The sequence below is a fragment of the Sarcophilus harrisii genome, chromosome 1, assembly GCF_902635505.1.
Source record: "Sarcophilus harrisii chromosome 1, mSarHar1.11, whole genome shotgun sequence".
Classification (NCBI taxonomy): domain Eukaryota; kingdom Metazoa; phylum Chordata; class Mammalia; order Dasyuromorphia; family Dasyuridae; genus Sarcophilus; species Sarcophilus harrisii.
Genome location: NC_045426.1, coordinates 435,399,957 through 435,544,135, shown reverse-complemented (window position 1 = coordinate 435,544,135; position 144,179 = coordinate 435,399,957).

Here is a 144,179-nt window from a genome sequence, read left to right as displayed (position 1 = left end):
ATGTGTGTCTCTGCATCAAGTGTGTATCTTGTAAACATACTTTTAATGCACTCTGCTATTTGCTTTGGTTATATGGGAGAGGTCATCACATTCATGTTAACAGTTATGATCACCAATTCTGCATTTCCTTGCATTCTATTTTCTCACCTTTATATTTTTATTTTTTTAATTTCTTTTTACCCTGTCCCTATTCTTATGTTCTTTTCCCACCCCACCCACTAACTTATCTTTTATTACTCTTTCCCCCTTCTCTTACTCTCGTTTTTTTTAATCCACTCCACTAAATACCTAATCTTCTATCACTCCCCCCATCCTTCTCTTACCTTTTTTTTTTTTTTTTAGTGTCTCTACACTCCCTTCTATCCTGTCACTGATTTTTCTTTTATTCTTTCTCCTACTACTTCTTTATAGGGTTACATAAATTTCTATACTCAACTGAAGAATTGTTGTTTTTTCTTAGAAACAAAACTGATGAGATCAAGCTTCAGACAATGCTCATCCCCCTCCCTTCTTTCCCTGGATTGTAATAGGTCTTTTGCACCTCTTCAAGTGAAATAAATGTCCCATTATAGTTCATCTTTCCTCTTTTTTCAAGTACAAACCTTTTCCCATTCCTTATTGTCTTGTTCTTTGATGTCATCACATCAGATTACATTTATAATCACACCTCAGTCCATGTGATGTCCCTCTCTGTCTACCTCAGTGACAAATACAGTTCTCAAGAGTTACAGATATTGTTTTCCCATCTAGGGATGTAAACAATTTAATCTTTAAATAAAATATATTTTCCCTGTTTACCTTTCTATGCTTCTCTTGAGTCCTGTGTTTGGAGATTGAATTTTCTGCTAAGTTCTCGTTTTTTTAAACAAAAATGATTGAAAATCTTTTACTTCATTGAACCTCCATTGTCTCCCCTGAACAATGATGCTGACTCACCTGGGGTAGTTAATTCTTGGTTGTAATGCTGGGTCCTTTGCCTTGCAGAATGTAGTATTCCAGGCCTTCCAATCCTTTATCGGAGAAGCTGCCAGATTCTGGGTCATCTTAACTGTTGCTTATTTATATTTGAATTGTTTTTATTTGGCAGCTTGAAGTATTTTTAACTTTAGATTGTAGTTTTGGAACTTTGCAACAATGTTCCTTAGGATTTTACTTGTGGGATGTCTTTCTGAGAATTCATCCACCAATGAATTGATGGATTCTTTCAATCAGTATTTCCTCCTTTGTTTCTAGAATATTGGAGGATTTTTTTTTTTCTTAATGATCTCTTGTAGAATGCTATCTAGGCTATTTTTTGGTCATGGCATTCAAGCAGACCAATAAGTTTTAAATTATCTCTTCTGGATATATTTTCCAACCCAAGTGTTTTTCTAAGTATTTCACATTTTCTTCCATGTTTCATTGTTTTTAGTTTGTTTGACTGATTCTTGCTGTCACATAGAGTCATTAGCTTCCTTTTGTCCTGTTCTACTTTTTAATGTAATTTTCTTCATTTAGCTTTTTTACCTCTTTTTCCATTTTGTGAATTCTACTTTTGAAGGAGTTTTTTTCTTTAGAAATTTTTTCCCTTTATTTTCCAGGCTGTGTCAACTTCTCATTTCCTTTCTCATTTTTTTCTTCAATCTCTCTTATTTGCCTTGTAAAGTAGTTTTTTTTTTTTTTTTTAATGATCACTTCCAAGACGCCTCTTTGGGCTTGAGACCAATTCATATCACTCTTTGAGATTTCCTCTGTGCTCATTCTCTCTTCATCTGAGTTTGTTTTGTTCTACCGTGACACCATAGTAGCTTTCTATCATGAAGGTTTTTTTTTTTTTTTCTGTTTCTTGCTCATTTTCTTTCCTTTTCTTTTGGTATTTCTTCTTCTTTACTTTAAGGTGAAGCTTTGTTCCTGGAGTACAAGGGGGTGCTTTCCCAAGCTTCCTGTGCAGTTGTGAGCTTTGGTTTTGAGCCCCTTGTGTTTTCAAGGGATAGCTTTGCCTGCTCTTTTCATAAAACAACCTGGTTGCATTCTGAGCTGGAACTAGAAGCTGCCCCAATGATTTGATTCTCTACTTAGTCAGGACTGAGGGTCTTCATTGCTGATTTATTGTGATTAAAACTCTTTCACTGATTTTCCCAGAGTATACCTGAGTAGGGTTGAACACCCTTTTCTTCCCAGTGAGACTGACCTTTTTTGAAGTTTTTCCATTGTGTCTTGAACTGAAGAATGATTTCATTCTGTCAGACTATGTTCATGTGATTTTCAAAGAAAACTGGGAAAGCTCTAGCAGCTTCCTGGTTTTACTCTGCCATCTTATCTCTAACCCCCAGAAGTTCTCCAGCTCTATTTCCTATATCAATACATATAAAATACTAATTATCACCTGTGCCTTACATACACTTCTGTGTCATCTCGGTCTCAAATAATTTCTTGCTTCTTTCAAGAAATTCAAGCACCAAATGAAATCTTTTCTCTAATAGCTTTTCCCTTTACTTTGTCTTTATTTTGTATATCTTTTTTATCTACACATATGAATATATTGTCTCCCCAAATAGAGTTTAATGTAAGCCCTTTGAAAGAAGAGATTTTTTTTTTTGTCTTTGCATCCCCAGTATCTAACACGATGGTGGCAGGTGATAGATTCTAACTATTGCCTGTTACAACTAAGGCCCTGAGAAAGTTTTATTAAATAGTTGGAATTCTTGAATATGAAAGTGAAGATCTTAGGAGTGATGAAAAAACCAAAGAAAGGACAAACTCTGATTGTAGCTTGTTTGAAGTGGATATAAATGTCATAGACACTGGTTATATAAAGAAAATTGGCAGTTAATATATGTGAGAGAACACAAAATATATAAAGTCTCCTAATATGAGTTGGGGTAGAGAAGAAGAGTATAAACTAAACATTGAACTTATTAAGAAAAAAGGAAGAAGATTTTGGGATATTCCACCAAATTTTGAACTCAATGATAAGTGCTGATCTTTAAAATGAATGTCAATGAGGAAAGATAATGGGGGGGGGGGGATTGGGGAGACTGAAAGTGGCAAAACTGAACAAGGAATATTCTTGATTTTTATTATTTGCCATGCACTGTGTTAACCAATGTGGTTACAAAGAAAGGCAAAAATCAGGGACTTCTTAATTTAATGGAGACAATAGCATTCAAGTAATTAGTGAGAGTAAAGATGATAGAAGTATAGAATATCAGAAGATAGTAGATGCTGGGTTCCCTGGTTCCTTGGACACAAGTATATGCTATGAAGCCTATGTCTTGGTGCTTCATAGAGGACAAGAGCTGTTGTTGTCTTTTAGCACTCTTCCTAGCAATACCAAATAAGCCTGGAGGTGTCTCATATAGTAACATTTACATAGCTTAATAAATGAAGCTTCATTGACTGGATTGGATTATAACCTTCACACATTTCAAATGTTCAATAAAACTTCTTAGAATTTTCAGAAACATAAAACTATGTGAACTTGCAACTTTATCATGAAATACTATCAATATCCTTTTTCTTTACATACACACACACACACACACACACACACACACACATATATATATATATATATATATATATACTTATAAATATACACACATATGCAAAATTTGCAAAAGAAGATGAAGACAAAAGCTACTGTGAATTTTCAACATTTGTAGAGTTGAGAATCCCATTTTGGAATATAACAGAGAGGTACCTAGATGCCCCTAAGGTTAGTAAAATGTAAACAGTTATCAAGAGAAAACCAAATTGGTTTCTTCTTATGAAACCCTGCTGGAAATTATGTTTTATTTATATTAAGTATATCCTCTCACCTCATTAGGATTCATTGGTCTCTTTTCTCCCATTCTTAGAGCCAATTAATAATGGTCTTCACATAGTAAATATCATGATTGAGAGAGACTTCATGGACTTACTGGTAACAATCATCTTTATGGCTGTTTTTAGCTATCTTTGTTTTACAATAACATGGATTTCTGTGTTGTCTGTCTACTTTCACTTTATTACAAAGTGTCCCTTCCATTGGAATACCTAGAATTGCTATAATAAAGACTTTTGTTCATGTAATTGAGAATGATGTTACTTTGCAAAAGTCATTTAATTTAAAGATTGTCAGTGTTAAGAATAAATTATTTTTCTTTGATTCTACTCATCTTTTAGTTTTATTCAACTTATTGCCAAAGTAATTTTATATTTTTTAAATTATTTTATCAACATTTTAATATTTTTATTATATTCCAAAACTGTACAGGACAAACAGCTTATGTTTATATTTCAATTTTGAAATATATTCTAACACTGCAATTTATGCTAAAATGTTAGAAACAACACATAAATAAAATAACAGATTTCCCTCCCCTTATTTTTAATAATCTTAGTGGTGTGTGTGTGTGTGTGTGTTTCAGTGAAATATTTTGGCTTTTTACAAAAATACAAATTATAGCAAATGAACCATAAAGCCTTTGTATTTAGGAACTCAAGTCACCTTAATCCATAAATTCTTATTATAATGTGGCTTTCATTTTCCTATTAAGTACTATCTTAAAAGACTGAAAACAATTTAGCAATTCAAAAGTATTTGGTTTCTTCCAAACAATAAATGTGTATGTACTGGGAAAATCTTCCTCATTAGACATATACCCTGCAGAGGTTAAAAAAAAAAAATAGTGTTAAGATTTTATAGCTGCCCCAAATAACCACATCACCTTTAAAACAGCACATTGGGAAGGTTAATTTTAGCCATCTTCTCTCTATATAAGTGGTATAGTCAGTAAAACAGGGTGGGAGGAAAATTTAGCTATAAGAGGCTTAGGGGAAATCAGCAAATCAAGTAGTAGTTGTTTTTAATATAGTATTTGAATATTTCAGGTTTGTGGAACCGGTTAAATATCACATTCCAATTTATTGCATTCAAGATGCCAATACAATCAAAGAGTTACAGATGTAAAGGGCCTCAAAGACCCTTTTTAACGATTGTAAAAGTCATATGTAAAAAAAATTTTCTATAGCATCCTTGTAAATTGATAGTTAGATTGGATGTTAGATTGGATGATTTCTAAGATGATTTCCCTCTCTAAATCATCTCTTATTTTGGCTACTTTGCCCCATTAATCCAGCCTAAATGTAAAATGTCCATATGATATGGTGCTTAATGAATCCTTTCTAAATTAGTAAATTAATATCCCACTGTTGAGTCATATTGAGATTGTAGGCTTGTAAGCAGCCATATCTTTTTCATAATACTCTCTAGGAATGTCTTCCCCATCTCCTACTTGTGCAGTGAATTTTTCATTCTACAGGATTTGTCACTATTTAATTTCATATAATTGGATGAGCTGAGTCATGACCTGACTTTTTGAGATTTTTTTTTTTGTATCCAGTAATGTTACATGGAGTCACTTAAATCAAAAGGGCTAGATTATTGGTCTACATAAATTCCATAAATAATAACAACAGGGGAATACTGAGGAAGACATATGCTATCTTAAGTCATTTAAGAGATGATTTGGAGCTGAATAAAGGGACTATGCCTATTCCTTTGCCCATTTATGACCTTGTAAAATGTTGGATCAGATAACCTAGGTCATGGTTACATGATATGCATAGTGTTATTGATATCAACATTATTTTTGTTATTGACATTGTTAAGAATAGTAAGAAACAGTTTGATTTAATTTAGAAAGAAAATCATTATACGTCACCATCCTTCCTTAGGGCTGTTTAAACACCCTTTCCTATTGCCACAGTTTGATGAGCAAGACTTAATTAATTTATTTATTTATTTATTTTTTTGGTGTTCTTTTTTTTATTTTTTATTAATAGCCTTTTATTTACAGGTTATATGTATGGGTAACTTTACAGCATTGACAATTGCCAAACCTCTGATGAGCAAGACTTTAAAAAGACCCTATTTCCTAAAGACATTGATGTAATATTCAAAGAAACAGATGAAGCAATAGTCACAGAGGCCCTAGAATAGATGTTAGATTATCTGAGTGACAAGAGTGGGAGATTCACCATAATAAAATTTGGGATTCAGCCCATTTTCTATATTTTCCTACATTTTCCTACAATCTTAAAAGGAAGCTCAGAGTCCTATGAGATTTTGAGTTTGGAGAACTAATTTTCTTTTTCTAGATATTTTAATAGTTTGTATTTACTATGTTACTCAAAAATCTGCCTCATTCAGGTAAGACCAGAAATAGGTAATAGCCTTAGAAGATATTAAGTTAGATTTAAAAATATTTCCCCTCAGGCCCTTATGATTTTGTGGGGCCTAAATTCATGGAGGCCTTTGTCTATGATGACCAAGATAAGTGGAGCCTTTGGTAGGTACCAAAGTTTCCAGAGTAAGGAAGAGTTACATTTCTGAAGCTATAACTTTCTCAAAGCAACCTTTGAAAAATACTTAGTTATCTGTTATTGAGCCCTAGTTGTTATAGAATGTATGACATAGAGTCACTCAATTACTCTTTATCCAGAGTTGGTGAATAAGACAAAGTATCATTTAAAAAGATAGATAGGACACGGGGATTCCATTGTTTAATGGAAATAATTTATTCAAGATTGAATGAGCCCCTCAGATGTTAATATCTTTCAAGAATGGGTCATGACTTTGCAATATTCTGAGAGATTTAACCTCCGACTTAATGCTTTGATTCTTTCACTAGACCAGTGGGCCTCCAATTATAAGGACTTAGCTCTGGGAAAAGGCTGTTTTGTCTAGTTACCTAATTGCTCTTCTCATCATGAGAGTTATATGTGTATCTAAACTTCAGCACACATTAATATAGTAATGAGTGGTACTTTGGGGAATGATATTTTTATTGGTACATTTATTGATGTACTCCATTGGTACATTGTTAGAGCTATTAGCTATATGTTTGACATGTGATAGAGACTTGGAAAAAATGGAGCAAAACGATTTTTTAAAAATTTGCATTGATTCTTGGTGGTTACCATGTGTCTGCCTAAATGATCTGAATTGAACAATTCAAGCATCTCCACTATTGGGTTAGGATAGATGAAGGGTGCTTCTTTTCATAGACAGTTGCTTATAGGTCATGGTAATGACCACAGAGACATCGCACACATATACTGAATTGAATAATCAGGTTGATTCATGTTAACAGGAGACATTAGGGCCAAGTTTCATTAAATATATGGACATGAGGGTAATGAAGCTATAATGACATGGATCACAGGACCAAATGATTCTGTGGACAATGTCCAATGAAATTATTTCTGCTCAGTGATTCCCTTTATGTCAATAAGACAAACTTTCTTTGAAAGACCAGTATGACCCTATGTGATTCTTGACCTACTTTTGATTGGTAAATTTATCATTTTGGCTTTTTCTCCCATCCCAGGTTAAAAGATTTGACTTTATCACAGTTGGATATGGCATTGTATTGCTGATCCATAACTAAGGCAGCCATCATCAAAGTGTCTTCCTTGTGAAAGGCTGGTTCTCCATTGCTTTTGTTCAGACCAACCATTTTATGTGATAAAAGTCAGATTGAGCTCATTGTTCAGATGCTGTTTTGGTTTTCCATCTTCAGACAGTTAGCTGAATTGTTGAATTCTAGGATAGACTTTATATCCATGTCTTTCTTATGACATCCTTAATAATTGAGGTTGGATATTCTTTAACAAACTGACTTTGATAAATTAGTGATATTCCCAGGAAAGGGGAAAGTTCTCTAATATGAATTGTTTTTGTTTTGTTTTATTGACCTTCAGGAAGACTCACCTGATACAGTTTAATAGCTCTTAGACAAAATGCCAGTTAATTCTCTCTAGGTCTTTATTATTCAATCCTTTATGCAATGTATTTTGGGTCTTGCAGATTTTATTTCTTTAAAAACTTTATAATATTCAGAGAAATAATTCAAGTTGCTATTAATTGGCAGATTTCCTTTCTTTCTGTGACTGTTAAAACAACTTCCCAGGAAAGTTCTAAGGGATCAAAGGATCAAGGGATTTAATTATTGAAAGGTATTTTGCTTCTTAATGACATGGAGAAGGTAAAACTGTTCATATATAATAAAACTGGATAGGAATTTATCCAAAATAAAGAATATTCTTACTTGATTTAGTAGTAATCATGAGTTACTGGATAAAACGGAGGTAGTGGGTAGGATTTTCAATAAATTTCCTGATATGCTTTTCAGGAAGATAAATATTTTAGTAGTGGTCTAGAGCAGGGTTTCTTAAACTTTTTCCACTTTTGACCTGTTTTTGCCTGAGAAATTTTACACACCCAGGTATAGATTTATAAAAATTGCATACAAATGAAACACATTGATAATAAATCACGATTTTGTGACCCTTTGATTAAGTTACACAACTCCATATGGGATTGTGAACCACAGTTTAAGAATCTTTGGTCAAGAGAACAATCAATGTGTGATAATACAGTATAAAATCTTGTGGTAACTCAAACTATAAGGGCAGATTTACATGCAAAAGGCCTATGATGATACCATAGATAGGTAACCTATGGGATTGGGTGATCAACCCATTGATTTTGGAAGTTTTATCATGTGTGCCATGGATATTCAATCAATTAGAGCCACTTTTAGTCATAGTTGTTGTTTACTTCAGAAGACCTCTAAATTTCCCTTGGCAACAACAAATGAACTATGCTTTTAAAAAGAATGTATTTTATATTTATGATAATTGTATTAACCTAGAAGATATTAAGATCATTTCAGTGACAGAAATTCTAGAAGTTTTAGAACCTTGACAAATGGTCTTATAGGAAAAATATCCTCTTCATGAAGGCTGGGTTGTTTTCAGACTATTCTCAAAATCAGCTTCTGTTTGGATTTCTCATCACTTGAGGCATCAAAAGCTGATCCTGTGGGAGATTGAGTTGAAGGTTTTGCCCTGTGGGGTATACCTTTCTGGTTTTAAAGAACCATTTCCTATGGGAAATGTGGAGGCAAAAGAAAGTTACCATTTTATTTGAATTTTCAATCTAGCATTTTATTATTATTCTATTTTGTTAGCAAAATTTAGCGTTTTATTGTCTATGAATATCTCATTGTGTTCTAACCTCCAGCTTAAATCATTAGCTTGGCCTGAGTTCGACCTAGCCCAGAATATGTTAGCAATTCTTCCCTCAAAGTCACTGAATTAGAAAGGACCTCTGACATCTTCATTGAACAAGAATCTCTTCTATACTATTTAGCCTTTGTTTGAAGCTCTCCAATGAAGGGGAATCCCTTAGTTCCTGAAGAAGCCCTCATTACTTTCAGATAGATTAAACTGCTAGAGTATTTTATTGAATACAACAAAATCTTTTTTAAAAAATACTTTCTTTGTATTCCTAGCATCTTGCACAATGCCTGTCATAATGTAAGTGTAATAAAATACTTATTGTATTAAATTAGGAAATTGTCCTCACATTTAAGATGAAAATTCTCTCTGCAATTTCTATTCTTTGTTCCTAGTTCTTTGGAGGTAAAAGAGAAAGTAGTCTAATCCTTTTTACACAAGACAACCCTTTAAATAAATGCAAATAAGTTTTATGTCTTTGATACATGTGACATTCTCTTATTAAATATTTCTAATTTCTTTATACAATCTCATGTAAAGTGGACTCAGAACTATTTTTGTGTCCTCCTATTCATTCTCCAAGTTATCAGTAGGAATGAGACCTACCATTTCATTGGAATAGAGAATTCCCAGGTAAGAGTATAAAGTTCAATCTGTTCTGTACACCTAAGAGTATTAGAGAGTTGTTTAGAACACTTGAGTGCTTAAGTGACTTGGCTGTCATAGCCGGTATGTTGCAGGAAGTGTTTGAACTGAGGTTCTCCCAGCTTCAAGACTGAACCTGTCTTCAGTACCCAGGACTATTTAAATATCCTATTTAGAAGTGAACATAGGAGTTAAAATGGGATTTTAATAGAAAAGACATAGAGGAATATATATTTTATTGGACAATGTGGCTGTGTTAATATAGGCTAAGATCAAATTAGTAGTTTTGGTTAATGGATCACAATGTTGATTCATATTGAAAATGAAGTCCATTTAAGTTTTCTGATATTTTTTTTTTACAAATAAATTTCTATCTAGTCAAACCTTTTTCATCTTGAATTTGTAGATTTGACTTAAAAATTCTTCATCTAAAGTATTAAATTTATCTCTATCAAAATTAATATTTTTGAACTTGATTCAATGTTCCATTCTGCCCAAGTGCTTTTTTTTTTGTTGTTGTTTTTGTTTGTTTTTTGAAATCTTTCCTGTGCCATCCAGTGATGGGCTACCTCTATTTCTCTCAAATTTTCCAAGCATGCCATACATTATAAAAAAACAGAAGCCCAAACATAGATCTTTTGAGGACAGAGATAGTCACTTTTTTATTGTCCTTTTTCCAAACTGGTATCACATCATTAAACACCTTTTCTTGGGCAGTGTAGAGAACATACAAGCCTTAAAAAAAATCTAAATAAAATCTTACATAGCTAAATTTCTTCATTCTTTCCACAAGAAAGATATGATGAACTTTTAAAGATATTTTATTAAAATCTAAGTAAAATTACTAGTTTTATAACCTGTCAAAATAGAAAATAAGTAGTTCTGCCATGATGAAGCTAACACCTATTCATTTTTTAGATAGAGGAAACTAGGTAGCATAGTACATATAGTACTAAGCCTAGAGTTAGAAAGATTTGCTTTTGAATATTGCCTGCAACACTTACAAGTTGTATAATCCTGGGAAAGTTACTTAACCTCCACTTACCTCAGTTTCTTCAATGAGGATAATAATAGAGGATTAAAAAAGATAACATTAATAAAAGAATTAGCACAATACTCTGTATATAGTAGATCTTTAACAAATGCTTATTTCTTTCTTTCCTTTTAGATATTTAGTAAACATCCCCTTAAAAATATGCACTTAAATTTTTGCCAGGAAATGAATTTGATTGTAGTTTTCAGACTTTATTTCTTTCAGTATTTTGAAAATCAGAACACTTGGTCTTCTTCAATCCTGTGATATTGCTTCTATCTGCAAGACCTTTCAAAGCATACTAACTGTAGTTTAGCAGTCTCATTTGGCATTGTTTTCAGTACCCAGTGAGGTAGTAAATCTGAGTTTGTGGCTTGAAAAAGGAAAAAAAAAATTAACAACTTATTTTGTGTAAGCTACTCTGCTAAGGGACATAAAAAGAAGAACAACCCCAATCCTGAAAAAGCTTAGATGAAATATATCCACAGATAAATACAAAATGTATCCAAGTAAATACAAAGTAATTTATTTAAGAATAGGGGTAGGAAGGGAAATACTAACAACTAAGTAGGAGATGAGTAAAGGTCTTATGTAAGAGACCATTTGAACTGAGATATTAGCAGAGCTAGGATTTTTAGTAGACAGATAATAAAAGAGATCATTCTAGGCAGTGAGACAGCCTCTGCAAAGTTATGGGAACATGGCATGGAATTTCATGTATAGAAAATCTCTTACTTCTACCTAATTTATTTTGAACATTAGTTTCTTAGTATTAGTTCTTCCTGTGCTTCTGAGGAACTTATATCTAACCAAGGATATGAAACCTACATATTTGATACCATTATAAAGTAATATGGGATTAAATACAGTACAGATCTCAGTGTGTGACATAAACAAAGGTAAGATGTCAAAAACTGGAAAGTATGTCAAGAACTTGAAGAGTATGTGATTAAGATATTTTATAGGAAGAGGAAAAGAGTATAGTAGGATTTGGATAAGTAGGGAAAAACAAGACATTCAGCAGAGTATGGGAGGGAGGTAAGCATTTTAGGCTGAAAGAAGAGCATGAGAAAATTATAACAAGAACCAAGGTTGCGGTGGGTGAGGAAAGTTGATTAGAATGAAATGACAAGAGAAGAAGAAATACAATGGTCACTGCTGGGAAATAAGTTCAGAATACTAATATAGGTCCAGATAGTGGAAATGTTTGAGTTACTAGAACATTTTTTTTTAATTTGTTAGGTAATTGGGAGCTATTGCATGTCTTTAAAAAGGAAAATTACTTGATAAAAGAGATGTTTTATTTGTTTTACAGAATTTACAGCTTAGCCATCTAATTTATCCATAACTGCATAACACTGTTCACTAGGCTATTACCAGTTATCAGACTTATGTCTTGTCACTGAACTCTAATGACTTTGGACTAGAAAGTCAGGTTGCTGGTTTTGCAAAGCCTTGCCACATTAAATCTTATTCACTTTGCAAGTCAAGACATCCTGAAATCATTGGTCCTCTTTGAGAGGGTCGGTTGAAAAACATTGCTCAATACATTAAAAATACTAGAAATATCAAATCTCTTTCCTTGAAATATTTATTATGTAAAATTAGAATTTGTATATTAGACTTTTAAAAATAATTATTTTATTTCATAATTTTGGAATCAGATATTTTGTTTAAATATCTATTGTATACTTTGAAATGCATTAAACATGTGCAAATCTCTAATTCTGATAATTGATTTGGATCTGTTTTATAAGTTATTAGTTTGACAAAGCAAATGTGGTAGAAGATGCATTTCTCTTTCAATTAAATAATTGATTAATTCAAATAAAATTGATTTAATGTTGGTGTTTTGTTCATTTTTTTCTGAATTTTTAATTAATAAAAATTGTCCATGCTCCTTAAATGCCCACAGGAACACCCAGCCTGAAACCAAAGAGTTGCTAAGTGACTCCTGAACATGAAGGCTATCTTTAGTAATGTGTGCTTCAATAGAATCTAAATGGATAATTAATTTGAGCCAAGTACTCTGGATTTTCTGTGTCAAGTGTTCACTAACATGTAATAACTGGGCCATGGAGAAGTTTGAAGTTGTCCTAAAATTGGCTTAGGAAACAGCCATCATATGGTATTGAAGCAAGAACAAAAGTCTCACCACAGGGGCAATGATCTGAGTAAATATCATACAGTCAAGATTGTGAATAAGGCTAAGAGATAACACCAGGTGTTCTATTTAAATGAATAAGGCATGCCAGTTAACCGTTATTAGGAGTCATTGAAATGCACTGAACTAAATCTCTTCCTTGCTGATCACCGCAATTAAGCAGGCATGCCATTTAACAGGGTAATGACTAAGTGGAACTCACTTAATTGGGACACAAGCTTCCAGAGTGCAGTATTGCCTTTTGCAACTTGGAAAGTTCATGGTCTCATTCTCCCAGCACTTTCTAGCCTATGTGAATTTTTTCATATGTCCTTCAGAATTGATTCTTCTTGGTCTGTTATATATCTATCTATATGTCAAAGTAATTTAATATAATAGCAAATATCAATTTCTCTATGTCTACTATGAATATGCGGTGGAATATCCCTATAAATGAATGCATCCTTAAAGCTAATTAAGTATTTAATGATTAGCATATGTAAAAACTTAATTTTACTCCATTTAGGCTCTCTGGCCTTGATTTCTTGATCTGTAAATTAAGGTAGCTAGACTTGAATTCCAATACTTTCTTTTTACATGATATTTTCTATGAAATTTTATCTTCTTCAATTGACATTTGAAATGAAGATCGTATTAGTGTTAGCCTTAGAATTTGTTGCCAAATATTTGAAAGCATTACATTACCTGAATTATGTCCTCCAATTAGAATTTTATTAACTAAGATAGACTTATTATTTTCTTCATCCTTCAGATAACTAGTTCCAATTGCTGAGAAATTGTATCTCATATATTTAATCTAATAGAAATCATTTATCTTTTTGTCTTAAGGGGGAAAAGACATCACTGATTCATAAAAGAATTCTTAGAGGTTACCTAACTCAACAGCCTCACTTGAGGAAAAAGAAACTGATAATCTGGGGCCCAGAGAGGTTTTCTGTAGTATAGGAAGGAATATGTTATATGCATAAAGTTTTGTATTCTGGTACTGAATATATATTCCAGGCTCTGCTCCCTATATATTTTATAATTTCTTTAATCATCTTGATTTTCAGTTCCTTCACCTATACGATGAGGATAATATTACTCAAGTTACTTATTTCACATTTATTAGAAGAAAGAAGTGTTGTGAAATGTCAAATATGCTATAATATTAACTATCATAAACTCATTTTTCTCCCTTTCCCCCTTCTCATAGTTTTCTGATAGATTAAGGTTATTTCACCCCAGTTTTTATAGCCATCATCCAGAAAAGCAACCACTGTGGAACAACCAGCTATCCCTATTCACTGTTTCCCACAGAGCAGGCAACAAGATAGCTTGAGCAAGACAAAGGAGGATTTGCCAGGCAATCCAAATCATCACCAATACTCTGACTACCATCCCATCTTAGGCACTAATGGAAATAGTCTAGAATTTTAGGAAGCCAAGAACCTTGGGAATAGCAATGCTTACAACCCAGTTTCTGTATTCTTTATGTTGGTAAGCAATTTTTGTGACGATGCAGGTTGGCAACTATTCTTGAAGGCGCTATAGGCATAGCTATGAAATATTAAGAAAAGAAAAAGTTGGTACCCAAATTCTCACATTGTCAAGGGGTTCCTCATCAGACACTGATAAGATTTTTATCAGTGAAAATAATAGCAAAAGGTGAATTGCAATCATGATAAAGGTAACCATATATGGAGCCCTGTTGCCTTGGAGAGAAGGCTATCATGATGGAAATATTTTTATTTATTTGAGTTTTTATGGAACAATGTTATGTTTGAGCAAATGCGGTCAATACCAATTCTATTATAAATGCCTGGTTTTATTTGTACAGTTTATTGGTTGTTATTCATGATATTTTGAGACTTAAATTTCTAGCAGAGGGATGTGGTATTTTAGTTTATAAAAGATACAATCACTATTTTTAAAAAAATTTTATTTCTTATTATAGCTTTTTATATACAAAACATATGCATGGGTAATTTTTCAACACTGACCCTTGCAAAAACTTCTTTTCCAACTTTCCCCCTTCTTCCCTTCACCCCCTCCCCTAGATGGCAGGTAGTCCCATACATGTTAAATAAGTTAAAGTATATGTTAAATACAATATATGTATACATAGTTATACAGTTATCTTGTTGCACAGGAAAGATTGGATTTAGAAAGAAGGTAAAAATAACCTGAGAAGAAAAAACAAAAATACAAGCAAACAATAACAGAAAGAGTGGAAATGTTACGTTGAAATCACTAATTTTTGATCTATGAAACTATCCATTAGCTCATGTGTTATTAGTTACTAGGTAGGCATTATTATTATCATGATTATTAGCATTATTATTATTATCATTATTATATCTGCAGTAGTGGCACTTTTTTGCACTGATCATATCTATCATTAAGTCTAATTTCTTTAATGATAAAACGTCTAAATTTTTAGTGACAATGATCCGTTTCTAAACACACACACACACACACACACAATACCGATGCACACATATACATACACTGTTCCATTTAATTTACATTTAATTCACATAATTCAGTCATAAATTCAGTGTTGGCTTATCCCTATATTGTTTGCTATATTTGTATTGTTATCTTTTATTGTGGAAAGTAAAGATGAGGAGGTAAAGATTTTTTGTTTCCGTTATCATCAGATCCACCATCAGATCTGAGGAAAAATATTTTTAATTGCATTATATAAATCCAGTGGTGTATGCCTGTTATCAGGCTTTAGTGTTATTCAGTCCTCTGCTAGAAATATCTCAGTAGATTTTTGATATGCTAATCATCTGCTCCAAATATGTCCATCAATTCTCATCTTTCTTTTTCACTCAGGAAGTATCAATCCTTATATATTTGAGTTAGGGATAGGGAGTTTTGTTCCATTAAATGATACAGTTTTTTTTTTTTTTGAAAATGTTTCACAAATATTCTGTGGTTCAATTACAGTTTTAGAAGCATACATTAAAATATGATTATTTCAGTTCTTACCATTCAGCCTTGATGTCATATAAATTTGTCATATAAGTCATATAAGATGACCATAAGTTTCATATCCCATTTAGTCACTATTTTCTTTTTGATATATTGATGCTCTATTTTGTTTTAATATGATCCCCACTAATTTGGAAACCATGTTTACTTTTATTTACACGAGAAATAATAGAATATTTAAATTGAGAACAAATTGTAATGGACTTACACTGTATCTCTGACAAATGTTTCTTTTTTTTAAAAAAAAAATAATTTTATCTATATTAAAGTGTTGATGATGTTTTAAATAGTTTCTATTGAAATAATTGCTACAAAGAAAAGCTCACAACAACCAGGTTAATAACTGCTGAGCTGGCCAGTTATGGAAACTTCTCATATCTTTCTACATATCTTCAATGGCTCTTTCAAATCACTTCTGTGATAATGTAGTTTCTTGCCTGTTTAGATATATTTAAAAGTAAAATACTTTGTTTCCTATGGTCCTTGCCGTGACAACAGCTATTAAATAAACTGTTGTATGCAGATATGGAGATGTTCTTACATTTTCTGCCTAATATTTTAGGAGGAGTTTGTTCATTATACTTACAGGAAAATTAACTTTCCTGGATTATTATTTTTAATTTTTATTTTCAGTTCCATACTATCTCCCTCCCTTCATCTGTTATTTCTTCCATTAAGAAATAAAACACAATATGCATTTCATACACATACACACACATGCACAGCACACACAGATACACCCACACCTATACCCACACCACCCACACATCTACCATATTTTCACATTAGTCATACTCAGACAAAAGGAAAATACAGAAAAGAAAAAAAAATGATTGAGTCTGTACTCTGAATCCATCAGTTCTCTATCTGGGGTTATATATTATTTTATTTCATGAATCAATTGAAGTTGTAATGGATCACTGAATTGATAATTTACTAAGTCTTTCATAGGTTATTTTCCTTATAATGTTACTGTTACTGTATGGATTGTTTTCTTGGTTCTGCTCACTTTCCTTTGCATAAATTCTTTAAATCTTCCTAAGTTTGACTGAAAACATCCCTTTCACAATTTCTTATACTACAATAGAATTCTTTTCCATTCATCTATCAAAACTTAGTCAGCCATTCTTCAATTAATGAGCATCTTCTGTTTTCAATTCGTGAAAAAAGAGGTATTATAAATATTTTTGCACATATGAAACCTTTTTATTTTTCTTTGATCTCCTTGGGATATATAAACTTAATGGCTATATTACTAGGTCAAAGGATATTCACAATTTTATAACTCCTTAAGCATATTTCCAAATTGTATACCAGAATGGTTGGATTACTATTTCTACTTTGTCATATCTTCTGCAGAATTTGTCATTTTTCTTTTATGTCATGCTAGTCAATCTGATGAGTGTGAATTGATACCTCAGAGTTAATTTTAATTTTCTTTTTCCTAATTAGTAATGATTTGAGCGTTTTTCAAGTAGCTATTAATAGGTCTGATTTCTTTTGAAAACTGCCTGCTCACATCCCCTGATTATTTATCAACTGAGGAATGACTCTGAGATAAAGACTTGTGACAGAATCTTGGGGCATATATACTTTAATGGCAGAAAAAGATTATGAAGCACTAATAAAAGAGACATAAGGGCAAAGTAGGAACAGAGAATTATATCAGCAATATGTCTTGGTAGGCAAGGAAGGGGGGAGATTCAGAAAGACTTAGAATTTAACATTGTCTGAAGATGCCAAGAAGGCAAGGAGATTGAAGACTGGAAAAAGAGCCCATTGGTACTACTAGGTAAGAGATCATTGGAAATTATGGAAAGTAGTTTCAATAAAGTAGTGTAAGTTGAAGTAAGGAAGTTAATATATCCAGAGTAAACAAATTTGTGCCAGAGATTATCAGTCATGTTCATTCCCTCCCTCCCTCTTACCTCTCCCCTTTTTCATTCTACTGTAAAATTTTTCTTGTTTCTTTTATGTGAGATAATTTACTCCATTGAATGTCTCCTTTTTTCTTTATCCCAGAGAGGAATACACTGAAAGAAGACAAGGTAAGGTTAGGGTTAAAGGAGAAGTTTGTGAACCTTACTCTCATCAGAATTGTCTCAAAGAGGAAATAACATACACACAATTGAATATCAAAATATATCCTACCCTACAGTAAGGAAGAGGAAGTGATATAACAGAAGCAGATTGGGAAATACTTTTGAGGAGGGATAGGGTGAAAAAAGAGAGAAAATAGAATAAATGGAGTGGTGGGGAAATACAGTTAGCAGTAATGATTGTGGAAAAGAATGAGGCAAGTTCCTCTGATAAAGGCCTCATTTATCAAACGTAGAGAATAGAGTCCAAATTAGAGCCATTCTCCAATTGATAAATGATCAAAAGATAGGAACAATTTTCAGATAAAGTAATAAAAGCTCTCTATTAAAAAATGTTCTAACCCTTATTGATTGAAGAAATGCAAAATAAAATAGTACTAAGTTACTGCCTCATATGTATTAGATTTACTAATAGAACAGAAAAGGAAAATCACAAATGGTAGAAGAAATATGGGAAAAATGAGACATTAATGCATTATTAGTAAAGTTGTGAATTGATCCAACCATTCTGTAGATCAATTTGGTACTATGATCAAAGGACTATAAAACCATGCATACTCTTTGACTTAGCAAGACCACTATGAAATCTGTATCCCAAAAGAAAAAATAAACAAATAAAAGAACCTATATGGACAAAACTATTTATAGCAGTTCTTTTCTGGGGACAAAGAACTGGAAATTGAAGGGATGCCCATCAGTTGGGAAGTAGTTGAACAAATTATCTTATGTGATTATGATGAAATACTACTGTGCTATAAGAAAAGATGAGCAGGATGTTCTGCAAAAAACAAAACAAATCAAACAAACAAACGAAACCTGGAAAGACTCCTATAAGTTGATGCAAAATTAAATGTTCTGTGTATAAAGTAATAGCAATACTATAAAATAATCAGCTGAGAATGACTTGGATATTTTTAGCAATAAAATGATCCGAGACCATTCTGAAGTACTTATGATGAAAAAATGCTGTCCATATCCTGAGAAAGAACTGATTTTGTCTGAACACAGATTGAAGCATATCACAATACTTTACTTATATCAAATTATTCGCCTTCTCAATAACAAAGAGTGGTAAGAGAGGTAGGAAGTATAAAACCTAATGTTGAAAATTATTTTGACATGTCACTGGTGAAAAATAAAATACTAAATAAGTGGGAAAAAATTGTCAATAAAGACGAGGGGAAAAAAAGATGAAATGGCAGCAAGTTGGGCTAAAATAAAACTTTAGGGAGATTTTGGGGGTGAAATTAAATATTTTGACATGTTTCATACTTTGAACCAAGTTATAAAGAGTTAGGGAAAAAAAGAGAAAGAGAAATTGAAGGTACATTGGAGACAAGAGAAAACTGTTAATGCAATTTTTCTTACTTATGTAAATTCTTCTAATTGAACTCTTACCAAAAAGAAAGATTGGGGGAGGGGGACAAAATCCAGTCTTTTAACCAGCCATTCAAGCGTTTAAATCTTAAAGTGACATAATATTTGATTAAATAATTATAAACAGAAATTGTTCTGGATTTGAGGTAAAAAAAACCTGGGGTCAAATCTCAGATCTGTAACTTGCTATCATTCAATTCTGCCTAAGTCAATTCATCCTTCTTAGGCCTCAGTTTTCTTATCTACAAAGTGAATAGGTTGCATTAGATGACTTCTTAGAGTTCTTCTAGTTTGAAATCTTTGATTTCTTCTCCCCAAGCTGTACCTCTCCTCCCCAAGAATTATCTGAATGTCCAAAATCACTATCCTTTATAAAATTTTTTCAGTGTATATTAAACAGTAGTACTCTTTCTGTTCTCTTTATTTGATAATGGGAGTAGAATATAATTTTTGTTCTTGGCTGTCTGATAAGAAAAAAAATACTCTTTTGAAGTATGACATATGAGTCCAGAGATTTAAAAGTGGTAGAAAAATGAGTTTTTTCGCAGCTGCACAGATAGAGGCAAACAGATGCAGCCATATAGGAAAACATTGCTTTGGAATTTTTCCAGCAGCATTTTCCTTTAAAAAAGTGTCATCTCCAATTGTAATCATTTATCTTATGCAAAAATGACTGTTATTTAATTTGAGAAAAGTTGCTTTTCTAAATGCCTCCTGTACAATGAAGCTTGTGGAAGGTTTCTGTCTTGGAATCATGGTTCCTGCTTCTGTCTTTTATACCAGCTGTACTTCGTTATCTCTCTGACAAGGTTGGCATTTGTAGGGAGTGTAGACACTATGGATTGCCAAACCTCATTTGTTGGAATCCATCTGAATTCACCCAGAGATGGAAGAGGTGGATGGTCGAACACTATCTGCTGCTTTGGCAGGAAAATATTCCCCAAGTTACAGAGAGAATACAAAAATGCATTTTTCTTGTTATTTTCAGATGGAGTTTATTCTTTTTCTCCACTCACAAGCTCTCCTATTCTCATCTAACATCACCTTGAAGTTAATATCACAAAGCTTTCACTGTGATCATGTAGAAATGAGAGAAATAACACTTTTCGGAAGGCTTTCTCTACATTTTTCCTTTAGCATGTTCTAGTCTCTATCATTTTAGTATATTTGTGTCTTCTCCCCTTCCTGCTTAAATTCTTTGAGGGCAAGGATAATGACATTTTTCATCTTGGTATCTCTGGTACCAGAGTCCCAAGTAATACTCGAGTTTAACTTAACCAAAATAGTATTTTAATAATTTTTTCCCAATTAAGGTGCAGTAGAAAGAGTGCCACATTAAGAAGTAGAGGAATTTCTAGGTTCAGATCCCAGTTCTGTGACTTGGGAGAATTGTTTAATTTCTCCAGGGCTTTGATACATCTCTTAGCTTTAAATTGCTAATTCTATGTGAAAATTTGTTTCTACATTTCCCTGAAAATAGTAAAACTATTTTAAAGAACAATATTAATTTATCTCAGAATATTCCTGGTATTTTCAGTGATCAGTGTATGGTCTAGCATGATGTTTGCTATGTAAAAACCACCAAATAAATACTTGTTTATTTATTAACTGATTAATATAGCCTTTTTATTATGATATTTATTTAGTATCTTCCTTCCCATCCTATTCCCACCTCCTCAAACATTGCCTGCAGTTATTTGTTTATGCACAAAAGTCTAGTATACATATTTGTTATATTCCCTTTCTTCCACACCATTGCTTTACTTGTATTGACAGTAGTCATTATAAAATTATAGGAAAAACTCAGAATGCCCTGAGATTTCCCTGTGGCAGGTGGGGAAGGTGCCCTGTGGTGTGATGTTATATGATATTTAAAGATCTAAGACTTGTTCAGGCTCTGCCCAAAGTAGCAGCAGCGGCAGTAGCCACAGCAATGTGAATCTGATTTATTTTTCTTCTAGGGAGCTGCAGATGGTCAATGCTCCTTTTCATTGCCTTTGGGATCAGGTCATTTGCTGAGATAATGGTGATAACTAGACCTGGGTATCTGCTACACCTGCCTCACTTTGACAGAAAAGATCAAAGTTTCACCATCAGAATCCTTTGGGCAGCAATGACGGTGATGCTAGTTTTCTTGTATTCCTTGCTCAAGGTCATAATATCTGGAAGATTAGAATGAACAGTGTAGTTAGTGGTTATGAATATATTTCAGCATATTGATTCTGAAAGTTCTCTAAAAGGTAGCCTGTCCTCATTATTATTTTTCTCCATTGGAGTCTTTCTCCTCCTCACTTTCCTATCCCCCTTTCCCCTCCTATTTTCCTCAGTTTTCAATTGATGCCTATAAAGTGTTAGTTTTGTGAGAATTATATTTTCAATAAACTTAACATAAAAAGTATCATATATCTGCTTTCTCAGATTTCAGATATCATAGTTTCCTTTGAACCTCAACTGTTCTCTTACTCCTGACATTGCCATCATTTTGGCATTGTTCTTCCTTTTGTTTAACCTACATTTATTATTCAGATGTTCTCCTCCTTCCTTCTCTCCCTCACTCTTTCTATCAGTCTTTTGTGCATTCAATTTTTATTTTGTTTTTTTTTCAGTTACATGCAACAAAATTTTTATGTACCATGTCCTCAAAATTTTGAATTCCAAATTCTCTCCACCCTTATGCCACAATTTTTCTTTGAGAAGGCAAGTAATTTGCTATGGATTATAAATGTGCAGTGATATAAAGCATATTAGCTATTTTGCAAAAGAAAACATAGATAATAAACAATTACAAGAACAACAAAAAACAACCTATGAATTATGAATAATGTATTAAAAAAGTATTTTTCAATCTGCATTTAGAACTCCATTGATTTTTCCTCTAGAGGTAGGTAGCATTTTTCAATATGTCTTTCCAAATTGTTTTTGATCATTTCATTGATCAAATTCATTCATGGTTGGTCATCACTGCAACATTAGTACTACTATATACAATATTTTCTTGGTACTCCTTATTTCACTTTGCCCAGGATTTTTTTATTTTTTATTAAAGCTTTTTTATTTTCAAAACATATGCATGGATAATTTTTGAACACTGACCCTTACAAAACCTTGTGTTCCAAATTTTCCTCTTCTTCCCCTCACTCACTCCCTTAGATGGCAAGTAAGCCAATATATGTTAAATATGATAAAATATATGTTAAATCCAATATTTGTATACATATTTATACAATAATCTTGCTGCACAAGAAAAATCAAATCAAAAAGGAAAAAATAAGAAAGAAAACAAAATGCAAGCCAACAACAACAAGAAGAGTAAAAATGCTATATTGTGATCCACACTAAGTTCCCACAGTCTTCTCTCCAGATGTATCTCTTCATGACAAGAATGTTGAAAGTGGCTTCAGACATCTCATTTTTGGAAAGAGTCATGTTCATCAGAATTGATCATTGTATAATTTTCTTGTGGTGGTGTACAATGATCTGATTCTGCTGACTTCACTTAGTATCAACTCATGTAAGTCTCTCCAGGACTTTCTAAAATCATCCTGCTGGTTGTTTCTTACAGAACAATAATATTCCATAACATTCATATACCATAATTTATTCAGCCACTCCTCCAATTGATGGACATCTATTCAGTTTCTAGTTTCTTAGCACTTCAAAAAAGGTTGCCACAAGCATTGTTGCACATATGGGTCCCTTTTCCTCCTTTAAGATCTCTTTGGGATATAAGCCCAGTAGAAACACAGCTGGATCAAAGGATATGCAGTTTGATAATTTTTTGAACCTAATTCCAAATTGTTCTCCAGAATGATTGATTCTATTCACAATTCCACCAACAATGTATTAGTATCCCAGTTTTCCCACATCCCCTCCAACATTCATCATTATCTTTTCCTGCCTGACTTAAAAAAAATCTTATACATAATAATATTACATCACAATCATATACTACAATTTGTTCAGCCATTTTCCAATTGATGGACACATTCCCTCAATTTCCAATTTTTTTGCTACAATACAAAGAAATGCTATATTTATGTATTTGTAGGTATTTTTAGTTTTCCTTTTATCTCTTTGGGGTATAGAACTTGTACCAGTATTACTGGGTCAAAGGGTATGTACAGTTTTATAGCCCTTTGAGTGTAATTTGGAACTATAGTCTGTTGAACCCTTACAGATTCTTTAGAAAAAAAGATTCCTTGAGGATGTTGAAAAAGATGCCCAGAGCCCCCTGCCAGTCCAGTACCTCTTGTTGTGGTGCATTTGAGAACACTTTCTCACATTCTGCCCCTTTTGTTGGCAAGTTCTTACTTAGTGGCAAGTGCTTCTTACCTCTCTGGCCTGATGAAAACTCCAGCCTTAGATAACAAACAGTGGCATTCTTTTAAAGACTAGTTGTTATAGGGTAAAGCTCTAGATACTATATTCCACAGATGTTGTTATTGGGGAGACTTAGAGTTAATTGCTATGAAACCATTAATGCCTATTCTTTAGTAATGCCTTTTCCATTAATACTGAATCCATCTTGTGGGAAAACTGGGACACTGATGCATTGTTGGTGGAGTTGTGAACGAATCCAATCATTCTGGAGAGCAATCTGGAATTATGCCCAAAAAGTTATCAAACTGTGCATACCCTTTGATCCAGCAGTGCTACTACTGGGCTTATACCCCAAGTTGATGCTAAAGAAGGGAAGTGACCTGTTTGTGCCAAAATGTTTGTGGCAGCCCTGTTTGTAGTGGCTAGAAACTGGAAAATGAATGGATGCCCATCAATTGGAGAATGGTTGGGTAAATTGTGGTATATGAATGTTATGGAATATTATTGTGCTGTAAGAAATGACGAGCAGGATGATTTCAGAGAGGCTTGGAGAGACTTACATGAACTGATGCTAAAATGAAATGAGCAGAACCAGGAGATCATTCTATACTTCAACAATGATACTGTTTGAAGATGTATTCTGATGGAAGTGGATTTCTTTGACAAAGAGACCGAATTCAGTTTCAATTGATCAATGATGGTCAGAAGCAGCTACACCCAAAGAAAGAACACTGGGGAATGAATGTAAACTGTTTGCATTTTTGTTTTTTTTCCCAGGTTATTTTTACCTTCTGAATCCAATTCTCCCTGTGCAACAAGAGAACTGTTTGGTTCTGCACACATATATTGTATCTAGGACATATTCAGCAGATATAGGACTGCTTGCAATCTAGGGGAGTGGGTGGAGGGAGAAAGGGGAAAAATCAGAACAGAAGTGAATGCAAGGGATAATGTTGTAAAAAATTACCTTGGCATGGGTTCTGTCAATAAAAAGTTATTATAATACTGAATCTATCTAATTGGACCAAAGTCTTTACATATTTTTCCACAGCCATAGTACAAGAGACTTTATTAAATGCCTGACAAAGTTCTAAGTAAAGTATATCTGTAGAATTCCCTTAATCAAATATAGAAGATAGATCTGGGATCCACTGATATGGGAAACTCCAGCATGAGGAGCATATGTGTTATATGTGTTTGAGTATTTATGTATCTTCTTTCTCAACCAATGTTGGTCAGTATTTTCTCTACAATTTAGAATCTTAGAGGACAACGTATTATTGTTCAATCATATATTCATATCCATCTCTTTACGATGCTGTGGACTAAACTGTTTATAGGGTTTTCTTGGCAATGATACTTGAGTGATTTGCCATTTTCTTTTCTGGTAGATTAAGACAAACAGAGCTTAGGTAACTTACCAAGGTCACCCAGCTACTTAGCACAATATAAAGTAAGGTTTTCTTGACTGGAGGTCCAGTGAAACACGTAGCTGCCCCTCAGCAGCCTCATAGTCCTGTGAAGATAAAAGCATTAAGATTAATCTGTCATCATTTATTTATAAGAAGGCTCTACTGATGCTTTCTAATTAGTCCTGCCATTTCTAGATGTCCTTTAACTATAAATTTAATTATATTTTCTTAAAATTTTGCTAGGAAGCAAAATAAAATTTACTGGCCAATAATTGTCAGTCTCCATTCTCCTTCCCTCCCATTTTTTCTGAAAACCATGACCTCAGTAGTTTTTCTCCTGTCATGCAGTGCTTTCCTATTTTCCACATATTTTAAAGATACCTGTAATAGGTTGGCTATTGCATATTCCAGTTCATTCAATTCAAGTATTCATAGATGTAATTGTTATATAGTTATTAAAATAAAGAGACTTGAACTATTTAAGCTCAGCTCCCTTTCATTTCATTAATTGTCTTGGATATCAACTCTTATCTGTGTTACTGAAAAGATCATTTCCTTAACAGAGAAAATAAAAGTAAATATGGGGGGGGGGATAGTTTACAGCATCAAAAAAGTAAAAGAAATATAATATAAGCATTAGCCAGATACTTTTTGCAATGTATCCTGTGAGGCAATTTTGAACAAACAATAGAAATCCTATTGGGTGAGGAGATGGGAGCTCTGTGAAGAAAACTGCTGCCTTTGTCAGTGCACAGTGATTTAACTATGGGCAAATCACTGACTCAAGTCTTATTTTTAAAAATGAGGCAGTTTCTCTCTCTTTTTAGTTTTCTTTTTTATTACAGCTTTTTATTTACAAAATATATGCACGGGCAATTTTTCAGCATTGACTCTTGCAAAACTTTCTCTTCCAAATTTTTCCCTCCTTTTCCCCACTTGCTCCCCTAGATGGCAGGTTGTCTAATACATGTTAAATCCAATATATGTATACATATTTATATAGTTATTTTGCTTCACAAAAATAAGCGGATTTAGAGAAAAAAAACCTGAAAAGGAAAACAAAATGCAAGCAAACATCAACAGAAGGCATGATAATGCTATGTTGTGGTCCACACTTAGTTGTCACAGGCCTCTTTCTAGGTGTAAATGGCTTTCTTCATCATTGATCATTTGGAACTGGTCTGAATCATCTCATTGTTGAAAAGAGCCATGTCCATCAGAATTGATAATCATATAGTCTTGTTGTTGCCTTATATAATGATCTCCTGGTTCTGCATTTCATTTAGCATTAGTTCATGTAAGTCTCTCCAGGCCTCTCTGAAATCATCCTATTGGTCGTTTCTTACAGAACAATAATATTCCATAAGATTCATATACCATAAATTATTCAGCCATTCTCTAATTGATGGGCATCCACTCAATTTCTAGCTTCTAGCCACTACACAAAGGGCTGCCACAAACATTTTTGCACATGTGGGTCCCTTTCTCTCCTTTAAGATCTGTTAAGGCAATTACTCTCAAAGATTTCTTAGGCTTCTGGATTTAAAAGCAGACTAGTACTTTCTTAGTGACCATTTAGGCAAGCCCCATTATTTTGTAGACCAAGAAACTGAAATTCAGTAAGTAATTTTCCAAAGGTCATAGAAGGGATTGTCACTCAAATCCAGGTTTTCATCTTTACATTTAAGATTCATTTTGAGCAATAACACCTTTTTTTCTGATCAATTAACATTTTTAAAGATTCTACTGTGACTATACACTAAACTCTAGCATTAAAATTGAGCAATCCATGAAATGAGGATGACTACTGGATTTAAGTAATGCATTGTTTTATTCATAGATTTCTCCTTTTCTTCCCAAAATTATCCCTTTTTATAAATCCCCAAATTATTTCTTTTTCTTTCTTTCTTTTCTTCCTTCTTTCCATCCTTCCTTCCTTCCTACTTTCTTTTCTTTCTTCCTTCTCTTCTTTCCTCCATCCTTCCCTCCCTCATTTCCTTCCTTCTTTCTTTTTTTCTTCCTTCCTTCCTTTCTTTTTAGTTTTGTTTCCTTTGGCTTTTTAGTAAGTGTATCAAAATCATATAAGAACTCTGTTCTTCTCAATTCACTGCCTTTAGATTCAAGTGCAAGGCCCTGATCCAAAAACAGCTGGGATCTGTTATTTTTCATTCTCTACTTTAAGTCAAATAAATGCCTTTGTGCCTATTTTGTGTCGAGTAACTTGCCAACAATTCTGAATACAAAGAAAATTAAAATAAGTCAACCAAACACACACACACACACACACACACACACACACACACATATGCACAAAACAAACCAGGCCTTACCTTGTCTTCAAAGAACTTAATGAGAGAAAATAAATAAGTAAAATATGGTACATAGAACACATATACATAGCAGATAGACAATAATCTCAAAAGAAAGCATTGAGAACTGATGAGAGGATTAAATATGAAAAGATCACTTTCAAAGGATTGAGATGATTGCTCAGTTTTCACACAGTCCCATCACTAACCAGCTTTCTCCCACATATCTTCCATTACAAAATCACATCTAGATGCATCTAGATTCTATATTTTAATATAAATACATCTAGTGTTTATATCATCCATGAAGCTTCACCAGAAGTTTGCTAGCCTTAAAGTATTACATTAATGACTTAAATTAATCCAGGGCTTCATAGACATACCAAAGACAGTTAGATGGTTTAGTGATTAGAATGCTAGACTTGGAGTCAGGAAGACCAAAGTTTAAATTTTGTCTCAGGCACTTATTAGCTATATAACATTGAACACATTTTTTTTACCTCTTCTCCCTAAATTTTTTCATCTGTGAATAAAGGATAATAGTAATACCTACCTCCCAAAGTTTATGTAAAGATAAAATTAAATATTTGTAAAGTGCTTTGCAAACCTTAATGTGCTACTTAAATTACAGTCATCTTTAGCAGCAATAGCAACATATCAGTCAGCTAAAGTTTATCCCACCTTTTTTTGGTACACAAAACTGCATGCTTTTTTACCTTGGTTACTTTCATATATTCATAATAGAAATTACAAGGAGATACAAAAGAAGAAAGATGATAATAGGGAAGAATTCAAAGGAGACAGTATATGGGAACAAACAGTAATTCTACTCAGAGTCTCAGATATCTATATGTAAATGGATTATATACATTATATATATCATACAAATTATTAAAATATACAAATTATGAGAAAATAAAGTTATCAAGAGATCTTTCTATGAGGAAGTAACCACACTCTCATAGGTATTCTTGAAGCCTGGTGAATAGTGACCTGTGACTCGAATGCAATAAAGGAAGATTATTTTTCTTTAAAAGTAACAGATTAGGACGGAGCCAAGATGGCGGAGAAGGCACACGTGACTTTCTAAGCTCTTCTCTTACCCTCTCTATCAATATTATATCGAGCCTCAAAAATAGTCTTGACTGCTACAATTCATAAAGATAAGAAGTAGAACAACTCACCAGCCGAAGAAAATCTGCAGTCTCGCCAAAAAAAGGTTTGTTCCGGGACCAGGGGGGAGATCAGTGCAGACTGGGAGAGAAATTAGGTTCCGATTTGAGTCTCAAACTGAAAGTGAAAGCACAGATCTCAGCACAAGCTCGCAGCCCCAACCCGCAGTAAGGGGCTTTTCCTTGGGGCAGTTGCGATCCTGCAGGGCAGGAGGACACAGTCGGGGATAGCCTCCAATCTGCGCAGTGGGGGGCTCGGCTTGGGGCCATAGAGCTTTCCTAGGGTTGATTTGTCGGGCAGAGACGCTGGGGCAGAGTTCGGTAGAATCGGCAGTCTGTGGTCTGTGGTCAGCTGCTAATACTCACACTCCCACAAGAGGCTCCAGCCTGGGGCAGTAACACTTTCACCCCTTAGTCTCTAGCTGAGGGCAATCTCTAACCCACACAGCCTTACTGGGCACTTCGATAGCTCGGCCAGTGTTGAATCCACTTCCTTGGGGAAGGGAAAACCTCACCAGAGCATTCCCACACCCAGAGCTGAAATCTTTACATTCTCCCTGTTCTCAGGGAAGCTGTTAACCCTTGCCTAGGGAGACATACCCCTAAAGACTTTAAAACATGAATAAAAAGATGAAAAGAAGATCGACAGCTTCTATGCAGAAAAAGAGCATCAGCAAACCTGAAGAGACCCCAAACAGCAAAAATGCATCATTGTCCTCTTTACATGATGCTCTCAAGAAGAGACCATTAAAAGTCTTAAAAGAGAGTTAGAAGATAAATGGGGAAAAGGAAAGAGAAGCCTTACAAGAGAGCAAAAACTTCCTGAAATACAAATTGAAAAGATTAAAAATTCCCAGGAAGTCCAGGGAAACAAAATTTTAACTGGAAAAATAAAAAATCTGGAAAGTAAAATTGTAATTGAAAAATAAAAATTTAGAAAGTAGGATCTTGGGAATTGGAAAGACGAACAACGAAATAGGACTGTGAATTGAAAAAAAAATAACACTAAAAAAAAAATTAGTGAAATGGAAAAATTCCAAGACCAAAAACAATACTTTAAAAACCCAATTGACATATACAGAAAGAAGTAAAAAAGCAAAATGAAGAAAATAATTTTTTAAAAATTAGAACTGAAAAATAGAAACTAATGATTCATTGAGACAGCAAGAATCAGTCAACAAAACAAAAAAATACAAACTGGAAAACCAGAATTATCTATTGCAAAACGACAGATTGGAAAATAGATAGGAGAATAATCTGAGGATTATTGACTTTCTGAAAACTATGATGAAAAAAAGACCTAGATATTGTTTTCAAGAAATCATCAAAGAGAACTGCCCAGATGTAATAGAAAAAAGAAGGTAAAAGAATTAAAGAAAATCGAACACCTTCTGAAAGAAACCCCTAAAATAAAACCCCAAGAATATGGGAAATTTCAGAACATCAGATTAAGGAAAATTTTACAAGCACCAAAAAAAACAATTTAAATACTGAGGGCCAATTTGTCACCCAAGATCGGCTGCCTACATTAAAGGAACGAAGGCCTGAAAGATATTCTGAAAAAAGAACTTGGATGCAGCAAGAAAACTACCCAGCTAAGTGAGCATTTTCTTCCAGGAAGAAGATGGAATTTAATGAAACAAATGAATTCCATTTTTTGAAGAAAACCAGAACTAAAAAAAAATTTGATCTCAACCATAGAACCAAGAGATAAAAAATAAAATTTTGAGAATTGTTTTGGTGATATAAAAAAAAATAATAATTTGATTTAAATTGATATAACATAAAAAGGGTAGATATGGAAAAGGGGAACAGAATAAGGTGGGAAGGAGGGATAAAAAGAGGGAAACCATCCCACAAAGAGGCAAAGGAAATTATCATATCTGAGGGAATTTAGAAGGGGAGGAACATTGTGTGAATCTTACTCCATCAGAGTTGGCCAAAGAAAAAAATTACATTTGTTTTAGAAAAGCCCTCTCCCTATTAAAAAAGGGGGAGAGGAAAGGAAAAGGAAAAAGAGAATAAGGGAAGGAAGGGGAAAATTCAAAAGGGGGAGGGAGGGATTATAAATAGGGTGCACGTGGATACAAGGGGAAATAAGTTCAAAAGGGGAAAGAGGGTTGGGGGAGGCAAGAAAAAAAGCATAATCTGGGGTTATTAGGGATGGAGGAAAACAGATTTAGTAATTTAACTGTAAATGTGAATGGGATGAACTCCCCAAAAGAGGAGGCAGATAGCAGATGGATAAAGTCAGAACCCACAATATGTTGTTTACAAGAAAACATTTAAAGAGGAGATAAATAAATAAAGGCTGGAGCAAAAATCTATTATGCTTCAGGTGAAGCTGGGGGGTATTATCCTTATCCAGATCAAGCAAAAGCAAAATTATCTAATTAAAAGAGATAAGGAAGGTAACTAATCCTGCTAAAGGGCAGCATAAACAACGAAGCAAATCAATATTAAACATATATGCACCAAGTGGTATGGCATCCAACTTCCTAAAGGAGGTTAAGAGAGTTGCAAGAAGACAAGACAACAAAACTGTAATAGGGGAATCTCAACCTTGACTCAGAATTAGGAAACAAAACCACAAAAACAAATGAAAGAAATTAAAGGAAAAATAGAATATTAGAAAATTAGGTATGTTAGATCTTTTGAGAAAATTGAATAGAGATAGAAAGGAAATATTTCTTCTCAGCATTATGGAACCATTCAAAAATTGACCATATTTAGGACATAAAGACTTAAAAAAATGCAAGAAAGCAGAAAAAAATGCCTTTTCAGATCATGATGCAATAAAACAATTCAACAAAAAGTTAGAGGAAATAGACCAAAAAGTAATTGAAACTAAACAACTCATCTTAAAGAATGATGGGGGAAAACAAATTAGATAAATTAATTTTCACCCAAGATAATGACAATGATGAGATGTCATAGAAAATTTATGGATGCAGCCAAAGCGGTAATAAGAGGGGAATTTTATATCCTTAGAGGCTTACTTAAATAAAACAGAGAAAGAAAAGATTAATGAATTCCAACTAAAAAAACCAAAAAAAGACCAAATTAAAACCCCAATCAAATACTAAATTTGAAATTTAAAATTAAAAGGAGAAATTACAAATATTGAAAGTAAAAAACTATTGAACTAATTAATAAAACTAAGAGTTGGTTTATGAAAAGCCAAAAAATAGATGCCTTTTGGTAAATCTGATTAGAAAAAAGGAGGGAGGAAAATGAAATTATAGTCTTAAAATGAAAAGGGAGAATTTCCCCAATGAAGAGGAAAAGAGAAAAATGAGTTATTTTTCCAACTTTTCCAATAAATTTTGATAACCAAGGAAATGGATGACTCCCCAAAAATATAGACTTCCCAGACTAAAGAGGAGGAAATAATTTTGAATAGTCCCATTTCAGAAAAAGAAATAGAACAGGGAATTAAACAACCCTAAGAAAAAACCCCCAGGACCAGATGGGAAACTGAATTTTACCAAACATTTAAAAAAATTGGCCCAATGCTATAAAATTTTTTGATAAAATAGGGAATGAAGGAGTCCTACCAAATTCCTTCTATGACACAGACATGGATGAACCAAACCAGGTAGGTTGAAAACAGAGAAAGAAAATTATAGACCAATTTCCCTAATAGATGTAAAATCTTAAAAAGATAAGCAAAAAAAGAAAATATCCCGGATAAACACTATGACCAAGTAGGATTTATACCAGGAATGCAGGTTTGGTTCAATATTAGGAAAACTACAAATAATTCCATATTAATAACCAAATTAACAAAACCATACGATCATCCTAATAGATGCAGAAAAAGCATTTGATAAAATCCAACATCCATTCCTATTAAAAAACAATTGAGGTAAGGAAAAATGGATTTTCCTTAAATATATTTAAAACCATCAAAGCATATATGTAATGGAGAAAACTGCAACCATTCCCAATAAGATTGAGGAAACAAGTTCCCAATCATATTATTTAATATTATATTAGAAACCTAGTTTGGCAATAAGAGCTGAGAAAGAGATTAAAGGAAAAGAAAAGCAATGAGGAAACCAAATCATCACCTTTGCCGACGAATGATGGTATATTTAGAGAACCCAGAGATTCTACTAAAAGTTATTAGAAATAATCCAAACTTTACAAAGTTGTTTTATAAAATAAACCCACAAAGTCATCAGCATTCTTATATATCATTAACAAAACCAACAGTCAGAGTTACAAAGAGAAATTCCATTTAAAGTAACTACTGATCGATAAAATATTTAGGAATCTATCTGCCAAGGGAAAATCAGAAACTTATGAGGAAAATTAAGACCACTTTTCACACAAATTAAGTCTGATCTAAACCAATTGAAAAATAAATGCCTTGGATAGGGTGAAATATAAAGATGACAATATTACTTACACTAATCTATTTATTTAGTGCATACCAATCAGACTCCCAAAAACATTTTAATGACCTAGAAAAAAATAACAACAAAGTTCATATGGAAAACAAAAGGTCAAGAATTTCAAGAAATTAATGAAAAAAAATCAAATAAGGTGGCTTAGTTTACCAGATCTAAAATTATATTATAGAGCAGCAGTTACCAAAACCATTTTATTGGCTAAAGGAAAATTAGGATGTGGAAAGGTTAGGTCTAAGGGAAAAATCAACAAATATAGCAACTTGTCTTTGAAAACCCAAAGACCCCAGCTTTTGGATAAGAACTTTACTTTTGATAAAATTTAAAATTGGAAACTAATATAGCAGAAACTAGGCATTGATCCAAAATTAACACTTAACCAAGATAAGGTCAAAGGGTTCATGACCTAGGATAAAGAATGAAATTAAAAATTAGAGGAAAAGGATAGTTTACCCCTCAGATCTGAGGGGAAGGACTTTATGACCAAAAGAACAGAGATATTACTATCACAAAATAGAAAATTTAATTATACCAAATGAAAAGTTTTTGTACAAACAAAACTAATGCAGACAAGATTAGAAGGAAAAAATTTTTTAAGTCAAAGGTTTTGATAAAATTTAAAAATTATATAGAGAATTAACCTAATTTATAAAAATCGGGTTTCTCCAATTGAAAATGGTCAAAGGATATGAACAGAAATTTCGATGAAGAAATTAAACTATTTTGTCATATGAAAAGATACCCAAGTCATTATTAATCGGGAAAGAAATTAAGACAAATTTAAGATACCACACACACCTGTCAGATTGGCTAAGATGACAGGAAAAATAATGATGATTGTTGAGGGGATAGGGAAACCTGGGACATTGATGCATTGTTGGTGGAGTTTGGAACGAATCCAATCATTTTGGATAGTTTGAACATGTCAAAAGTTATCAAACTTGCATACCTTTGATCCAGAGGATTATGGGAATCCGAAAGAGATTTTAAAGAAGGAAAGGGACCTGTGACGAATGTTTGTGGCAGCCCTTTGTAGTGGCTAGAAACTGAAACTGAATACATGCCCATCAGTTGGAATTGAATAAATTTGGTATATGAATATTATGGAAATTTTTGTAAGAAATGACCAACAGGATGATTTCAGAAAGGCCTGAGAGACTTAACGAACTGATGCTGAGGAATGGAGGACCAGGGATATTATACTTCAAAATACTATATGATGACCAGTTCTGATGGACCTGGCCATCCTCAGCAATGAGATCAATCAAATCATTTCCAATGGAGCAGTAATGAACGAATAGCCAGCCCAGAGAAAGAACCTGGGTGATGACTAAAAACATTACATTGAACTCCCAATCCCTATATTTATGCCCACTTGTTTTTTATTTCTTCAAAGCTAATTGTAAAATATTTCAGAGTCTGATTCTTTTTGTACAGCAAAATAACATTTTGGTCATGTATACTTTTTGTGTATCTAATTTATATTTTAATATATTTAACATGTACTGGTCATCCTGCCATCTGGGGGAGGGGGTGGGGGGTAAGCGGTGAAAAATTGGAATAAGAGCTTTGGCAATTGTTAACGCTGTAAAGTTATCCATGCATATAACCTGTAAATAAAAGGCTATTAAATAAAAAAAATAAAAAATAAATAAAAGTAACAGATTAGATGAAGTGGACAAATAGATGTCAGAGTAGCATTGATTATCAAGAAGATAAACTCTTGTGAGAAAAGAATATGTTACTTGTTGAAAAATTTAAGGAAAGGTCTGTAGACAAAAAGAAAAAAAATTGAAATGTTGTTTGGTTTGTACATCTGCCTATGTGCCTTTGTGCAGATTATTTAAACTTTCTCAGACTCAGATTTTTCACCTGCAAAATGGGAGGATTAAGAGAGATGGCATCTGGGGATTCTTCCAACTGCATATCTATTATTGTAGGTAATAGATATACCCATGATAACTGCTATAGAAATGTTCCATAGGATACATGGTCAGAAGGGAGTATTGGTAATATTTTATTTTAAAAGCATCACAAGTAAGAAACACACATTTTGTATGTTAGTGATTGTTGACAGTTTATCCGTAAATCTGTCAGCTCTCTCTCTCTTTGTCTCTTTCTTTCTCTTCTCTCTTTCACACACATACTCACATGACAGTGAAACTATCAATAAGCTCTTAACTTATTTAAATTACAACTGATAACTTCTTAACTTATCTAAGTTACAATTTGATCCTTCAAGAAGTAATGAAGTGGAGAGGAGAAGTTATTTTAGAGTAAAAACTGACTACTAAGGAATAGCTGATTGTCAAAGAAAAAATAATGGGAACCTCTGGAGCAATGTCTATCTCTCTTAGAATCTTGGCCATATCCTGATATATGTAGACCTTGGGCCAGCAGATTTTGAAAGAGATCAGATCAAGGATAAGTAGAATCCCACAGTCTAAGATACTATAGCTATAAAGAGATGAAATGCTTTTAGGAACAAAATTCTGATAAAAGAAAACATAAATAATTTCATTGAGGAAGAAAAGCAGAAGCTGTCTAAAGCACTGCATGTGGTTAGCCTGGGGAAATATTCAACCAACTTGGATTTTTTAAATTTATGGAATTCAGAGACAGTAACTGAGGATGAATAGAAAGAGTGGCACATATCTATAAGAATAATGTCACAAATGATAAAATCTAACACAAAGAGGCTTATAATAAAAACTAAGGACAAAATAGAGAGTTCCTATTTTTAAAGCTTTCTTAGGGGCAAAAAGAAGGTCAAAAAAGAGCTGGGATTGCTTCTTAGTATGATGACAACCCATTACAGAAAATAAGACATAACTAATCAACCCTATTTTGGTGCCCAGTTCTCTATGAAGAAAAATAATTTTCATATTGGGAAGCATAAAATAAAACTTCCTAACTGGTACTCAAAATCCAAGTTAAGTAGGAGTTGGAAAGAGAAAACCATGTGATGTTCAGTCTGAAAGATATGACCTGGTAATAGTAATTTCCATGTAAATACCATTTTATTTCACTTACAAAAAAATAGGTAGAATAACTTTTATTATTCCCATTTAAAATATGAGAAATTATGACTAAGAGTTTTTAAAGGGCTTGTCTTTGATCACTGAACTACTTGTAAGCAGAACTATTGCTTGAGTCTATGAAATTTTAATGACTCAGGTGACTTAATTATTCTTCTTTTGTGTATTTTTTACTTTCTGATGTTCCCTCTACCAAAACATCAGTTGATGTGTTTTTTTTTAAATATTAAAATTGTGGCAGAAGAGAGGTGTTATAGGGCTGTTAATAGAAGAATAGGGCTCTGGTTTTCTTTATCTCCCTTATTTAAGTTAAAAAACAAACAAACAAGGAAGTTAAACAAGCTAAATGTAAAGTTAGGTATAGGCTGCTCTGAATGATAACTTGGCAATCAATTATCTACACTTACCAACCAACAAGCTACAAACCAAGCCAACCAAGCTACCAACAAGCTATTCTCTGTGTAGTTTGTATGCATTTGTTTTCTTGTTTTCTCCTTGATTGAGAGGGGCAGGTCTGTCTTTTTTATTTTATTATTATTATTATTTTATCACCAGCACTTAGCACAGAGTCTGGTAAATATTAAGCACTTAATAAATGGTGACTTCCTTACTGATTATGTTAGCTACTCATTACTGCAGAAACCTTAGTGAATTGGATTTTTTAGGGAGACCAGATTTGGTAGCAAAAATTTGAAAAGAGAAGAGAGGGGAGGTGAACCTAGTAAAATTAAATTTAATAAGACCAATCCTTCATAGTTAAACTTGAAAAAATATCCAATCCCACTTAGTCATTATTGTGTTAAATGATCATGTCACTATTAAATCGATTATTAATTAGTAGATCAATTATTATGAGTTTTTAGCTAATCACTTTTTTGTTTGTGGATCATAACAATTTGTTTGTGGATCAAATTTGAATTTAATTATATAGGTCTAAGTAATATAGTTTTTAATAACTTAAATACCTAAGTCTTAAGGACTAAAAACTAGTTCTTTTTGCAGTATATAAAGAAGATGAGTGATAAACGAATCATCCTTGTTAGGAAATATTTTCTCCAGAATTGGATGTCTCTAGTACTGAGTGGTATCTAGCACAGGGTTTTCTTAGGATATTGATTAACTTTCTGTTTTCCCTCTTGTTATGGATTCTGGAGATCTCTTCTTGCCAGTTAGTAAAGTGTATAGCCCACTCTTCCCTTTCTAATAGACCAATCACAGTCTTAACTTAGTTTCCATCATTGGACTTTATGCAATTCCCAAAATGCATAAAAAAGTTGATTGAAAGGTTTATCTCTGGTCATTGAGGTCCCCTTAACTACTATTATTGGCAATTGCTAATTTTGCTAATAAACAGATTATCCTTGGAAGTTTGTCCTTCAGGTATATCTTCATTGAAGATTTTTATCACATTATTTCTCTCCTCAGAAATCCCAAGGACTTCCCATTTCTTCCTGAATTAACTGAAAATCCCTTGTGCTGACATCAGTTCTAAATTTGTTTCTCTCTCTCTGTAGTCAGACATAATTGTTTAATTTTTCTCTCATATAACATTTCTTAAGGTACTTGAAGACAGCTGTTATGTTCCTACTAATACTTCTTTTCTCTATTTTAGATATACTCAGGTCATCCAAAGAATCTTTGAACAGCTTGTTTTCCAATTTTTTCATGAGGCTTATTGTTCTTTTCTGGAAACATTCCAGGTTATCAATATTCTTCCTAATATATTATGCCAAGAACTGAATATCACAGCTATTCTACTCAGCTTTGTGTCATCTACAGATTTGATTAGTATGCCATCATGTCAAACTATCTACCATCTTTGTGTCTAACAAACTTTGTTTGAAATAAATCAAGAAATTTATTAAATATTAAACAACACAGGGCCATAGACAAGTCTCCAGGTCACTCCATTAGAGACCTGCTTTTAGGTTGGTATTGATCCATTAATGACTATCCTTTGAATCATTTGTGTTTTCAATAAGTTTTTATTTAATCCAACTGTTCTGTCATCTACCCCACATCACTTCTTTACTTCCATAAAGACAATATGAAAGGATTTTGCCAAATTCTTCACTGAAATCCAAGTTTGGTGAAGGCAATAGCCTAAGAACTTGTCAGTTACTTCAATACATTAGGATATAGTTGGTTGATCTGATAACTTGAAATCATTAAAGATAATTAAGAAATAATTTAATACTTCCTCACTTATTATTCAACTACTTCTCAAAAATTTTTGTTCTTTTTTGTCATCATGAATACTTTCCTCACTATTCCAGATTGCAACCATTCCATGATTTGAAATGTTCCCTTTGGGAGTCCTTTGGATAATATTTCATAATTCTTATCCATCTTTCTTTCTGGGATAGTCTTTGAGGTAAAGATAAATAGTCCATTTTAGAGACTGTATTCAAAGCCTTTCCACCATGGCAGTAGTTTGGGGCCAGATTTTGTGGTCTGTTAGCATATACTAAACAATCCTAGAATGATGACCTACTGGTGTATAAATGTGTGTGTGTGAAGTCCAGATGTAATATGGAGAAAACTGAAGCAAACTAAAATTTGAATGATTCTACATGATCTATATTGTGCTATTGTTTTTATACCTTCATTTTAAAAAATTGTTTATTACCATCCTCAGCTTGTTCTACGCTTTTGTGTTCCTAGTAAAATGATGCTCTTTTTTCTTTATTTATTAGAATGTAAATGCTTTATATATAAGGATTGTTTCACTTATATTATTTTCATCATATTTGATGAGTAAAATATATAATGCCATAGTGTCTTTAAAAATTTCTTTTATTTCTATTGGCAGTATTCTTTCTGTTTTTTTTTAATTAGAATTTAATTATTGAGAAATTTTCATTTCTTTGGGGCAAACTTTACTTCTAGTATTTTATTCCAAGGGATTAAACTATTTCTTTCTACTAAACTACTCTATATACTATACTGTACTACCTATAATTTCCCCCAAACCTCAGAAATCTGTCTTTAATTTAGGTTGGGTGTCAAACTATAATCCACTTTTCTGTCTTTCAAATAATGAAATATAATATGGACTAGTCATTTATTCATCAAGGTTGAAATATGAATGATCACATTTTAATTATTTGAACTTTTATTGTACATTTATTGAACATTTTATTGTGTATAAGATGAAATTCAGCAGCTAGGCTTTTGCACCATATTTCAAGTTCCAGAATTAAAAAGACATGACAGACATCAAATCTCCTCCTATTGGTTTGGTGATTGGTTGATTTCCCCAAATAAGGAATCACAAGAAGTACCCTATTCCTCCTTTTTACTCAGAACCTTGATAAGTAGCATTCCAAATATATATTTTAAGAAAGTTTTATGAAATCTTATTTAATAAAGTAATTAATAAATATAAATAGTAATTTAACACCTACAGTGTCTGACTCATTTAATTCTAGTCTAAAAGTATGAAAAGCATAAATTATTGAATTTATCCAAGTGTATAAAGGTTCAAATTCTGTCCCACTAATTGTATGCAAATTACTGACATAGTTGACTTGTCTTTACAAATAATTAAGAAAAAACAAGTTTACGTGAGGAAATATTTCAATAAATAGCTTAATAGACAGAAGCCTCTATGTATAGTAATATTTCAGGTTTGATGATTTGTGAAAGCCCAAATTTATAAATTCACTCTTATTTCCTTGCTTTATCTTTTAAAAGACATAATAAACATTATATAGAACTATTTCTCATTTTCTTTATATTTCCATCCTCAATATAGCTTTTTGAACATAATAATTAGAAAAGACATGTTGAGTTTCATTTAGTATAAAAATACATTCCCTCTTATTATCTATCAAAGATATAATTTTAAATAAGTGATTAACTATTTATGATTATATAATGTGCTTATTGTGCCTTATGGCCATGATATAATTGTTGGATTAAAATGTTAAGATGTTATTTACCTAATTTCTTCAAGAAAGACTTTTCTGGTTCTAATCAAATGACTCTTAATATCAGACTTCATCATTTGATTTTCTTGGCTTCCTTAAAATCTCAGATCAAATGCCACCTTATTTTTAAATGCCAATTTAAAAAAGCTCCTAATTTCCCTGGGCAATTTCCTGGCCATATTTAATGGCCCTCCCTATTGGAAAATGATGTCGAGAAATGTATTGATATACTGGAACCAAATCTTTTGTGGTGCCTATCCCACTTAAGTTAATTTCTCCATACTATTTTCTTAGTACAGATGAAGAAAAAGCAAAATAAAGAAAAAGATCTGTTATGCCGCAGTTCTCTTTAACTATTCTGACTCAGTTTCCCTGCACTAGTTTCCCTTGTCTCAGTTTTTTAACTGTCCTGTCTCAATCCCCTAAGCTGTAAAAACCCACTTTGGTCCATTAAGACTGAGGACTATTTGCTCTCAGTTGTAAATTGTTAATGCAAGCAAGATAAAGAAGAGAGTAGACCTCCTGACTCTTTCTGTCCTCAAGAATTTACAATATCCCTCTAAAATATTCCAAGATACTTCACTGACATCTTTACCTCTGTGTATTCAAACATCCTGTCTCTGGGTTTTTATGATTTATGGTCTCCCCCCATACTGACAGAAGTTTTCTTGCACTTCTTACCCCTTCTTTGTTTCTAAAAGATATTTTAGAAGTTGGGTTTCTCCTGTTCATTGCTGGAGGCCGGCAGCTGGAGGCTGGAGATTGGCCGCTGGAGGCTGGCTACTGGCTACTGTACACTGTATTCTTTGAGATGACAGTCTTCTACAGCCCTGGGACCAACATGGATTCCTTGGTCCCAGTACATCTTTATCTCTGTCTGACTGGATAATTTGAGACGAGGGTCCTGTCCAGTCAATTATACTCTCCAATTAATAAAATATTAAAAAGCTCTCTACTCTCTCTCCTGCCTCAGTTTCTCTGGCATTACAGAACATGACAACTACAGAACTGTATTCCTTCCTCCTTAACATATTTCTTGGACACATAGTCAACTCATGATTCTACCTTTGCATTCTCTGTTAAACTGGAATTATTATGACATAGGAGGTGATTGGTCAGTCATGTCTGATTGTTAGTTTCCTCTCAAGTATCACTTTTCAGAAACCACTTTTGCATTGGTATATATCAGTCACCTAATAATTTCAATTCCTAGAATTGTCTCTTTCTGACTCTATGTTGCTTCACTTGAACTAAACTTGAATTCTGCTATCCTATTAAAATAGTTTGACTCTTTTTAAATGGAGACTTCTATTAGCATGAGTACTTTTAATCCTCTGGGAGACTTTCAATTCAAAAGAATAGAGACATCATCAAAATATAATTGGAAACGTTATCCAGAAGCTTTAGTATGCTGATGAATGTGGGTTCAGAACTCAACTGCAAAAAAAAAAAAATACAAGAACTTATAAATTTATCTGCAAAGTCAGGACAAATGACAGTTTTGAGCAGGAGTCCTGTGAGACTATGTTCTACTGTAGAACACCAAAATGAAACCTGAGGTTAACTCAGATCTGTTTTGATCAAGGAGACCCTCTACATAGCCATTAGTTTTAATTATACATACAAATCTGAAAGCAATAGTTTTTTTTTTTTTTCTGGTTTCCTTCAAGGCTCAACTCAAATTCCAACTACTCTAAGAAGCCACTACTTCCCCAATCACCTTTTTACCTTCCTTGTGAGATTACCCTCATTTTAATTATATATCATTTTTATTTACATAAAATGTGAAATCCTTGAGGGTAAGGCTCATATTTTTTGCTTTTGTTTTCCTATGACTTTGTATGGTACCTGACATATGGTGTACACTTTTTTTCATTTAATTTTTAAAATACACATTTTTTAATGAATCATGTTGGGAGAGAAAAATCAGAAAAAAAGGGAAAAAACATGGAAGAAGGAAAAAAAAACACATAAAAGAAGAGAACATAGCATGTTAATTTACATTCATTTTTCATTTTTCTTTTTTTGGATATAGATGGTGTTTTCTTTTCAAAGTTTATTGGGATTGCCTTGGATCTCTGAGCCACTGAGGAGAACCAGGTCTTTCACAAATGATAATCACACATTCTTACTGTTATTGTGTGCAGTATTTTTCTGTCTCTGCTTGTTTCAAGCAGCATCAGTTCATGTAAATCTTTCCATGTCTTTCTTCAATTAGTTTGTTCATCATTTTTTACAGAACAATAATATTTTATTACCTTCATACACCACAAGTTTTTTAGCTATTCCCCAACTGAAGTCCATCTGCTCACTTTCCAATTTTTATGACCACAAAAAAGCTGCTATAAACATTTTTGCTATAAATATTTTGGGTCCTTTCCCCACTTTTATGATTTCTTTGAGATATAGAAAATGCTGTACACTTAATAAAATCTTACTCATTTATGACAATAAGTCCAGTTTAAAATTAATATCTTTCAAATAGTAATAGGACCTTATATATATATATATATTTAATTTTTTAGCTCTTTTTAAAATTTTATTTTATTTTTTATTATAGCTTTTTATTTCCAAGACTTATGCATGAGTAATTTTTCAGCACTGGTGCTTGCAAAACCTTCTGTTCGAACTTTTATCCTCCTTCCCCCCATCCCCTCCCCTAGATGGCAGGTAGTCCAATACATATTACATATGTTAAAGTATATGTTAAACACAATATATGTATACATATTTATACAGTTATCTTGCTGCACAAGAAAAATCAGATTTAGAAATAAGGCAAAACAAAACCTGAGAAGGAAAACAAAAAATGCAAGTGGAGAATAACAGAAGGAATGGAAATGCTATGTTGTGGCCCACTCTCAATTCCCATAGTTCTTTCTCTGGGTGTAGCTGATTCTCTTCATCAGCCACGTCCATTGGGACTGATTATCATATAGTACTGTTGTTGAAGTGTACAGTGATCTCCTGGTTCTGTTCATTTCACTCAGCATTAGTTCATGTAAGTCACTCCAAGCCTCTCTGAAATCATCCTGCTGGTCATTTCTTACAGAACAACATTGTTCCATAACATTATTATACCACAATTTATTCAGCCATTCTCCAATTGATGGGCACCATTCAATTTCCAGTTTCTAGCCACTACAAAAAGGGCTGCCACAAACATTTTTTGCACATATAGGTCCCTTTCCATCTTTAAGATCTCTTTGGGATATAAGTCTAGGAATAACACTGCTGGCTCAAAGGGAATGCACAGTTTGATAATGTTTTGAGCATAGTTCCGAATTAATCTCCAGAATGGCAGGATGTATTCACAATTCCACCAACAATGTATCAGTGTCCCAGGTTTCCCCCATCTCCTCCAACATTCGTCATTATCTTTTCCTACCATCCTAGCCAACATGAGAGGTGTATAGTAGTATCTCAGAGTTGTCTTAATTTGCATTTCTCTAATTAATATTTAATTGGAACATCTTTTCATATGGCTAGAAATAGTTTCCATTTCTTCATATGAAAATTGTCTGTTCATACCTTTAACTATTTATCAATTGAAGAATGGCTTGATTTCTTAAAAATTAGAGTCAATTTTCTATATATTTTGGAAATGAGGCCTTTATCAGAACCTTTGACTGTAAAATGTTTTCCTAGTTTATTGCTTCCCTTCTAATCTTGTCTGCATAGTTTTGTTTGTACAAAAACTTTTCAATTTGATATAATCAAAATTTTCTATTTTGTGATCAATAATGATCTCTAGTTCTTCTTTGGTCATAAATTCCTTCCTCTTACACAGGTCTGAGAGGTAAACTATCCTATGCTCTTCCAATTTATTTGTAATCTCAGTTTTTATGTCTAGGTCATGAACCCATTTTGATCTTATCTTGATGTGTGGTGTTAAGTGTGTGTCCATGCCTAGTTTCTGCCATACTAATTTCCAATTTTCCCAGCAATTTTTGTCAAATAGTGAGTTTTTATCTCAAAAACTGGGGTTTTTGGGTTTGTCAAAGATGAGATTATTAAAATTATTGGCTGTTTTGTCCTTTAAACCTAACCTATTTCATTGATCAACTAGTCTATTTCTTAGCCAATACCAAATGGTTTTGGTAACTGCTGCTTTATAATATAATTTTAGATCTGGTACAGTTAGGTCACCTTCATTTGATTTTTTTTTTCATTAATTCCCTTGAAATTCTTGACCTTTTGTTTTTCCATATGAACTTTGTTGTTATTTTTTCTAGGTCATTGAAATAGGTTTTTGGGAGTCTGATGGGTATAGCGCTAAATAAATAGATTAATTCAGGTAGTATTGTCATCTTTATTATATTTGCTCGCCCTATCCAAGAGCATTTAATATTTTTCCAGTTGGTTAGATAAGACTTAATTTGTGTGGAAAGGGTTTTGTAGTTTTGCTCATAAAATTTCTGATTTTCCCTTGGCAGATAGATTCCTAAATATTTTATACTATCAGTAGTTACTTTAAATGGAATTTCTCTTTGTAACTCTGACTGTTGGATTTTGTTAGTGATATATAAGAATGCTGATGACTTATGTGGGTTTACTTTGTATCCTGAAACTTTGTTAATGGTGTAGATTATTTCTAATAACTTTTTAGTAGAATCTCTGGGGTTCTCTAAGTATACCATCATATCATCAGCAAAGGGTGATAATTTGGTTTCCTCATTGCCTACTCTAATTCCTTTAATCTCTTTCTTAACTCTTATTGCCAAAGCTAGCATTTCTAATGCAATATTGAATAGTAACAGTGATAGTGGGCAACCTTGTTTCACTCCTGATCTTATTGGGAATGGTTGCAGTTTGTCCCCATTACATATGATGCTTACTGATGGTTTTAAATAGATACTATTGATTATTTTAAGGAAAAGTACATTTATTCTTATACTCTTAAGTGTTTTTAATAAGAATGGATGTTGGATTTTATCAAATGCTTTTTCTGCATCTATTGAGATGATCATATGGTTTTTGTTAATTTGGTTATTAATATGGCCAATTATACTGATAGTTTTCCTAATATTGAACCAGCCCTGCATTCCTAGTATAAATCCCACTTGATCATGGTCTATTATCCTGGGGATGATCTTCTGTAGTCTTTTTGCTAATATCTTATTTAAGATTTTAGCATCAATATTCATTAGGGAGATTGGTCTATAATTTTCTTTCTCTGTTTTCAGCCTACTTGGTTTAGGTATTAGTACCATGTGTGTGTCATAAAAGGAATTTGGTAGGACTCCTTTATTCCCTATTTTTTCAAATAGTTTATATAGCATTGGGGCCAATTGTTCTTTAAATGTTTGGTAGAATTCACATATAAATCCATCTGGTCCTGAGAATTATTTTTAGGGAGTTGATTAATAGCTTGTTCTATTTCTTTTTCTGAAATGGGACTATTTAAGCAATTTACTTCCTCCTCTGTTAATCTTAGAAGCCTATATTTTTGGAGGTAGTCATCCATTTCACTTAGGTTATCAAATTTATTGGCATAAAGTTGGGCAAAGTGATTCATTATTTCTTTAATTTCCTCTTCATTGGTGGAAAGTTCTCCCTTTTCTTTTTTAAGACTAGCAATTTGATTTTTCCTGTCTCCTTTTTCTAATCATATTTACCAAAAGTTTATCAATTTTATTGTTTTTTCATAAAATCAACTCAGTCTTATTTATTAGTTCAATAGTTTTTTTTTCTTTCAATATTATTAATTTCTCCTTTTAATTTTAGAATTTCAAGTTTAGTAATTGATTGGGGGTTTTTAATTTGCTCTTTTTCTTGCTTTTTAAGTTGCAAGCCCAATTCATTGATCTTCTCTTTATTTTTTGCAAGTAACCCTCTAGAGATATAAAATTTCCCCTTATTCCTGCTTTTGTTTCATCTCACACATTTTGGAATGTTGTCTCCTTATGTTCATTCTCTTGGGTGAAATTATTGCCTCTATTTTGCTGTTTTACCCATTCTTTAGGATGACATCATTTCATTTCCAATTATTTTTTGGTATATTTTCCCCTTGCTTTTTATTCAATGTAGTTTTTATTGCATAGTAATCTGAAAAACAATGCATTTACTATTTCTGCTTTTCTGCATTTTATTTTGAGCTACTTATGTCCTAAAAATGGGCACTTTTTGAATAAGTTCCATGAACTGCTGAGAAGAAAATATATTCCTTTTTGTCTCCATTCTGTTTTCTCTGAAGATCTACCATACCTAACTTTTCTAGTATTCTGTTTACCTCTTTAATTTCTTCTGTGGTTTGATTTATCTACTTCTGAGAGTACAAGTTTGAGATCTCCCACTATTATAGTTTTGCTGTCTATTTCTTCTTACAGCTTTCTTAACTTCTCCTTTAGGAATTTAGATGCTATTCTACTTGGTGCATATATGTTTAGGATTGATATTGCTATAATATCTATGTTACTCTTTAGCAAGATATAGTTTCCTTCCTTATCTCTTTTAATTAGATCAGTTTTTGCTTTTGCTTGATATGAGATAAGGGTGGCTACGTCTGTTTTTGTACTTCACCTGAAGCATAATAAATTCTGCTTTAGCTTTTTATCTTTATTCTGTATGTATCACACTGCTTTAAATGTGTTTCCTACAAACAACATATTGTAGGATCTGGCTTTCGATCCAGTCTTCTATCTGCCTCCGCTTAATGGGAGAGTTCAGCCCATTCATATTTATGGTTAAAACTACTAATTCTCTATTTCCTGACATCTTTTTATTCCCAGATTATACTTTTCTCTTTCTTTTCCCCTTTGCTGCCCTCCTCACTATTAAATTTATGAGCACCATTTGCCTCCCACAACTCTCCCTCTTTAGAATCCCTCACTCCCCTTAGAATTCCTCCCCCTTTGTTATGCCTTTCCTTAACTATTTCTGTATTCCCTTCTATTCAACCTACTCCTTCCTTTTATGTTTTCCCCTCCCCCTTTTCAATTAAGTGAGAGAAGTTTCTCAGTAAACTAAATATGTCTAATATTTTCTGTTTAAGACAAATATGATGAGAGTATGGTTCACACAATGTTCCTCCCCCTCCCTTCATTTCCTCAAATATGTTAGGTTTTCTTTGCCTCTTTGTAAGATGTAATTTGGCTCTTTTTACCTTCACTTTTCTTGTTTTCTTATACAATTGTCTTTCCACTTGTAATTTCTTTTTTTAAAATACTATAATAGTTAAATCAATTATGCATGCACTCTCTATGTATTCCCATAACAGAAACACAATTCTCAAGAGTTCTTTTTACCTTTTTATGCTTCTCTTAAGTCCTATATTTGGAGGTCAAATTTTTTGTTTAGCTCTGTTTTTTTTTTATTAAAAATAAATGGAATCCACCTGTTTCATTAAATGTCCATCTTCTTCCCTGAAAGAAAATGCTCATCTTAGCGGGGTAGTTTATTCTTGCCTGGATTCCAAGTTCTTTTGCCTTTTGGAATATCAGATTCCAGACCCTTCAGTCCTTTAACGTGGAAGCTACTAGATCCTGAGTGATCCTTATTGTGGCTCCTCAGGATTTGAATTGTTTTTTTCTGGATGCTTGTAATATTTTTTTCTTGTTCTGATAGTTCTGAAATTTAGCCACAATATTCGTTGGAGTTTTAATTTTGGGGACTCTTTCAGGAGGTGTTCAGTGAATTCTTTCAATAGCTATTTTGCCTTCTGATTCTATAACATCTGGGCAATTCTCTTTGATGATTTACTGAAAAATAGTGTCTAGGCTTTTTTTCTTTTTCATCATGATTTTCAGGGAGCCCAATAATCCTTAGATTATCTCTCCTAGATCTATTTTCCAGGGCTATTCTTTTTCCAACTAGATATTTAACAATTTTTCTTTTTTCTTTTTCAATTTTTTGGTTTTGCTTGAATGATTCTTGGTGTCTCATCAAGTCATTCATTTCCATTTGTTCAGTTCTGATTTTTAATGTTATTTTCTTCATTTACTTTTTTTTTTTACTTCTTTTTGTATATGTTCAATTGAGTTTTTAAATGAGTTGTTTTGTTCTATGGAATTTTTTTCCATTTCACAATTTTTAAGGAGTTATTTTCTTTTTCCAGTTCACAAATTCTGCTTTCCTGGGAGTTCTTTACCTTTTATATTTCACATTTCCAGTAGCTGTTTTTTTCCCCAAATCTTTCTTTTAATGAATTATATTACTTTCCTATACTCTCTTGCAGAGCTACCTTTTCCTTTCCCCATTCTTCTTTTAGCTCTCTTTTAAGATCCTTTTTTAATTTCTTCTAGGAGGGCCTTGTATGGTGGGGACCAGATTATATCCCCTTTGGGGCTTCCCCTGTGGATTGTCTGCTATCAGTCTCTTCAGGATTGGAAATTTCTTCTCCTTCAGTATGAAAGTCTATAGTTTAAACTCACTTTGCTTTTTTTTTAAAACTTGGGGTCTTCCTTTAGGGCAAGGACATTCTAAGCTTTCTCTACAGAACAGGGATAGAAAGTGGCTGCCTTGAAAACAGACTGCAAAGAGAGGTTGTGCTGTGGACAAGTGACTGTCCTGCAAACAGATTGCAAAGAGCAGCTGTCCTGCACAGGATGGATGTCCTATGTAGAATGGCACTGTAGTCCGTGCTGAGTCACTCCTAGTGCTGGGTGGGTGTAGCCAGGTCCTATGAAACTCTGTTTTTTTGGGGGTACACTCTACCTTTAGTGTTTATGTAACTTCTTTGCTGATCCACTGCTTTGCAACCAAAGCAGAACAGACAACCTATGGTAGAGTCCTTCCTGCCTCCCTGCAAATTCTCTCCTCCCCCCACGCATGGAGAATGCCCCCCACCCCAGGTCCACTCAGCTTGTGCTAGCCTCCATCTTCTCCCTCCCTGCCTGTGCTGGCCTTCACCCGCCTGATCAAATCAGACCTTATCTGGTGATCTTCTAATTATATTCTGCTGGTAATTCATTGTACTTCTAATATTTGTGGATTCTACCAGTTAAGCACTATTTCAGAGACTAAATTTGGTAATCAGTAGTGAGGGTAGTAGGGGAGCTCAGAATGAAGCAAGTGTCTAAAGTGTTTCCATCTTGGTTCCTCCTTCCCCTTATATATATTTCTCTTTAAAATAGCTACAGATCCTGCATCAAACTTGTGACATTCTTTTTTACACAATTTAGTTACACTAGTTCTTTATTCAAAATCTTTTGATAATTGTATCAAACCAAACAAAAAAAATCTATATTCCTTAAGCTGATATTCAGGGTCCTATATAGGAGAAAGGGAGGGATAGAAAAGGACAAAAAAATGTGACAGAGTCAAAGCAGTTTCTGGAGTAGAGGCAGAAAGAAAAAGTCTATGTAACTTCTGACCTAGCTCTCCAAAAAAAAAAGTGCTTGAGAGAGGAATATCTGCAGTGAATATTTGCAATGAATTAGATCCACAGAGAATGAGGTCAGCTCTATTCTGGATGTGAGAAAGAAAAGCCATAAAAACAGAAGAACTCTGACTGTGCCACTCCTTTGTCTGCTTGAAAGAAAAGCCTGAGAGGAAAGAAATCCTACCTACCATCTTCTCTCCATCAATCTTACACATTTTTCATTAATAAGGTCACTTGTAAATGAAATCTTTGTGATCTAAGTCCTAATTGCTTGCTCCTCAGCACTCTAAATAGCTTGAAAGCAAAAAATTACTTTTTGATGCAGATTTGAGGATTATTGGGAATGCTGCCCACTTTAAAGGGTTAGATACCTTTTAGAACTAGTATGTCAAACTCTGTTAACAGTAGTAATAATTTTCTTTCATCTAATTACATAGCCTTTAATGGCCCCCAAAACACAATGTTTTCATGGAATTATTGATATATGTAGACCAAAGCGAAAACAGAAGCAATGTAATAATAAATATATGTTTCAGCATAAACCGATGTATGATGTTGTATATTGTATAATAAAACTATTGCTACAACACATCATATGTATGCAGAATTGATACTGTCTTTAAGTGTTGGGAATACTTCTGTAGCATGATGAGTTTCCTGAATGGTCAGATGTTTTCTAGCTGTTTGTGGTAACAATGTTACCAATAATACATAACTTCAAAGAAGGTGAAGTAAAGGCAGGAACTTGTTCAACCTCTCTCCCAAACCACTGCAAATATCTTTAAATAATGACTCAAAACAACATTTAGATCATCAAAAGAACCCAAAAGATGGAAAAAATATTTTCCAGCTGAAGGCAACTTAAAATTCAGCAGAAAAGTTCTGTAACACCAGAATGGGAGTCCAGTGGGCAGTCCTGGTATAGGCTGTGCAAGCACTGTTCTGGAACTGGTCCCAGCTCAGTCCCAGCCTGATCTCTGAATTAGCAATAGTGGGCTTCTCTCAGCCCAGTAACACCAGAGAAAACTTGGAAAATCAGAAGAAAAGATCTGTGGAACAAGGGTGAGAGATCAACATAATCCCAGTGCGAACCATGCCAGTGCAGCCCCAGACTGACCCCAGACTCAGCCCTGGTCCTAATTCCAACTGGGGCTGCAGCATCAACAAGGCAGCACCTCAGAATCAGCCTAGGCCTTGTAAGCTTCTGAATGTCTCTGCCCCAGGACCAACAGGGAATAATTGGAAGGTCACTGGAGAGGGTCTATGGCAAAAGGGTCGGAGTCCATTGGCTCCAGTGGGCGAACAGGCTGCCCCAGTGCAGCCCATGCCCCAGTCCTAGCTCTGGAGTCAGCAAAGCAGTTGCTTTAGTACTCTAAAGCTTGCTAATCTTTAGTACACTAAAGCTCTGTTGCTTTAGTACACTAGATCCTACAGCTACAGTGAGACAGGAACACTCCTAAAAGCTCCAGAAAAGAAAGATCCTGCTTATGGAAGGATCTTTGAATCTACACAAAACCCCTAAAATGTGAGATAGTGCATCTTTCACACTGGAAACAGAGCCCTGCTCTAATAAATAGTTAAAAGCAGAGTAATGCACCAGGAAAATGAGCAGACAACGGAAAAAATTTCTGACCATTGAAAATTATTATGGTTGACAAGGAAGATCAAAACAAATACTCAGAAGAAGACAACAAAATCATAGCTCCAACATCTAAAACCTCTGAGCAAAGTAAGAATTGGGTTCAGACTATGAAAGAGCTATTTTTGGTCCTTGCTCAAAACAGAGATTCTCCAATGGGAGAAAGGGCTTGCAGTAGAGCACTGACACATTGATACAGCTGAGATATTCTGTAATTGTGAAGAGAATCAGTCAGTGGATGCTCTGAGTCTTTCTCTAAAATGGAACCTATAGGAAAAATTTCTTTTTTGGGAGTGGAGAGAACTTTTCAGTATTGTGCTTGGTAGAATAAGTTATCTTCTGCATCTTTGAGCAAGCACCCCTTGCTTGAGGGGAAAAAAGTTCAGGAGAGTAGAATATTTCTCATTTTTTACCAGGTTAGCTAATAACATGAGGGCATTTACAGTCTCAACTAATATGAAGTATTATGGGGCATTCTGGACTCATAGAAACACTTATCTAAAAGTTTTTATTGAGCAAGGAAGGCAGACTTTTGGGCTCATTTTAACTGTAAAAAAAAAAGTTAAGGGACATGTAAAATATTTATCCCACTAACCTACAAAGTGTCAGGACAATATTCTTTGGTGACTGGGAAGTGAATAAATAAAGGTCTAATAAAGAGGTTTATGCATTCCACTACTTGCATGTGAAGTACCAATTAGCATTACACAGGGGAAGAGTGCTAAACTTCATATAAACAAAGATCCTAATAAGGCATAAAAGGTGTTCTTTATTGTGAACATAGCTGTCTTTAACTGTATATATAGTAGATAGCAAACAATATTAATTCATTTATATTCCTCTGAGTTAAAATGCATAGTACTTGCATTTATAAACTCTAAGAAGCAAAACAATATCCATATGGACAAAATTACATATATATTTTATATAAGTTTATGTTAAAATTATATTCATATATATTATAGATAATATATAATTTAAATATAGCTATAATCTAGAAACTACATAAACTGCTTGCAACAATTTAAAAATTCTTGATCCAAACATGTTAATTCACTTGCCATCTTCTGCATTTTCCTTTCTCTGATGTCTTCAGTTATAAATGATCTCATATTCTATAATCTCCTCACACATTCTGTCCTATTTCTTTAATAAAGTTATTCCTTTCACATCAAAGAGGTTATAGTGTTATGATGCCTCCACCAACTGAAAAATCCACATAAAATGTTTGTTTCTTGCTTTGTACAAGAGAATAAGTTTGAATTTTTTCTTTTATTGCATGTTTTCAGTAATGTATCATAAAAATTGGGTTGATACAATATGACATTATACAGTATGATACTATACATGCATTTGGGGCATTTATAGGTTTCTAAACTTTTTCTGTGTCATCTGTTAGCCTTTGTATGTTGTCTGCTACTTCTGCAAAACTCTCAAAATTTTTCTTAATTTCTTATGCCAATCCATGATATATCAGAACTACTATTGGAATAGTTGTGATGTGGAAGGGATGATTGTAGATTTAATATGGTATAAAAATATTACTCTGATGCTCCCAAATCATGGAGGAACCCTGGGGTGTTCAAAGCTATGCCAGTGGACAGGGGGAGCTTTGAGAATGGATATAAATGTATATGTGTATCTCATCTTTGGATCATTCTGGTTAAGTATGGAGCTTACCAGAAGGATGACCACCGGGTGATATACATATTTTAGGTCACATGAGTTCACTAAGGATATCTACTGCATCACAGAAAGTTTAAAATCTCACCACAAATGAAATTTGTATCCTTAAAATATTGTTTTACCATTAATCATTTCCTAATTAAAAAAATAGAACAATGATTTAATCTGCACAGGGAACATGGGATAAGAAACTCCCTCTATGAAAGCATGTCAATGCCTTTTCTGTAACTTATACTTTTGGATACTTATGTGTAGGCATTGAAAGGTTAAATGACTCATGTAAAAATCACCTAGCTAGTATTTGTCAGAGGAGAAACTGGACACTATGTTGTAATTCCCTAATTCCAAGTTTAGTTTTCTATTCACCATTCCAATGGTTTCTCCTTTTGAAATTAATTATAATTGTGTACATATCTGAATTAAATTAAATTCAACAAATGGGAATAGTATGCTTTAGGGAAGTCGGAACACCATAATGTCTTAGAAGTAGTGTTTGATGAATTGAACTGGATTAATGTTAACCCACAATAATTTCTCTTGAAACAGATTATGACCCCAAAACTGATGAATCTCTTGTTATTAAGGTTGAGAATTAGGTTTTGAAATCAAGGAAACATGCACTGTTTTTTGCCCATGATCCTTGTGGGGGTTTCTAATTAGCCCTGTGTAATATTGACCAGAAAATCTAATTCTTAATATCAACATAACCCTTTTACTCCCAAATGTGTTGAAGGAGAAGTTCCTGACTTTGATGTAAGGCATGCAAATTATGACTTAAAATGATAGATAAACAACATCATCAAATAAAAGTTTATTGCTTCAGGTCAGTATCTTGAAGAGGTGAATGAAATTAGCTTTTGTGTTTGCTGCCACAACATTCCCCTAAATTCTGTAGTAATTATATTTAAGAAGGTACATTTAATTAGAAATCTCACTATTTTGACCAATTTGTGCTTACTTACATAAAAGGAGTAATTTTTACAATATGATTTCTTAAATTTATTTCCTACTTCATATTAATTTCTACATAAAGACCAAATTAACCATTCAAAACCTAATAAATAGCTAATATATTCTAGATAATTCAGACAAATTTCCATCTTTTTCTAAGTTATTATGGTAATATATACAGTGAAATTTAGAGCATCATCAAGTTGGAATCCACAAATAACAAGATTTGGAATTTATTTAAAAAAAAAAAAAGGCTCCACTGGTTAACTGATAATTGTGAGATTTTTGCCTGAATCATGGATAATTATAGCAAATAACCACTTCATGTTGTAGATGCAGTCTGTTATGGAGATTCAGTCTGAAAGGCAGGGTAACTAAATTCATATGCCTGCTTAATTCAGTATACTTTTTTTGTGGAGCATAGAGGTGTGACTAGGATCCTTCCATATAACTTAGGCCAGCAATGCAACACATTACAATAACTTATCTTATCTATTTAGGCCATGTTTTCATTAACAAAGTTTACAAGCCCTTCCAATACTTTTTTTTAATGTGGTACTTAGTCCCAGCACTTAGCCAGTAATATAGTAGGGTTTTGAGGAATGACAATTTCCTTTTTTTTCCTTCCTCCATTACTTTAGTGATGCTTCCTTCCTTCCTCTTTCCCTCTATCTTTCTTTTTTCTTTTTTTAGCCAAATGTTGAATGGAATAATTTAAGATGTGGTAATTCCCATCCCTCAGAATTCATCAAAAAGTGGTTGGATAACCACTTGTTGGATATATAGTACTGAGGATACCTTTCTGAATATGTTGGACTAGATGACCTCGGGGTCCCTTCAAACTTCTTGAGTTTATGATTCTGTGGACACTTTGATTCAGTTTCTATTCAAAACTGTACCTAATGTGCTCCCTTGACATTTATCTGTTATGAGATCCACTGAAGACAAATTTATTCAAAATTCTTGCAAGTAAACAGAATAATGGGGTAAATTATAAGTTAAAGATGCCCATAATCACAGGTATGCAATTTCCAGAGTTTAATGTGCTTTTAAAGAAGAAACACATATAGGAATGATGAATGTCTAGAGAACGTATTACAGAAAGGTTCATGTGTAAAGAACATTTCATTGCCAGAGCAACTTATGCTCCTACTGTTCCACCTAAGGCCTCTGCCTAATGTGAGGCTAATGGTGCTCTTTAAGATGAGCCAAAAGTTTCTGGCATCAAATACTAGTTTGCTATTCTATCTGCCACCTGCTAGTTCTTTGCTATTCCAACATCTTTGGGTGAATTTGATAAGTTTTCCTCTACTTTTCTTTATGTGTTTTCTGTTTTTACTATTTGTATCCCTGGTGCTAAGCATAGCACTTGGCACATAGTAAGTTTTTAAATAAATGTTTATTGAGTGATTCATTTCTACTGAAATTAACTGTTGTTGCAGCAAAGAACTCTGAAATGAATGACTCTCAGCTCTTTCAGCCTATTTCCTCAGATATAAGGTAGGGAGAAGGTGTTTTCCATATCTTCAAATATTCTTTCATTTGACATTTTCAAAAATCCAATCAATTAACATTTATTAAGTATCTGTTATGCTTTAGAAGACACCTAGATGGCACAATGGATAGAGTGCTGGGCTTGGAATCAGGAAGATTCACATTACTGAATTCAAATATGACCACTAGGTGTCTGACCTTATGCAAATCACTAAATCCTGTTTGCCCCAGTTTCCTCACTTGTAAAATGATATGGAGAAGAAAATGCAAACCACTCCATTATCTTTGCAAAGAAAACAAAAAAAAAATACATCATCAAGAATCAGATGTGACTGAAAACAACTAAACATATGTTTCAGGACTCTCACTATACACTGGATATACAAAGATAAAAAGTGAAGTAGATCTCTACACAGGGACATTGCTTTGTACAGTGGGAGCAGTATATATATAAATACAAAGGTGCCTACAATAGAAACATAATAATTCTGATCTGTAAGAAGATCGAGTATCTGGAGGACCAGGCAAAATCTCATAATCAAATGTAGTTGGCTAGCAGAAACCTCTAGGCTTATATCTGTCTTGAACCTCTTTTTTGAGTGTTTAAAATTCCCATCATGTCCTTCGTAATTAGCTTGATTAGTGGGAGCAACCTAGGGAACTTTTGTTATCAAGGTTATAGAGGCAGAATGGAGTGGCCATTGAAAGCCCTTTCTGCAGATGCTAAAATCACTGTTCTTTCTCCTTCTTCCTCGCTCATTCTCTCTCTCCCTCTCTCTCCTCCCACTCCTATTTCATTGATGGAAAAATTGGTGTTGACACAACCAACTGTATCTCAACCTTTTCTCCCATAGTAAAATAACCAGATGGTATTCAAAATTCCTTAAATGGAAATTTAAGCAGGTTTTTTTTAATTTTGGAAAAACAATTATATGTATAACAGCATCATTATTTAGATCTGCCATCAGAAAGCATATTAGAAAGCTTACCTGTACCAGTATGCTTCATATTTAGAAATTCCAAAGTTAAGTTGGAGGTGCATTTATTTTGAACCTTTTGGTAAAAAAAGCATATCAAAATATGCCTTGATCCTGAAAGCCTCAAAGAGAAGCATAAAATTAGTTTCCCCTTCATTGAAAGTCATCTTGCAGAGGCTGGATGATTGTTTGTTAATTGTACCACACATGTAATTTCTGTTCAGATATAAATTGTACTATATCTCTGAGGTTTTTTCACATTTCACATTCTAAATAAGATATTGTCAAAAAGAAATGCCTTCAAATCTTTCATTGAAATCCTATTGAAACCACCACAGACAGTAAGAATCCTCTGCTACAAAATATCCATTTGAATTAGAATGAAATCCTTGAAATAGTTGGATGGACTAATTGTCTAATCTCCTATAGAATTGCTTAAAAAATAAAAAGGTAGATCATAGCGAGAAAGATGAGGGAATAAAGCAATAAATTATCAGGCCGTACCAAATTCTTCACAATTAATTTATAATAATTTGACAACTCAAATTCAACTTTAGCAGAGCAAAAAATAATTAAAAGTAGGGTAAAGTAGCTGTCAATACTAAGACAACTTGAGGAGAAATGAAGAAAGATGACCTCCTTGAGTGGTTGTCTGACCTGAGCAAAGTACAAATATGCCTACCAGCTCCTGTCTAATTAACAATTACAAGTTCTGAGGGGCAGTTATCTCTCCCAGCAATCTCAGCTTCAGGAACATTCATCCTATGGACAGGGTGGGTAATCAAGGTAATATTGCAGGGTCCTCCATTGGTATTTCAGACCCTGGTACACTGACTAGAGACAGTCCCAGGCTGTGTCTGTGGATGAAAGGAGCATGCACATGCAGATGAGTACAATCACAGAGCAGCAGGGTCTGCTGGTTGTGGCCACTTGAAGGAGAATAGGAAGAAACCCTGGTTTTGGTTGTAGGGAAGAGGGAGTAGTTGAAGTTTATAGACTTAAGAGCTAATACCAGGAGCAGAAGAATTTATAATGAGAGCATTTCTGGGGGTCCTGGTCTCAACTGAGAGACTCAACTGAGAGACTCAGAGGTAGAGAAAAGTACTTGAAATCAGGTCCCAGAAAAAGTTCAGAAAACAACAAAAAACAAATTTTGGAATGTCAAAACTTACAAAAACCCAAGACAACTTATAGAGTTATCAGGAGATACTAATCACACTAGGGTGAGACTATAGTCTAAAGTAGGCAAAGGAATTGCAGACCTGACCCCAGGAAAGGTGCAGGCCTTTGGATTCATTGAATCCACGGTGGCAATAGCTATTTCCAGAGTTCTACTTCCACAGACAAGAAAGGGGTTGGACAACTGAACAGAAAGAGATTATAGGAATTTCTTTGTCAGCTCTGGGTACAGGATTCTGTTGCATTGTCCATACTTGGATCCATGTGTAAGTCCTTGACGAGAGTCCCATGTCAAGGAAGAGCACTAGAACACTACAATATGTAGCCAAAGAGAGTGAAAATCACAGTCATACTTGTAGGACAGAAAAGAAAGTTTGTGGTTGCTTACAGATAAGAGCACCCAACAATAGAATAAAAACATACTTCTCCTTAGGTTAAACAACCTTCGAACAACTGAAAACTTATAGGTTCCTAGAAGTAATTCTGAAAACAGCTTCACAAGTCCCTGATTTTGAGACAGTATGCTTTTCTTCTCAGAAGCAGAGCTCCACTTTAGCATAGAATTAAAAGTCAGGAAAAAAGAGTAAAAAATGAGCAAACAGCAAAAACAAAACAAAACAAAACAAGAAATATCTGACTAGAGACACTATGGTAATAGGGAAGATCAATATACCAACTTAGAAGAGAACAAAATGACTACAATTTGAGACCTCAAACAATGATATAAATTGATCTCAAACCCAAAAAACATTCTTGGAAGAATTCAAAAAGCATCATAAAATCAATTAAGAAATATAAAAGAAAAATTGGAAAAATGAATGAGAGATATACAAAAGACAATCAATAGCTTGGAAAAGGTAGGACAAAAATTGATTCAAAAAAATAAATCCTTAAAAAATACAATTGATCAAATGGGGAAAAATCCTTAGAAGAAAACAACTCCTTTAAAAGTAGATTTAGCCAAATGGAAAAGGAGGCACAAAAGCTAAGTGAAGAAAATCATTCTTTTAAAAAGTAGATTTGCACAAATGGAAGCTAATAGCTCTATTGGACATCAACAATCAGTCAAACAAAATCAAAAGAATGAAAAAATAGAACACAATATAAGATACCTCATTGGAAAAACAACCAACCTGAAAAATAGATCCAGTAGATATATGAATGGAAAGCAATGGCCAAAAACTGAACCTAGGCAACATCATTCAAGAAATTATCTAGATAGTCTAGAATGAGAGGGTAAAATAATCATTGAAAGAATCTATTTCCATATAAACAATTAGCATTTTTTATATATTATCACCAAAGTCCAGCAGCAAGAGATATATTTAAATTTATTGTAGATATACAGTTAATTTACCTTAATTAATTAGTTAATTAATATACAGTGTAGATTTGGTAGATAGACTACCAAATAAAATATTTGGTAGTCTACCTGCAGCATGATAATTGTAGAAATAAGTATGGAAGAATTGCACATTTTTAACTTATATTGGATTACTTGCCAACTAAGGAAGGGGTGGGGGGAAGAAGAGGAAAAATTTGGAACACAAGGTTTTGCAAGGTTTTCAATGTTGAAAAATTATCCAGCTTTAAAGAACACTAATAGCCCTAATAAAAAAGAATTACTGATCACCTCCTGAAAGAAATATGAAAATGAAAAGTCCAAGTATTACTATAGCCAAATTCTAGAATTGCCAGGTCAAAAATAAAATACTGATAATATTCAGAAAGGAACAATTCAGCTATCAAGGAGCCACAGCCAGCATTACATATGATATAGCAGCTTGTACATTAAAGTTTTGAATGAGATTGAAATGTAATATTCCAGAAGGAAAAGGTGCTTGGATTAAAATCAAGAATCAACAACTAGGCAAAATTAAGTATAAGGTAAAGTCGGTCATTCAATGAAATAGGGGACTTTCAATCATTTCAGATGAAAAGACAAGAAATAAACAAGAAATGTGTTTTGAAAAACAAGACTCAGGAGAATCAGAAAAATGTTAAACAAGAAAGAAAATAAATACATTTTATTCAGAGGTTGAACTATTTTCATCCCTATGTGGGAAGAAGCTACTTGTAACTCTTGAGAACTGCACCTTTATTAGGGCAGTTAAAAGTCAGATCTAAATAATTGGAAAAAATATCAAGTACTCTTGGATAGGTCTAGTAAATATAATAAAAATGACAATACTATCTAAACTCATCTATTTATTTAGTGCTATACCAATCAAACTCGCAAAAAACTCTTTTACAGACCTACAAAAAATAACAAAAATTCATCTGGAATAACAAAAGGTTAAGAATTTCAAGGTAATTAATGAAAAATGCAAATGAAGGTAGCTTAGCTGTGCCAGTTCTAAAACTATATTATAAAGCAGCAGTCATCAGAAGCATTTGGTACGGGTTAAGAAATAGAGCAATCTATCAAAGGAGTAATTTAGGTACACATGACGAAACAGTTAATGACTTCTAATCTAGTATTTACCACACCCAAAGACCCCAGGTTTTGGGATGAGAATTCACTATTTGACAAAATGAAAACTGGAAACTAGTATGGCAGAACCTAGGCACTGACCCACACCTAACACCATATACCAAGATAAGGTCAAAATGGGTTCATGATCTAGACATAAGGAATATTATAAACAAATTAGAAGAACATAGGATAGTAAACTATTGTTTGAAAATCTCAGATTTGTGGAGGAGGAAGGAATTTGTGAACAAAGAAGTGGAGATCATTATTGATCACAAGATAGATAATTTTGATCATATTAAGTAAAAAAAAATTGTGCAAACAAAACAATGCAGATCAGATAAGAAGAGAAGCAATAAACTCAGAAAGCATTATTACACTCAAAGGTTCTAATAAAAGTGTCATTCCTAAAATAGAGAACTGACTCAAATTTATAAGAATTCAAGCAATTTTCCATTGATAAATGATCAAAGAATATGAACAGACAATTTCCAGATGAAGAAATTGTAGTCATATGAAAAGGTGCTCTAAATTACAATTGATCAGAGAAATGTAAATTAAGACAACTCAGAGATACCACTACATACCTTTCATATTGGCTAAGATGACAAGGAAAGATAAAGATGAATCTTGGAGGGCATATGGGAAAACTGGGATACCAATACATTGTTGGTGCCACTGTGAATGGATCCAACCATTTTGGAGAGCAATTTGGAACTATGCCCAGAGAATTATCAAACTGTGTATATCCTTTGACCCAGCAGTGTTTTTTTTTTTTTAAACTGGGCTTGTATCCCACAGGAATCTTAAAGGAGGAAAAGGGATCCACATGTGCAAAAAGGTTTGTGGCAGTTCTTTTTTTAATGGTAAGAAACTGGAAACTGAATGGATGCCCATCAATTGGAAAATGGCTGAATAAGTTATGTTATATGAATGTTATGGAAATGTACTCATTCCAGTGTAGACAAGATTAGAAGGAAACAAGAAAACTGGGGAAAATTTTAGAGAAAATTTCTCAGATTAATGTTTCATATATCAAATATATAAAGAAATTTGTCAAATTTCTAAGAATATGAGTTATCCTCCAAATGATAAATGATGAAATGATATTAACAGACAAATTTTCAGTAAAGAAATCAAAACTCTCTATATATTTGACTATATAATCAAATAAAATATGTTCTAAATAATTGTTGATTATAAAAATGCAAATGAAAACAGCTTTGAAACCTATCAGATTGACTAAAATGACAGAAAGATTAAATGACAAATGTTGGAGGAGATAAAGAAACTAATCCACTTCTGGTGGAACTGTGAACTGATCCAACCATAATTCCTAAAGAGTTATAGAACCATGTATATATACTCTTTGATCTATGAATATCACTATTAGTTGTATTTCCAAAATTATTGTGGAAAAAGAAAGGAAACTATATTTTCCAAAATATTCATAATGACTCTCCTTGTGGTAGTAAAGAACTGGGAATTGTGGGGATGTCCATTATTTGAGGAATGGCTAAAGAACTTGTGGTATATGATTATGTGGGAATATTACAGTGTTGTAAGAAATGAGTGAAGCAAAGAATAATGTATACATTAACAGCCAGATTAGTCAAAGAATATTTGTGAATGACTTATTTGGAGTATTTTAAATACTTAAGTCAACTACAAAAAAATCTATGAAGAAAGATGCTATCCTCCTCTAAAGAAAAATTCATGAAAAGAAGTATATTTTATTTGGTTTCACAGTTGCAATTTTTTTCCTTCCTTCCTTCCTTATTTCTTTTCTTATCTTATCTTTTCTTTTCTTTTCTTTTTTCTTTTCTTTTCTTTTTTCTTTTCTTTACTTTTCTTTCCTTCCTTCCTTCCTTCCTTCCTTCCTTCCTTCCTTCCTTCCTTCCTTCCTTCCTTCCTTCCTTCTTTTCTTTCTTTCTTTCTTTCTTTCTTTCTTTCTTTCTTTCTTTCTTTCTTTCTTTCTTTCTTTCTTTCTTTCTTTCTTCTTACCTATGTCAAATGGTGATCTCTACTTAGGATTGAGAGAGAGGGAGAAAATCCAGAAGTAAATTTAATTTAAAAAGGCAGACTATTTCAATGTGTTTGAAAAAAATCAGTGTAAAGCTTTTCATATAATATGAAATACCTCTTAAAATATGTCATTCACCATTAATTAATATTATTGACTTACATAGTAAAAAGAAAAATAAAGACAATGAAACAAAGTGTTTAGGAAACTGTCTAGGCTCTTAAATTTGTTGAGTAGTCTAATACTTTTGTCCACCATTTCCCTATGAGTTCATATTTTAACTATCATAAAAATACTTTGAAGGGCAATATTTGAGAACCTCTCAAATAATTGTGACAATAGGGCATAAATCTCCTCCTCCTGTCTTATTTTTTCCCCCAATATATGCTTTCATTGGTGTAGGGAGTTCTTTGAAATTATCTCTATCAATTTGTATCAGCAATTGCTTTGCAACTTCTTTTAATGTTTGGTATGGGAAGGTTAGACTCCCCAGGGGTCCTCAAACTTTTTAAATAGGGGGCCAGTTCATGTCCCTCAGATTGTTGGAGGGCCGGACTATAGTAAAAACAAAAACTTTGTTTTGTGGGCCTTTAAATAAAGAAACTTCATAGCCCTGGGTGAGGGGGATAATCGTCTTCAGCTGCCACATCTGGCCCACGAGCCATAGTTTGAGGACCCCTGCTAGAGGATCTTTGTCAGTATCACAAAATCAGTATATATCTGAGTCAGCTTTGTGCTTCTTCAGTTTTTTCAGTCATGACCCTATTAAAATGTTTTCTTGGCAAAGATATTGGAGGTACTTAACATTTCCTTCTGCAACTGATTTACAAAAAAGGAAACTGAGTTGAACAGGGTTAAATGAATTGCTTATGGTCAGATAGCTAGAAAATGTCTAAAATGGGATTTGAACTGAGGAAGAGTTTTCCTTAATCCATGCTCAATCCAATGCCCAATCAATATGCCCCCTGTATCTATGCCAGAGACATGACTTTAATTCAAATCTTGTTGACTGTGACATTGACTTTCTATCCACTAAAACACACTGCTTTTTATCTTAAAACAAATATAGTAGTAACGAGATATTAGTTTAAATTTTTTAACAGGACTTTTAGTTTTTGGCTCAGAAATAGAACACCTCTATGTTATTGAAGAACTCTGCAGTTTTATTCCTATTTGGAGGATTTTCCTAGTCTTTTCACTTAAATTGCTATAAAGACTAAATCAAAACAAGCTTAAAATTACCACATGACTTTCTTGTACTTCAAAAATATAAACTCTGTGGCCCCTAAAGCAGGATCTGAAAAATGCTAAGCACTGAAGCAAAGGGGATTAGCCCTTAGAAGGGGCAGCCCAAAAGTGGCAGTGCCAGGAGGGTTAATAGAAAACAGTATGTCATATTTGCCACTTTCCCTATATTATCTTGCCCAGAACACCTGCTTAATAGACTGCACATAAATTATCATCTAATAAGCACACACTTTAATAACAATAAAGTAATAGTCCTGGGGAAGCATTTCCTCTTTCTGGAATAATAAGCCTAAGAAGGTACTTTGAATGAAGTTATCTGAAATATCATGCATGGAAAACATATAAGCATTAGTTGAACACTTTACAAGATTCTTATTGAAACACTCAGGCAAGGTACCTACTTTCTGTATTTCTGTTAAAAGTCATTTCATGAGTTTACATGATTTATCTTAACTGGATTTGGAGTATTCTTTTACCAGAGTCATAGCAATTTCTTAATTTAATCTATGCTGATATTGGTAAATAATCCTTTTAAAAGTTTTTTTTTAATTATTAGCTGGAAACTTTTTGATTTTTTTTTCATACTCTCCTCATCCCCTGACAATTCAATGGAAGGCAAATATTAATTAACCATGTTTTTCAGTGAAATAAAAATATTCATTTCATTTATATTATTGTGTCCTACCAACCTATACTGTTGTTTTTTGCCTATCATTTCTAATATAGTATTATGTTTTGGAAAATATTATGCAAAATAAAATGAAGATATTCAAAAAACAAAATATATTTTCATTTTAAAGTTTTGAGCTTTTAGTCCTCTATATGGGTGTGTGTTCACAACAGGACACTTCCCACAATAATTTTACTTTTAGTAATGTCTTGTTAAGGGACAGGTCAATTCTCTGAGAGCTTCCACAGCTGTGGATCATAGCATCTGAAGGAGGTGCAAAGCAGCCTTTGCTGACACAGGTGTTGCAGACTGGGAATGAGATAAATTGGGGGCAGAGGGAAGAGTAGAGAGGTCATACAACACAATGGATCTCAGAGAAGTCAGAGAACATCAACTGCCTCTCAGTCTCCTTGTATTATTCTCTCATAAGAAGAGATTAATTCTGGGTTGGATCTCCAACAGCCACTGCCAGGTGGCTCCCATGTATTTCAGCAGCTCTCCTGTATTCCAACATATGACACCTGAACAAAGAGTAGCAGATAATAAGAATTACAAGAAGAACCAGAACTGTTTGTGAGAAGGATCCTCCTAGAGTTAAGGAAGAAGAGCCCCAGGAAGACTTTTTTAGTTGGGGAAATTAAATGGGCCAGCACATCAAAGGATGGAGCCAGGAGACTGATGAGAGACTTAAATGCCTGTTCTGACTATAGTCCCCTTCTCCATTTGAAAGTTTGCCTCAATCAACACCTGCTGCAACCATCCAGAAGTGATAATGCGGCTTGCTTTCTCAGTGTACAGACCATGCTGTGGGGGGTGGGGATAACAGAAAAAAAAACCCAAAATAAAAAAACAAAACAAAACAAAACAAAAAAACTCAGGGAATTGTTAAAGGACAGATCAATTCTCTGAGAATCTCCACAGCTGTGGATCATAACATCTGAAGGAGTTGCAGGGCAGCCTTTGCTAACACAGGTGTTGCAGACTGGGAATGAGATAAATGAGAGGCAGAAGGAAGAGGAGAGAGGTCAGTCAATGCAACAGCCTCTCAGTCAGAGAGGTCAGAGAACAGCAACTGCCTCTCAGTCTCTTTGTATCATCCTCTCACAAGAGGAGATCCGTTCTGGGTTGGACCTCCAGCAGCCACTGTCAGGTGGCTCCTGTGTATTCCAGCAGCTCTCCCATGGATTCCAACAATGGCTTCCTTCCAAATATATGGAATCAATAAATTTTCCATTTTTACTGTGTGTAGCACTATTTTCCATCCAAACCTTGAGAATTTTGTACAAGACTTTCCTAATGGATAGATAAAAGGCTTATGTGATATTTTATCATTGTGTGAGAGGTTGAAATGGTGAGGCAGTACTTTGGAAAGGAGAGAACTCATTCTTTTTTGAGTAAGAGAGACATATGGAGTTTCAGGTTCTTTCCTATAGCTAACTTCAAGGAAAATAAAGATATTTTGATAGTGGACAATATAACTCAGTACCTCAACCTGTATTTGATTTCTAGCTTGCCCTCATAAAGATTTGTGGGATGTTCCTTTTAGGTGATATGGGAACTTTCTTTTGGTTGATTAAAATTTCATCTCACTCTCATCTAAAAAATTCATAAATTTGTGTATTTCTTTTAATGTAACTTTGTTGGACTTCCTTGGTTTACAATTTATATTTGGATATTTACAAGTTGTAACAATTTTTTGTAGCTAGAATCTGGTGAGAAGAGGTAAAACTAGAGGATATAAGCTTGGAAAATCTCCCCTTTCTTTAAGAAATAGTGACTTGAAAAGCAGCAGTATTTATGGGAATGGGCAAAATTCTAATCCAATATCCCTTTCTCAGAGGGGAAGTCAGAGGCTTGTTGCCTTAAGTTAGGAATCTCAATCTTCCTTAAAGAAGGATGATATCTATTAAGGTCTCCATTTACATGCATTTGATAATCTTCAAATCAAGGATCATCAGAGTTACCAAAAGATATAGATAAAAGTAAGGAGAAAATGGCTATTTATTATGGGCCATACTTTTGCATGAAACTTTTGTCCCAGTTTTAAAATTTTGGAAGAGATTAGTGTATAAATTGCTTGAATTCAGTGAATGTTTTGTATTGCATTTGTTTTTTGTAGTCTCAGGTTCAAAACTTATATTCGCCAGGCAGTAGGCACTTTACAGATTTTTTTTACCACCTACCATTTCTATGCTGGAATCTAAAAGGAGGGAGGCAGAGGAGGCAGAGGAGGCAGAGGAGGAAGAAGAGGAAGAGGAGAAGAAGAAGGAGAAAAAGCCATTGTTTATTAAATTGAGGAATATTGGCAATGGATATTAATTTTTACTTTTAGTTTGATGAAGCAACAGAATAAGAAAAAGTCACAGGTTTATAAGGTAATTTGATATTACAGTTTTCATTTTACAGTCAAAATAACTGGGACACATTAAAAGGTTATAAAGACAAGCAGACAAGCAAGATATGCTGTTAGAACTTTTGGTCCCTCTCATTTATTTTTATCCTCTGAACCAATTTGTCTCCCTTTGTTCCAGGTTGAACTACATTTCATAATTGGTTAAAATGTGGATAATTTTTTTTAATTTAATAGCCTTTTATTTACAGGATATATACATGGGTAACTTTACAGCATTAACAATTGCCAAATCTCTTGTTCCAATTTTTCACCTCTTACCCCCCACCCCTCCCTAGATGGCAGGATGACCAGTAGATGTTAAATATATTAAAATATAACTTAGATACACAATAAGTATACATGACCAAAACATTATTTTGCTGTACAAAAAGAATCAGGCTCTGAATTATTGTACAATTAGCTTGTGAAGGAGATCAAAAATGCATGTGTGCATAAATATAGGGATTGGGAATTTAATGTAATGGTTTTTAGTCATCTCCCAGAGTTATTTTTCTGGGCATAGCTAGTTCAGTTCATTACTGCTCCATTAGAAATGATTTGGTTGATCTCGTTGCTGAGGATGGCCTGGTCCATCAGAACTGGTCATCATCTAGTATTGTTGTTGAAGTATATAATGATCTCCTGGTCCTGCTCATTTCACTCAGCATCAGTTCGTGTAAGTCTCTCCAGGCCTTTCTGAAATCATCCTGTTGGTCATTTCTTACAGAACAGTAATATTCCATAATTTTCATATACCACAATTTATTCAGCCATTCTCCAACTGATGGACATCCATTCAGTTTCCAGTTTCTAGCCACTACAAAAAGGGCTGCCACAAACATTCGTGCACATACAGGTCCCTTTCCCTTCTTTATAATCTCTTTGGGATATAATCCCAGTAGTAACACTGCTGGATCAAAGGGTATGCACAGTTTGATAACTTTTGAGCATAGTTCAAACTACTCTCCAAAATGGTTGGATTCGTTCACAACTCCACCAACAATGCATCAATGTCCCATTTTTCCCATCCCTCAACAATCATCATTATTTTTTCCTGTCATCTTAGCCAATCTGACAGGTGTGTAGTGGTATCTTAGAGTTATCTTAATTTGCATTTCTCTGATTAATAATGACTTGGAGCATCTTTTCATATGACTAGAAATAGTTTCAATTTCTTCATCTAAGAATTGTCTGTTCATATCCTTTGACCATTTTTCAATTGGAGAATGGCTTGATTTTTTATAAATTAGAGTTAATTCTCTATATATTTTGGAAATGAGGCCTTTATCAGAACCTTTGACTGTAAAAATATTTTCCCAGTTTATTGCTTCCCTTCTAATCTTGTCTGCATTAGTTTTGTTTGTACAAAAACTTTTCAGTTTGGTATAATCGAAATTTTCTATTTTGTGATCAGTAATGATCTCTAGTTCTGCTTTGCTCATAAAGACCTTCCCCTTCCACAGGTCTGAGAGGTAAACTATCCTATGTTCCTCTAATTTATTAATAATTTCATTCTTTATGCCTAGGTCATGAACCCATTTTGACCTTATCTTGGTGTATGGCGTTAAGTATGGATCAATGCCTAGTTTCTGCCATATTAGTTTCCAATTTTCCAGCAATTTTATCAAACAGTAAGTTCTTATCCCAAAAGCTGGGAACTTTGGGTTTGTCAAAGACTAGGTTGCTATATTTGTTGACTGTTTTGTCCCTTGAACCTAATCTATTCCACTGATCAACTAATCTATTCCTTAGCCAATACCAAATAGTTTTGGTAACTGCTGCTCTATAATATAATTTTAGATCTGGTACAGCTAAGCCACCATCATTTGATTTTTTTTCATTAATTCCCTTGGAATTCTTGACCTTTGTTTTCATATGAACTTTGTTGTTATTTTTTCTAGGTCATTAAAATAGTTTTTGGGAGTCTGATTGGTATAGCGCTAAATAAATAGATTAGTTTAGGTAATATTGTCATCTTTATTATATTTGCTCGCCCTATCCAAGAGCATTTAATATTTTTCCAATTGGTTAGATCAGACTTAATTTGTGTGAAAAGTGGTCTGTAATTTTGCTCATAAAGTTTCTGATTTTCCCTTGGCAGATAGATTCCTAAATATATTATATTATCAGTAGTTACTTTAAATGGAATTTCTCTTTGTAACTCTGACTGTTGGATTTTGTTAGTGATATATAAGAATGCTGATGACTTATGTGGGTTTATTTTATAACCAGCAACTTTGCTAAAGTTGTGGATTATTTCTAATAACTTTTAGCAGAATCTCTGGGGTTCTCTAAGTATACCATCATGTCATTGGCAAAGAGTGATAATTTGGCTTCCTCATTGCCTATTCTTATTCCTTTAATCTCTTTCTCAGCTCTTATTGCTAAAGCTAGCGTTTCTAATACAATATTAAATAGTAACGGTGATAGTGGGCAACCTTGTTTCACTCCAGATCTTATTGGGAATGGTTGCAGTTTGTCTCCATTACATATGATGCTTACTGATGGTTTTAAATAGATGCTGCTGATTATTTTAAGGAAAAGTCCATTTATTCCTATACTCTCAATTGTTTTTAATAGGAATGGATGTTGGATTTTATCAAATGCTTTTTCTGCATCTATTGAGATGATCATATGGTTTTTGTTAATTTGGTTATTAACATGGCCAATTATATTGATAGTTTTCCTAATATTGAACCAGCCCTGCATTCCTGGTATAAATCCTACTTGATCATAGTGTATTATCTTGGAGATGATTTTCTCTAGTCTTTTGCTAATATCTTATTTAAGATTTTAGCATCAATATTCATTAGGGAGATTGGTCTATAATTTTCTTTCTGTTTTCAGCCTACCTGGTTTAGGTATCAGTACCATGTCTGTGTCATAGAAGGAATTTGGTAGGACTCCTTCATTCCCTATTTTATCAAATAATTTATATAGCATTGGGGCCAATTGTTCTTTAAATGTTTGGTAAAATTCACATGTAAATCCATCTGGTCCTGGGGATTTTTCTTAGGGAGTTGTTTAATTGCCTGTTCTATTTCTTTTTCTGAAATGGGACTATTCAAGCAATTTATTTCCTCCTCTGTTAGTCTGGGAAGTCTATATTTTTGGAGGTAGTCATCCATTTCACTTAGGTTATCAAATTTATTGGCATAAAGTTGAGCAAAATAACTCCTTATTATTTCTCTAATTTCCTCTTCATTGGTGGAAAGTTCTCCCTTTTCATTTTTAAGACTACTAATTTCATTTTCCTCCCTCCTTTTCTAATCAGATTTACCAAAGGCTTATCTATTTTATTGGCTTTTCATAGAACCAACTCTTAGTTTTATTAATTAGTTCAATAGTTTTTTACTTTCAATATTTTAATTTCTCCTTTTAATTTTAGAATTTCCGATTTAGTATTTGATTGGGGGTTTTAATTTGGTCTTTTTAGTTTTTTTAGTTGCAAGCCCAATTCATTAATCTTTTCTTTCTCTGTTTTATTCAAGTAAGCCTCTAAGGATATAAAATTCCCTCTTATTACCGCTTTGGCTGCATCCCACAAATTTTGGTATGATGTCTCATCATTGTCATTATCTTGAGTGAAATTATTAATTGTATCTATAATTTGCTGCTTCACCCAATCATTCTTTAAGATGAGATTGTTTAGTTTCCAATTACTTTTTGGTCTATTTCCCCCTAATTTTTTGTTGAATGTAGTTTTATTGCATCATGATCTGAAAAAAGCATTTACTATTTCTGCTTTCTTGCATTTAATTTGAGGTCTTTATGTCCTAATATATGGTCAGTTTTGAATAGGTTCCATGAACTGCTGAGAAGAACGTATATTCCCTTCTATCTCCATTCAATTTTCTCCAAAGATCCAACATACCTAATTTTTCTAATATTCTATTTACTTCTTTAATTTCTTATTTGTTTTGTGGTTTGATTTGTCTAATTCTGAGAGTGCAAGGTTGAGATCTCCTACTATTACAGTTTTGTTGTCTATTTCTTCTTCAACTCTCTTAACTTCTCCTTTAGGAAGCTGAGTGCCATACCACTTGGTGCATATATGTTTAATATTGATATTGCTTCGTTGTTTATGCTACCCTTTAGCAGGATGTAGTTTCCTTCCTTATCTCTTTTAATTAGATCAATTTTTACTTTTGCTTGATCTGAGATAAGGAAGGCTACCCTCTTTTTGACTTCACCTGAAGCATAATAGATTTTGTCTCAGCCTTTTACCTTTATTCTATATGTATCCCCTGCTTTAAATGTGTTTCTTGTAAACAACATATTGTAGGGTTCTGACTTTTGATCCAGTCTGCTATCTGCCTCCTCTTTATGGGGAGTTCATCCCATTTACATTTACGTTAGAATTACTAAATCTGTATTTCCTGCCATCCTAATAACCCCAGATTGTGCTTTACTTATTCTTGCCTCCCCAACCCTCTTTCCCCTTTTAAACTTATGTACCCTCTTGTATCACGATACTTATCCTCTTATAATCCCTCCTCCCCCTTTGAGGCTTTCCCCTTTCTTCCCTTATTACTCTTTTTCTTTTCCTTTTCCTTCCCCGTTTTTAATGAGGCGGAGAGTTTTCTCTAAAACAAATGTCAATTATTTTTTCTTTGAGCCAACTCTAATGAGAGTAAGATTCACACAATGTTCCTCCCCCTCTCTAAATTCCCTAAGATATAAGTTTCCTTAGCCTCTTTGTGGGATGTGGTTTCCCTCTTTTTATCCCTCCTTCCCACCTTATTCTGCCATCATCCCTTTTCCATATCTACTTCCCTTTTTTATGTTATATCAGTACAATCAAATTTTACATGTATTCTTTTGTATATCCACAACAGAAATACAATTCTCAAGAGTTATTTTTACCTTTTCTGCATCTCTTGAGTTCTATTCTTGGAGATCAAATTTTTTGTTTAGTTCTGGTTTTTTCTTCAGAAACAAATGGAATTCATTTGTTTCATTAAATGTCCATCTTCTTCCCTGGAAGAAAATGCTAAGCTTAGCTGGGTAGTTTATTCTTGGCTGCATCCCAAGTTCTTGTGCCTTTCAGAATATCATATTCCAGGCCCTTCTTTCCTTTAATGTAGAGGCAGCCAGATCTTGGGTGATCCTTATTGTGGCACCTCGGTATTTAAATGTTTTCTTTTGGCTGCTTGTAAAATTTTTTCCTTAATCTGATAGTTCTGAAATTTTGCCACAATATTCCTTGGGGTTTTATTTTAGGGTTTCTTTCAAAAGGTGTTCGATGAATTCTTTCAATGCCTATTTTACCTTCTGATTCTATTACATCTGGGCAGTTCTCTTTGATGACTTCTTGTAAAATAGTATCTAGGCTCTTTTTTTCATCATAGTTTTCGGAAAGTCCAATAATCCTCAGATTATTTCTCCTAGATCCATTTTCCAAGTCTGTCGTTTTTGCAAGCAGATAATTCATGGTTTTTTCCAGTTTGTCATTTTTGTTTTTGCTTGACTGATTCTTGCTGTCTCAATGAATCATTAGTTTCAATTTGTTCAGTTCTAATTTTTAAAGAATTATTTTCTTCATTAAACATTAAAACTTGCAAAACTCTGTGTTCCAATCTCACAGTCCCCCAACCCCTCCTCTGGAAGTCATGTAATTTAATATATGTTAAATATGGTAAAATACATGTTAAATGTAATATATGCATACATATTTAAACAATTATCTTGCTACACAAGAAAACTCAGATCAAAAAGGAAAAAATGATAAAGAAAATAAAATTCAAATAAACAACATCAAAAGAAGTGAAAATGCTATATTGTGATCCACACTCACATCCCATAGTACTATCTCTAGATGTAGATGGCTTTTTTCATCACAAGATCATTGAAAATGGCCTGGATCATTTCATTGTTGAAAAGAGTCATGTCTATCCAAATTGATCATTGTATAATCTTCTTGTGGCCCTGTACCATGATCTCCTGGTTCTGCTCATTTCACTTAGCATCAGATCATGTAAATCTTCGCAGGCCTCTCTGAAATCATCCTGCTGATCATTTTTTATAGAACAATAATAATCCAGAAGATTCATATGCCATAAGTTATTCATTCATTCTCCAATTGATGGGCATCCACTCAATTTCCAGTTTCTTGCCACTATAAAAAGGGCTGCCAACAAGCATTTTTGCACATATAGGTCCCTTTACCTCGTTTAAGATTTCTTTGGGATATAAGTCCAGTAGAACACTGCTGGATCAAAGTTTTGAGAGCCAAATTGCTCTCCAGAATATTTGCTTTAATTCACAACTCTACCAAAAATATATTAATGTCTAAGTTTTCCCACATCCCCTCTATTTGTCATTATCTTTTCCTGTCATCTTAGCCAATCTGAGAGTTGTGGAGTGGTATATCAGAGTTGTCTTAATATGCATTTCTCTGATCAACAGTGATTTAGAGCAGCCTTTTATATGATGCAAAATAGTTTCAATTTCTTAATCTGAAAATTGTTTGTTCATATCCTTTGACCATTTATCAATTGGACTCTAGCTTGAATTCTTATAAATTTCATTCAATTGTCTATATATTTTAGAAATGAGACCTTTATCACAATAGAAATGTAAAAATGTTTTCCCCATTTATTCCTTGCCTTCTAATCTTGTCTGCATTTGTTTTGTTTGTACAAAACCTTTTTAATTTAATATAATAAACATTATCTATTTGGTGTTTGATAATGAGCTTGGGTTCTTCTTTGTCCACAAATTCATTCTTTCTCCATATATCTGAGAGGCAAACTACCCTTTGATCTTCTAATTTCCTTATAATACCACTCTTTATGTCTAGATTATGAACCCATTTCCATCTTATCTTGGTATATAATGTTAGGTGTGAGTCAATGTGTAAATTCTACCATATTAGTTTCTAATTTTCCAAGCACTTTTTTTTTTGTCAAATAATGAATTCTTATTCCAAAAGCTGAGGTATTTGGCTTTGTCAAACACTTACTATAGTCATTGGTTATTTTGTCCTATGAACCCAACCAATTCCATTGATCAACTACTCTAGTTCTTAACCAATACCAAATGGTTTTGATGAGTGCTGCTTTAAAATATAGTTTTAGGTCTGTCACAGGTAGGCTACCTTCAGTGGCATTTTTTTCATTAATTCCCTTGAAATTCTTGACCTTTTTTTTCTTCCAGATAAACTTTCTTATTATTTTTTCTAGATCTGTAAAATAATTTCTTGGGAATTTGATTAGTATGACACTGAATATTTTATATTATTGACAGTTATTTTAAATGGAATTTCTCTTTGTATCTCTTGCAGCTGGACTTTGTTGGTAATATATAAAAATGCTGGTGATTTCTATGGATTTGTTTTGTATCCTGCAATTTTGCTAAAGTTGAGAATTGTTTCTAGTAGTTAATTGATTCTCTGGCATTCTCTAAGTATGCCATCAGATCTTCTGCAGAGTAATAATTTAGATTCCTCATTACCTACTGTAATTCCTTTAATCTCATTTTCTTCTCTTATTGCCAAAGCTAACATTTCTAATACAATATTGAATAGTAATAGTGATAGTGGGCAACCTTGTCTCACCTCTGATCTTACTGGGAATAGTTCTAGTTTGTCCTCATTACATATGATGCTTGCTGGTGCTTTTAAATAGATGCTACCTATCATTTTATTTATTTTTTTCATTATCTTCTATTAAAGGTTTTTATTTACAAAACATATGCATGGCTAATTTTTATTTTTATTTTATTTTATTTTTTTATTATAATAACTTTTCCATGCCAGGGTAATTTTTTTACAACATTATCCCTTGCACTCACTTCTGTTCCGATATTTTCCTCCCACTCTTCGCCCCCTCCCCTAGATGGCAAGCAGTCCTATATATGTTGAATATGTCGTAGTATATCCTAGATACAATGTATGTGTGCAGATCCAAACAGTTCTCTTGTTGCAGAGGGATAATTGGATTCAGAAGGTAAAAATAACCCGGGAAGAAAAACAAAAATGCAAACAGTTTACATTCATTTCCCAGTGTTTTTTCTTTGGGTGTAGCTGCTTCTGTACATCATTGATCAATTGAAGCTGAATTAGGTCTCTTTGTCAAAGAAATCCACTTCCATCAGATTACATCTTCATACAGTATCGTTGTTGACATATATAATGCTCTCTTGGTTCTGCTCATTTCACTTAGCATCAGTTCATGTAATTCTCTCCAAGCCTCTCTGTATTCATTCTGCTAGTCATTTCTTACAGAGCAATAATATTCCATAACATTCATATACCACAATTTACCCAACCATTCTCCAATTGATGGGCATCCATTCATTTTCCAGTTTCTAGCCATTACAAACAGGGCTGCCACAAACATTTTGGCACATACAGGTCTTTTTCCCTTCTTTAGTATCTCCTTGGGCATGGGTAATTTTTCAACATTGACTCTTGCAAAGACTTCTGTCCCAAATTATCCCCTCCTTCATGTCATTCCCTCCCCCCAATGGCATGTTAAATATGCTAAAATATATGTTATATCCAGTATATGTATACATATTTATAGTTTTTCAGCTGTACAAGAAAAATTGGATCAAGAATAAAAAAACTGGGAAAGAACACAAAATGCAAGCAAGCAACAACAGAAAGAGTGAGAATGCTATGTTGTGGTCCACATTCAATTCCCACCGTCCTGCCTCTGGGTATAGATGAGCAATTGGAATTCATTTGAATCATCTCATTGTTGAGGAGAACCATGTCTATCAGAACTGATCATCTTATAGCCTTCATGTTGCTGTGTATAATTTTCTCCTGGTTCTGCCCATTTCAGTTACCATCTGTTCATGTAAGTCTCTCCAGTCCTCTATGAAATCATCCTGCTGGTCATTTCTTAAAGAACAATGATATCTCATAACATTTGTATACCATAATTTATTCAGCCATTCTCCAATTAATGGGCATCCATTCAATTTCCAGTTTCTCGCCACTACAAAGAGGGCTGCCACAAACATTTTTGCACATGTGGGTCCCTTTCCCTCCTTTAAGATCTCTTTGGGATATAAGCCCAGTAGAAACACTGCTGTACAATTTGATAACTTTTTGAACATGGGTCCAAATTACTCTCCAGAATAGTTGGATTCATTCACAGTTCCAACAATATATCAGTGCCACTTTTTTCCCACATCCCCTCCAAAATTTATCATTATCTTTTCCTGTTATCTTAGTCAACCTAAGAGGTGTGTAGTGGTATCTCAAAGTTGTATTAATTAGCATTTCTCTGATCAATAGTAATTTAGAACATTTTTTTTCCTATGACTACAAACAGTTTCAATTTCTTTATCTGAAAAATGTCTGTTCATATCCTTTGAACATTTATGAATTGGGAAATGGCTTGGATTCTTATAAATATGAGTCAATTCTATATATATTTTTGAAATGAGGCCTTAATCAGAATCTTTGAATGTAAATATGGCTTCCCAGGTTATTGCTTCCCTGCTAATCTTGTCTCCATTAGTTTTGTTTGTACAAAAACTTTTTAACTTAATATAATCAAGATTATCTATTTGGTGATCAATAATGATCTCTAGTTCTTTGGTCACAAATTCCTTTCTCTTCCACAGATCTGAGATAAACTATCCTATGTTCTTCTCATTTGTTTATAATATCATTCTTTATGTCTAGATCATGAATCCATTTCGATCTTATCTTAGTATATAGTGTTATGTGTGAGTCAATTTCTAGTTTCTGCCATACTAGTTTCCAATTTTCCCAACAGTTTTTTTTTCAAATAGTGAATTCTCATCCCAAAACCTGGGGTCTTTGTATTTGTCAAATACTAGATTACTATAGTCAAATGACTATTGTGTTCTGTGAACCTAATCTATTCCACTGATCAGCTGCTCTATTTCTTAGCCAGTAGTAACCGGGTTTTGATGAATACTGCTTTATAATATGCTACTAATCATTTTAAGGAAAAGATCATTTATTCCTATACTTTTTAGTGTTTTTAATAGGAATGGGTATTGGATTTTTTCAAATTCTTTTTCTGCATCTATTGTGATAATCATATGATTTTTGTTAGTTTTGTTATTGCTATAGTCAATTATGCTAATAGTTTTCCTAACATAGAACCATTCCTGCATTCCTGTTATACATCCTACTTAGTCATAATATATTATCCTGGGGATTTGCTAATATTTTACTTAAATTTTTGAATCAATATTCATTGGGGAAATTGGTCTATAATTTTCTTTCTTTGTTTTTACCCTACCTGGTTTAGGTATCAGCACTATATCTGTGTCATAAAATGAATTTGGTAGGACTCCTTCTTTCTCTGTTTTTTCAAATACTTTGCATAGGATTGGAATGAATTTTTTTTTTAATGTTTGGTTGAATTCATATATAAATCCATTTCTCTCTGGAGATTTTTTTGTAGGGAGTTCATTGCTAGCTTGTTCTATCCTGAGTAATCCTGATTGTGGCTCCTTGATATTTAAATTGTTTCCTTCAGACTGCTTGCAATATTTTCTCCATTCAGAATTTGATAATTCTGAAATGTAGCTACAATGTTCTTTGGAGTTTTCATTTTGGGGTCTCTTTCACGAGGTGATCAGTTAATTTTTTCAATGGCTATTTTACCCTCTGGTTCGAGGACATTGGTACAGTTTTCCTTGGTGACTTTCTGAAATATGATGTCTAGGCTCTTTTTTTCATCATGAATTTCAGGAAGTTCAATAATTCTTAGATCATCTTTCCTAGATCTATTTTCCAGTTCAGGTGTTTTTCCAGTATGGTATTTTACATTTTCTTCTATTTTTTCAATTTTTTTTGGTTTTGTTTGACTGACTGATTCTTGAAGTCTCATTGAGTCATTCACTTCCATTTATTAAATTATAATTTTTAGTGAATTATTTTCTTCAGTTACCTTTTTATCTAATTTTGCATTTGGACAATTGCACTTTTTAAATGGGGATTTTTGTTTATTTCATTTTTCCATTTTACAAATTCTGTTTTTCAATGTATTTGTATTTGTTTTTTATATCTATTTTGTAAGGAGTTATAATTTTTTCATTTCATCAAATTTATTTTAAGGAGTTTTCTCTTTTGCCTTTTCCATACTGTTTTGTCAAGATCTTATTTCCTTTCCTTATTTTTCTTCTAACTTTTTTTTTAATATCCTTTTTGAATTCTTCCAAAAAAGCTTTGTGAAATGGTTACTAACTCATATTACTCTTTGAAGTTTCATCTTGAGCTGATTTTCTTTTAGGATCCTCAGGGTTGAGGTCTGTTTTTTCTCCATAAAATCTGCCTATGGTTAGGGTTCTTTTTTTTTTTTTTTTGCTCGTTTTTTAAGGGTTGAGGTCTTCTCTTAAGACAAAGAGGCAACAGCTACTTTTGTTTGCCTTGGGGCAGGTGCTGCTGACTGACTTCTAGTCCTGGGTAGGCATGGCCTGATCCAGCCTTCTTCTGGGGCTCATTGACTCACAATTTATCTTTTATAGGCAAATGTATCAAATGCTTTGAGTGTCTTAGAGAAAATATGCTGAATCACTGGCTTGTAACTAGGACAGAGTAGCTTTAGAGCCTCACAGTGGATTCTCCAATGTACAGACAGGACAATGCCCTAGCTCCCTGCCCCAGCTCCTTGCCTCAGGCTCTCGGCACAGTGATCTGGCCTTGGTAGTCTCTCCCCCTGCCTGATTGAAACAGACCTTTTCTGAAGTTCTTCCAAAGTATCTTCTTCTGGAAATTTGTTGTATCCAAATATTTGTGGGTTCTGTCACTTCAAAACAGTGCTTAATTTGCTAATAATTTGAGGGAAACTAAGAGGAACTCAGATAGAGACAGGTTTACTCTCTGTCATTTTGGCTCCACTTCCATGTTTCTCGTATTCTGACAAAAAAAAAAATGAAAGGGTAACTAATCACCTGAAGAAATGAACTTTTTCTTACTCCTTAAGTCTTTTTATATCATCAAATATTTTTTCAATTTCATTTAAAACACATACTTAAATTTGTATCCAGAGTTCATCAGTTCTCACTTTGTAAATGGAAAACATTTTTCATCATATGTCCTTTGGAATTAGCTTGGCTCATTGTCTGGATCAAAGTAGTTAATTATTTCATAGATAAATGTGATAAAAAATAAGAAAGAAGACAATGATGAATAAAATCCTAGAAAAGTTTAATATGATAGGCAATTGGAAAAAAGTGAATGGAAATGTCTATTAAAAATCAATGCAAGTTTTCTGTTTATAAAATACTCAACAATTTACAAGACTCTATCATATATAATGGTCTCTTGTCTTGGGCTTTGGGAATGGGGAGAAAGAGCTAGCACAGGTCTGATGAGTGCAATATAGAAGAATGAGCACCTTGGTGCCTTGCAGGAGAGCAGAGTCCCTGGTTTCAGTTCTAAGGTAGAGAGAACAGTTGTGATTTATAGCTAATGGAGGGATTGCAAGGACTAAGATCTTTTCTGGGACAGTGTAGGAATAAGCATATGGTTTTACATATATGTTTTTGAATATACAAATTTATGTTTATAAATACTTCTGTGTTTGTATTTGTGTGTATGTATATCTCCATCCTTCCTTAGGATGGGATGGAAGAGGGAAGGAAAAAAATGAAATAAAAAGTGTATAGCAGACAACAAAATCAAATTAACAATGGAGCAAACAAAAGCTACGCAGCTTTGAAAATACTGTGTGGTATTTATTGTATAGGTTTTCTTCAAATAGCAATTTATATCCCCTCTTATGGTCTGCTTTCTACATGACCATTTTTTTTTCATTTTTGTATTTAAGTTGAAAGTAAAATAATTTTCATATCTCTTTCTCTCTATATATATACCCATATGCATACGTGTGTAAATATACACACGTATGCATATATATGTATTTATTTATATATGCATATATATATATATATATATATATATATATATATAGACAGAGAGACAGGGAAGGAGAGAAAGTGAGAAAAAGAGAGAACAAAAGAGTATATATCGTAGATCATATCAATATCATAATAGAAAAGAATCTCTAGCCTCTCTGGGAATGGGTTTAATCTTGGAGATATCAATATGTCAATAATTATCTCTAAGGCTCATGACTTCTTCACTCCAGGATTTCTTCTGTGAACATAAGAATTTTTTTTCTAAAATTTCTGTTATCATGCACTTTTAGGTTTTTGCACTTACATGAACTGATGAGCTGATGGCCTTATTTCTTCCCTTATTCCCAACCAAGGAAGGTAAAGAACTCTCACTAATGAGACAAAAAATCTTTCAGTATCCTAGGAACAGAATCCTAGTTCATTTAGGCCTAATGAATTCAACAAAAGGCAAACAGAAGTTCACTTTACTTATTTTGGGTATCACCCTCTAGTTAGATATTTGAATTTTTACATTTCCAAGGTTAAAGATCTTTTTCCTTGGCAAAGAAATAATAATAATAATAAAATTAAAGCAGAAATAAGTAGTTATGTCTTCTCATTGTCATTATCATTTGCCCCACCAAGCAAGCCAAACTTTTACATTTTTTTCTGATCTTCCTGTTATCTTACCCAATGTGGCTAAAAATAATAACCATTATATTGTCCTTCCTTTCCTTTGTCAGTCTCAGTTTATTCTTACTCTCATTACTGATATTGTTTTTTTTTTCACACTTGGATGCCATGTGTGTACACACTTTTCTGCTACTTGCCCCTGCTGTCAACTTCTCTACATTTATTTTACAACATTTATTCAATTTTACACAAATTTTATTATTTGTCCTTCCCTCTAGAGAGTAACTGCAGAAATAAACAATGAAAATCTTTATCAGAAACATGAAAATATGCTAAAATAAATCCCCAAAATGGCTGTGAAGAAAGTTCATGTATTCTTTCAAGTTTATCACTTGTTTGGCAGGAGGTGAATGATATCCTTCATATTTAGTTTTCTAGAGTCATTGCTTTTCATTGTATTGATTAGAGTTCTAAATTCTTTCAAAAAAATTTTTTTTCCCTAAAATACCACTATTGTATAAATTATTTTGGTTCTCTTACTGTGCCCTGCATCAGTTCATTGAAATCTCTCTGATTTCCTTTGAAATGATGTATTTTAAAAAATTATTCCTTATAGTATAAAAATCCATTACATGGTCACTTATTTTAAAATCTAAGTGAGTTTTTATGAATTCATATTTATATTGTTAGAAAAATTCCATTTTGCCCTACTCAATGAAATTTTTACTCTATGTATCTTTTGAATTTCAATTGGTGAACATTTGCTGTTCCTCCTGGGCTGGATTTTCCTTAATGTTGCTTCTTCATCATATGTGCCTACTATCTTATGGAAAATCATGTCAGTTTTATTATTTTGATAGAAATGTATTAGAGAAACTTTTTAGGGACACATTAATTTAAATTTGTAGTGATGGAGGTAAATTTTCTTTTGCTTCTTTTTTCTTACTTCAAGAAGATAATACTTGAAAACCTTGAAAAATAAACTTACTAGACCGAAGAAATTAGAGGCAATTTGATAGGGAAAGCCTAGTGTATATTGGGAAACTACAATATTTTACCCTTGAAGCAGGAATGGAATATTTTAAAGATAAAGAATCTGGTATACAGAGAAGGTATATGACTTACTTAAGGTAAAACACATCACTGTCTCAGAGGCCTTAAGCCTTGGATGTCTACTTGATAGATAGTAAAGAGCAGATCTAGGGTTTTAATTTATATCCCCTAACTTCAAACAAAATTTCCAATGAATTGAAGAAATAGAACTAGAACAGGCATTTGGATTTTTTTTAGAGATGAAGGACTTATTCATTTATTAAAATTAGGCCACACAATCCAAATTTCTTCACTGCTTTTTTCTTTGAATGACATACCTACAGATGAAAGAAAAATATCCAGATTGCTTTCTCTTTTCATCTACTCCTGAATCCCATGACACAACTCCCATTTGTTTTTCACCTTCTAAATCTATGGGGATGAATACAAAACCACAACAAATCCCAAACAAGCAACTTCAGATCAACCCTTGGGGACTTGCCTTGAACTAAGAACAGCTTTTCTTCATATATTTTCTATCTTTGGAAATTTAGCTTTATATTTTAAAGAAGAAAATTAGAGGAGTATGACTAAACTTGCTTACCGTTATCTGCACATTTAGAATTGACATTTATTTTGCTTCAGGGAGAGAAAAGTCTAACATACCAGACCACATGCTAAAGTTTGTGGGGGTGATTTGGCTTGACTGAAATGTTTATACCTGTAAGTTCTGAGCTAGCTCCCTGGAGGTCTCACAATCAGCTGGAGTCAGGAGAAGCAAAAGTCCTTGGTCTTTAGTGGGAAAAGTGAAGGGGATGGACAAAACTGCCACACGCTCTCCACCAACCTCCCTTCTCCTCATCCTCCTCCAAAATAACTCTGGCTTGTCTAACTCCACACTCTAATTCCTCCTACAATTATCTGTATACACCAAAAGATTGAGCCGGCACAGAATAGTGAGAAGGGTCATTTTTCCAAACATATACTAATAGAGTATTGTCCAATAGGTAATTAGACTTAAATGCTCTGTTGTCTGATTCCAGTGCACCTATTCAGAGTTTCACCCCTTTACATATACCATTAAAATAAAACATGTAAGGAAAAATTTTAAACCTCATGCAAATTATCCTCTATTATCTTATTGTAATGAAGCTAAAACTTTGAAAGATAAATCATAAAAGTACAAATTGGACTGAGCTGGATGGTCTTTGGTGGTCTATTGCCATCATTATAAAGATGAATTGGAAAGAGTGGGACAAAAATGGCAGAGTAAAAAGAACTCACATGAATTCTTCTAAATTCTCTTTCAAATAACAATATAATTATGACTCAAATTAAATTTCGGAGCAGCAGAATCAACAAAAATTCAGGGTTAAAAAAAATTTTCCAATCTAAGATAATTTAGAAATCAGCAAGAAATGTCTATTTTACCAAGGTGGTGGTGGGCCCCAGAGTGCAACATAGCCAGTGCAGGCCAGACCTTAAGGATGCTTAATATTCTTTTGAGGGAAGATAACCTCCACCCTTGAATATTCCTTGATGTCCTTGTGAATTTCAGTTTTGTAATTTAATATTCATTATACAATTTATTTTCATAACTGTGGAAAACAAGAGCCCATTCATTTCTCACAATCCCCTCCCCCCATTTAAAAATAATTTGGTGTCCATATTCTTTTCAAACCTATCAAATTTGGCTAATTTTTACAACCCACTTTGTAAAAATCTAGTAATTTTGCACAGATCTCTTTACATAGAATGGATAATTAATCCTTGAATTCTCTGCTAATTCTTTTGATAGAATTATACTAGGAGTGAAACTTCCAGTTGTAACACATGTTCTTGCTCTTCTTGGCAATAACCTTTCTAAAGTCATTCTATTTTCCCATGCCATTCTGCTAATGACATTTAACTATCCTGCTATTCCCGTCACTGCTTCTCTGGTGTAACACCCAATAATATTTAGTAACCAGAGGAGAAATGACCAGAATCCAGAACTAGATTTCTAGTCTGTAATTTATCAGTTACCATCCTTGATTTAATTCTTCCATGATTAAGTTTTACTTTCATCATCAAATGCTAGGGTAAAAGGAATAGTCAATTGGATCAGTGCACAAATCCTACTCAGTTCCCAGGCAAAGCAGGTTTGAGAGAGCTGTTTTCACAATAAAAAGTTTGCTTGGGGTATGCTCATCCCTGAAAAATTGCGAGTAGAAGACAACTTTAACATAAAGTTAAAATCAAGAAATGAAATGGAAAAAAAATGCTCAGGAAACAATAACAATAAAAGAATCTATACAAAGTTATTATGGAGACAAGAATGATCAAAACACAAACCAAGACAAAGACAAAGAAATTAAGGCAGCAACATGCAAAGCTTCCAAGAAATTTTTGAAGAGTTTAAAATAATTTAAAAACTCAAATGAGAAAAGAGGGTAAATTTGGAAAAGAAAAGAGAGTTAGGTATAAAAATTATAAAATTACAGATTCAAAAACCTAGAAAAAGAGACAGAAATGTACTGAACAAAATTGGTCAAATCAAAAAAGAGCTACAAAAGTTTACTGCAGAAAATGGTCTAATAGTAGGAAAATTAATAGTATACATTGACCATATAAATAACAAAACCAATAAAAATCATGTGATTATTTCAATAGATGTATGACAAGCTTTTGATAAAACACAACACTAATTATTATTAAAAAGAATAGAAAATAGGAATAAATGGAATTGTCCTGAAATAAAAAGTAGTATCTATCTAAAATCACAGCAAATATATGTTTAGTAAGGATAAGCTAGAGCCCTTCTCAATAAGATCAGAGGTAAAACAAAATTGCTCATTATCACCATTATTATAACATGTTGTACTACAAATGCTAACTATAGCAAAATGAGAAGAAAACAAAATTAAAAGCATTTTAACAGGCAGTGAGAAAGCAAAAAATTTACTTTTTGATGATGATTTATGGCATGCTTAAAGAATTCTAGAGACTCAAATAAGAATAATTGAAATAACATCTCCAAAGCTGTAGGACATAATATAAGCCCACATAAATCATCAGTATTTCTATATTTCATCAATATTCAGTAGAAAGATATAGAAAGAGATAAATAATTAAAATAGTTGTAGATAATATAAATATTTGAGAGTCTGTCTTCTAAGAGAAATCCATGAATTCAATTATAAAATAGTTTCCATACAAAGAAATGCATATCTAAACCTTAGGAGAAATTAATTGTTCACCAGGAAACTGAGCCAATACAAGAAAAATGACTATTTTAATTAAATTAATTTATCCAGTATTATACAAATCAAATTATCTAAAATCATTTTATAGAACTAGAAAGAAATGGCACAATTGATCAGAAAAGTTAACTCAACAATATCAAGGTAATCAATAAAAAATGTGGAAAAAAGTAGTTTAGGAGTAGTACCTGAACTCAAAGTCTATTATAAAGTGATAATCATTAAAACAATATGGTAGTAACAAATGGAATAGCAGATGAATGGATTAAATTAGGCATATAATAGTAGTAAAATACCATAGCAATCCAGGATTGATAAATGCAAAGATACAAGCTTCTGGAAAATAATTCACTATTTGGGAAAACTTGGGGAAAAGCACTTTACCAGAAGCTAGATGTAGATGAACATCTCATATCATATACTAGGATCAAGTCAAAATGGGTACATGGTTTAAAAATGGTGATATAGGCAAATTAGGGGAGTATGGAATATTTTACCCATCAGATTTATAAATAAATTTATGGTCATACAAAGGATAGACAATATTATACAAAGTGAAATGTATAACTTTCTGGTTTAGGTATCAGTACCTTATTGATGTCATAAAAGAAATTCTGTAGCACTCCTTCTTCCTCCATTTTTCTGAAAAAAAATTGTATATTTTTGGAATTGACTGTTTTAAAAAAATATTTAAATATTTTTAAATATTTGTGTTTAAAATACCAAATATTTTAAAATATTTAAATATTTGTAAATCCATGTGGTCCAGGAGATTTTTCTTATGGAGCTCATTAATGGTATATTCAATTTCTTTTTCTAAAATGGGACTTGCTATGTAATTTATTTCTTCATCTATTAACCTAAGCAATCTATATTTTAAAAGTATTCATCTGTTTCACTTAGATTATCTGATTTATTGGCATAAAATTGGGCAAACATCTCCTAATTATTGCTTTAATTTCTACTTCATTGGTGATAGGTTCTTCCTTTTTATTTTTGATACGAGTAATTTATTTTTCTTCTTTCTTCTTACCAATCAAATGAACCAAGTGCTTATCTATTTTGTTGATTTTTCATAAAACCAATTCTTACTTTTTTTATTAGTTCAATAGTTTTTTTACTTTCTGTAATGCTCTCTAGTTCAGTTTTCTTGGGGTCTCTGGGAGCAGCCTTCCTTTCAGTCAAAGCAATCACCCCAAGAACAGCCAGGGGTTAAAGTCCAAATTCTTTATTATCTCTTTCAAAGTTTTGTCTCCTTTCCTGGGACCCGGTTAGCTTTCTTATAGTCCAGATTATTTATTATCTCCTTCCTGGGACTGGGCAGCTTTTTGGAGAGCCTTTCAGACGGGCCTTGGTCTCAGTGGAGAAATTCAGGAAAAGAGCCTGCCACCATTGGCCTAACTGAAGATGGAATGAATGTCTGTCCTTGGTTTGGAAAGCTTGAGCTCCCAACTGTCTTCTCTGCCCTTTGAAAGCTTCTTCTCTGTGGCTATCATTCTCTGCTTATATGCTCCACACTGAGTATAAACCAATCATTATATCACTAGGAAACCATTATGTGTTGTAAGATTAAATCAATCATATTGAACCATGCTAAACTAGAAAACCATTGTTTTTATCAATTCCACTGACTTAATACCTTATTTCACGTTCAGAGTTCTGACTCATAACACTTTCATTTTTATTCATCTCCATTAATTTTCAGAATATTTAATTTGATATTTAAATGGGGGGTTTTAGTTTGTTCTTTTTCTAGATATTTTAGTTGCATGCTCAATACATTGATCTTCTCTTTATTTTATTTATATAAGTATCTGGTGATATAAATTTCCCCAAAGAACTGCTTTGACTACATCTCATAAATTTAATATATTGTCTCATTATTGTCATTTTGTTGGATGAAATTATTGATTCATTTTATGATTTGTTGATTGACCCACTCATTCTTTCTGATTGGATTATTTAGTTTCCAGTTAATTTTTGTTTTTTTTTATGCCCTTTACTATTTGTATTTTTATTGCAATCTGAAAAGGATGCATTTACTCTTTCTGTCTTTTGGCATGTAATTATAAGACTGTTTATGCCCTAATACATGCTTAATTTTTGTGTAGCACCCATGTACTACTAAGGCATATCATACCTAACTTTTATAAAATTTTATTCACCACATTAACATTTTTCTCATTTATTTTCTGGTTACATTTAGCTAGTTTTGAAAGAAGGAGGCTATAATTTTGCTTTCTAGTCCTCTTTGCAACCCACTTAACTTCTCTAGGAATTTGGATTCTATTCCACTTGGTGGATGTATATTTAGTATTGATATTTTTTTTTCATTATTTATGGTACCCTTTAGCAAGATATGGTTTCCTTCTTCATCTATTTTAATTAGCTCTATTTTTTGCTCAATCTGAGATCAGGATCACTACCTCTAATTATTTTTTTTTTAATTTTAGTTGAAGCAAACTAGATTCTACTTTTGCATTTTACCTTTACTCTATATGTATCTTTCTGCTTCAAATGTGTTTTTTTGTAAACATGATATTATAAGATTCTGGCTTTCAATCCATTCTGCTATCTGCTTTTGTTTTGTGGAAGAGTTCACCCCATTCACATTCACAGTTAAGATTACTAATTTTGTATTTCTTGTTATCCTGCTTTTTACAAATTATACTTTTTTGTCTTTTTTCTCACTTTCTCTCCTCCCCATTATATTGCTTATAGATACCACCTTCTTCAATCTGTCCTCCTTTTTTTTTTTCAGCTCTCCCTTCTTATTTTTTCTCTTTTACTTCTGCCCTTCCTTCTACTAGCCTCCCCTTTTTCTTTCCCCTTTCCCCTCCTACTACCCTATAGGGTGAAACAAATTTCTATAGCTAAGGATTTATATTATTTCCTCTTTGAACCAAATCTGATAATATTAAAATTCAAACAATACTCATCCCTCTTCATTTTTTTTTCAGTCAACTATAATAGATCTTTTGTACCTCTTTATGTGATATAAATTACTTCACTACATCTCCTTTTTTCTTCTGCAAGTACAATTCCTTTCCCACCCTTTATTTCTTTTTTTATAAACAAAATAAAGTCCTCTCAATATATTCCTTCAAACAGCCCTGACAAAAATAGTTTTCAAAAGTTACATGTATCTTCTTCCCATACAGAGATGTAAACAATTTAACTTTTAAAAATATATTTTTGTTCCATTCAACTTTTAATGCTTTTCTTGTCTTGTATTTGAAAATCAATTTTTCTGTTTAGTTCTGATTTTTTCTCAGAAATGATTGAAAATATCATATTTCATTGAATGACTCTCTTTGTCCCTGAAAAATAAAGCTTCATTTTCTTGGATAGTTGATTCTTAGTTGTTGTTCAAGATCCTTTCCTTTGCAGAATATCATGTTTTTTAAAAAATTAATTAATTATTTTTATGGTAATTTTTTATTGACAAAACCCATGTCAGGGTAATTTTTTTTTACAACATTATCCCTTGCACTCACTTCTGTACTGATTTCTCCCTCCCACCCTCCACCCCTAGATGGCAAGTAGTCCTATATATGTTGAATATGTCATAGCATATCCTAGATACAATGTATGTGTGCAGATCCAAACAGTTTTCTTGTTGCACAGGGAGAATTGGATTCATAAGGTAAAAATAACCTGGGAAGAAAAACAAAAATGCAAACAGTTTACATTCATTTCCCAGTGTTTTTTCTTTGGGTGTAGCTGCTTCTGTCCGTCATTGATGAATTGAAACTGAAGTAGGTCTCTTTTTCAAAGAAATTCACTTCCATCAGATTACATCTTCATACAGTATCGTTGTTGACATATATAATGATCTCTTGGTTCTGCTCATTTCACTTAGCATCAGTTCATGTAATTCTCTCTAAGCCTCTCTGTATTCATCCTGCTGGTCATTTCTTACAGAAAAATAATATTCCATAACATTCATATACCACAATTTACCCAACCATTCTCCAATTGATGGGCATCCATTCATTTTCCAGTTTCTATCCACTACAAACAGGGCTGCCACAAACATTTGGGCACATACAGGTCCCTTTCCCTTCTTTAGTATCTCCTTGGGGTATAAGCCCAGTAGAAACACTGATGGATCAAAGGGTATGCACAGTTTGATAACTTTTTGGGCATAATTCCAGATTGCTCTCCAGAATGGTTGGATTCGTTCACAACTCCACCAACAATGTGTCAGTGTCCCAGTTTTCCCGCATCCCCTCCAACAATCATCATTATTTTTTCCTGTCATCTTAGCCAATCTGACAGGTATGTAGTGGCATCTGAGTTGTCTTACTTTGCATTTCTCTGAGTAATAGTGATTTGGAACACTCTTTCATATGAGTGGTAATAATTTCAATTTCATCATCTGAAAATTGTCTGTTCACATCCTTTGACCATCTGTCAATTGGAGAATGGCTTGGTTTCTTATAAATTAGAGTCAGTTCTCTATATATTTTGAAATGAGGCCTTTGTCAGAACCTTTAACTGTGAATATGTTTTCCCAGTTTATTGCTTCCCTCCTAATCTTGTTTGCATTAGTTTTGTTTGTACAGAAGCTTTTAATTTGATGTAATAAAAATTTTCTATTTTGTGATCAATAATGATTTCTAGTTCATCTTTAGTTACAAATGTCTTCCTCCCCCACAAGTCTGAGAGATAAACTATCCTATGTTCCTCCAATTTATTAATAATCTTGTTCTTTATGTCTAAATCATGGACCCATTTTGATCTTATCTTGGTGTACGGTGTTAAGTGTGGGTCAATGCCTAATTTCTGCCATACTAATTTCTAGTTATCCCAGTAGTTTTTGTCAAATAATGAATAATTATCCCAAAAGTTAGGATCTTTGGGTTTGTCAAACACTAGATTGCTATAGTTGACTATTCTGTCTTGTGAACCTAACCTGTTTCACTGACCAATTAATCTATTTCTTAGCCAATACACATGGTTTTGGTGCCTGCTGCTTTATAATATAGTTTTAGACGGTACAGCTAAAATTTTCATTTGATTTTTTTTATTAATTTTTTAGATTTCAACCTTTTTATTATTCCATAAATTTTGTTGTTACATTTTCGATCTTAAAAAATATTTTCGGAAGTCTGATTGGTATAGCACAAATAAATAGATTAGTTTAGGGGGTATTTCATTTATTATATTCGCTTGACCATCTAGGACATAATATTTTTCCAATTATTTAAGTCATTTATTTGAGGGAAAGTTTTTGTAATTTTTTATATGATTCCTGACCTCCTTTGGTAGATAGATTTAAATATTTTTGCTGTCGACAATTATTCTAATGGATTTTATCTTGTATCTCTTTGCTGTTGGACTTTGTTGGGATGTATAAAATGTGAGGATTTAAAGGGTTTATTTTATAACCGAATTTTGCTAAAAGAGGATTATTTGTTGTTTTTTAGTAAACTTGGGGTTCTCTAATATACCGTCATATCACGACAAAGGTATAGTTTGGTTTCCCATTGCCTATTCACCAATCTTTTCCGACTTTATTGCGACGTTTAGTGTTTCTAATACAATATTGAATAATTGATAGTGGGAACCTTGTTTTCCTCCAGATCTTACTGGGAAAGGTTCCGGGTTTTTCCCATTGTTATGTGTTAGTGGTTTTAAATATATGCCCACTATTTTAAGAAAAGTCCATTTATTCCTATCCTCGGTTTTTTATTAGGAATGGTTTGATTTTATCAAATGCTTTTTTGCATCTATTAAGATGATCATATTTTTTGAATTTGGTTTTGATATATAATTATCTAATAGTTTTCTTATTGAACCAGCCCTTCATTCCTGGTATAAAATCCTACTTTCATGTATTATCGGGGAATGATTTCTGTAATCTTTTTTGCTATTATTTTATTTAAGATCTTAGATGTTTCATTAGGGAGAGTTCTATTTTTTTCTTTTTTTCCACCTGGTTTAGGTATCATACCAGTCGGCTGGGGTTTAGGATCCTTCTTAATCCCTATTTTTTCAAATATTTATATAGCATTTTAATTGTTCTTTAAATGTTTGTGAATTACAAAAATCCATCGGTCTGGGGATTTTTCTTAGGGAATTTTAAAGTTGTTCATTTTTTTATCTAAGATGGGACTGTTTAGATATTTATTTTCCCTCTTTAATTAGGCAAGCCTATATTTTTTGAAGGTATTTTCCATTTCATTTGTTTTAATTTATTGCCAAAAAGTTCAAAGAAATTTAATTATTCTCTAATTTCCTCTTCGTTAGTGGCGAGTTGTCCTTTTCATTTTTAAGACTAAAATTTGATTTTCCTCTTTTCCTTTTTAATAGATTTACTAAGGGTTTGTCTATTTTGTTGTTTTTTTTAGAACCAATTTTAGTTTTTTAATTTCAAATAGTTTTTTTTACTTTAAATTTATTGATCTGTCCTTTTATTTTAAATTTCAAGTTTAGTGTTTGAAAGGGGTTTTTTAATTTTTTTTTCTAGATTTTTTAGTTGCAAGCCAATTCATTGACCTTCTCTTTTCTATTTTATGAAGTTTCTAGAATGAAATTTCCCTTATTCGCTTTGGCTGCATCCCACATTTTGGTATGATGTCTCATAATTGTCATTTTCTTGGGTGAAGTTATTAATTATGTCTATGATTTCTGTTTCACCAATCATTCTTCGAGAGATTATTTAGTTTCCAATTATTTTTGGTCTTTTCCCTGGCTTTTGTTGAGTGTAATTTTTAGATTGTGGTCGAAAAGGATGCATTTACTATTTCGCCTTTGCATTTGAGTTTGAGGTTTTATATCCTAATATTGGTCTTTTTCTATGGTTCCATGAACTGCTGAAAGAAATTACTCCTTTCCCTTTCTCCATTTCTTTTCTCCAGAATCTATTAATCTAACTTTTCTAGTATTCTATTTACCTCTGACTTTTTTTTATTTATTTTGTGGTTTGTTTTCTAATTCAAATGAAGTTGAGATCTCCCACTATTATAGTTTTGCTGTCTATTTGTTCTTGCAGCTCTTTAATTTCTCTTTAAATTTAGATGCTACACCATTGGTGAATATTGATATTGCTTCATTATCTTCTCCCTTTAGCAAGATTATCCCTTCCTTATCTCTTTTAATTAGATCAATTTTTGTTTTTGTTGATCTGATATCAGGATAGCTACCCTGTTTTTTGACTTCACCTAAGCTAGTAAGATTTTTAACCTTTTACCTTTATTCTGCATGTTCTCCCTGCTTCCAGGTTGTTTTTCCTTAAACAACTTTAATCCATTCTGCTAATGCTTCCTCTTTTGGGGGTTTATCCCATTCACATTTATGGTTAAAATTACCAATTCTGTATTACTTCCATCTTTTAACCCCTTTTATGCTTTTCCCTTCTTTTCCCTAACCCCCTTAGCATTAAACTTTGGCCCTTGCTTCTCACAGCCCTCCCTTTTTAGTATCCCTCTTCTCCACCTTAAAGTTCCTCCCCCTATCTTACTCCTTTCCCTCACAGTTTCCTTATTCCCTTCTGCTTAGCTTGTTCCTTCCCTTTTCACTTTTCCCTTCTAACTTTTCAATGAGATGGGAGAAGTTTTGCCATAAATTGAATATGTAAAATTTTTTCTCTTAAAAGAATTCTGATGGCAGTAAAATCTCATATATATTCATCCCTTCCTTCTTTCTCTCAGATATAATAGGTTTTCCTTTGCCTCTTTTGAGATATAGTACCCCCATTTCCCTTTTTCTGGTACAATGTCCTTTCCACCTCTAATTTCTAGAACAAGGTATACATGCATTTTTTATTCATTTTACAGCAAAAATATAGTTCCCAAGATTTCTTTTTACCTTTTTAGGTTTCTCTTGAGTTCTGAATTTGTAGATCAAACTTCTTGATAAGTTCTGGTTTTTTCATCTACAAAGGTGAAATTCACTTATTTCGTTGAATGATCACCTTCTTCCCTGGAAAAAGATGCTCATTCTGGCTGGGTAAGTTAATTTTGGTTGCATACCAAGTTCCTTAGCCTTTTGGAATATCATTTCAGGCCCTTGATTTTCAATGTGAATGCTGTGATCTTGGGTGATCCTTATTTTGGGGCTCCTCTTTTTGAATTGGGTTTTCTGGTGGCTTGGGTTTTTTTCCTTTGTTTGGGTTCCATTTGGCCACTATTTTCTTGGTGTTTTTGATTTTTTAAATCCCTTTCAGTAGGTGATCGATGAATCCTTTCAATGTCTATTTTACCCTCTGTTTCTATGACTTCTGGGCAGTTCTCTTTGATAATTTCCTGGAAAATAGTGTCAGGCTCTTTTTCATCATATTTTTCTGGGGTCAATGATTCTCAGATTGTCTCTCCTAGACCTATTTTTCCAGGTCTGTTGTTTTCCCAAGAAGATATTTCACATTTTTCTCCATTGTTTGATTTTTTTGGTTTTGCTTGACTGATTCTTCTTGTCTCCTTGAGTCATGCAATTCCATTTGCTCGATTCTGATTTTCAATGAAGTATTTTCTTCATTGACTTTTTTATATCTTTTTTTAATTGTCCAATTTGTTCTATGGAATGTTTTTCCATTTCGCCAATTTTATTCTTTAGAGAGCTATTTTCTGTTTCCAGTTTACTAATCCTATTTTTCAAGTATTTGTTTTCTTTATCCATTCTGTCTTTAAATGAGTGGGACAATTTCTCCAGACTCTCTTGCCAAGCCTCCCTCTCCTTTCCCAATCTTTCTTCTAGCTCTCTTGTGAGAGCTTTTTTAATTTCTTCTATAAGATTCATCTGTGCTGAGGAACAGATGATCCCCTCCTGTGGGGATTCACCTGAACACAGTCTACTCTCCGTACATATAAAAGCTGTCTATCGTTAAGATCCTTTTGAATTTTTTGCTCATTTTATCAGAGAAGAATCAGAGACAAACTAGCAAAGAAAAAAAGAAAAAAAAAAACCCAAATGGAATCTGCTTTTTTTTGGGGGGGAGGGGCTGGGTAGTGTTATCGAGCTTCCTCTACAGACCGTCAGGCCAGCAGCGAGGCACTAGCAGGACTGTGCTGCACCTGGGCTCTGAGACTCCAAGAGCGTGCTGAGATGCTGTGGGGGAGGGGTGGCCAGGTCCCAAGAAACTCCAGCTGTTTGGGGTTGTATTCTTCACCCCCAGTGCTTTTAGCTTCTCTGCTGGGCTACTGACTTGCTACCAGGGCAAAGTATCCAAGCCTGTAGCAAAGCTTTCCCCGCAGAGACTGATGAGATCACACCCCAACCCCCTCTGGTCTGCTTGGCTGTGAGCTGCCTGCCAAGCTCTTGCTGCCGCTGCCCTCAGCCTGTGCCTAATCTAAAACGGTCCTGCCCTCGAGCAAAAACAGACCTTTCTTGGAGAATCTCAAGGATGTCTTCTCTTGGTAACTATTTGTGAGTTTTTTTTCAGTCAAGCATTTATTCAGAGGCTTGTAATGAAATGGATTCTGAGAGAAAACGTGGAGCTTACACAGCTGTGTGCCTCCTCGCTGCCATCTTGGCCGGAAGTCCCTGAAGAATATCATGTTACAGGCCCTCTGATACTTATGTGAAAATTACTAGGTCTTAAGTAATCCAAATTTTGGTTTCTTAGTATTTGAATTTGCAATATTTCTCATTGATCTGATAATTCTGAAACTTAGTTAAATTTCTTGGAATTTTCCTTTTGGTGTTTCTTTTAGGAAGTGTTTGGTGGATTCTTTCAATGATTTTTTACTCTCTGGTTCTAGGATCTCAGGGCAGTTTGATGATTTCTTGAAAGAAGTTGTCTAGAATATTTTTCTTATCATGCCTTTTAGGTAGTCCAATAATTCTTAGATTTTCTCACCTGAATCTATTTTTTAGGACAGTAATTTTTCCAATGAAACATTTAATATTTTTCATTTAAAAATTGTTTGATTGATTCTTTATTTCTCATTGAGTCATTCACTTCCATTTGTCCAGTTCTAATTCTTTTTATTATATTTTATTTTTATTATTAAAGTTTTTATTTTCAAAACATATGCATGGATGATTTTTCAACATTGATCTTTGCATAGCCTTGTAATCCAAATTTTCCCCTCCTTCTCCCTACTCCATCCCCTAGATGGCAAGTTATCCAATTTTTGTTATTCATGCTAAAATATATGTTAAATCCAATATATGTAAACATATTTGTATAATTATCTTGCTGCACAAGAGAGATCAGATCAAAAAATAAAGAAAATGAATGAGAAAACAAAATTCAAACAAACAAAAAAAAGAGTGAGAATGTTATGTTATGATACACATTCAATTCCTATAGTTCTTTCTCTGAGTGTTCTGATGAAGGTCTCTTCATCATGAGATCATTGAAACTGATCTCAATCATCTCATTGTTTGAAAAAGTCATGTCCATCAGAATTAATCATCATATAATATTGTTGTTGCCGTGTACAATAATCTCTTGGTTCTGCTCATTTCACTCAGCATCAGTTCATGTAAGTCTCACCAGGCCTCTCTGAAATCATCCTGCTGGTCATTTCTTATAGAACAATAATATTCCATAACATTCATATACTATAACTTATTTATCCATTCTCCAGTTAATGGACATCCACTCTGTTTCCAGTTTCTTGGGCTTCCACAAAAATTTTTGGGTCCCTTTCCTTCCTTTAAGATCTCTTTGGGTTTTGGTCCAGTAGAAACACTGCTGGATCAGACTGCACAGTTTGATAGCTTTTTGAGCACAGTTCCAAACTGCTCTCCAGAATGTCTGGATCTATTCACAGTTCCACCAACAATGTATTAGTGTCCAAGTTTTCCCACTTCCCCTCCAACATTCATTGTTATCTTTTCCTGCCATCTTAGCTAATCTGAGAGGTGTAGTTGCGTCTCAGAGTTGTCTTAATTTTTATTTCTCTGATCAACAGTGATTTAAAGCATCTTTTCATATGATTAGAAATGATTTTAATTTCTTCATCTGAAAATTGTCTGTTCATATCCTTTGACCATTTATCACCAATTCTAATTCTTAATGAATTATTTATTCAGTTAGTTTTTTCTTAATTTCCTTTTGCATTTGGTCAATTATACTTTTAAATGAGTTGTTTTGTTCAGTTTATTTCCACTCCCCTCCTCTCCATTTTGTCAATTCTATTTTTAGGGAGTTGTCTTCTTCAGAATATCACATTTCATCGCATTTTTTTTAAAGGAGGTGTTTTTTTCCAATTACTTTCCATGCTATTTTACCAATGTGTTGGCTTTAACCCCAAAATTTTCATAAACCCCCTGCAATACCATCATCTCTTACCTGGTTTTTTTCTTTCTATCTTTTTATATTCTTTTTGAACTCTTCCAATAGAGTCTTTTGAACTGGATGACAATTCATACTCTTTTTTTGAGGCTTCTGCTGCATGCATTTTACATTTGCTATCCTCTTCTGGGTTTGTGTTTTGCTCTTCCCTTTCTCCATTGTAACTCTCTATAGTTAGAGCTCTTTTTTCTTTTTTGCTAATTTTAAAATTTGATGTCTGCTCTTAGGGCACAGGGGAGATTATTGAAACCTTCCTCTGCAGAGTGACTGGGTCTTCTCATAGATTGTGCAGTGGCTTGTGTTGCAGGTTTCTTTTCTAAGCTGAGTGATCTGGCCAAGTCTTGCATATTATGGGGTTCAGGGGTTCACATTTGCTTCTGTGGTTGTGTAGGAAGTCTCACAGCTGATCTGATAATCTGGGCTTCTAAACAGGACTGAGTAACCAATGCTTCCATATTTTAGCTAACATCCTCCAACTAGATTCCCTTAGCTGGACCTGCTTCTCCACATTGGACATCACATGCTGTGCCTGCAGTGGTGACTGTGTTTCCCACTGTCCAATTGAGATTCACTTTTTTTGGTTTCCTTCTAAGATATCATAAGCTGAAAAATTAGTACACTTTGAATGTTTGTGAGTTCTGTAACTTTTAAATCCTTTCAGAGGCTGGATCTGGTGTTTATTACAAATGAAGCCAGGAAGACCTCTGACAAAGTCCTATCCACTCTGCATCATCTTGGCTCTCTCCCCTGAGAGAGCCTTTATTTTTGTGTTTTTGGGTTAAGAAAAAGGCAAGATGTCCTTGGAAATTTTTCATTTTTACACATTATACCTCAGTAGCCAAATGGTGGGAATGAAAGGAAAGATCTTGCAAAGACCTATTGCTGCTGGTATCCATGTTTTTTTTTTAAGCTTGACCTTTTGGATAGCATGCTTGGAGAGTGAAGAGCTAATTGTGCAATGCTAGCCAAAATGCAACAGCATTATAAAGTGAATGGATCGCAACAGCTACAACAAAGAAAAGAACAATTATTCAGTATAGTTTTTGTTGTATATATTTTTCACCTGATTCTGCTAATTTCAATCTTTATAAAATTTTTATTTAAAAAAAATTATAAAATTCTTCTAAATTGTTTATTTTAATAATATTCATGCTATAAATTGTACTTGTTTTCCTTATTTCACTCTGCATCAATTCATCTGAATATTGTTATAGTCTTTTGAAATCATCTATTTTGTCATTTCTTATAACAGTAATACTCCATCATATTCTTATACAATGATTTAACTATCTATGCTTGTCATCCATTCTTCAATGGATGAGCATCCTCTTAATTTCTGGGATATTTTCCCCAGCCACAAAAAGAATAGTTATAAAAAAGTTGTACATTTTTTTTCTCTTTCTTTGATCCTTGTAAGAACCATAATGAATGATCACTCATAATTCCAGAGGACTGATTTAGAAACATTATAGTGAAGTGAAAGATTGGGGCTGGGAAGGGAAAAATCATTTATTAAGCAGTGATTACTTTTATGCGTCAGACACTATTGTCAGCACTTTATAAACATTATATTGTCTGATCTTTATAAAACTCTCTGAAATTGGTAATATTAATATTTGCATTTTGTATTTAAAAAAACTGGGGCAGGCAGAGATTAAGTGACTTGCCCAGATTGACATAGTTTATCTGAATCCTAGAGCTCAAGTCTTCCTTGCTCCAAACAATACTTTCCACTTCACCAAATGAAATAGACACATATATTTTGTGGAGAGTTGTTAAAATATTTTGTTTTGCTTGACTATTTATATTTATTATAAAAAAAACCCTTTTGTTTTAGGAGACAAGAAAGAGAAAATATATTTTTGTAAATTTAAAGCAATTTAAAGATGGGAGAAGATGATTAAAGATTTGAAATATTTAACTTTTATTTTGTTATAAAGATGTCTCATGAAATCAGAATAATCTGAAAATATATATAATGTAAAAACAAAAAAAAATGAATAAAATGTAAAGTTTAAGATAGAAGTGTATATACTAACACAAATACATTACATAATATACATGCATACATATATACTTACATATCATTATATATGAACACACATGTACAGACAAATTAATGTGTATGCATGTGTATGAGTGTGTATGTATATTTTCCCCCAGATATTAAAAAGAATGGGAGGAAAAACAACAGTGTAGTAAATCTTATTTTAGAAGTTTCCTGTTTTTGAAAAGGATAGGCCAAACTCAGGAAAAAAAATAATTTATAATATAAAATATGAAGTCCCTAAATTTTATAATAAAAATATGTAGTAAAATGTGGCATTAATATTTATAAATGAATCCATTAGTTTGGGTCAGACACAAGTACATTAAAGAAAAGAGGCAGAGACTGAGGAAATATTGGTAAAACTAACGATGAAACTAAAAGTTAAAACAAAAAGGGTTACAGGTTTTTTTGAAGCATGATATTCCAGGCCCAGAGACATACAACCATATTTTTTGGAGCTATTATAGTCTAATGCAGAAGGTAGGGCTAAATTCTGAGCACTAGAAGAGAAGCATGGAAATGGAAAGCAAAAAAAGAAGTTTTCAAGACAATTAAGAAGAATAAAACTAGCAAATTGTCGCCAAATGATGGAAATCAATCCCTATTTTTACTATAGAAGATTTATCTGACCTAGACTATATCCCAGAATCTCTTTGATATTCCAACAATTAATAAAAACAGAAATATGAAATCTCCAACAGTTCTTGAATTCACACATGTCCTAAAGTGTATGTAGGAAATAGGAGCACTGTGTCAGGAAATAGAGTAGTTCCTAATCTGGGTTTTGTGAAATACATTTTTAAATATTTTTGCATCTCTACTTCAACCTGATTTATTTCCCTTGTAATGCTATGATTTTTAGTTATTCATTTTCAAATATGATTGATAATAATCAATAAACATTTATTAACACAGTATATGTCGGACACTGTGCTAAATGCTGAGGATTAAAAAAGGCAAAAGATATTCGTTGTCTTCAAAGAGTTTATAATCTACAGGAAGAGACAAAACAATATATCTATAAGGCAAGATTTATACAATATTAACTGGAATTAATTAACAGAAGCAAGGCACTAGAATAAAGATAAATTAGGAGAAGCTTACTTTAAAAGGTGGAATTTTATTTGGAACTTATGACAGGGAGATCACTGGGTAAAGTGAAGAAAGCAGAATATTCCAGTATTGGAGGCATAATGAAAAAAAAGTCTAGATAGGAGAGATTTATTGTCTTGTTTATGGAACAGTCAAAAGGCCAGTATTACTATGTGAAAGAGAGTCAGAAGGCAAGTTGAAAAAAGACTGGAAAACTCTGAGAGGACTAGTTTGTGAAGGGCATTGAATATCAAACAGAATATTTTGTATTTGATCCTATAGGCAATAAGGAGTCTCTGGAATTTATTGATTTAGAGGAAACATGATGGAGGATGGATTGGAGTGGGGAGAAACTTGAGACAGGCAGATGCACCAACTATTGCATTAGTACAAGTAGGAACTATTGAGGGCCTGCAAGACATTGGAGGCAATGTCAATGGAGAAAAGGAGGGAATATATGAGAGATGTTGCAAAGGTAAGATCCATGGCAACAGATTGAATGTGGGAAATAAGAGACAATGAGAGTTTGGGATGACTTATGAGTCCATTGACTTCACCATACTATTTGGAGTGTCCATGATATGTCTGTGTTATTTACTGTTTAGAATGTCTTCCTATCATGGATTCAAAAACCAGGCAAATTGACAGGATAGAAAGAGGATGCACATGGGTATGGTGACTGAGTCTAGACTATAATAGCTCCAAAAAATATGGTTGTATGTCTAAATGACTTTTTTCTCGTAGGGATGTCTATAAATGTGTCATTTGGACAATCACACTAAGAAAACAATATTTTGAATCCTGATATGCTCACCAAAATAAATAGTGATCATAAGATTTGAATTACAAAAATTAGGAACAATATTTTCCACAGATTTGAAGGAGAGAAAATCTGTTTGATGTTATTCTTGTCTTGAAATTGTAAATATAAATCTAGGTTTGAGTGTATAACAGTGCGTATTTCTTTACTTTATCATTGTATTAAGAAAGTCACTGACCTCATTCTCCTTTACTAATATCAAATATTCAGAGAACTAACACAGATCTTTGAAATTATTCACCATACTATCACCTCATTTCTCGATGTCCTTTTCAACTCAGGGAATTTCTTTCCACTTAAATTTTGGACAACTTTATAAGACTCAATGGACATTAGGAAGGTATTTTGTTATGCATATAGTAGCTAAGTATTACCAATCCTCTCAGGGGCATAGTGTGGGAGGAGGATAAAACTCAGCAACTAAGAATAGTCTTGATAATAATGCCAACCAAAATGTTGCTCCAATTCTCAGGAAAAAGGTGAGGAGTGAATTAAAGAGATTCAAGCAAAAACTGGAGTGAGGGGGGCAAAAATATATAAAGCCCTTATGCTTTGTTTTTTTCCCTTCAAGTATGGGTCATAATAGGCTCTTTATTTATCTTGTTTTGCTAGAGGCCATATGGATTTTTCTTTTTGAAAAATAAAATAGCAGAGTAATTTCTCACAGTTCTTTTTTTTAAAAACTTCCTTTCTTCTTCTTTCCTTCCTCCACACCCCCATCTCTCTCTCTTTCTCTCTCTCTCTCTCTCTCTCTCTCTCTCTCTCTCTGTCTCTCTCTCTGTCTCTCTCTCTTTCTCTCTCTCTTTCTCTCTCTCTCTCTGTCTCTCTCTGTCTCTCTCTGTCTCTGTCTCTCTCTCTCTGTCTCTCTCTCTCCCCCCTTTGTGTGTCTCCGCCTATTTCACCTTTTCTGTATCTATGTAGGGATGCTTTTATATATACTTTAAGGATTATATTTGAAGTTTAAAATTCTCAATTTATTAACTTGGATTGTTTTGTGTTTGTGTATTTATGTGGGAAATTGTTTAAAAATGCAAGTTTAATTCCTCATTATACTTCATTGTTATTTTCAAGAGGAAGCATATTTGTTTTCACTGAGTAAAATTTAGGTAATCAAAATGTTATATCTTCCACTTTTAAAAATCCAGATATTGTACCTGGGAAGACTAGTCAATAGAGCAATAGAGCACTGAAATTATTTCTTGGAATACGATTCATAACAAATGATAGTGAGTATGGGAAAGATTCTCAGAAGAGTTTTCAGAGAAAAAAACTACTTTTCCTTGGAAAATGGGGTTGTGTGTGTATGTGTGTGTGTGTAAACTATTGTACCTTTTAAGTGCTTCTTTAAGTACACGTTTGAGAATCCAAAATTTTATGAACATAGAACAAAGGATATTTTAGTTAGACTTTTCTATTTCAGCAAAATTAGATTCTTTTTCTGTATTTTTGCTTCAAAATATGTTTTTAGAAAACTGTCCTACAGCAAGTTTTGCAGTGTAGTAATTAGCTCCTTGTGTTGATGCAAGCCTCGTACAGTGAAATGGGTGAAAATAAATATAACACAAGACAAGCCCTGTCATGTTTTATTGTTTAATAATGTCCCTTGTTATAATTTTTATCAACCTAATATTATAACCCTCATACCTTTCTCTCTTTGCTCTTATCATTTCAAATTAGTTTTTATTTTGTTCAATCCATTTTGCTTTTGTGTTAAATATTACATTTTTCTTGAAATCAATCTGTTCAGTATTTAATTTACCTATTATCCTAAATCTTTTTAGCTTGTTTAGTGACTACAACTTTCACTTCAATTTAAACAAAAAGAATTTAGAATTTACTTGGAAATCCATTTAACTTTTGTTCCTAAACTTTATTTTTCATTCTCAAAATTTTCCTTCTAATAACTTAAAATGTATAACTTTTCTCTATCTAATTCTTAATATTTTATTGTTTAGTAACTGTAAAGAAAGTTAGTATATCCCAAGGACTTTATAAGTTCTGTGAAACTTAAAGAACTCCATTTGGGTAGCCTTCCATAGACTAATTGTACCTTATTCATTACTGAATATTCATTCTCTAAAGTCTGTCTAAGAATTAGAATTAAATTCATTATATTGTAGGTCATCTGGATTGTTTACCCTAAATTATTACAAGAATAACTTATATATTTCATTGTCAGTGTTTCTGGCTCTATATAAATGTCAAGTTTGCTATGTCACCTGTTAGCTTTTTTTTTTTAATAGCTTTTTATTTACAAGATATATGCATGGGCAATTTTTCAGGCATTGACAATTGCAAAGCCTTTTGTTCAAACTTTTCCCCTCCTTCCCCCCCACCCCTTCCCTCAGATGGCAGGTTGACCAATACATATTAAATATGTTAAAGTATAAGTTAAATACAATATATGTATACATGTCCAAACAGTTATTTTGCTGTACAAAAAGAATCGGACTCTGAAATAGTGTACAATTAGCCTGTGAAGGAAATCAAAAATGCAGGTGGACAAAAATAGAGGGATTGGGAATTCTATGTAGTGGTTCATAGTCATCTCCCAGAGTTCTTTCGCTGGGTATAGTTGGTTCAATTCATTACTGCTCTACCTGTTAGCTTTTTGACAATGGATCCTAATGTGATTTCTTTTGTAGTTTATATATATGACTATTTTAATAAGGTCAAGTACTGTGCTCAGTTTTCATTTTAATATCTCACTGTTCGATATTTGCCATGTTTGTTACATAAGTAGCTGCCTATCATTTGTCATTGCACCTCTGTCGTGTATATGCTGCATTGTTTCATATTATAGGCTATACTGAGCATACACTGTAACCAGTGAAATAGTAAAGAAAATAGCTAATTCCTTTTTGATGAATTTTTCTAAGCCCAAACTTTAGTTTTACTAGTTTCATAATAGTCTGACTTCAAATTAATTCATTAAGCAAATATATTAGATGCCTCCAACCTTGTGTCCAAGGAACAATTCCAGGCACTTGGAATTTGAAGGAAGATATAATGACAAATGGTCCCTTTTCTTGAAGAAGTTTCTAATCTATTGGGAAAATAAAACATAAAGTATATTTGAATAATTTTACAGGGTAGAGAAAACTTTAATAACTTGGGTTATCAGGAAAGATCTCATGTGAAAAATGCACATTTCATGCTACATGCAATTATTAAGCATCTCCTATGTTCCAGGCATATGTTAGTCACCTGGAATACAAACATAAAAACAGAATAGTTCCTACTCACAAGGAGTTTAGATTTTGCTTAGAAGAAACAATAGGCATATGGGAGTGTAAATACAAATAAATAGAAATGATTTTCTATTTAGTTTTTTAAGTAGAAGGATACCAACAGCTTGGTTAAGGGAGATGAGAAAGGTCACAGGTATGAAGTGATTGACACTTGACTAAAAACTTGAAGGGAGGCAAGGATTCTAATAGGGAAATTATACTCAAATGATTTTAAAGAAATATTTTCCCAATAATTTGGGCTTAATCTCTAATTCATTTTCATAATAACAAAATAGGAAAACTTCACTTGCCAGAACCCTATTGAGATAATTGATCATTTTCCAAAGGTTATTACATACTTACCCTAAGGTAATGGCTTGTAGTTACAAGTGACCTATTGTGGATTTAAATGATCATTTTTTTTTTTTTTTTGAGAAACAACCCTCAAACCTCCTAAAAGCCTTAGTCCTTATAGCCATCCAGAGTACTGCCTCAGTGGGAAGTTGATTTTGAATCTCAAAATGCATTCATTAGTGAATTGAATATCCTCTGCCCTTTTGTTTTATATCTTGGATGTTACTTATATTAATATTCTCAAACTATATTTCCATTCTTAAGATTAATTTACATTATTTAAATTACTTGAAAATGACTTGAAAAGAGTCATAAAATAAGTTAGTATTTAATATTTTTTTCATTTCTAGACCTGCTGAGTTTTGAGCAAGTTTTGTTGGTATTTAAATTTGATTTTTAATTTTCTGTTTTGCATTTTTCTTGCTCATATACCAGTTGTCAAACTATTTTTTGTGTCATTTGAGATGGCTTTGAATTAAAATAAGAGCATTTACTATCAGTAACTGCTAAAATGAAAAGGATTGTTATCTTGAGCTATGAGAAATACTAGCTATATCCTTGTCTATCTATACCTATATATCTATATTCATTTCAGATACTAATTCAGTAATGTAAAATAAATTACTTCACTTTTACAGTTATATAAATTTTTGTTCTTGGATAGCTTTCCAACAGGTTGACTGTTTTTATTTTTATGAAGCATATTATATTCTGAACAATCTTCCATATTATTGAAATTAGGTAAAGATATAGACCTATTTTAGTGACTTTATTTAGAGAATTTCAAATTGTCTTCACAACTCTACAAAACATATGTTTATTTTTTCAGAACTTCATCCAACATTATCTGTTTTCATCTTTTGTCATCATTCCCAATTGCACAAAAATTACAGAAATATTTTGTTAGCTTTCAAAGGATTTTAGATCTGAGTTCTGCCTCCACAAAGATCCACATCAACCCATCATATTTGGAAGGTGGTAGCAATGTAGCATCCTTTTGATAGGAAAGTGAGGAAATGACTCAATGAGTTATACTTATGCTTTCTGGATATTATAAGGATAGTAGAATTTAGAAGACAAAAATACCTTGTAGTTCATCTAAATTAATTCTTTTATTTTAAAAAATGAGGAAACACACATTTTGAATCACTACTTAGCCAAAATCAGACAGGTAATAAATTACAGAGCCTGATTTAAAACATTAAGTCCCTGACTACAAATCTAGTGTTCATTCATCACTTATTTGGCAGATGGAAGAGTGATGTTTATACTCTATTTCTATAAACAACAGGGTGAAATGTGCAAAAATATACCAAATATAGTACCAAATAGTTATGTGACACTAAACAAGATTGACTTAGTTATCTTAGCAACAGGTGGAAAAGACAAATCATACTGAACTAAACTCACTTTATTCTTCATAGAAGAATCATAATATGGTTTAGAAAAGGGTTATTGGGTCATACATACCATTTGCCAAATTATTGATGTAATTCTTAACGTGCCTCTTCAACCTCACAGTAAGAGATAGGACATCATGCTCAAAGTTCAACAGTTTTTCTCCGTGAATACAATGAATCTGTGTGAATTTTTGAGGATTTGGCTGTGGTACAGCTGTCACTCAAGTCATCACTCAGTCAAGTGTAAACATTTGAAAGTAGTACAGATAGATTAAATTTTGAGGAATACATAATGTTTCATTCAGGGAAATGTTGTGATTCATGTCAAACACATACAAAATAAGTTTTTTTTTTTTGGAATAAGGAGTTTATTTTTCTTAAAAACCTTCCATTATTTTGGATGATGTCAATAAGTATAACATATATCATTATTTATAGCTACCATAGTAACTTTATCATTTTCTCCTATATAAATACCTTAGAAAAATGTTTCCTGTTATTGTATTATGGGGATATGCAAAGCCTCAGCCTAACCTTGAGAAGAGGGACAAGTTGATCAAAGAACTAAAGAACAAGACCTGGCTCCAGAACAAAAAAGCACTTGGCTTTCAGAAAGTACATGAAGAATAAAGCATTTTTCAGACTTAGTGACATTTAAATTTTCCCTCAGAGAGTATGAATAGCATTTGTACTTGGTCTGTGATTATTATTTTACCTTGCCTTTTAATGCATAAGCCTTTCTATCCATTAAGTCAGTATATTAACCCTATTTTTTCCCTTGTAAATGTAATTAATAATAAGATTTTGGCAAAAGAGAGAGCACCCTGTTGAATAGGTTAAGGTAAAATTCATTTTCAACTTGATGTTTTCTGAATTTCTAAGCAAAACTATTTGACAAAACTCACTAGACTTTTGTTATTTTATACTTTCTTCTCATTTAAGTAGTTCTAGAATTCTTGATAACTGTTACTTGTTTATCTCTCTCTCTCTCTCTCTCTATATATATATATATATATATATATATATATATATCCTCATATTTTACATTGACATCCACCGTTTACCCCATTAAGATATAGTTTATTTGAAAACACCAAAAAAATTTGCTGCTCCAAAAATTTGCAATGGAATATTTGGTACTCAATGGTTATCTGAGGTTGTTGTGATCAACAAATTGGTTGAGATAGTTTATTAACTACATATTTTAGAGAGATTAGACTGATTTTATTTATTGATATGTAGAAAAGAAGATTCCTACTGCACCGGTCCTAAGTTTGTTTAGTCTTATTCCTGAGCTTATTTTCATGGCAACCAAGGGAATTATGAATGATAAAGAGAATTATTTCATCATATATATATGTACTTAGGACTTTGCAGTGTATGTGACAAAACTCAGAAGATGATTTGAGGGAAGCCAGGTTCCTAAGTAAGCTGTGTGATAAGAATTAAAAGGAATTTTCTGGATATAACTCATATAAGAATTTACTTTGAAAATTTCCAGAATGGTAGAAGGAGAAAGAGGACAAAATGAAAAATTAAAAATTCCTAAAAGTGTCTCAAGCTGGGTGATAGAATGGATAGAGCACTGGGCCTGGAATCAAGAAGACTTTTCTTGAGTTCAGATCTGGTCTCAGACACTTATCAACTACATGATTCTAGGCAAGTTATTTAATCCCCTTTGCTTCAATTCATCATCAGTAAAATGAGTTGGAAAAGAAAATAACAAACAATTCCAGTATCTCAGACAGGAAAACCTCAAATGAGATCATGAATAGTCAGAGGGTTTTTGCTTTTCCAAATGTCTTATGTATATTTCTGTGTATTTCTCTTGTCATGCTTATTCCTAGTATGTATCCCTTTTCCACTTACAAATTCAGACATTCTTTGTTGATGAACATGCTCTCAAAACCATAGCTTATTAGCCCCTATCATATTTTTAAACTAAGGAGGACATAGCTTAAAGAAGAGCAAACTTAATAAATAATATAGTTAAACAAATGGTAGATTCTCACATATAGATACATATGTATTCTCTAATATCTGTCATCCAAATAGTGGGTAGATTTCTAAAATTTTATGTAAAATGGGATGAGGGCTGGTCATAATATTTTACTGATGTTGATATAAAGTTTTCTGCTAATAATATAAATGGACAAATAAATATTAACATATTAAGATGGTAAGGGAAATTCTACATATGATAAAAATATACATTAATAATAATAGCATTTAGAATAGGTTCATATATGTGTTTCTTCTGGAGTGTTTTTCTTTGTCTCTCTTCCTCTCTCCCTCCCTTTTTTCTCTCTTCCTCCCCCTTCTTTTTCTCTGTCTTTTTCAAATGCACACACACACACACACACACACACACACACACACATTCACATATGCACCAGAATATTAAATAGTTTCTTGACTTGCTTTCATAATAATTTAATTCTTTAAAAATGTAGAAGACATTTTTTTAAGGGAGGAATACTTTGTGAGATTTGAGTTTTACTAACAAAAGGAATATGACATGTGAAATTGAAATAATGATATCCTTAAAAAATGACCACTTTATCTTAGAGTTTGTGACTCAGGAAATTAAATGTAACATGACAGAAACCTTAGATTTTGGAAGAGCAGATTTCAAAGAATTGAAAGAAAAAATAAAGATATGGTCTGAAGATGACAGGGAGGATACTGCAGAGTCCTCATCAATCAATTTAGGATTTAAAATGACATGCACAGAAGGTAGAAATAAAAATAGATAAAGGAGGATGAACGAATAAAAAGGATCTTATGATATAGAAATAATAGCTAAAAATATAGAAGAGGCAAAAGATTTCCATTTTTAAATTGTTGAAGAAAATAGAATTTTTAAGTTATAGGCTTGGAATCTTGATCCTTGGAAAAATTATTGAATACATTATAAGGATCATTAAGAATTACCCAGAAACAGAATCAGTAATAAAAATGGACTATAATGATGTCATCAAGCTTGGTTTACACAGATACTGTATTACAGTTGATTTTGGGGGGAAAGATTACTTAAATACTACCTCAGAAAATTTTGTAAGTATTGTTTATCCAGATTTTAGAAAACACTTGAAAAAATTTTATGTGATTTTTATGGAAAAAGAAGAAATGTGGGTTAGAAAGTAGTACAATTTTATAGATTCCAAGCAGACCAAAAGGCTAGATACCAAGAGAAATCATTTGTAATTTGAGATTGACTTAGAAGGATGTCCTGGGGGAATGTCACAGGTGTTTGTACTTGACTCTCTTTAAAATTTTTTATCAATGACTTGGAGAGGAGCAGTGGTAGCATACTTATCTATGGGTATACAATCAGTCCTTATAAGAAGGGATAGCTTGCACATTGGGTGGCACATTAAGCATTCAAAAATATCTTGGCAAAATACTAGTATGCTAGGTTCAACTTAAATGAAATGTCATAGGGAAAAAGTATTACTTGCGTTTAAAAAACACTACAAGCAAAAGATAGATTAATTAGTGTGAAACTAGTTTTTCTGGAAGAAAATCTGAGGGTTTTATTGTGGTGCAATATCAATAAGTACTGGAATACAGCTTCAAGAAAGCTTGAGTGGAAAGGCATAGAGGTGTATCAGTTCCCTTCCTAGTGAGAACATTTATGAAGAATTGTATTTATCTATATTGCATTTTATTTATTTATTTTTTTGTGAGGTGGGATTAAGTAACTTGACCAGGATCACACAGCTAATAAGGGTTAACTGCCTGAAGCAGAATTTGAACTCAGGTCCTCCTGATTCTAGGGTTTTCATTCTTTCTACTCTACCAGCTAGCTACTGTAGGTATCACATTTTAAGAAGATAGTGTTAAGCTGCAGAGTGCATGGAAAGGCAGCAAGATGAGTGAAGAAATTTTTATTTCTTATAATAAGAAAATTGGTTGGAAGAACTGGAACTATTAATGCTGATAAACAGTTACTGAGAACCTATTTGATTCTGAAGCTACAAATAAAGGCTTTACATTCCTTTTCCTTGGTTCTAAGTAATAGATAAAGAAACAAGTGAAAAATACAAAGAAGGAAATTAAAAATGCTTGCTATATGTTATTTTTCTTAAATATCAGTAAAATGTAACTGCTTCAAATAGCTAGTGAATTTTCACTCAATGGAGATTTTCATGCAAAGGTAGCTTACTATTTGTTGATTACACTTTATAAAACATTGTTGATCAGGCTGTTGATCAATTAGACTGTTGAAGTTCCTTCCATAGCTGATCTTTGTGATTCTCTTTTCAACAGCATTTAAAATTCCAAAAAGTTGTCTATTTTATCAACTATGATAGACTTGAAGCTGTATTCTCAGAAATGAAATGATGTAAGACAATCCCAATAGACAGGATGGAAAATGCCATTGCATCTAGAGAGAAAATTATGGATAATGAATATAGATCAAATCATATTATTTTTATTTTTTGTTGTTTGTTCCTTTGAATTTCTCTCATGTTTTTTGTTCCTTTTGGTCTTTTTCTTGCACATGACAGATATATAAATGTTTAAAAGGATTGTACATGTATAACCAGTATCATATGTGTTGCTGTCTTGAGGAGGAGGGAGGTAAGAGATAGGAGGAAGAAAAAAATTTGGAACACAAAATTTTACAAAAATTAATTTTGGAAATTATACTTACATATATTTGGAAAAATAGAATACTATTAAGGAAAAAAAGGTTGTACATATTAAAGATAGATAAACATAATTGTTGTTTATCCTTCATTCTTAAAGAGAACTATGACTTCAGGTAATAGAAGTCATGACATGCAGATGAATTGGGATTAGGTGAGGATGGACTGGGCAAGGTGAACTGCTTCACTTTTCCTTCCAGAGCCATCTGGGTCCAGTGGCCAGATATGGATCAGGATGACTGGTGATGCCCTGGATGTAGTAGGGGATCATAGCCTTTTTAAGCTTCTTCAGCAGGTTTCAGTTTGACTGAGGTCACACCCATTCACTTACTAAGGGAAGGTAGCAATTGAGATAAAAGATGGCGTCCTTTACCTGGTCAAAAATTTTTTAAATAAATAATAAATAAATCTGGGAGGGGAAGATTCTAAAGGTTTTTGGCGAAAATAAACATGATTTCTATTTACATTTATTCTGGGTAGTCAGGAGTGGAACAAAGACCAACTGAGGCTTGGCCTGATAACTATTTATTACATAGTATGCATTGCAATTCAATATAAATAATACCAAATCGGGATCAAAGAATCTAGTTTCGAATCTTATTTCTGATATTTACTACCTATTTGAAGTTGGGAAAGTCATTTAATCTATCAGCACCTCAGTTTCCACATCTATAAAATGAGAACATTAAACTATATTTAAATTAAACTAAATTTAAAGCTTTTAAAAACTCCTTTAAGCTTTATATCTATTTGTTGTTCCTAGGATCAGCTCCAACTTTTGACCAAAAGTTGCCTAATAATTGAAATATGTATATAAACCAGTGAACTTACCCTAGCCATACCCTAATTTATGCTTAATACTCTTTCCACCCAAGAGACATGGTCAGTAGAATTTAACTGTGTAAATATTCCTTTTATGAATGTCCAGTTCTTTAGTTCTTCTGATGATCTTGCAATCTATTAGCTATATTTTCTATGAGCCTTAAAAGCCCAATCTTTCCGATGAATTCCAAAGGATTCATGCAATCAATAAATATTTGTTAAGCTTTATACCCAGCAGTATGCTAAGTGTGTAGGATGCAAAAAGAAGTAAAAGATAGGCCCTACTCTCCAAGACACTATGATGGAGGGAACAATAACATGAAAGTAAATATCTAAAAAAGAATCCATATTCCTGACAAATAAAAACTAATTAACAGAAGGATGAAACTAAAATTAAGAGGTAGAGGGAAGAGCTTCTTGAGTAGAGAGGTTGAAAGCAGGATAGGTAGATTTGAAAATCATCCAGATAGTAATTAAATCCATGGGAGTTATTGAGAAGTCATGAAGAAAAAAAAGAAAACAAGGTCCAGAACAAAATTTTGACATTCATCTTTTGCTAGAGAGCATGATATGAATTGGAATTCAACAAAGACAATTAAAAAGGAGTGATCAGATAGGTAAGAGAAGAACCAAGAGAGAGTGGTTTCCCAAAAATCTGGAGAGAAGACGGTATCAAGTTAGTGATCAAGAGCATCAAGGGATGTAGAGAGTTCAAAGATAATGAGAATTGAGAAAAGAACATTGGATTTGGCAACTAGCATATCATTGGTACATTTGGAAAGAGTAATTTCAATGGAATGATATGGTAAGAAGTTGGATTGTAAAGGACTGATTAATAGGAAGCAGAGAAAACAGGGACCTATTTTAGATGCCCTCTGAGAAGTTTAGGTGCGAAGGGAAGAAGATATATAAGATGATCGAAGAAATGGAAGGGCCAAGTGAGGTTATTTTTTTCAAGATAGTGGAGATGTGGTTATGTTTATAGGCAGGAGGGAATGAGTCTGTAGAAGATGAGAAATTGAATATAAATAATAAAGTAGGGATGTCAGAGGGAGCAATCTGTTGGGAAAGATGGGATAAAATAGGATCACTTTCAAAGATTTAGTGATTAGCCTTGGTGAGGAATAAGGTCGTTTTATCATGTGAGACGGGAGTGAAAGAAGAGAGTGGCAGAAGGCATTTGAGTGATAGATGAAGAAGAGTGGAAGAGGGAGCTAACAATGAATAGCTTCATTTTTCCCTGTAAAATATGAGGCAAGTTTTTCAGTTAAGAGGTGGTAGGTAGAGCTGTGGGAAGTTTAGGGAAGGATGAAAAGGTGAATTCAATTAATTTATGTGGTGACAGTCATGTTGAGAAAACTTATCCCAACTTCCAAAGTGTCACAGACAGAATGACTAGGTAGGCAGGTCAAATGAAAGATAGTATTTGGCCTAAAGGACCTTATATTTTCATGGAAAGACAACATATAAAGGCAACTTGAAATGCTGAAAACTTAGGAGGTGGGAAGAGAGAGTGCCTAAAACATGATGGGAAACATGACTGGAACATGGAGCATCAGAAGCATAACAGTAGGGGAATGAATCATTGTCCTCTAAATAAAAAAAGTCCCATAAGGAACTGATCATTAGGAAAAGGGAAATGGAAAAGTTGAGAAAAATGCAAGTGCTGAGAGAAGAATGGATATCTGCAGTCTTTGTGGAACCAATTTATCACAAAACTACTTTCTTGGGGCAACTAGGTGGTACAGTGGATAAATGTGGTATTGGAATCAGAAAGACCTGATTTGAAAATCTGCCTTTGACTCTTACTAGATATATAATCCTGGACAAGTCACGTCAACTCTGTTTGACTCAATTTGCTCATCTTTGAAATGAGGATAATAATTTTTTTTTAAAAAACTGGATGGTTCAATTTTGTAAAGTATTTTGAAAATCTTAAAGTACTATATAAATTCTTCTTTTTTCTATTCTTCCCTCTCTCCTTCCTTCCTTCTTTTATTTCTTTTTTTATTCTTGCCTATCTGCTTTTTTCTTCTTTTGCTGCTTCAAATTCTTTTCCTTTTCTTCTTCCTCCTCTTCTATATCATCATCATCCTCATCAACAGCAACAGTATTGTTGTTCAATTACAACAATAACAGAACCATCTTCCTTATCACCAACATTTCTATTCCTTGACATTTTGGGGTATTGACTTAGAACTAGTAAACTCCGGTTGACTTAGAAATAGTATATAGAAATCTGGTACTCTAATTCTTACATTATATTTAACTGTCTTGATTTGATATTGAAAATTTCTCCTATATCAGAATGATCTTATGCTAAAATGAACTGTTGATAAAATATATATATATATTTAATTTCAAAAGGTTTAACTAAGTAACTCATTGAGATTGCAGATTTTTCATTTGTCTCTTGTAAATCAGATTATCAGCTTTGAAAATTTAATGAGTAGTTTCTAATGGAATCACTACACACAGACATGACTTCCACAGCAAAATGAATTTTTATAAAGGGATTTTATTGTTTAAAAATCACTAAGTGTCTTAGGAGGTTCATGATATAGGGCATATGTGTCATTAATCTTACTACTAGAAAAGTCCTGAAAAATGCCTTCGACTTAATAAAAGAAGCCTGGCTCTTCATGATTTTCATCACCATAAAACTAAACCCTCTGCATCAAAGTGTCTTTCAATGACTGTTTTATGATTAGGACTTTAACATCTTCTACTACTGCTGAAGCAATCTGGCATGGTGAAATGAGCACTAGACTATGGCACTGGGAAACATGGGTTCTTATGGAGTCTGTGAGATGTGGGTAAAATGCTTCACCCTTTCTGGACCTGTTTCCTCTTCTGTAAAATTAAAGTTCTGTCACAGATAATTTCTAAGTATGCTTCTTGCTAGATTTTTTTCACTTAATTATAAAAAATAGTTTAGAGTTCCTTTGTTTTTTTGTTACCTGCCATATACTTTGCATATTTAGATTTTTAAAGTATGCAAAATAAAATTGGTTAAAAGCAGGAGCCCATACATCCCTATTAAAAATTACAGGGAATGATATGTCACATTGTTCTGAATGCAGACTGCCACTGAATATAAGTAATGCTTCTAAGATTAAATATCTTTCTACAACATAGCAATTTTTTGCACATAATGGATACTTAATAAATGAGTTAAATAAATGAATAAACAATAAATATAATAGGTATTCAATGAAAAATGGCACAAATTATAGACGATACTTAGGTCTACAGAGAAGCCTACATTTGGGGTAAAGATTCTAAAATTGAATCTTGGCTCTGCTAATAGACAATTGAGTGACCTTTGCTGAGTCACTTAAACTTTTTTTTTCTAAGAATAACATTTTTTTAAATTATAGATATAAAATATTTGGAAGTCTTACTATCAAGCAAAACCCAGTTGCATTTATATGAACACAACTATAAAATATTTTTTCCACAAATAAATTCAGATCTAATAATTAGAAAGAAATAATTGCTTTTGAACAGGTCAAGCTAATATAATAAAAATACTTCTATCTACATTAACCTATTTATTCTGTTCCATATGAATCAAACTATCAAAAAATTTTATGGAGCTAGAAAAAGTAACCCAATTCATTTGGAAAGACAAAAGTTCAAGAATATCAAGGGAATTAATAAAAAAAACATGTAAAAGAAGGTGATCTAGCCCTACCACATATCAAACTGTATTATAAAATGTTAATTATCAAAAGAGTCTGCTACTGGCTAAGAAAGAGAGTGATGGATCAAAGGAACAGATTAGGTATAAATTACATTATAATAAAGGAGCTATTAATCTAATGTATGATAAAGCAAAGATTCTAGTTTTTGAAACAAAAATGCAACATTTGACAAAAACTGCAAAAAGCAGAAAACAACATGATAGAAAGTAGGAATAAATCAACATTTCACAATAATACAAAGATAAAGTCAAAATGGGAACACAATTTATACATAAAGTATGATATCTTAAACAATTTAAGACAGCTTGGATGAATTTATCTTTCAGATTTATAAATAAGGGAAGTCTTTGAGACCAGAGAAGATATAGATTGCATTACACTATACAAAAATAAATAATTTTGATTATATAAAATTTTTAAAATTGCATAGTCACTGTAACCAAGATTAGAAGGAAAAGAAAATATGGGGAAATTTTTTTTCAACCAGTATCTCTGACAAAAGCCTCATTTCTCAATGAGAAAAAGCTGGATCACATTTATAAAAATACACATCATTCCCTAATTGAGAAATGGTCAAAAGATATAAATACTCAGTTTTACAGATAAAGAAATCAAAGACTATCATATAGTCATGTGGAAAAGTACACTAAATCATCATTGACCAGAGAAGTGCAAATTAAAACAACTCCAAAGTACCATCTCATACTTATCAAAGTAAATAGCATAAAAAAAGGAAAATGCAAGTTGAAAGAGATATGGGAAAATTGGGATACTAAAATTTCCTGTTGATGAAGTTGTGAATTGCTCCAACCATTCTGGAGAATAATTTAGAATCATGCCCAAAGGGTTATAAAACTGTGCAATATGCAGCAATATCACTGCTGAGTCTATATCCTAAAGACATCCAAAGAAAAAAAAGGCAATATTTGTATAAAATAGTTATAGCAGATTTTTTCGGTGGTTAAGAAACTGAAGTAATGCCCATGAATTGGGGAATGGCTAAAAATCTGTAATATACTATTGTAATGAAATATTATTCTGCTATAAGAAATGTCAAGCAGAATGATTTTGGAAAAAGTTACATGAATTGATGTATAATAAAGTAAAAACCAGGAGAACACCATAAACAGTAATAGCAATGTTGTTCAATGAAGAACTGTGAATTTTCAGTAATACTATGATCCAAGACAATCCCAAAGGACTGATGATGAAGCATACTTTCTGCCTCCAGAAAAAGAATGCATATTAATTGCATATAAATTGAAGTATGATATTTTTCACATTCTTTCATTTTCTCCTTCTATTCAAATCTTTTTGGCAAAATGATTAAAGTGGAAATGTTTTCCATAATTGAACATATATAACTTGTATCTGATTGCTTACAATCTCAGGGAGGGATAAAGAGAGGTAGGAGAGGGTAGGATTTGGAAATTAAAACTTTAAATACAATGTTTAATTGTTTAAAATGAAGTTATAATTAATTAAATTATAACTTCTAATTTTATATATGTAATTAGAAATTATTAATTAAATTATAATTATAATTTTGCATAAAGCTTCCAATTTTGATATATATTATAACATTTGAATTCCAGAAGCACTTCCAACCCAACTTACTTAGCACTAGAATTTTCTCACATTTGAATGACCATTTCTTTAAAGTCTCACAATTCTAAATACAGTCATTTAGCTATGTATTCAGATACTAATAGAGATCAGCATTTATTATATGAGAATAAGATAATAAATACAATGAAAACTTCTTAAGTTCTCCTTCGTTTTCTGTTTGCCATTTGTAGATTTTTTGAAATGAGAATTTCCATCCTTCATTATAGGAGGATCATAGATTTAGAGCTTAAGATAACTTAAAGTGTACCTTATCCAACTTTCACTTTTTATAAGTGAGAAAATTGAAGGCCAGAGAGGTAATATGAATAATCCAGGAACTTATTACTTAGGTACATGTTACATTGCTTTACATTACATATTATATTATATACATATATGTTACAATAATTACTTAGCTTTATGTTAGCAATAGAATGTGAATAATCATTCCAAATTCTGTTCTTTACCTATTATACTGTATTGCCATATAGTAAACTGAATTATAAATTCTCAAGAAACCTTATTAGGAGAGAATTAATAGAAAATAGCTGGCATTCTTTTATATTTTGTTTGGCATCCTTTGATCCAGGTGTGTCTCTACTGGGTCTCTATTCCAAAGAGATTATAAAAAAGGGAAAAGAACCCATATATGCAAAAACATTTGTAGTAACCCTTTGTGTAGTGGCAAGGAACTGGAAATTGAGTGGATGCCCATCAGTAAGGGAATGGCTGAACAAGTTTGGTTTATGAATGTTATGGAATAATATTTTTCCATAAGAAATAATGAAGAGGCTGATTTCAGAAATCCAAGAAAGACTTACATGAACTGATTCTAAGTGAAGTTTGTAGAACTAAGAAAATATTGTACTCAGCAACAAAATTAAGTGAAGATCAACTCTGATGGCCTTGACTCATTTCAACAATGAGTTGGTTCAAGACAATTTACATATAATTGGGATGGAAAGAGTCATTCACATCCAGAGAGAAGACTGGAGACTGAATGTGGATAACAGCATATTTTCCCCTTTTTGTTATTAATTTTTTCTTTCTCATTCCCTCTTTTTGATTTGATTTTTCTTGTGCAACATGATAAATGAGAAAATATGATTAGATGAATTGCACATTTAGCAAAATAAATCCAATGATTACTGTTGTCTAGAGAAGGGGGGAGAGGGAGAAAAATTTGTGATGCAAGATTTTTCAGGGGTGAATGTGGAAAACTATCCTTGCATATATTTTGAAAAATAAAAAGCTTTTATTATTAAAAAAAAAAGTTAGCTTGGCAAAAATTCTGCCAATCAAGGAGGTAAAAGTAAGATGGTCTAGTTTCTGTCATTGTTTCCTTTAATGGTGTTGATAATTTGAAATAAAAATAACCGCCCCAAAAAACCCCAAATCACCAAAAAACTTATGCTGACACCAAAAAATAGAAGGGAGAGTTTCATATGGGATGCACGAGTCTACACAGTGGACAGGTTTTAGAAGTTTTGCACTTCATCTCATATTTCTTGTTTCTCCTAGCATGAGAAGTCAGTGCTTATTTTCTTTGTACTTCACTCAATCTTTGCCCCTTCCACGCATGCCTCCAACTGTATTCATTGGTTTGTATTCAGGCTGGATTAACTTTACATTTTGTTAGATCTTTACAAAGAAGATGTCAAAATAGTCAAGGCTTCCTTGGATAAATTTCTATTCCATCAGCCTTCTGAAGTGAAATTGCTTCCATCTATTTCCAAGGAAACTTCAGGAGGAATTTTCATTTCAAACAATTAATATCAGCATTGCCTTTGTAACTGATACTCAAGGCTAAAACACACACACACACACACACACACACAGGAAAGACAATGTTTGCTGGGAGTTGTGGTACAAAGACAATGGAGCCTGAAGATGCCTTCCTAACATTAGTGGAGTTTTTATTGCATGTCCCCATTGCATGATTTGGGAAAGAGTAAAGGAAAGATGTACAGGAATGTATTAAGCCAGTATTACACAGGATTTGAAGGGGAAAATTGATGAATATAATACTTATTGATTAATTAGAGTATATATAAGTTCATTTAAGACTTGTAAAAAAGGATTCTATTTGATATTATCTTGTCTTGTTTATAGGCACATGTTAATAACACGGCTTCTTACAATTCAGAATATTTTATTACATTGAATTTGTTCAGTCTTTCCTCAATATTTTGGTGAATTAGATTTTGATTGAATTTATATTCCAAAGCATAATTTGATTTATCATTTTCCTGACCATTTAATATTCAAGCAAATTGTGGGCTAGATCATTAGTTTATGGCCAGTTTTGAATTTGATCTAAGACATAAAGCCTTGATCTTTTGTTTCATGAATATTTAATTGTGATGAACTCTTTTCCCTTTGCAGTATCAGAGAGAGTAAGACATATTCTGTAGAGCTCAAGTTATATTTTGTGCTTGGCATTTTAATTTACTTTCTTAAGTTTTTAAACGAAGAACCATTTTAATTCCAATGAAAACACTTTATCACACTTTTTCAGATGACTACTTTCTCCCTTTGAAGTGTTTTTTTTTTTTTTTTTTTGGTAAATTCTCTTTAAGCTTAAATGTATTTCCCCTCTAGTTCTACCTTACTAAACATCACATTGAAGTCAGATGTAGAAAACATCTGTTATGATGTGATCATGTAGGTGAGTACATGATTTTCCACATCTGCTGAAAATGAATGTGTGTTTATGTCATCTTAATTTTGATGACTCATTGGCATAGCTGATCTGTGCTGACCATGAAAAGTATATTTTCCTCTGCTTTGTACCCACAATTGCAAAGAATTATACCACAGTGCTGCCTGCTCAAGTTTTGTTGCTTGCTATTCAGTCATTTTCCATCATATCTGACACTTTGTGATCCCATTTGGTATCTTCTTGGCAAATATACCAAAATGGTTTACCATTTCCTTCTCCAAATCATTCTGCAGATGAGGAAACTGAGAGAAACAGGATTAACAAATATGTAAAATTTCCATATACATATATATTCGAACTGAAAGAGAATTATATCAGAAACTGTGACATATGTATCATTTGCTTTTGAATGAATTAATATAACAAATTCAATATTTTATTTTCAAAGCTGTTCTACTTATATATTTCCTTCTGAAGTTCCTTGTTCCTTCTATGCATTGGAAAAATTCATTGGCTTCAGTTTCTTATTTTTTTCATTTTTAAAATCAGCATTATTGCTAGATCCCTTAAGTCTTACACACATTCCTATCCAAATAAAGATAAAAATAAAGAAAAACCTTGTAATAAAAAATCATAGGGCAAATATAGCAAATCTATACATATTTCATGATCACTACAGATACACATACACACGAGTCCAACACTTCTCAGGCATGAAGAGGGTAACATGTTTCATCATCATTCCTCTAAAATCATGTTGATATATATATATATATATATATATATATGTGTGTGTGTGTGTGTGTGTGTGTGTATGTATACACACATATATATGTATATATACATATATATGTATGTATGTTCATTATGTTCTTACTATGTTCCAGGCACTTTCTATATTTTAGGAATAATGAAGATAGCCCTGCTTTCAAGGAAGTTATAGTCTAAGGTGGGAATACAAATACACACTCACACACATACACACAGATAAATATATATACACATATGTACCCCACCCCTACATGGAAATGAAAAATATGGTGGAGAAGGAAAGATTTGTCCGTTGGTAAGATGAAGTCCAGAGTATCAGTAGCATATCTGGGAGAGAGGTGAGTTTAGCTAGCTAGCATAGACATTTTTTTAAAATGGATATTCTTAAATGAACCTCACCAATACTGGGGACATAGAATAAAGGCATCTTCCAGGGTGAGGAGGCTTCTTGATTGAAGGTAGGAAATTTCAGAGATTTGGGAATAGTTATAGATGAGGAGAAGGTCATTGCATTGATTTTTTTTATGTTTTTGAGATTTTTTACAGTGTTGTTTGTTACTGTTCTTCAGATTCGCTTTTTTTTGCTTTGAATCAATTAGTATAAATGTTTCCATAATTCTCTGAGTCCACACTTTTCCTTATTTTTTATAGTTCAAAATATTTATTACATTGAATTTTTCCAGTTTTTCCTCAATGATAAGCACTCCCTTTGTTTCCAGCTTTTTGATCCAATAAATATACATATAAATCTTTTTGTGAATGTTTATTTTTCCTCTTTCTTTAGCCATACAATATTATTAATTAATAACATATTATTAATATTAAAATATGATATTATTGTTGACTCAAAGGGCACAAACAAATTAATATTATTTGGGTAGAGTTCCACATTAGTTTCCAGAACAGCTGGAAGAATTCACAGCTACAAAAGAATTATACTAATGTATCTGTTTTCCTTCAGGCCTCCAAAAATTTCCATTTTCATTTTTGGGAAATTATTTTTTCTATTTTTATATGCAGGTAGTAGAACATCAGAGTTATTTTAATTTCCCTGTAAATTATTTAAAACATTTTATATAATTATTAATAGTATTTACTTGGACTTCTTCCTTTGATAACTGACTCTTCTTATCCTTTCACAATTAATATGTTGTGATATGTATGTATGCATATGTGTTTATGTAAATTTGTTTCTTATTGATATTGGATATTAGTATTATTCCAGCATTAATGGTTGGTTATGGGGTTGACTTGAAATCAACTTTTTTGGGGTTTGATTCCTTCCTTTCTTGTTTGCCCTAAGCTTAAATGAAAACTGGTTGCTCAAATGTATGGTATGGGGGAGAGCAACCATAGAGTCATTCGATATTAGTAATAGTTATTTCTACAGAAGAAACTTCTCGTTTTGATGTGAAAGCTTCTCAGATAATGAAGATTCTTAAGATGACAGCTGTAACAGAGATAAATGAGCCAACTGAAGACAGTACGTTTCATGCTGTGTAAGCATCTGGGTAGGTTGAATATTGTCTAGGTATGCCTGAAAGACCTAGGAAGTGCTATGGAGAAAAAGGTTATATTGACACCTAAGAATATAATAGAGAAGTGGATTTTTGCCCATAAGTCATGTAGTATGTAGCCCGTGAAGAGTGGGAATCAGTGGACAAAGCCTACTATAATTGCGAAGACAGTGCCCATAAATAGTACGTAATGGAAGTGAGCTACTATATAATATGTAAGATGGACAATAGACTTGACCAAGGTGAATCAGTCTTAGACTTGAAGACTTGGAAGGCACTCCATTCACCTCCTTATGCCACAAAGCAAACAGTTTTCACTTAATTAACTTTTAAATTGTTAGAAAATTCTTCTTTTATTGAGTACAAATATTCTTCCCTATGAATTCTGCTTATTGGTTCTAGTTTTGAATTATAATGCAACATGCAACACATTAAATACTTGTGATTATGATGGTTTTTCAAATTTTAAGAAACTGATAATTCTACTTCATTACTAAGAATGTTATTTTTTCCACACTATACATACCCAGTTGTCATATCTCAGCACTCCACTTGCTCTCCTCTGGATTTGATTCATATTTTCAATGTTTTTCTTGAAATGTGCCATCCAGAATTATGTAAATTATGCGTGCTAAGAAGTGTAAAATGCCGCAGGATTATAAACTTTCTGGATATGAACAATATTGATAATTCTATTGATGCAGACTATATTCAGATAAAGTTCACTATAATATTAATTGATGACAATAACTTTATGATTTGAAAAGAACATTACCCACATCTCATTTTTTCCTTAGAATAAGTATGGGCTAAATAGGTGCTATTATCATTCCTATCTTATAGTTGAGGAAAATAATATGAAGACTAAACAATTTGCCCAAAGTCACAAAGATAGTAAATGTCTGAGACAAAATCTGAACCTATCTCTTTGTGACTTCAGGTCCAGCACTCTAGCCGTCTTACTGCTTCTACATGCATTATAAACTGTATATGATGCATTGCTGATTAATATTCAGTTAATGGTAAGAAGAAATGATTTTTTAAAAAGATTTTCCAAGAAAAAAATTCTTTCAGGTTCAGACTGAATTAAAAGTTCTTGATATCCTAATAGCACTGCTTTTATGTTATAAGGGGCAAGGGAAAATATTGACCATTTCATCAACTTGATTACCGTATTTCACTTCCTAGTTCTATAATAAGGTGAAGTTATTTCTCATTTGAATCAAACTAATCAGACATTTCACCTTAGCACTACAGAAAGTCTTTTCTATTGTTTTAGTAAGATCATACTCTTTAGGTTGTCTATCAAATAGTTTACCAGTCTGATATCCAGAGATTCAAGTGCCTATGAGTTTAAGAAAGGGCCTTCCAGTTAAGCCCCTGAGGAGGAATTACTTGCTGAGGATTGAATGGACTACTTCAACTTTGGCTTTGAACTTCTTCTCTTTGTTTTGCAAGAGGAGAAAGTAGAAATCTTTGCAGGTTCCAGAAGATTTTTGAAAGGTCATCTACTCAAAGAACATCATTTTTGGAAATGTTACCATCATGGTACTTGTGGGACATAAAAGTAAAAATGGCCAGAAGACAGAAAACCAAGTATAGAGGGTCAGATCAGAGGTAGACAATGGGATTAAAAATATAAATTTAAGTTTCATCTTGATAGAAGAAATAAATTAATTCATTGGAGCATGTGAAATCATTAAGAATTCCTGTAGATAGAAGAGAGTAGAGAGTAAGGAGAGGGCCTTGGCAATAGTAACAAGGTGACTGATAGAGCAGTAATATGATGAAACAAGAAAAAAAAATCAGAAAAATACCATACAGAAATGAATGGAATCATTCCTAAGACTGCAGTGCCTGGTAGTGGTATTTGATGAGCCAAAAATATATTGTAATTAAGAAAGACAAATTCAAATCTTTACAAAGATACTAGAAGAAAAGCTATAGCATGTTTAGGAGAAACATCATGAGTACCCAACAAAGGAGAAGAAAAGGATTTTTATTAACTTTACCATAACATATATTCTAAATCGATTCCACTTTTCATTGGAAATTTTTGGGTATATGTTACAATTGTATGATCATGTGTTGTACAAATTATACCAAAGTAATAAAATCATATTTTTAAAAATGTGCATTAACGATAAATGATTATTAGTTGATATCAACTAGCAATTAAAAGGAAAAGCATATCAGTGGAGGCTCTTGAACTATAGCATAAAGATATCACCAAAAACCTTTGTGTTAAGCCTGGAACCTTAAGGGGGAAAGTGGCTTTTGAACTCTGGGATATCCAGTCTGCATTAAAAGTGGAGGTGAGGCAAAGATACTTTTAGACTCATTTTACTTTACTCACCTAGAATGAACCTGATCTCATAGCTTCATACTATCTTATTTTGACTCCACATAATCATGTAGCTTGTGCCATGTATCTGGAATGTACCATTTGCAGATGTGACCTTGTTTTTATATTTTCCTTCAAGCTCACAAGAATATTTTCTGGGGTGGAGCCAAGATGACAGAATAAAGCCAGAAAACCACATGAAGCCAAGTCTCTGAACACATTCTATGGAATGAAACCCCTCTCCAGCTCAAGATAGACTGGAAAACAGTTCAGAGGCACAAATCAGTGGGGCACCTTCCAGAAGGCAAATTATGGAAAACTAGGCTTTTCCTGAAAAAAAGCAGCCAATCTACCCACTGCAAACACAAGGGCTCTCTGAGTCCAAAGCCAAGGTTCAGAGCTTCACAGAAACTCAGATGAAGACAAAATATCCACAGAAGAAATCTCAAAGATATGAATTGGTCTCAAGCCCAAAGAGGCTTCTTGAAAGTGCTCATAAAATACTTTAAAAGGTAAATAAGAGAAGTAGAAGAAAAATGAGAAAGGAAATAAGATGTATGCATGAAACAGTCAATAACTTGGAAAAAGAAAGAAAACATTTTTTGTGAAGAAAACAACTCATTAAAAAGTAGAATTAGTGAGAGGGAAAAAATACAAAAACTAAATGAAGAAAATCACACATTAAAAACTAGAACAGGGCAAATGGAAGGTAATGACTCTATGAGACTGCAAGAATCAATCAAAGTAAAAAGAATAAAAAATGGAAGAAAATCTCATTTGAAAAATAGCCAACCTGGAAAATAGGTCCAGAAGAGACAATTTAAAAATGTTTGGTCAGTTTGAAGGCCATGAGCCAAAAAAAAAAAAAAAAAAAAGCCTAGTTAACATTCTCCAAGAGTTAAGGAAAATTGTCCCAATATTCTATAAACAGAGGTAGAAATACTCATTAAAAGAATCCATCAATCACATTTCGAGATTCCATAAGGAAAACCACAAAGGAACATTTTTGCAGAACTCCAGAACTACAAGCTCAAGAAAATAAATACTGCAAGCTTCCAGACAAAAACAATTGAAATATCAAGGAGCAAGAATCAGGATTACCCACGATTTGGCAGCTTCTGCAATATAGTACTGAAGATCTGGAATGCCATATTCCTGGAAGACAAAGGACCTAGGGTCACAACCAAGAATTAACTACCCAGTGAGACTAAGCATCATATTTCAGGGGAAGCAATGGAGCTTCAGCGAAATAAGACACTTAATAATTTCTATTGAAAAAAACAGAACTAAACAGAAAATATAATCTACCAATACAGAACTCAAGAGAAGCATAGAAAAGTAAACAGGGGAAAATATTTATATTACTTAAAGGTTAAAGTGTTTATATCCCTAGATGGAAAATGATATGTGTAAGTCTTGAGAAGTGTATCTGTCACTAGGACAAACTGAGGGGGCTATCACATGGACTGAGGTATGGTTGTGAATGTACTCTGATGTTATTAAATCAAAGAAAAAAGACATTAAAGAGTGGAAAAAGGCCTGTCCTTGAAAAAGAGAGAAAGGGAGGTGTAATGGGACTATTAGTTCACATGGAGAGGTGCAAAAGACCTCTTACAATGATGGGAAAGAAGGGATGGGGATGAGCATTGTCTGAAGCTTTCTCTCATCAGTTTTGATTTGGGAATAACTTGATCATTCAATTAGGAATAGAAATTTATCCAACCCAATAAAGAAGTAAGAGGAGAAAGAGGAAGGAAAAGGGAGGGTACGATAGAATTTCCCTCATCTTCAATTCATGTAAGTCTTTTCTGACTTTTTTGAAGTAAGCCTGATTATCATTTCTTGTAGAAAATAATATTCCATTACCTTCATGTACTTACCATAACTTAATCAGTTATTCCCCAAATGATGGACTCGATTTCCAGTCTCTTGACAGCACAAAAAGGGCAGTTACAAAGATTACTGCTCATGTGGATTCTTTTCCCTTTTTTAATGTTCTCTTAGGGATACAGACTCAGTAGTGGAATCTCAGGATTTTTTACTTGGAAAATAAGAATAATAATACTTGCTTCATAAAGGTATTGTGAATATTAAATGTGTCAAATAGAATGATATTTTGCATATATTAATGCACTATATAAACATTAGCTATTATTACAATGTCTGATCTTGTTTTACCTTACACTCCTAGGGGACTTGTAAATAGCACGAGAATGCCAAGTACTCAGTGCATTCTATTTTCCCCTCCTGTTTCTCTCCTCTCTCTCTCTCTCTCCCTCTCCCTCTCTCCTCTGTCTTTCTGTCTTGTTTTTTCCACTCTGTCTTTCTGTCTCTTGTAATACCCATATTTTTTGTTTATTCATTTCTCTAATTCATTGTTTACTCTTTCAAGAATCTGACATTGGTGTCTACTAGCTTTATTGCCCATTTCTTTTTCTTTTCATTCCTTTATGAAGCTACTTTTCTAATTTTTTTTAATGCTTAATTATATTATTGGTTCATCAGTCACCTTAATACTATTGCCAAGGCCCTCTACTTTCTACTCTCTTCTGTCTACAGGTGTTATTAGTGATTTCACATGCTCTAATGAATTATATTATTTTTTTCTATCAAAATGAATCTTAAATCTACATTTTTAACCCCAATTTCTCTTCTAATTTGATCCTTTAGACTTTTTTTTAACCTTCTGGTCATTTCTACTTTTATGTTCCACTAGTAGCTCAATGTTAACATTTCCAAAAATAAAATTATTATCTTTCCCCCAAAATCTAGCATGAAGTTAATGTCCTTAAGTAGCATGATATCACTTTTCTAGAATTTCTTTAGCTTATTAAGGGAATTCTCTTAGGGAAATATGGATTACAGAATTGAATATAATATTCCCCCAAACACTGCCTCTTTTAATATATCCTGAGGTTGAACACACAGTTTTGAATTCATTATTATATTGATGTCTCTTTACTGATCTTGCATTTTACTAAAACTTGCAATTTTCTTTCCTTTTAAACTTTGCTTGATAAGACATAACTCATGGTTCTGTTTATATATTTGGTTTAGTTTTTCATCCAAGTGTTTTATTTTGCATTTATTTTTGTTAAGTTGCAATTTAATAAGTCTGTTCTGTTGACATTTGATTGTATCCTTTCTCTGTCATTCATTGTTTATCCTCACCATCTATTACTAAGCTTTCTTACATATTTGTACCAGCTGTAAGTTTGTTTTAAAAATGATTCTATGATTTTATTCAAGTCGGTTATAAAAATATTGAATAACACATGACTAAGCACACACCTTCTTTTACATTGATATCAATCCATAAAACAGAGTTTGACATAGTGTCTGGCAGACAGTAAATACTTAATAAGTGTTTATTGATTCAACAATATATAATCTTTGTCTGTGTACTTAACTATGGTAACCCACATTTATGGATCTCATCCACAAGGATGAGAACAGAGATTATTAAGAACTTTACTCTTTGTATTTCTTATGGACTCATTCATCTTTCAGTAAGTACTTCTTTAAGATCTTTCTGTGTGTAAGAAATGGCATTATACCATGAAAGAATGAAAAGATGAAGTCCTTTAAAATTATAATCTGGAGAGGGAAAAGAAATCATATATGCAGATAAACAAAATAATATGGGGAATATGGTGAATGATTGCAGATTGTGAAATGCTATTAATAAGATGAAGGAAAAACCCATTCTGGAAATTCTAGGTAGGAGATCAGAGGAAATCCCATTATGAAGGTCATATAAAAGGTGACTACAATAGCCAAAGAAAAGAGAAGCAAGTATGTTAACAGTGCAAAGGTACATATGAAAAAACTTTTATGCCATATTTATGTGGTAAAAAATACAATGAGGGAACAATAGGTGGCACAATGAATAGAGCACCGGGGGGGGGGGGGAACCCAATATGGCTGGAATTTAGCTATATGAGCAAAGAATGGAAAGTTTAAAATAAGATGATGAAAATATCTTAGTATGCATATTTGAATTCTATCCTCTAACTCAATAAAAAGGGATCTTTCTGTATTGGGAAGATTATGCGAGTTGTTCAAATGATAAAATAGACTACCTCAACACATAGTGGATTTTCCTTTTCTGGATATAAACAAGAGACTAAATGAGTGCTTAATAGGTAAATTGGGAAAAAAAGATTTATATTTCAGATAGAATTTGAACTAGACAATTAGTAAATTACTTTACATCTTTCAAATTCTCTAAATGACTAAATAAATGAAGGAATCACAACAATTATTAAGCACTTACTATAAAGAATACACTGTGGTAAAGATTGAGGATACGAATGGAAAAGTAATACAGACCCCACTTTGAAAGAATTCACAAGTTAATGGAGGAGATCACACATATGGAAAGAATCAGCTTTTAAAACAAAAGGCAAAATCCCATGGTACTTCGAAAAATGGCAAATTGACATTAAAGCCTCTTCTTGAATGCAATTTCCACTGACAAATTATGTTGTTGTCTAGTGTTGAAATATTTGATAGATCCAAAGAATTTAATTTAATAAATTTAAGTCCTAGAATGTTTCATGCTATTTGGAAAAATAAAAACATTATATGGCTCAAATACTGTAAATAACTGAACATAAGAAAGATAAAAATTTAATACATTAATGATTAAAGATGTCTTGATTTTTCTATGTGTTCTGTAGAAAAACTGCTGCTGCTTGTCACTAGTAATGGAGAATATTTTTCAAAGTTGGGAATGAAAACTTAAAATTGTGTCTATGTAGCAACAGTACTATGTAGAGAGTAACATTAAAAGGACCGACATCTTTTATGTTGCTACAAGGTACCTGCCACAAATTCAGTACACAGTCTTTAACAAGAAAAGGCTTGGAGGAGATTAGATCGAAAAAGAGATCATTTACAGCCATTAGAGCTAATGTACAAAAAGCATGACTCAAAAGAAACACAAGGCAGATTCAGTCAACACCAAGCCAAGCCAAGTATATTTCAATCAAAGAGGCAGAGTTTTATGAGCAATTCTAATTGCAAACTCTGTGCTTTAGATTTTGCTTCTTCTTTAATAATGAAAGGACATCAGAAAAGAGCATTGTCATTACAAGCAGTGCATTGTAGCTTCATTCTATTTTACTTAGTTTTTCACACAATAAATGTAAAGTAGAACCATTCAATGAGAAGAAACAACCCAATGAAGATAATATTAGGAATAATATGTATATTCTGCTGAGCTAAATCAATGCAAACTAAAGGGAAGTATTCTAAAATGTTCCTAAAAAGACAAGTCTTGCCTCAGAATGTTGAGCTTATTAAATTTCTCCATTGTTTGATTAGCCTATCTCAGTGTGATAATAATCTCATATTTTCATGAAATACCATACAGTTTATGAAGTGCTTCTATAAAGATTACTTTATTAATTCTTTACAAGTATATTGTGAGGTAGCTACTATTTTTAGGCAGTCTAAAAAAGGAAATAAACACTAAGAGACAGACAAACCTCGTTTTGCTTTCGGAAGGAATTAGTAAAATTATGAGAACTGAAGCAAAATGGTGCTAATACTTTGGCAATTGATAAATTCTGGAATGTATAAATTAAAGAGAGTTTGCAAAATGTGCAAAAATTTTAATTTTGTACAAATTGCAAAGTTTACACATACTTAAAAAAGGACAAATGGTCACAATAAACTATTTACAGATCAATTTAAGGACATAATGTTGATAAAATATTTATAGCACTACTGTTAGTACAAACAAAAACTTTAAGAAAGAATTAATATGATAAACAGAAATGTGGCACATGAATATAATGTAACAGTAGTTTGCTCTAAGAAATTGGCAAAATAAAGAAAATATGGAAAGACTTAACCAAACTAATGAGGTATCAAACAATTCAGAGCAACTATATATATACAATCTAATTGGTAAGAACAATGACATTAAAAATAAAAATTATATGATATAAAATGATAATAACCAAATGTAGCTTCAAGGAATAGAAATAAGAATAAAACTTTCTCTCTTGGGGGGTTGAACCAAGATGGCAGAGAGCACATATGACTTTCCATGACCTCCTCTGACCTTCTCTCAAACCACCAGCAGATTAAGCTCTAAACTGGTCTTGGAGTCAAAGAATCCACATATATTTGGAGTGCAACACATTGCCAGAAGAAGGGAAGTTGAGGAAGAACTTCAGAACAGGTCTGTTTCAAATAGGCAGAGGGACAGTTTGCTGAGCACAGAATACTGTACAGGGAGACAGGGCAAGAAGCCAGGGTGGGGAGTCAGAGCTTTGCACCTTCCATGTACCTGAAAATCTTCCGTGAGCCTCTTAGGTTACTCTGTCCTGGTTACAACCAGTTGTTTTAGCAGATTTGCTACAAAAGGCAAATTGAAAACCACTGAGTCCTGGAAGAACACATTACCTAGTCACCATTACCTAGCACAGAAAGTCAGTTAGTTGAACTACCCAGGGCAAATTAAAGCAGTTGTTATTCCTTTGCATTGAGCAGACCTAAGCCTTAAAAAAATGATGAACAAAAAACCAAAAAGAACTCTCACTATAGACAGCTTTTATGGAGAGAGAGAAGAACAGACTTCAAATCCTGAGGTTCCTAAAGGCAAAGCAACTCCAGATGAAGCCCCAAAGGGAGATATGAGCTGGTCTCCATTTCACAAGGATTTCTTGGAAGATTGTATAAATAATCTTAAAAGAGAGTTGGAAGAAAAATGGGGAAAGGAAAGAAGGTCATTGCAAGAAGGAACAGAAAAAAGCACATAATGCCCTAAAAATTAGATATGAAAAAGATACCAACTCATTGTAAAAGAAAATCTGTGAAATGGAAAAAAAATGCAATGAACAAGACAATTCAATTGGCTAAATACAAAAGGAGCTAAAAGAGGTAACTGAAGAAAATAATACACTAAAATTATAATTGAATAACTGGAAATGAATGACTCAATAAGACCTCAAGAATCAGTCAAAGAAAAACAAAAAAATGAAAAAATAGAAGAAAATATGAAATACCTCTTAGGAAAAACAACTGGCCTGGGAAACAGATGTAGGAAAGACAATCTAAGGATTATTGGATTTCCTGAAAGCCATGATGAAAAAACAATCCTGGACATGATTTTACAGGAAATCATAAATGAAAACTGCCCTTATATTTTAGAATCAGAAAATAGCTATTGAAAAAATTCACTGATCACCTCCTGAAAGAGACACCAAAATTAAATCCCCAAGGAATATTGTTTTTGGGAACTATTGCACTAAAGAAAAGATATTGCAAGCAGCCAGAAAGAAACAATTTAAATATTGAGGAGCCACAATTAGGTTTATCCAGGACCTAGCAGCTTCCACCTTAAAGGATCAAAGGGCCTGGAATCTGAGATTCCAAAAGGCAAAGGAGATGGAATTACAGCCAAGAATAACCTATCCAGGTAAAATGAGAATTATCGTTCAGAGAAGAAGGTAGACATTCAATGATATGGATGAATTTCACCTATTTCTAATGAAAATACCAGAACTGAACAAAAAGGTTGATCTCCAAACAGAACTCATGAGAAAGATGAAAAAGTAAAAAGGAAAGAATTGCTGAGAACTATATTTCTGTTATGGGTGTACTTAGAGAATGTGAATATAGTTAGATTTTATTATGATAATATGAAAAAGAAGCTAGAGCTGAAAAGGGGATGATATTGGATTAAGAGGTAAAATAAAGGAAATTACATATCATGAAAAGGCAAAGAAAACATATTATAATTGAGGGAAAGAAGGGAAGAGAATGAGCATTGTGTGATTAATCTCATCAGATTTGGCTCAAAGACAAAATATATGGAATATTTGGTTTCACAGAGTAACTTGTCACACCTCATAGGGATTTGGGAGGGAAAAGGGGAAAAGAAAGGGAAAGATTAATAGAAGGGAAAACAGAAGTATTAGGACATAGGTGTAAAAAGGGGCAAGGGCTCTAAAAGGGTAGGGCTGTTTGAGGGAAGTTGTCATCAGAAGCAAAATACTGGGGAGGAGAGGAGGAAAAGAAAAAGAAAAGCAAAACTTAGGGTAAATAAGATGGCAGGAAATACAGAATTAGTTATTTTAACTGTGAATGTGAATGGGATGAACTCTCCCATAAAATAGAAGCAGGTAGCAGACTGGATTAAAAGCCAGAACCTACAATATGTTGTTTACAAGAAACATGTTTAAAGCATAGTGATACATAGAGTGTGATGGTAAAGGGATGGAGCAGAATCTATTATGCTTTAGGTAAAGTTAAAAAAAAAAGCAGGGGTATCTCAAGTAAAAGTAAAGATATATCTAATTAAAAGAGATAAGGAAGGAAACTACATTTTACTAAAGGATACTATAGATAATGAAGCAATATCAATACTAAACATATATGCACCAAGTGATATAGCATGGAAATTCCTAGAGTAGAAGTTAAGAGAGATGCAAGAAGAAATAGACAGCAAAACTATACTAGTGGGGGATTTTAACCTTGCTTTCTCAAAATTAGATAAATCAAACCACAAAATAAATAAGAAAGAAATTAAGGAGGTAAACAAAATGTTAGAAAAGTTAGGTATGATAGAATTTTGGAGAAAATTGAGTGGAGACAGAAAGGAGTTTACTTTTTTCTCAGCAGTTCATGGAGCATATACAAAAACTGACCATATAAAAGGGCATAAAAACCTCAAAATCAAATGCAGAAAGGCAAAAATAGCAAATGCATATTTTTCAGATCATGATACAACAAAAATCACATGCAATATGAGAAAGGAGACTAGGAGAAAATAGACCAAAAATTAATTGGAAATTAAATAATCTAATCCTAAAGAATGAAGATGAGTGAAACAACAAATCATAGATACCATCAAAAACTTCATCCAAGAAAATGAGAATAATGAGACAAGATTCCAAAATTTGTAGGATGAAGCCAAAGCAGTTATGAGTGGAAATTTGATCTTTCTGAAAGCTTACTTGCATAAAATAGAGAAAGAAAAGATCAATAAATTGGTCTTACAACCAAAGAAGTTTGAAAAAGAACAAATTAAAAACGCTTAATTAAATACCAAATTTGAAATTCTGAAAATAAAAGGGGAGAATAATAAAATTGAAAATAAGAAAACTATTGAATTAATAAATAAAACTAAAAGTTGGTTTTATAAAAAAATCAACAAAGTAGATTAAACTTTAGTTAATTTGATTAGAAAAAGGAAAGAAGAAAATTTAAATTGTTAGTTTAAAAAATGAAAAGGGAGAACTTTCCACCAATGAAAAAGAAATTAGAATAATAATTAGGAGTTATTTTGCCCAACTATATGCCAATAGATTTGATAATCTAAATGAAATGGAGGAATAACTACAAAAATATAGATTGCCCAGGTTAACAGAAGATGAATTAAATTATTTAAATGGTCCCATTTAGAAAAACAAATAGAACAAGCTATATTATTCAACTCCCTAAGAAAAAAAATCTCCAGGGCCAGATTAATTTACATGTGAATTCTACCAACCATTCAAAGAACAATTAATTTCAATACTATATAAACTATTTGAAAAAAATAGAGAAAGAATGATTCCTACCAAATATCTTTTATGACATACTTATAGTGCTGATATCTAAACCAGAAAGGGTGAAAACAGAAAAAGAAAATTATAGACCAATTTCCCTAATGAATATTGATGCAAAAATCTTAAATAAAATATTAGCAATGAGGTTACAGAAAATCATTACAACCAAGTAGGATTTATATCAGGAATGCAGGGCTGCTAAAATATTAGGAAAACGATTAGCATAATCAACTATATCAATAACCAAATTAACAGAAGCCACATGATTATCTCAACGGATGCAGAAAAAGTATTTGATAAAATCCAACATCCATTTCTATTAAAAACACTAGAGACTGTAGGAACAAATGGAATTTTTCTTAAAATGATCAGTAACATTTATTTAAAACCATCAGCAAACATCATATGTAATGGGGACAAACTAGAACCATTTCCATAAAATCAGGGGTGAAACAAGATTGCCCACTATCACTATTACTATTAAATATTGTATTAGAAATGCTAGCTTTGGCAATAATAGAAGAAAAAGAGATTAAAGTTTTAGAGTAGGTCATGAGGAAACAAAATTACCACTCTTTGCAGATGATATGATGGCATACTTAGAAAATCATAGATTCAACTAAAAATTTACTAGAAACAATTCACAACTATAACAAAATGGCAGAATACAAAATAATTCCATAGAAATCATCAGCATTTTTATATATTACCAACAAAGTCCAGTAGTGTGAAGATCGTGTATTTTAAAATCAGCCGGAGTGAGGAATTCAGGTTAGGGGAAAATCGTCAGTCTTTATTCTCAGTGAAGAAGGATCAGAGGTGGAAGGGAATCGGTGATAGCAATGTGTGCAGCTGAGTCAAGAAGCTAGCTAGACCAGCAGCCACACAACCAGCAGCTGGGAGTATGGAACCCCCAGGCCCAATCTCTCCCCCTCCACCCACCCAAATCATCATTTCCTATACAACACATCAGGACTTGCACAGAGAATGGGCAGGGGCCATTCTTTATCCAATCATGTATATTAATATAGTTTAGCCCAATTACTATTTAGCCTCACGTACTTGGGAACTCAGTGCAGCAACTCAAACCTCAGTCCATTACACAGTAGCAGTAGATACAAAGAGAAATTCCATTTAAAATAACTGTCAATAGTATAAAATATTTGGAAATCTATCTACCAAGGTAAAGTCAGGAATTATATGAACATAATTACAAAACACTTTGCACACAAATAAAGTCAGATCTAATCAGTTGGGAAAATATCAAGTGCTTATGTGTAGGCTGAGAAAATATAATAAAAATGGCAATACTACTTAAATTAATCTACTTATTTAGTGCCATACCAATCAAACTCCCAAGAAATTATTTTATGCATCTAGAAAAAATAATAACAAAGTTCATCCGGAACAATAAAAGGTCAAGAATTTCAAGGGAATTAATGGGAAAAAATGTCAATGAAAGTGGCCTAGCTGCGCCAAACCTAAAACTATATTATAAAGCAGTGGTCATCAAAATCATTTGTTACTGGCTAAAAAATAGAGTGGTTGATCAGTGGAATAGCTAAGGTTCACAGGCCAAAATAGTTAGTGATTATACTAATCTAGAGTTTGATAAATCCAAAGACTCTAAGTTTGGGGATAAAAATTCACTCTTTGACAAAAACTTCTCAAAAAATTGGAAAACAGTATGGCAGAAACTAAGCATTAATCTACACCTAACACCATATACCAAGATAAGATTGAAATGAGTGCATGATCTAAACATAAAGAATGATATTATAAGCAAATTAGAAGATCATAGGATAGTTTACCTCTCAGATCTGTGGAGGAGGAAGGAATTAATTTGTGATCAAAGAAGAATTAGAGATTGTTATTGATCACAGAATAGACAATTCTGATTATATTAAGTTAAAAAGTTTTTGTACAAACAAAACTAATGCAGACAAATATCTGTGGCAGCCTTTTATTGTACTGGCAATAACTTGAAAACTAACTGGATGCCCATCATTTGGAGAATGGCTGAATGAGTTATGATAGATGAATGTTATGGAATATTATTGTTTTATAAGAAATGATCAGAAGGATGATTTTAGAGAGGAAAGACTTACATGAACTGATGCTAAGTGAAATGAGTAGAACCAGGGGATCATTATACAAGGAAACAACAATATTATACAACAATCAATTCTGATGAACATGACTCTTTCAAACAATGAAATGACAGATGCCAGTTCCAATGATGCCAGTTCCAATAATCTTGTGACGAAGAGAGCCATCTACACTAAGAGAGAGGACTGTGGGAACTGAATGTAGATCACAACATCACAGTCTCACTCTTTTTGTTATTGTTTGCTTGCATTTTGTTTTCTTCATTATTTACTTTCTTTTTTAATCTGATTTTTCTTGTACAGCAAAATAGTTATATAAATATTTTTACATATTGGATTTAACATATATTTTAACATGTTTAACATGTATTGGATTGCTTGCCATCTAGGGAGGGGATGTGGGGAAGTAGGAGAGAGTCTCCTCTCCTATGCACACTATGCACACTATGCAAGGGTCAATGTTGTCAAATTATCCTTGCATATTTTTGAAAACAAAATGCTTAAAAAATAAAAAAAGAAACTTTCTCTCTTCTATGCAGTTATGGACTATGAGTATGGAACGCTGAATATAATATGCAATTAGTTGGTATATTAATTTACTATATTGAACTTTGAGAAATAAAGGTCATATAAAATAAACTATATTAATGCAAAATTAAACTTTTAAAAATGTACACAGACTTAAAGATCAAGGAAATCCAATAGATGTAATACAGATCAGTTTCAGCAAATTATTCTACAAAACCTCTCATTTTCTTTGTGGATATGATGGGTGGCTCTGGGGTTTATTATAGTAGAATTAGATGAATTTGAATTTGATTAGGTCACTGAACCCAAAGAGTAGTCAGGAATGTCAAAATAGGAGGAGAAAAAAATGATTGTGGGATTCAATAGGAGACTATGTTTTAGGTTTTTACTTGCCATCCATCTTATTGATGATTTGAATTATAAGGTCTATAGCATATTTATCACATTTTTGATGATATAATGTATGAGAAAATAGTTAATACTTTGGATGTTTGAATCAGATTGTAAAAAAAGCAAAGTTCAAGGCTAGAATAGTGGACTAAATAAAATTAATTCAATGTTATAAGAATATATTTAAATTCTTTTTTGGTATTCCACTAGTCATGCGATGATACCCAGGGATAACTGATGGAAACATACAGGCATCAGGGATACCCATTAAGTATGACAATACAGAGGGAGACCTTAATACCTAAGGGTATCTTGAGTAAATCTTAATACCTAAACAAGTTTCCAGAGTCTAGCAGGTACATAATAAATACCTGTTGAATGGATCATCTGTCTAGAAACTTTAAAAAAAATAGATAAAAATCACACAAATTTGACTCAAAGACCCTTTGATGTTATCTGATGGAGTTCCAATGAGATTCTCTTTGAAATATTGAAGAATACATACATTTTATAATTAGGTTTAAACAATCAACTGTAAAAATGGATATGCATGAGTTGAGGGCTACAAATAGTGAGGAAACCTGGGCAAGGTATAAAATTCTTTGATCCAGTAAGGAACCCTGCTGACATGTCTGGTTTGGCTCTCCATTCCCCTTAAGGACAGCTCGGCTTTCCTGAGAAGTCAGGGTGTGGTGTTCTTTCTTCTTTATAATATAAATGGTTCTCTCTGGGATAAGGGTTTCTCAGGGAGGTTTTCTGGAGGCAGCCTTAGTTTCAGTTAATCACTCCAAATACATCCAGGTGCTAAAAGTTCATATCTTTTATTGTCTCCAATATAGCCCAGTTAGTTTTTCTTAGAGGCCTATCTTTCTGCTTGGTTCCAAGAGCTCCCTCCAAATGTCTCCAAATCCAAAAGTTTGTCCTTCAGACTTCAGCCAGCACTAAGGTGGAAGATGCAATGAATCTCTCTTCCAGAGAGGGCTTGTAGGCTTCCTCCCAGAGTGCTCCTCTCCGATCCCTGGGAATGTTCCCAAGTAACTCTCTCAAGAGCTCTTACAAATTGTCCCTCGCTTCTACCTCTGCTCTCTCTCCTTGGTTCTAAGAGCTCTTGCAGTTTTGTCCTTTGGCTCTGCTTTCTTCAGCCTCCAGATGGAATGAATCTCTCTTGCTTCTGAGAAAGGGCTTCTGGCTCTCAATCGCCCAGAGTGCTGAATCTCCGACCCCTGGGAATGTTCCCAAGTAAAAACTCTCAAGTGGCTCACTGAAGCTCTTTTTATGCTGCTTCTCTGAGAGTGGGATTGTGGGATATCTCCCAGTGTGCTTTCTGGCCCCAAGAGCTTCAAGGGAGGTGTGAATTTAGATATCTCATACTAAACCCTGAAATCTCCCAAATATGTGAACTCCAATGAGTACTTAAATACTTCCTGTTTATAAGAGCTCTCTAAAGGTGTGAACACAAGCATTATTGTCTATCAGTTGTACTTAGTACCTTGTTTCAAGTTCTGGCCCAAAATATCTCCTCAGGATCAGATTAATCATACTGAACAATGCTAAATTAGATAATTATTGTCTCTATCAACTCTAATGATTTAACAATTCGTAAAGATTCCAACATCAGGGGGTGTTACAGCCTGTGTTGTAATTAAAACAGAGTTATCCTGACATGGCAAAGAACCATCTGCACACAATAGTAAGTTGTTTATGTGGTCACACATGTGCAGTATGGTTGGCGCATGTGAAGTATCCTGTATTTAGCTCATGTGCAGTATCCTAGGGTTATGTAAGTGCATTATATAGGTATAGAGTATATAAGGCTGAAGGTTTTCTTGAATAATCCGTTTCTGCTTGAATATCTCCTGAGTCCTCCTTCACTCATCACCAAGAGTTCCAAAGTTGTCTTGTGAACTGATCTGGATATACATGGAAATATTTTATATGAAGAAAAAAATTTGAGGATATTATTAGCCTGCAAAATTATTAATATACTCTGTTTTTAATTATGGGGATCTTCTTATTATATCATGTTCTAATTAAATTTTATCTAGGTGATTTGTTTACCTATAAGTGTTACATTTTAGAAACGAGCTTCATTCAGACATTACTAAAAAGATTTAACAACAATCTAGAATGAACACAGAGGATATTGAGTAGGATGGTAAGGAAAACATAAATCACTTATTATGCCATATGTGATTTGGTTGAAGGTGCTACAGGTCTTTAATTGAAAAAAAAAAGATGTGTTAGAGGAAATATAATAATAATAATGCCCAAGTATTGCTGCACTTAGACTTCATGCTAGGCTTAGATAAAGGTTAAACAAAATGGTTTCTGAGATCCTTTCTACCTCTGAGATTTTATAATTCTTTAATTTTGACATCTATTGATTGTTGGAGGGGATGCTGGAAAACTGGGACATTGATGCATTGTTGGTGGAGTTGTGAATGAATCCAACCATTCTGGAGAGTAGTTTGGAACTATGCTCAAAAAGTTATCAAACTGTGCATACCCTTTGATCCAGCAGTGTTACTACTGGGCTTATATCCCAAAGAGATCATAAACAAGGGAAAGGGACCTGTATGTGCACGAATGTTTGTGGCAGCCCTTTTTGTAGTGGCTAGAAACTGGAAACTGAATAGATGCCCATCAGTTGGAGAATGGCTGAATGAATTGTGGTATATGAATATTATGGAATATTATTGTTCGGTAAGAAATGACCAACAGGATAATTTCAGAAAGGCCTGGAGAGACTTACATGAACTGATGCTGAGTGAAATGAGCAGGACCAGGAGATCATTATATACTTCAACAACAATACTATATGATGACTAGTTCTGATGGACCTGGCCATCCTCAGCAATGAGATCAACTAAATCATTTCCAATGGAGCAGTAATGAACTGAACCAGCTACGCCCAGAGAAAGAGTTCTGGGAGATGACTAAAAACCATTACATTGAATTCCCTATATTTATGCCCACCTGCATTTTTGATTTCCTTCACAAGCTAATTGTACAATATTTCAGAGTCTGATTCTTTTTGTACAGCAAAATAACGTTTTGGTCATGTATACTTATTGTGAATCTAATTTATATTTTAATATACTTAACATCTACTGGTTATACTGCCATCTGGGGGGAGGGGGTGGGAGGTAAGAGGTGAAAAATTTGAACAAGAGGTTTGGTAATTGTTAATGCTGTAAAGTTACCGATGCATATAACCTGTAAATAAAAGGCTATTAAATAAAATAAATAAATAAAAATAAAAATAAATAAAAAGAAAAACAGAGGGTTTTGCAAGGGCCAGTATTGAAAAATTACCAGTGCATGTGTTTTGTAAATAAAAAGTTATAATAAAACAACAAGAATTTGCTGAAGAAAAGAAAGATTTAGAATTTATAAGCTTCCATTGTAAGTACTGCTTTGATTCTGAATTGATTCTGATTGGCATTGGCAGTATTGATTCTGAAAATGCATTTAATTTGAAGGGATTAAACATTGGCTTTAAAGGCTCAGAAAGTGTTATCCTTAGCCAAATGCCTTTAGAAAAGGGTTTGGAGCTGTTATATTAAAATGAACTTGCCTTCTACGTTATTAAATAAAGTGACATAATCTAAACATAGACTGAAATGAAATGTGAACAATACAAAAGTAGAAAAAAATTTCTGGAACTTAGTCATAGTTTATGCTTCTCATAAACAAGAGTAAAAATGTGTTCCAGGTTAATTTGTTGATTTTTACTTGTGGTACAAATTAAGTTGGCTTGCATTTGTGCTTTGTTCTCATATATTATACTTGGTATAGTAATTAAATAGGATCATGCTGAATATCATAGGAGTATAATTGAAGACTGGAAGTTAAATAGCATTCTAGCACTTGTAGTTCAGAGGTCCAAATATTATCTTATCCTTGAAAATTTCTTGGGTTTATCAAGAGTTTATTAGCAGCAGCAGTATGGAAACATTATCCTCAGCCATGGCCTGGACTTAATGAGTTGCACTAGAAAGAAACTTCACAAAAAGAGCAAGAAATAAGAAGTCAAAAGGAAAAAACATAAAGAATTGATTCAAAGTTGAAAAGGAAAATAGGACTTTGTTATATAGAAGGAAGATTAAGGAGGCCATCAGATCTTGAGAAGCTCAAAGCAGAAGATTCTAATGGAGGTTATGGGTTGTATACATTTCTTTAAGGACTGAGAGGAGTTCAAAAAATGGCTTTTTACCCAACTGTCTGGCATTTCCCCAAATGCCAAATATAATAAATATATTATATAATATAAATATACATGGCTTACTTCTTTTGCTTAAACATTTTGAATTTCCTGATTACTTTTGTATCAAAGTAAAAGAGGTTGGGCTAGAGAAAAATATAAACTTAAATCAGAGAACCAAACCAATGCTTGAATGTTGGGAATTTTTCTAACCAGAGGTTCTGATCTACAGATTTTACTAATGATTTTTCACTTGATAAACTCTGTAAAACAGCAGAGATGGGGATAAAATGGACTTGAGAAGACATCATATTTTCACAAGGTTAGATAATTATCATAGCAGTGTGTGACTAATTAAATCTCTGCATAGGAGGACTGAAAGAATGATGGCTGAAAAAAAGGTCATAAATTTAAACCACTATCTTGCTCCTCCCCTTTATCTTCCCCCTGTGAGAATATAATCAATTTTTATTCAGGAATATTCAATTTTTCTCTATCCATCAGAGAGGAGTATTATACATCCAACCCTCTACTCTTCAGAAACAGCAACAGCAGAAACAGTGGTTAGAAGATATAAATTAAGATCCAGACTAGCAGACTGGAGTTACTGTTATCAAGCATTTCCTACATATTGAGTACTGTGCTATAATGTTGGAAATCCAAAGATAAAATTGAAATAGTCCTTGCTTTCAAGGAGTTTATAATCTAATAGTAGACAATATATTCACATAACTATATGTAGAATATATGCAAAATGAATGCAAAGCAGGTTTGAGAGGAAAAGTGTGAGTAACCTGAATTAAATGTTAATGAATATACAAAATTACATGTCACCTATATTTTGATTCATTTGAAGAGCTGCTAGCAAATTCTTTAGTTTATTTTAAAACATTGTGCAAGGAGGCAAATTTTGTCGGAAATCTGGAGTATCACATTTTCAGTTCAAGGAATGTTAATTTTAAACCATTTGAACTGCTATTGAAAGGGAGAAATGATAGGCTCTACAAATTCACAGAGCTTCTTAAATATGTCTTGAATATTTTATTTTGATCCCTTTCCTTCAAGATGTATACTCTAATTAAAGAAACATATATTATGTGGGTCTTATATATAAGGCATTTTGCTGGGAAATAGCGAGTTTAAAAACAAAATAAAGTAGTATTCACAGACTTTAGGGAACTTATGTAATAATAATTATCATAACTAGCACTTTTGTAATGTTTTAGGTTTGAAAAGCACTTTATGAATATAATCTTTATAATCAGCCCAGGTGCTATTAAGATCCTTATTATATGGATGAGAAAGAATGAATAGACAGAAATTATATGACTTGCTCAGAGTTGCACATCTAGTAAATGTTTGATGCAACATTTGAATTCATGCCTTCTTGATTCTAAGCCCAGTGCTCTTTATGGAAAGTCATCTATTTGCTTCTATATGTTATATATTATCTGTATATTAGATTAGATATATGCATATATACAGTGTCATTTTAACAGACAATATTATATATTGTTATATGCATCATATATTATCCATTAATGGATGGAATAAAATACATATGAATTTGCAAAATAAAAGGCCACATTTGCTAGATGAAAAGGTATAAAAAGTGATTTGCAAAATTTGAGGTTCTTACTTTCAGCTAAGTTAAAAAGATTATAGGAGGAGACAGGGCTTCAGGATATAGGACATTTGAGTCATGAGAAAACTTTCAGTATGTATATTGATAGAAGGTTGCTGTGGAAAGCTGTGGGGAAGAGATAGGAAAGAACAAATGCACAAATTCAACAAGGAGTAAAGTGAATTGAGGAATGCTGTGAGTTCAGTTAGTTAATTAGGTCAGCAGACATTTATTAAGTAACTAGTATGTATCTGACATTGTGCTAGGTACTGGGCATATATAGACAAGCAAAGACAGTCCCTTTTTTCAAAGATCTCAAAGTCTAAATGAATAGAAAACATATAGAAACTATTTATAAAAGAAAGGGAAAAAGAAAAAAGAAGCTATATTCAGGAGAGGTTAGAAATAACAGAAAGTCTAAATGAATAGAAAACATATAGAAACTATTTATAAAAGAAAGGGAAAAAGAAAAAAAGCTATATTCAGGAGAGGTTAGAAATAACAGAATTAAGCTATTAGAAATAGAGTTCAGGGAAGGATTAATTAAGCTATTAGAATTAGAGTTTGGGGAAAGATTCCTTTAGCAAGTAAGATTTTAGCCAGGACATGAAGGAAGTCAGGGAAGCCAGAGGATGGTGATGAGAAAAAAGAGCATACTCTAAGCTGTATGGGCTGAAGAAAAAGGCCATGAAAGAATCATTGAATTCCCCTAAATTGGAATAAAAGTTAGCATGGCTTTTGAGAACATAGGTTTCCTTGGTATTATGAGAAGTTTATAAAGAAGGATTTTTGTTGGAAGTAAGCATTTTAAATATTATAAATTCTACTGATGTTTAGAGATATTGTTAATTTTAGTTATGGTCATTTTTCATCATGGGGATTTATTTTTCCAAGGCATTTTCTTTTTCTTTTTCTTTTCTTTCTTTCTTTCTTTTTTTTTCTTTTTTTTTTTTTTTTTTTTTTTTTTTTTTGCAAGTAGATCTATAGTTCTATTGTCATTTGGCCCAGCTCCATATGTTTGATTTTTCCACATGGAAAACTAGAGTGATCTGCAATTCATAAATCATGGACAAAATTTCAGCTTTCCCAATGTTCATTAATCTGTCAAGATTTATGTTCTTTCATTTGGAGGAAATGTGTTGTGTCTTATAAATGTAAAGCTGGCACAGCTCGGTAAAGAGTGCTGACAGACAAGAAGAAGGGCTACAGGCCTTAGTATATGTGGGCCAAGAAGAACAGTTTTCCCTCAGAGGCAGGTTTTACATCAGGCATGAGCCCATCAGGAAATAAGCTCTGCATCTCTGGGCACATCACTTAATATGCCTTAAGACTGATCTGAAGACTGACGCCTGTGCTCTTGTCTGGATCTCTCAGCATGCAGAAATGCTAGATGTATTGCCAATGGCTTCTTTTTCCTCTTTTTTTTTTACTACTGTTGTTACTGATTGAGGGAAATTTCAGAGTGTAAGTGTGGGAGTGAATATAAAGCAGATAGTTCACATTAGGAAGCAGCATATAATACTTTACATTTGAAGAGATGCACATTGTCCTTCATACTTATATCACCAAGTACCATCATTTTATTCATGCATTTTACACAGAACTGATAAAGGATATTCCTTCTTGGAAAGCAGCTGCTCATAAATCAGAAGAGTTACTAGGAAGGAATGTCAGATTTCTCTAGAAGTCAATAACCAAATTAATTCATATATCAGGTAGGTAACAAATCACATATAAAATTATTATGTATGTATAGCAGATATATATCGCATGTAAATATACCTTTGTCCATTACATCAATAATTAATCAATAAAATTTATTAAATACCTATTTATAAACCAGGAACTGTGTTAACTGCTGGGAATATAAAAAGAAGCAAATGACAATATCTATCCTCAAGGAGATTTTTAATCTATTGAGGAAGACAATTACATATATAAAAATATTTATTTATCTTTACATGTATATTTTGCTTAAAATATGCACACATAGATATTTTTGCAAATATAGTCCTATTAAAGTTTTAATACCCTATATGGCATATACATACATACTTATATAAACATTACCTATCTCTGTATATTTTTATAACTTCAAGGCAAAACCCTCAGAATTGATAAATCAATTGGCAAGCAACAAGTATTATTACCTTTGTATCATGCTTTAGATAGGCTATTAATATTATAATTCTGAATGTTAGAAGATGCTATAATTTTGAATTATAATTTGACCTGCAGTACAGTTAAGCCTCAGTAATAATAAATTCCTCGGGAATAATGTTATTTTTTAATTAATAATGACTATTCTGACCCTCCTGTTTCAAGATGAAGTTATGTGTTCTTTTGGGGCATTATTTTTTGAGCATTTTTTACTCTTTCTGGTACTGGAGACTTCGGTTCATACAGATTTAATTTTTAAGCCTTCAAATATTAACAGATATAGATGGGCCTTTCAACCTTACTTTGCTACCAGGCAAGGACACAGCTGTGCCTGTGAGAGCATAGGTAGGGAAGTGGAAAAATTTAAATTAAATATTCAGATAATTAAGATTAGCTCAAAATAAGCCTGCAAAGTTAGACTAATTGGTCCCATGCTTATACTAAGCTTCTTATCAGAGCCAGGCTATTTTCTGGAATATTTTTTCAAGTCAGTAATGTGATCACTGCCACTTTGGCCTCAGTCAGTCTTTGCCTTGCTCTATCATTGTTCTCACTAGGCTGTTTCAATTGTGGGCCCCACAGATTGGCTCAGATATGCTAGATTGCTTCAGTGTCTTCTCCCATCACTTTTGACACTGATTGACCCTATCTGCCTCAGAGAAGTGGTAATAAAGTGTTTCAATCTGGGCTGTTTCATGGCTTCTTTTGTAACAAAAGAAAAAAAAAAAAAAGATTTTGACCCTCTTGATATAAGTTTGAACTAGTATCCATGTGGGCAAAACATAGAAGCTACAGAGAATAATCTTTTAACACATTTTCAAAAGGATTTCCTGTTCCTGCAGGGGCTTGGGTTAAATCAATGAATTTTGTTCTTCAGGCTGTTTTAGCCTTTATGATCACTGCCTAGCCCATAACCTCCTTCATATCCATGGGGATATTTGGAAATTCACAAAAGCACATAACCTGGAGATATTAATGAAGGAATGTGATTGGTGAAAAATTCTGCTGATATTTCATAAAATACTTCTCCTAAAATAAATACTAATTATGCCCTGCATACCTCATAATTTCATTCTACTGTTTAGTTAAAAGAATTTGATTATTCACTTATTTTCATTATCTGAATAATTATAAGATAACTTCTTATTTTGTGAAACTTAATATGACAATTATACGTTTTTGTAACGATTAATAAGCCTTTAAATGCCTGCAACAAAGGTGTTGAATAATCTGTACTTCCTTCTTTGTAGTGATTTCTCTTAATTGAAAGAGAAAACATAGTTATAGAGGGCAGCAATGGATCAAATTGAGGAATGTTGAATGAGAATTCAGGCTAAACTTAAACAAAAAATGCCATGGATTCTCTAATTTATATGATTTCAATTTCTAACATTCCTTGAATCATGAATGTTGAGCTAATTTAGCCTCCTATCATCACTCCCATTCTGCTCCAGTTTTGTCACCCAATAATGGGTGGTATAATTGTTCAGCATTAAATTACTCTTTTGGGGACATTGAAGATGATCTAGTTCAACTTCCTCATTTCCCAGATATTGAAACTAAGGTCCAGAAAAA